The sequence below is a fragment of the Schistocerca nitens genome, chromosome 11 (genome assembly GCF_023898315.1).
Source record: "Schistocerca nitens isolate TAMUIC-IGC-003100 chromosome 11, iqSchNite1.1, whole genome shotgun sequence".
In the NCBI taxonomy this organism is placed as follows: Eukaryota; Metazoa; Arthropoda; class Insecta; order Orthoptera; family Acrididae; genus Schistocerca; species Schistocerca nitens.
In genome coordinates, this window is record NC_064624.1 from 49877027 (window position 1) to 50021205 (window position 144179).

Consider the following 144179-nt stretch of genomic DNA (forward strand, 5'->3'; position numbering starts at 1 on the left):
ATGGAGGGTGGATGCATGTATCCTCGCTAACAGAGGACATTTTGAACATTTCCTGTAACAAAGTGTTTGAAGTCACGCTGGTACGTTCTGTTGCTGTGTGTTTCCATTCCATGATTAATGTGATTTGAAGAGAAGTAATAAAATGAGCTCTAACATGGAAAGTAAGCGTTTCCAGACACATGTCCACATAACATATTTTCTTTCTTTGTGTGTGAGGAATGTTTCCTGAAAGTTTGGCTGTACCTTTTTGTAACACCCTGTATAGTCAGTTAAATTCCTGGTCCTCTGGTAAAATAGACGATTTGTTTTAGAAATCTGCAGATTTAAAGCAATTTGTTAAACTCTGCTTTTATTTGAAATCGTATAAATGTCTGAGTAAATATTTGTGCAGTTTCTTTGAAAATGGTTGAAATGGCTCTAAGCACTAAACATCTGAGGTCATCAGTCCCCTAGACTTAGAACTACGTAAACGCAACTAACCTAAGAACACCACACACATCCATCGCCGAGGCAGGATTCGAACTTGCGACCGTAGCAGCAGCGTATCTCCGGACTGAAGCGGGTGGAACAGCTCGGCAGCAGTGGCCGGCACAGCTTCTTTCGGACAGTACTTAACTATAGGTTAATGCTATCATCTCTACCAACTGTGAGCTTGCTGTTAACATTGCCTCCAAGGCCACTAGCCAACGGCATGAACATCAGTCCATCCAACACGTATCCCTGAGGCGTGTCTGAAGCTACTTCCACGTCTGTTGATATGTCTCCTTCCAAAATAACAGGCGGTGTCCTCACTAGCAAGAAGAGAAATCCTGTGTGTGTATGTATAGCAGAGACAAATGCATGATTAGGCAGATAGATAGTAGAGGGAGACAGTGGGAGAAAGTGGGCGGGGGGGGGGGGGGAGGAGAGGGGAAAGCGGGGGAAAGAGGAAGACAGGGAGAGAGAGAACTACTTCATCCGCGTGTAGGGAACACCCCACGCATTTGTTCTACTATGTCCCTCGTCATCGTGAATGTTCCCACAGTGTGAAACATACGCTCCCGACATTGCTTCTCATTTTTTATACACTCCTGACAGCAGCGCTCCAAACCGACAATAAGATATACTTCTGAATACGGTAAACAAGCAATGCAAGTAGCATGATTTATATTGATCTGTAACACAGTTTTTACGACAGGGAACGTCTGTAATGCCATAAAAATCTGTATTACCTAAAAGATTACATCTCATTTTGCTTATTTACTCAACAACTTTAAATTTTGCTAACTACACTTCCAGCCAGATCAGTAAATGTGTAACTTGGAAAGCGTGTATGGAGTGCAACATCTAGATTGTTTAAGGTACCAAATAAGCCATCACAACTGTAGATGAGGTGAAAACCACAAAAAATGGTAATAAGACATCAAAAGCAATAACACTTTTTGTCAATACACAAGAATCCAGTGCCACAAACGGCAAGAATCTTCCAGTAGATTCGCCGTTGAAGCAAAATTGATTATATTTACAATAGTACTCGTTTATTAGAAAATTGAGTAAAGCGTAAAAACCTGGGAATCATTAGACTCCTACAAAATTGTTGATTGTCAAAGAGTGTGTCTACCATAACAAGTACACACAGAAACAGACATAATTATGTGCTTGTCATGTTTGCTCGCTACATGTGTTTATTACGTTCTCTTGCTTTAAGAGGAGTGAGCTGCAGTTATAGACACACTGAGAAGTACTGCTCCGTGAATGAATTGTAGCTTACGTCACAGAACCAATGGGGTTCCACTGTCTTTACATTTATTACACTATCATTCATGTACCTGGATAATTTACTAATGCTTGGGACGCAAGAATATAGTAACAATTTCGTCAATTAAGTAGAAAATTAATTGTAAACAAACGTTAATCTTGCAGCTAGCTTTCTCGCCGCTAGAGGCGCTAGTCTCGTTCAGTAGTCAAGCGCTCAGCAGCAGTGACTGCCCCAGAGAGAGAGAGAGAGAGAGAGAGAGAGTCTCACTTATTTTTAGCGGCCATTGCTAACTATCAGCCATCTCTGTTGGTGGAAAGCAGACTGTGTCTTCATCGTTCCGATGTTAGTGTGCCATGCAGGTGTTCATAAGGTAAAATGGAGGAAAATGGTACACCGGTGTATAGTGATAATTTCGAACTGGAACTCATACTCCTACAAAAAAAGATCAATTTTACTATTTTTACTACAGTTGCGTCTATGAATGCTTAATCTTAGACGTCCTGTAGGTGAGAGTGTTGTGCCCGTGCGATAGTGTACCCAGGAACACACGATTTCTAGCGAGTGATTTTAGAATCGCATTAGCGAACAGTGGACCAGAGCAGCCGGCTATTCGTCTCGCGCGCCGTACTTCTGCTGTTATTTCCGCGCAGTGGCACCAGACAAGAGTAAGTCATTTCCGTTACAGGCATACTCGAATTCAGTGCCTGGTTAAGCAAGCGCGGAGCCTGTGGCAAATTCTCACAAGGGGCTGTTGGTTTGTTTAGGTCGTATCCTTTATGATATCAAATAAAACAAGATTGTTACAAATAAAGTTTTCTCGATTTAATTTCGGCAAATTTAGAAATAATACAAGTTAGATCAATGTATCTGAGCAAATCGTATTCAATGTTCATTATACTGAGGTCATTTAGACGTTCCTGTCCCATCGTATTTCTTAATTCATTTTTAATCCGCTGTAACGCTGAAAACGAACGTTCTTCACTGCAGTTGGTGATAATTAAAGATCAGTAAGTGCGTAAGGCTACTTGTACATATGGAAAACACGATCGTAACGAATTTTCCATTACAAATTTGTAAATTTGTAGCTCCAAAGCTTCGTTCTTTTTTCTGTCAATGGCAGCAGCGATATCCGTTTTCTGCAGCTCAGCGAGCTGTACCAGTTCAATGAATGAAGAACATGGAACTAAAAGGTCTGCCGTTTCCGGAATGACGGTGAAACCAGGTGGAAGAAGATTGCCTACTGGTTTCGAGTTGTCACAAGTCTGGCTTTCTCCGGATTTGTTTTGGCACTGGTCGCATCCAGAGCTGTCCGTTGCGGGTAGGGATTGTCTGGGACACGCCCGGATTTGTTTCTGCTGTCGGAGAAATTAGAATGATTGAAAACAACACATTAATAAACACTCTTTGCTAAATATTTACTAAATGGCGACATTTCTGTGCGTAACTTCATTCAACGGCCATTAAAAGAAGCCAGTGCCACGCACACTTACTGCTCTCTTGTACACGTATTTTTTTCGCTACTCCCCGCGAAACATAGTTTCGAGACTGTTCACGTGCTTTGTTAGTCTGTACCCGTTGTCTAGGGGTGCCGGCACGGTAGCTCAGCGTGTTCGGTCAGAGAGCCGGTTGGCCTCTGTAATAAAAAACTAAGTGGAAGGATCAACCACCGAACTTGAACAGGATGTCTTGCGACGTCCGCAACGACCAAACACAACGATCAATAACGAACAAAAAGAAAAAAAAAAAAAAAAAAAAAAAGGGGTAGCGTCTTTCATTCATAATCAAAACGTCTTGGGTCCCGAGTTCGATCCCCGCCACTGCCTAAATTTTGATAAATAATCAGCATTGGCGGCCGAACACTTCCGGCATAAGAAGTCAGCCTCATTCTGCCAACGGCCTTGTCAAAGAGGGCGGAGGAGCGGATAGAGGTCCAGGGCACTCTCTTGTCCTAGGGGTGGAAAATTGCCCCTAAAGGCGGAAGAATCAGCAATGATCAACGACATGAGGATGCAGAAGGCAATGGAAACCACTGCATTAAAGACACGTAACGTGTATCCACAGGACATGTGGCCTGTAATTGAAGAAGTGTCATGATGATCTCTCCATTGGCAAAAGATTCCGGAATAGTCCCCCATTCGGATCTCCGGGAGGGGACTGCCAAGGGGGAGGTTACCATGAGAAAAAGATTGAATAATCTACGAAAGGATAACGTTCTACGAGTCGGGGCGTGGAATGTCAGAAGCTTGAACGTGGTAGGGAAACTAGAAAATCTGAAAAGGGAAATGCAAAGGCTCAGTCTAGATATAGTAGGGGTCAGTGAAGTGAAGTGGAAGGAAGACAAGGATTTCTGGTCAGATGAGTATCGGGTAATATCAACAGCAGCAGAAAATGGTATAACAGGTGTAGGATTCGTTATGAATAGGAAGGTAGGGCAGAGGGTGTGTTACTGTGAACAGTTCAGTGACCGGGTTGTTCTAATCAGAATCGACAGCAGACCAACACCGACAACGATAGTTCAGGTATATATGCCGACGTCGCAAGCTGAAGATGAACAGATAGACAAAGTGTATGAGGATATTGAAAGGGTAATGCAGTATGTACAGGGGAACGAAAATCTAATAGCCATGGGCGACTGGAATGCAGTTGTAGGGGAAGGAGTAGAAGAAAAGGTTACAGGAGAATATGGGCTTGGGATGAGGAATGAAAGAGGAGAAAGACTAATTGAGTTCTGTAACAAGTTTCAGCTAGTAATAGCGAACACCCTGTTCAAGAATCACAAGAGGAGGAGGTATACTTGGAAAAGGCCGGGAGATACGGGAAGATTTCAATTAGATTACATCATGGTCAGACAGAGATTCCGAAATCAGATACTGGATTGTAAGGCGTACCCAGGACCAGATACAGACTTAGATCACAATATAGTAGTGATGAAGAGTAGGCTGAAGTTCAAGACATTAGTCAGGAACAATCAATACGCAAAGAAGTGGGATACGGAAGTACTAAGGAATGACGAGATACGTTTGAAGTTCTCTAACGCTATTGATACAGCAATAAGGAATAGCGCAGTAGGCAGTACAGTTGAAGAGGAATGGACGTCTCTAAAAAGGGCCATCACAGAAGTTGGGAAGGAAAACATAGGTACAAAGAAGGTAGCTGCGAGGAAACCATGGGTAACAGAAGAAATACTTCAGTTGATTGATGAAAGGAGGAAGTACAAACATGTTCCGGGAAACTCAGGAATACAGAAATACAAGTCGCTGAGGAATGAAATAAATAGGAAGTGCAGAGAAACTAAGACGAAATGGCTGCAGGAAAAATGTGAAGACATCAAAAAAGATATGATTGTCAGAAGGACAGACTCAGCATACAGGAAAGTCAAAACAACCTTTGGTGACATTAAAAGCAACGGTGGTAACATTAAGAGTGCAACGGGAATTCCACTGTTAAATGCAGAGGAGAGAGCAGATAGGTGGAAAGAATACATTGAAAGCCTCTATGAGGGTGAAGATTTGCCTGATGTGATAGAAGAAGAAACAGGAGTCGATTTAGAAGAGATAGGGGATCCAGTATTAGAATCGGAATTTAAAAGAGCTTTGGAGGACTTACGGTCAAATAAGGCAGAAGGGGTAGATAACATTCCATCAGAGTTTCTAAAATCATTGGGGGAAGTGGCAACAAAACGACCATTCACGTTGGTGTGTAGAATATATGAGTTTGGCGACATACCATCTGACTTTCGGAAAAGCATCATCCACACAATTCCGAAGACGGCAAGAGCTGACAAGTGCGAGAATTATGGCACAATCAGCTTAACAGCTCATGCATCGAAGCTGCTTACAAGAATAATATACAGAAGAATGTAAAAGAAAATTGAGAATACGCTAGGTGACGATCAGTTTGGCTTTAGGAAAAGTAAAGGGACGAGAGAGGCAATTCTGACGTTACGGCTAAAAATGGAAGAAAGGCTACAGAAAAATCAAGACACTTTCATAGGATTTTTCGACCTGGAAAAAGCGTTCGACAATATAAAATGGTGCAAGCTCTTGGAGATTCTGAAAAAAGTAGGGGTAAGCTATAGGGTCATATACAATATGTACAACAACCAAGAGGGAATAATAAGAGTGGACGATCAAGAACGAAGTGCTCGTATTAAGAAGGGTGTAAGACAAGGCTGTAGCCTTTCGCCCCTACTCTTCAATCTGTACATCGAGGAAGCAATGATGGAAATAAAAGAAAGGTTCAGGAGTGGAATTAAAATACAAGGTGAAAGGATATCAATGATACGATTCGCTGATGACATTGCTATCCTGAGTGAAAGTGAAGAAGAATTAAATGATCTGCTGAACGGAATGAACAGTCTAATGAGTACACAGGATTGTTTGAGAGTAAATCGGAGAAAGACGAAGGTAATGAGTAGTAGTAGAAATGAGAACAGCGAGAAACTTAACATCAGGATTGATGGTCACGAAGTCAATGAAGTTAAGGAATTCTGCTACCTAGGCAGTAAAATAACCAACGGACGGAGCAAGGAGGACATCAAAAGCAGACTCGCTATGGCAAAAAAGGCATTTCTGGCGAAGAGAAGTCTACTAATATCAAATACCGGCCTTAATTTGAGGAAGAAATTTCTGAGGATGTACGTCTGGAGTACAGCATTGTATGGTAGTGAAACATGGACTGTGGGAAAACCGGAACAGAAGAGAATCGAAGCATTTGAGATGTGGTGCTATAGACGAATGTTGAAAATTAGGTGGACTGATAAGGTAAGGAATGAGGAGGTTCTACGCAGAATCGGAGGGGAAAGGAATATGTGGAAAACACTGATAAGGAGAACGGACCGGATGATAGGACATCTGCTAAGACATGAGGGAATGACGTCCATGGTACTAGAGGGAGCTGTAGAGGGCAAAAACTGTAGAGGAAGACAGAGATTGGAATACGTCAAGCAAATAATTGAGGACGTAGGTTGCAAGTGCTACTCTGAGATGAAGAGGTTAGCACAGGAAAGGAATTCGTGGCGGGCCGCATCAAATCAGTCAGTAGACTGATGACCAAAAAAAAAAAAATGAAACCTGGTGCCAGAGTCATGTTTTACTTGTGCATTTTTACACTACGACCAGCTTTTATCCGCGACTTCGTCCGCGTATTGAAGACTCCGGCGCGGGCGGCGGCTTACAAAGCTTTGCCGTCCTGCCGGCACATTTCATTGTCTGCAGCAAGCGACAGTCTCCTGTGTTGTGTAACAGTGCTTACTTTTATGGCAAAGCTGCGATAACTTTGACACTACCTGGCGTGTCAAAATGAAATCTGTATCAAATTTTAAGTTAGACCTGCAAAAATACAGCTCAAAATCGCATCCAATTGCGGGCATCAGTTTTTGCGTGGTGCGCGTAGACATACACACAAAAAGTCTAAAAAAATATTTTTTTCGCTTCGATAGCTGTTATAAAAAAACACCCTCCTATTTAGTTTTCTTACATATCTCCTACGTACAGATATCTTCAAGTTGATATATTTTATTATATGTGTAAATTCATAATGCAGTGGAAACCACTGAGCGTATCATCAAAGAGTAGCGACTTGTATGAAGCAAAGCTATGTCCAACGTTGAATGATTTTCGCTGCCAACGTCCTGAGTACCTGGGCGGACGTGATTCCAGATCACCATCTTTTGAAAATTTGTTAAAAGTATCGTTAAGGGAACACTTCCTTTGGACTATAGAGCTGACAATATTAATGTGAGGTACAGATTCAAGACCTACACCTCTCTTTAACGCCATGGATTTGTAAATTGAAAATTATTAACATGTTATTAAAATAATTGTCTAACCAATTATCTGTGTTCGTGCTTCACTCTTTACCATTAATAGGATACAGTGGGGTGAGGTACTGCAACATGCTAATGCTTAAAATGTGCATCACAGGTGGTCAAATTTCCTCACTATCAAAATTATTGCTCAAATTCTGACTCAAAATTGATTGCAAGGTTGTTTGTTATTTCATAAGTGTTCTGTTTTCCGCTTTAAAATGTGACTTCAAGTCAATGACGTTCCATTGTGGTATTAAAAACTCTGAAGTGTGAACAAATTCTGAGCACTAAATAAATGTCTGCTGTATTCGAAATCATCCAGATGAAAACTTCAGTGTTTTATGATGATATCAGACACCAATAGCTGTTCTTACATAGTTACATAACGAGACCCAACATACTTCTTTACTGTTTAAACTTCGGGGTATATATGAATCAATATGTAAAATCGATGTCACCCACTTAAACAATCTTCTACTTTGTAAAAAAAGTTGGCGATTGGCCTCCGCGCACCGATTGTTAGAAGTCTGTACCTCTCGGGACTTGTGTCAACTGCCCTTTTTTGAATCAGTGTTGCCAACGTCAACACTCCTGCGCTTTTACATTTCTAATTGTGCGCTCTATGGCGTTGGTTGCATGCAGGGGCTTTGTTCCATGAACTAAACGTCACTAAGAAGCTACTGCTGGCCATCGAGGTTGGCTCTGACACACCTGTTACCCGGTTCTTCCTCGTGACGCCAGAAACATTATCAATCAGTTGGCAGAATGTTGCGAACTTAACCAAATGGCGAGATAATTCACCTTTTTCACAGGTTGCTTGCAACAAATAAATTCTATACTTGATATGACTAAAAGAAAGAAAAAAGAAAAGAAACCTCTACCTTGACAACAGTTTTTGAGCCCCCCTCACACTACCACCAATGTGCGGGGTCCGTAGCGTTTGCTTACTCCAGTTACGTGGCTAATCCGGCACTGCTGGAAAATCCGCTACAGTATCAGATACAATTTATTATGCAGCCAACAAAAAATAGCCTAAGGAAGGAACTTAAACTGTAAACAAGTCTATTCTGTGCCTTTGTGGCTAGCCATTTTACGAACAGAGACACCAAGGACGACTGTGATGAAACTGAAGAGCGTGGACCATTCATAAGATCGCTGTTTAACTGTAGTCTGATGCAACAGGTATCTTACCCTTCATGTGGAATCTGAACTTGCGAAGTTTTAAGGTATTCATTCGAAATGACGATTTCTGAGCTATGTCTGTGAAATGCGTTAACATTTTTTAAAATATCAATGTATCACATGAGACCGTAAATGTGGCAATATTTTGCTCAACTTGTGGCACCTGTTCTTCTTTGATAGAGAGTTGATACATAGATTTTCCAAAATTAAGGATAAGTTCCTCCGTATCTGGATACTAAATTCAACAATTGAGCTTGTTTTACGTCGTACTGTAACAAGTAACTTGATTTGTTACTTTTCAGGGTTTAGCCTGTTACGTCTTTTCGTTTTAATGTCTGTTATCATCGGGAAGGCCCTTTCAAAATATGCTTTGTCATGCCATAAGTGTGGAAGTTTTCGAAAACACATATTGTTCATCAAAATGAAAATGAGAGAGTGTAGACTAATCTTTACGCAACATGTGCAGCAAAGTACATATTAAATCTGTATTACTCTATAACTAAAGTCTTATAATTAACCTAATACTGAATTAAATATCTTTTGTACTTTGGGATGAAACTTTACGGGGCGTTTACTTTCGGAATTCTGCCGTTACGCCGCGAAGATCAGGCGCGAGTATTTCAAACCTTGTTACTGTTGCGACTTGTAATTAAGTTTTTCACAAAAACGATGTTTTTATAAAAATAAAATTATTTTATATTTGTTCCGATATTCTGAGGACGAATATTACTGGTGGACCAGTTTTCTCGAACAAATTTATTGCAGATTAGTTTTCGTATGATGCAGTTCAAAGCGCGATATTGCAGAAATTCCAGCATCGCACTCTTTACAATACACATCTGCTTATCTTCTTACTTTTTTCCGACTGACGCACTTTTTGCTCCAACACACACCGCATTTTCGCGTCAGCGCCTGCTTGTTCGCGCTAGATGGAATGCGTTCGCCAATGTCCCCATTACACCAAACGCTTTGGGGCCGACACCTGCCAAGGTCGTCCAGGTTTTCCACGCTGAGAGGACGGACTGACGTCTACACTGTGTCTTTCTAGCAAACTTTCGATGAGATTAATTTGAAAGACAAGTCTCCCGAATTTCCCACCACGTTTGTTGTGCAACAGGTAGGAATTCAGAGGTGCTACATCCATGAGATCGCGAAATTCTTTCACAAATATTTCCGAAGACGTTTCCTTGTGGCCGAATAACTGGTCATACGTTCGTCAGCTAAATCAACGCCACCAATGTCGTCACTGTATTTCGGTATAACTTCAGCTTTTACCGTTTTTACCTCTTTTCTCAGTTCGCTGCAACTCGTCACCTTGAACACAGGAAAGGATGTTCAAGTCTCTCTTCTTCAGCATCTCATTGGCATCAGTTTCCCTCTGTAAGAGGTCTGAACATTACCTATCTCGAGTTTTTCTTGTTTCAAAGGTGTTGGCATTTCTTTACTGTTAATCACAAGAGTCCCAGAGCAGTAAGTGATTTTAAAAACGAGAAAATCGACCCGCTGACGGCTAGCGTAAAACCTGTCGATAAACACAGTGTATCCCTTGCTAAAATATCTGTGAATGGAGGACGAAACCACTTTAGACGCCAGAGGATATTCACTATATTGTGGCTCAAGCACAGTGTCTTTTCCACTGTAAATTATAAAGTGACGTATATTCTCGGTACTTGATTCAAACAAGCTAAATGTTTTAATATCAAGGCGAGCAAATTTCATTGATAGAGACCTTTCCACACATAACAGCCATTCATCGACAATTAATTTGAGTTCAGAGTAAGAAGTCTCCTCAAACTTCTGTCTGTAGATTATAAATTAGATATTACAATCTACACAATTTAGCAGGAATTCCATGACAGTCTTTTGATTAGCACTGCTGACATTAAAATGAAAGAACTGGAATAGAATACTGAATCAGGTTTCTGACTTAACTTCCCTGAAAACACGTGTTTCAAGCACTTTTTTCTTTGCATAATACATTTCGGAGTCCGCTTTTTGAATAATCTCCTGGAGGAATACCATAGTGAATAAAGAATACAATTCTCCATTGTTTGCTTCTAGCAATTTGTGGACAAGCGATCGCTATTTCATTTTGTACAGCATGTGCGTTCATGAACTGTTCAGCATATTTGTTCGTCTCGCTCGTTATCTTTGTTAGCAAAGCTGTGATAAAAAAGTGATAATATTAAATATCTTTGAGAAACTATACAACAGAATGGATTACAAAAATCTGCAGTAAATGTAAGAATTAAGAAAATGGAAAGAGCATATGGTCTGACCAAAAATATTTACAACGAGAAATGTATACCTAGAAAAACAAAACTAAACACTACACCACATTCGCACGACCGGAATGTTTATATGGATCTGAATGCCTAACGATGAACTGTGAGATGGACAAACTAGAGGTACTAGAAAGAAGGATTATTGGAAACATAATCGGAGCAATAAAAACTGCAGATGGTTGGAAAATAAGAAGTAATGGGAACATGTATAAAAATATAGAGAAAATATCTGAATTAATGGCCAAACGAAGATTAACCGTTTTCGGACACCTCTAGACTAAAAAAACAAGTACTCCTACAGGTATATTTCTGGAAGAAGAATTTGACAATAGCGTGGATTACAGAAGTAATGAAAGATCCAGAAAGAAACAACATCAAAGAGTCAGCACATAGAAACAGTTTTAAAAATAAAATATTAGGTCCATAATTAGGCTTCCGCTGTTTTTTCTCGAAGTTCGGGGCTTTATTGTGAAAAACTTACAAAAAAAATTATGACTCATAGTATTGCCTATTGCTGGCCACTACATCTCCCATCATTCGGATAGCATACGAATCCAGTGGCGGAAGAACTGGGCGTCTTTTGGGGGGATCCATGAATCGATTCAATTTTGCACCTGTTCATATGACTGAAGTGCTGGTCAGAAAGACTGTATGCCACTGATCGAAAAAGGTGGTAGTCAGAGAGAGCAACGTATGGAGAATACGGCGGGAGGGATAGGACTTCTCATTTCAACGTTTCCATGTATATTCTGACGAGTTTTGCGACGTTGGTTCGAGCACTGACGTGCTGCAAAATTAACTTTACGTGTCTATCGCTGTATTTTGGCCGTTTGTGTTTCAGTGCTGGATTCGAACGCATTAATTGCTTTCGATAATGATGTCCTATGACTGTCTTCGTCTGTTCAGTAGCTACGAAAACGTTCTGTCTTCCACACCCATGCCGTTCTTCGACATCAATCTCACCGTTCTTAATGCAGTGAAAACATTCTCTGCAGGTTCTTCCGCTAATAGTTCTCTCACCATTCGTCTTACCCAGCATGTTAAGAGCCGCAGTCGCAGATTTCTTCATGTTAAAGAAGAAAATTAAAACTTCCCGCAAATGGCGAGAAATGGGTACCTAAGTTGACGTACTTATCGAGAATAATCGCATCGTGCAATCACAAATCGACTAATATTTTTATGGAACTATGTTTACAGATGCCTAAGCTTATTGTATTACACCTATGACCACCCACCTGAAGCCCTACTTGCCGCTGCTGCCGTCTATTGCAAAACGGCGGAAGCAAAGTTGTAGACTTCAGGCTTTCAAAGCAGAAGAAATAAAAAATTGGGAACAACATGGACAGAAGAAAGGAAGAGGCTTCATGAGGCGAAAGTGAGGGAATACTGGAAGAATAGGAAACAACAAGAAAGGAAGAAGAGGAACCGAAGTTGTCAACGTGATCCTAGTTGGTCAATACGACTGTAAAAAAAAAAAAAAAAAAAAAAAGAAAAAAAAAGAGGTGTGGAGTATCTCCAAAAGAAATTTTTATACCGGAATTTCCTGTGAAAGGGAATTCACTCCTTTCTACACTGGACGTACCACACCAGGCCCTTGCAGAAACGGAACCACTGTCATCAATCATCACTTCTTTTCTGACGTCACCTTCACCTTTTGACGCTTCTGAGTCATTGTCATTACAGTCATCGTCATCGCTTTCTCCACCACAACGTCACAAGACCACCCATTATCACCTCCGTCTAAGAATCTCTAAATGTTGTCATCACACAAAGACGTACAAAATGCACGCTCAGACAAGTTTTCACTAACTTGTGCGTCTACCGCCAAACGAAATAATGGCTGCAGACAACGGAACACCGGCGACATCTGTGCAGTGACCTTTAAGCCGGGTGGGGTGAGTACTCCTTCCGGCTGGTACAGACATCGCTAAGCCCGCCGAATGTGGCCGACTACGCGTCCGCCCTCAGCTCGTCGAACACGGTCTAGCAGTTGAAGGAACGCAAAATCGTGACTGGCGATATTTGAATTTACCGAAACTTGAAGTTTATCGCGGAATTTCTTGCGAGATGATTTTAACAGTTTCCACAAAGCAAATCTGTCACGAAATGTGGCAGAAAATAACAGCGATTCCGTTCATTTCGGTTCACATTATAAGTACATCAGCGCCAAGACGCAATCGCTGCCTACGCTTCCCGACAATAATGGTGATACCTCCTGTAAAAGTTGGCGAGACCTAAATAAGACTGCAACTCTTTTACTTTTGTAGGTGTTGGAAAATTCATTACCGCCTCTACAAGTTTTGGATCCGTGCGGACACCCTCCTGTCCTATAATATGACCTAAAAAACTGACTTCTTCCAACAAAAAATGATATTTTTCCATATGAAGAGTTAACTGCGCTGCTTTCAGACGATCGAAAACTTCACGCGAACGGCGCACATGTTCTTGCACGTCCTTTGCGAAAACAATTATGTTTTCCAAATATACCATACACTGATTAGGTTTCATCCCTTGTAACACGCTATCTAGTAACCGTTGGAAGGTTGCCGGAGCATTTTCGAGTCCGAAAGGCATTCGCTGATACTGAAAATGACCTGTAGGTGGTGAAAAAGCTGTCTTTGGTCGGTCTTTTGGGGCGACCTCCAACTGGTGAACTGGTGGTACCCTCTTCGAAGATCCTATGTCGTGAAGTACCGACACTGACCCAAATTATCCAGAGTTTCAGTGATATTAGACATTGGGTATGCATCCGATACAGTTTTTTGATTCAGGAACGATAATCACAGCAAAAAAGACATGCCTTGCGCCATTATTACGACAGGAGCGGACCACGGACTACTACTGGTTTCTATTATCCTATCCCTAAGCTGTTGATTAATAAATTCTTCCATGGCAGCCTGTAAACTTTTAGGAACACGATATGGACATTTATACACCGGTGCTTCATTCCCAGTGGGGATGTAATGATGAACTAACGGTGTGGCGGGCAGTGAACCATGAGAATTAAATAACTCTTTATATTCTGTCAAAAGGTTCTCCATGACTTCTCTGTCTTGCCCTTCTAAATGTGCTACTTTACCCCTCAGTGCGGACCAGCTGACAGACTCTCCCGGCATTGTGTAATCTGCTGCGAAATCCCTATCCAGTTCATCTTCCCCTATTATCTCCAGATTCGCTATTACGGTATCCTGTGCTAACTGCACCTCTTCAAGGCCAAAATTATCAACACTGACAGGCATAACCTCTTTTAATACTATTTCCCGCACGTAGGGCACGCTACGGCGCGTAAAACACTTCATTTTATCCAACAGCTCATTCTCAGACAAGGGTTCAACGACACACAACGAATTAACAGACACGCTAGCTCCAACATCTGCCCAGATTATTTTCCCTGTACCCTTCAGTATAGTATCGCACGAGTTAACCCTAAGGGACCTTGTACGCAGTTTAGGTGGCCCACCCGATGTCTGGGCAGTTCCTTGCGACAGTAATGGTTTTTCGGCCACAGAACCTAGGCGAAATTGTATTCCGTCCAGTTCTACTGTACGCCGTTCCAGGTTAACTTTTGCATGATGCTCAACCGGGAAATCCCGTCTGAGTATGACATCACAGCTGCTGCCAACAACTGGAAGAACTTCTACCTTCGCCTGGAAGATCCTCATTTCCACTCGGAAGTTTAACACCGCTGATCCGAGTGACTTCACCTATCCCCCACCCACGCCACTTAACGCCCAGCGTGGTGGTTTTAATTTTCACCGAGTACATTTCTACTCGCCACGGTTACCTGAGACCTGGTATGTTGTTGTTGTTGTGGTCTTCAGTCCTGAGACTGGTTTGATGCAGCTCTCCATGCTACTCTATCCTGTGCAAGCTTCTTCATCTCCCAGTACCTACTGCAACCTACATCCTTCTGAATCTGCTTAGTGTATTCATCTCTTGGTCTCCCTCTACGATTTTTACCCTCCACGCTGCCCTCCAATGCTAAATTTGTGATCCCTTGATGCCTCAAAACATGTCCTACCAACTGATCCCTTCTTCTAGTCAAGTTGTGCCACAAACTTCTCTTCTCCCCAATCCTATTCAATACCTCCTCATTAGTTACGTGATCTACCCACCTTATCTTCAGCATTCTTCTGTAGCACCACATTTCGAAAGCTTATATTCTCTTCTTATCCAAACTAGTTATCGTCCATGTCTCACTTCCATACATGGCTACACTCCATACAAATACTTTCAGAAACGACTTCCTGACACCTAAATCTATACTCGATGTTAACAAATTTCTCTTCTTGAGAAACGCTTTCCTTGCCATTGCCAGTCTACATTTTATATCCTCTCTACTTCGACCATCATCGGTTATTTTACTCCCTAAATAGCAAAACTCCTTTACTACTTTAAGTGTCTCATTTCCTAATCTAATTCCCTCAGCATCACCCGATTTAATTTGACTACATTCCATTATCCTTGTTTTGCTTTTGTTGATGTTCATCTTATATCCGCCTTTCAAGACACTGTCCATTCCGTTCAACTGCTCTTCCAAGTCCTTTGCTGTCTCTGACAGAATTACAATGTCATCGGCGAACCTCAAAGTTTTTACTTCTTCTCCATGAATTTTAATACCTACTCCGAATTTTTCTTTTGTTTCCTTTACTGCTTGCTCAATATACAGATTGAATAACATCGGGGAGAGGCTACAACACTGTCTCACTCCCTTCCCAACCACTGCTTCCCTTTCATGCCCCTCGACTCTTATAACTGCCATCTGGTTTCTGTACAAATTGTAAATAGCCTTTCGCTCCCTGTATTTTACCCCTGCCACCTTCAGAATTTGAAAGAGAGTATTCCAGTCAACATTGTCAAAAGCTTTCTCTAAGTCTACAAATGCTAGAAACATAGGTTTGCCTTTTCTTAATCTTTCTTCCAAGATAAGTCGTAAGGTCAGTATTGCCTCACGTGTTCCAATGTTTCTACGGAATCCAAACTGATCTTCCCCGAGGTCGGCTTCTACCAGTTTTTCCATTCGTCTGCAAAGAATTCGCGTTAGTATTTTGCAGCTGTGACTTATTAAACTGATAGTTCGGTAATTTTCACATCTGTCAACACCTGCTTTCTTTGGGATTGGAATTATTATATTCTTCTTGAAGTCTGAGGGTATTTCGCCTGTCTCATACATCGTGCTCACCAGATGGTAGAGTTTTGTCATGACTGGCTCTCCCGAGGCCATCAGTAGTTCTAATGGAATGTTGTCTACTCCCGGGCCCTTGTTTCGACTCAGATCTTTCAGTGCTCTGTCAAACTCTTCACGCAGTATCTTATCTCCCATTTCGTCTTCATCTACATCCTCTTCCATTTCCATAATATTGTCCTCAAGTACATCGCCCTTGTATAAACCCTCTATATACTCCTTCCACCTTTCTGCCTTCCCTTCTTTGCTTAGAACTGGGTTGCCATCTGAGCTCTTGATATTCATACAAGTGGTTCTCTTCTCTCCAAAGGTCTCTTTAATTTTCCTGTAGGCAGTATCTATCTTACCCCTAGTGAGACAAGCCTCTACATCCTTACATTTGTCCTCTAGCCATCCCTGCTTAGCCATTTTTCACTTCCTGTCGATTTCATTTTTGAGACGTTTGTATTCCTTTTTGCCTGCTTCATTTACTGCATTTTTATATTTTCTCCTTTCATCAATTAAATTCAATATTTTTTCTGTTACCCAAGGATTTCTATTAGCCCTCGTCTTTTTACCTACTTGATCGTCTGCTGCCTTCACCACTTCATCCCTCAGAGCGAGCCATTCTTCTTCTACTGTATTTCTTTCCCCCATTCCTATCAATTGTTCCCTTATGCTCTCCCTGAAACTCTCTACAACCTCTGGTTCTTTCAGTTTATCCAGGTCCCATCTCCTTAAATTCCCACCTTTTTGCAGTGTCTTCAGTTTCAATCTGCAGTTCATAACCAATAGATTGTGGTCAGAATCCACATCTGCCCCAGGAAATGTCTTACAATTTAAAACCTGGTTCCTAAATCTCTGTCTTACCATTATATAATCTATCTGAAACCTTCTAGTATCTCCAGGGTTCTTCCATGTATACAACCTTCTTTCATGATTCTTGAACCAAGTGTTAGCTATGATTAAGTTATGCTCTGTGCAAAATTCTACAAGGCGGCTTCCTCTTTCATTCCTTCCCCCCAATCCATATTCACCTACTATGTTTCCTTCTCTCCCTTTTCCTACTGACGAATTCCAGTCACCCATGACTATTAAATTTACGTCTCCCTTCACTACCTCAATAATTTCTTTTATCTCGTCATACATTTCATCAATTTCTTCATCATCTGCAGAGCTAGTTGGCATATAAACTTGTACTACTGTAGTAGGCATGGGCTTTGTGTCTATCTTGGCCACAATAATGCGTTCACTATGCTGTTTGTAGTAGCTAATCCGCACTCCTATTTTTTTATTCATTATTAAACCTACTCCTGCATTACCCCTATTTGATTTTGTATTTATAACCCTGTAATCACCTGACCAAAAGTCTTGTTCCTCCTGCCACCGAACTTCACTAATTCGCACTATATCTAACTTTAACCTATCCATTTCGCTTTTCAAATTTTCTAACCTACCTGCCCGATTAAGTGATCTGACATTCCACGCTCCGATCCGTAGAACGCCGGTTTTCTTTCTCCTGATAACGACGTCCTCCTGAGTAGTCCCCGCCCGGAGATCCGAATGGGGGACTATTTTACCTCCGGAATATTTTACCCAAGAGGACGCCATCATCATTTAATCATACAGTAAAGCTGCATGTCCTCGGGAAAAATTACGGTTGTAGTTTCCCCTTGCTTTCAGCCGTTCGCAGTACCAGCACAGCAAGGCCGTTTTGGTTAATGTTACAAGGCCAGATCAGTCAATCATCCAGACTGTTGCCCCTGCAACTACTGAAAAGGCTGCTGCCCCTCTTCAGGAACCACATGTTTGTCTGGCCTCTCAACAGATACCCCTCCGTTGTGGTTGCACCTACGGTACGGCCATCTGTATCGCTGAGGCACGCAAGCCTCCCCACCAACGGCAAGGTCCGTGGTTCATGGGGGGAGACCTGGTATCCAATAAAAATTTGTAAGGTCTGCCCCTCACCAAGCCGGTCAGAATAAAGTCTGCCACGGATTCTGCACTAGCATTAATCCTTACCGGGGGTGTTGCACAGTGGACACACCGCCCCCTACCCCATTTAACTGATGGAGGTGAGGTCCACCTTGCGGTTTCCTATCATGTTTCTGCCAGGAGCTATTGCAATTACGCTCCCGATGACCCAACGTCTGAATTTCCTGACTTGCACAACCTTGCAATCGTGTCTAATGTGTCCCATCCGACCACATCTGAAACATTTTATTTCTGCATTAAACACTGCTTCCCTGTCCCGCGTCTTTTTTACTGCTTCAACTTTCTCTAACGCTACAGCAATTCCGACTGCCGCATTGAGAGTCTTAGGGAATTCCATCCTAATCTTGCGGGAGGCTTCGGGTTGTATTCCCTGCAAAAATGCGTCTAGTGCCCTCTGCTCAGCTTCCTGCAGAATGGCTTCATTAATCCTATCGAAATCCGTTAGCTCATAGGTATTAACATTAATTTTTCGAATTCGATCTACAAAAGCTTCTATTAATTCCCCATTCCTTTGATACAGTCTATTCAATTGTTCCCGGTACTATCTAGACGTATTTTTCCTCTGATATCTTTCCAGCAACCCTTTTTTGAATATTTCAAATGTCCGAGCACCCCTGAATTCTTCACGGCATGTAACGTATGCTCTGGCATCCCCAGTTACTTTCAACTTAGCCACATGCAAAAGTGTTTCTCCACCCCAATTTCCCAATTTAGCGGCCGTGCTAAGGTTCTCCAAAAAATCATAACATCCTCCCAGGCTTTTCCCGAGAAAGGGGTGATAAAAGACGCAGCGTTAGTGTCAAGAATTACTACTCGCTTCTTTAGACTCAACAAGTTCTATCTCTAATTCCGACACTCCCTCAATTAGCTGCTGAATAGCCACCTTGGCTGACACAGAGTGCCCCATCATTACCAGCTATCAAATCAAGACTACAGTAAGCCCAGAAAGAAGAACAGGAAGGGAAGACGGACTATGCTACATGTTCAGACAAACCACCAAGCGAAAAATAGGCACTTACTTGTCATGTTGCAGAAGTTGCTGATCCATTGTTGCCCTTCTCAGCTGCCACATATCCTCGTCGATTACCAGCCACAATTTCCTCCAAATCCAGGGAGAAGACCACTACTGTCACCAATTGTAACAGGAGTGTGTGATGTGCAGGTTGCCCAACTGACACCACTTGTAATAGGATGACCAGAGTGGGTGACGTGGTCGGGTTGTAGGGCGTGGCTGGGTAGAAGAAGGTGGCTGTTTCTAGCAATCTTCCTCTTTATTGTTGGTTCTTCCAATACATTTTCCGCTAGCTCAGCCCCACCCCTTGTGTCGTGGTGGAGACATGCTGATGTGGGCAGCCTGGGGAATGCTAAGCCGTGCTCAGTCAGCGACTGCGCAGGCAGTAGGAGGTTAGTAGCACGAGGCCTGGTCAAGCCCGCCTCTTGCAGACGCTGCGGCTCGTGACAACGCCGGGAGTCGCCGGTGCAGCAGCGAGCAACGCCCTCCGCCAGCCGGTCTTCACGGACAGCGTCACTCATGGCGATGATGTAACAGCGACCGAACGCCCAATCGGTCGAACCGATGCCGATGCCCACCTCTGATGCCCTTAAATAGTGCAGACCGCTGCTGAATCCGCCTCTTACGCGGAGTTGGCTAAAACACCCGCGCCACATGCGGCTCGCGCCTCTGTAATTTGCTAATGCTGCGATCTGGCTGTTGGTGGCTGCCGCACACACGTGTCACATACCGACGCTCGTTGCAAAACTGAGTCACCTGCATAACGCGCCGGCCAGCCTTTGTCCGCCGTCTGTCGTGAGGCTGGCGCATCGCGCACTGTGACACACTAAATCACAATTTCGCACTGTATTTCCTAAAAATAGCCCCTTGTCCTCTATAGTACCTTGTATTTCCTTTGCAGAGGTGTGTTTACATGTTTTAATACTGGCTTTTCTATTCAGTGTTTTCAGGTGGGCGTTGAAGAAATTTTCTTTGCTTGTATGCTTATTTTTCTTCTTTGCAAGTGTATATTTATTGCATTTGCCTCTTTCGTAATGAGCAACCCGCCTCTCCCACCCTCTGCTCAGGCACCTCAGCTTCAAGCGATAGATACAACGCAGCTAACACAGATGTTTCAGTTTCAGGTGCAGCACGCTGCTAAACACGACACAGCAGCTACTTACCAACCAAGCCACCAGTACTTTGTGACAGGCATCAACGGTAGCTCTGAGTGCCATACCGCCTTTTCGCCAGTTTAACGAAAAGGACGAGGAATGGCTCAAGTCGATGCACAGTATGAAGCTCACGTAATTCCTCATAACATACACAGGTACTGAGGAACTACATTACTTTTTGTCAACTGTAGGAAGTGCAGTCTTCTGCCCCTTCAGAAATTGTTCCCCGACACTGATGCATACGCCATGCACAGTGCGTGTTATGAACTTAAAAGCAGCTAACCATAAACTGTACACATTCTAATGAAACATCTATTATACTACACACAGAAGGCGAATACCACTGAACTGTTCAAATGCCTCTATAATGAACCGTGTACAACGAAGTGTCGAATCTCTGCAGCTCACCTAGCACATAAAATGTTACGAACACTCTCCTGAGCTAGTGACAGTAGAGCATAATAAAGGAAGTCGTGAAATGGCGACGCGAGCATCAGTACACAGTAGCCGAAGGAAGGAGCGGAATATCTGGACGCAGTCACGACACACACAGCTTCCATGCGTCTGGCTCTTTCACGTTCCATAAGTGCTGTAGTACGTTCCTGCCATGCATACACTGGCAGTTGTCACGATCCATTTTTGACTGCTACGAACGTTCGTCTCCACTTTACATTATTTACCTCAGACTCACACAATGATTGTCTCTTTCATGTGGACGTGACTCATTCTCTTCGCTATGGGGAAGTTGTAATGGAAGCATTCAACCGCTGGACTCATTTCCATGCGATAATATTGTATCACAGCTGCATACAGAATTACAAATACGAGACGCTGTACAGGTTGGCCGTGTTGCGTACTGCCTGGTACGTCTCACTTTCGCTACACGCTACCGTTCTGTTGAACTGCAGCCTCTTAACCACTCTACCAGGTGCAGAAGCATGAAATCGGAGTTTGAGTGTAGAGTGTAGACGGTGCTAGCCGTCAGTGTAGGGCCTGTGAGACCGCGACTGCAACGCTATGTGTTTCCTGACGAATGTCAACACACAGTAACCCAAGCCCTGTACATCGGTATCTGTTTCGAACCCGTAAACATGTCCAGTTTTGTGCCCTGCGGACTACGATTCGCGGACAGCACTGGTTTTATGTTGTCATTTAAAGAAAACTGCTGATTTCGGCGAATATACTTGGTTTAAAAAATTCGAAGGTGGTGATTTTGACGTGAGAAACGACTAGCGTGGGAAAACACCGAAAAAGTTCGAAGAGAACGAATTGCATGAAGTTGATACTCAAATTCAACAGGAACTCGTGGGAAAATTGAATGTGACGTAGAAAGCCGTTGCTCTTCGATTGAAAGCTGAGGGGAAGTTGTAGAAAGTGGGAAAATGGTTTCTGCATGAAATGAATGAAAGACAGCAAGCAAATCGAAAGACCACTTGTGAAATGACCGCCAGATACAAAAGAAAGACGTCTCTCTATCGAATAGTGACAGGTGATGAAAAATGGATATATTTTGAGAATTCTAAGCGTCGTAATTAGGTGAATCGGGGAAAACCATCGACATCCACTGCAAGACCGAATCGCTTTGGAAAGAAAGCAATGCTCTGTGTTTGGTGGGATCAGAATGGTATCGGCTGCTAAAACCTGGAGAGATGTTAACACTAATCGCTAGCAACAGCAAATGCACGATTTCAGTCGAGTATTACGTGAAAAACGATCGGAATTCGGAAAACGCCCCATCACACACAGCAAAACGGGTCAGAGGAACGATGGAGGCGTTCAGTTGGGAAATACTAGCACATGCGGTTTATATCCAGGCTTGACTCCGTCCGATTACCATCTATTTGCATCACTGGGACACGCTCTCGCTTAACAACGCTTCAATTCTTACGAAAATGTACGACAATGGGACGATAACTAGTTCGCTTCAAAAGAAGAATTCTTTTTGGCGAGGCATTCATAGTTTGTTGGAGAGGTGGGAGATATGTCTAAATGGCAATGGAGATTATTCTGAATAAAATATTGTTTATCAGTTTCAAACAATAGACGTGTAATTAATGCAAGCAAATTCCGGCTTCATACTTCTGCACCTGGTGTATACATAGTGTGAACGCTAACAATTCACAACGCACCAAAGTGGTGTAGGTGAAGTTACTATCCGATACTTGTTGTCTGTGAAGCCGGGAAACAGACTCATGATGGCTTAAAAAGGCGACTGAGTTACTGTGCATGTCTAAAATAGTCCACGAATATTAGAAGCCCCTTGTTCGTGCACTTCCAAAATGTGAAACTGAGTTTGGTGTAAATTTTACCTGGAAGAAGATCGTGAATTTTAACAGCGTACAATCAACAATAACATAGTTTTGTTTGTCTGGCCTTTTTAATACGAAACTAGTTTGCTTGTTAAGCCTAGTTCGCACGACGACAATGGGTCGCGCCACGCGTTGTGTGAACCGAGCTGCACGCGAAAAGCTTCGTATGCGTCTGCACAGGAGGGGGCGTCTGTGTACACTCCAGCTCCGCCGTTTGTGAGTGCCGTGTAAAACGTGTAGAATGAAAATTTCAGCAAGCGTACAGGTTGTGGCGGAGTTAATGTTTCTTTGCGTGAAACCTCTGCGCAAAACAAAAGATAAAAAAGTTGAGAAACGTATATGGGTTCGTACCTGGCTCAAGAAAAGACGTCAGCTCAGTTGCTCATCGACGTAAAAGTTTTTTTAATCATCTTAGAATGTCACCAGACCAGTTCACTTCCTTTTCAATGCAGCTGACCAGAGGAGAAAAGACACTGTAATGCGTGAAGAGAATGTGGATAGTGGAGTGTATCAGCCAAGGACATGGAGAAGCATAAATCTTTGGCGTGTGTATGGGGGGGGGGGGGAGAGGGTGGGAGGCTGATACACCCAAAGCGGCAAGCTGGCAGCAATAATTATTCGAAACGGGCTGCAACAAGGAGAATGGTTTTTCTGCCTTCTTTCCTACGGATGGAGCTGTACTTTGTCAACATTTAAGAGTTTAAAAATACACTGAAGAGCCAGAGAAACTCGTACACCTGCGCAATGACGTGTAGGGCCCCGGCGAGCACGCAGAAGTGCAGCAACACTATGTGGTTCAAATGGTTCAAATGGCTCTGAGCACTATGGGACTCAACTGCTGTGGTTATCAGTCCCCTAGAACTTAGAACTACTTAAACCTAACTAACCTAAGGACATCACACACATCCATGCCCGAGGCAGGATTCGAACCTGCGACCGTAGCAGTCCCACGGTTCCGGACTGCGCGCCTAGAACCGCGAGACCACCGCGGCCGGCGCAACACTATGTGGCGTGGACTCCATTAATGTCTCAAATAATGCTGGAGGGAACTGACACCGAGAGCCCTGCAGGGAAGTCCATAAATCCGTAAGAATACGAGGGCGTGGACATCTCTTTTGAACAGCACGTTGCAAGGCATCCCAGATATGCTCAGTAATGTTCATGTCTGGGGGGTTTGGTGGCCAGAGGAAGAGAGTTCTTCGAGCCACTTTGTAGCGATTCTGGACTTGTGGGGTGTCGCATTGTCTTGCTAGAATTCCCCAAGTCCGGCAGAATGCACAATGATTAGACAGGATGCTTACGGGCGTGTCACCTGCTGGAGTCGTATCTAGATGTATCAGGGGTCCCGTATCACTCCAATAGCACACACCCCACACCATTATAGAGCCTCCACCAGCTTGAACAGTTCCCCGCTGACGTGCAGGGTTCATGGATTCATGAGGATGTCTCCATAACCGTACACGTCCGTCCACTCGATACAATTTGAAACGAGACTCGTCCGACCGGGCAAAGTCTTTCCAGTCATCAACAGTCCAATATCGGTGTTGACGGGCGCAGGAGAGGCGCAAAGCTTCGTGCCGTGCAGTCATGAAGGGTACACGAGTGGGGATTCGGCTCCGAAGCCCACATTGATGATGTTGCGTTGAATGGGTCGCACACTGAAACCTTTTGATCCCCAGCACTGATTATATCTGCAGCAATCTGCACTTCTGTCACGTTGAACGATTCTCTTCAGTCGTCGTCTTGCAGGATCTTTTTCTGGCCGCAGTGATATAGGAGATTCGATGTTTTACCGGGTTCCTGATACTCACGGTACACCCGCGTTTTGTCGTACGGGAAAATCCCCACTTCATGGCTACCTCGTAGACGCTGTGTCCCATCGCTCGTACACCGCCTGTGACACAACGTTCAAACACACTTCAGTCTTGATGACCTGCCATTGTAGCAGCAGTAAACGATATAACATCTGCGCCAGACACTTGTTATCTGATATGAGCCGTGTCGACCGCAGATCCGTCCGTATTCTCCCTGTTTACATATCTCTGTATTTGAATACGCATGCCTATACCAGTTTCTTTGGCGCTTGAATGTATGTACCAGTACCACAAATTGTGAATGTGAAGTACTTAAACAGATGAATGCTCAGTAAAGAATTGATCTTAGCAGATGCTTATATACTTTTATGCTGTACACAATTTCCTTCTAAAAACGAACCAGCCAACTCGTACCACAGACGTCAGCTGTTCCGCCGCCAGATGTTCCACTCCCCAGCATTCTTCTGAGTTTCGTTTGTGTAACGCTCCTCACCGAATGTGTTGTGTCCCGTAGCTCAGAGTTCGACAGTCCTCCAAAGTTAAGATCGCGCAGGGCAGCAATGCGTCGCGGCCTGTTTTTGCAGTCAGCGTCATAGAAATTCCCCAACACCTATGCTTAGCATAGATGTCCAGAACGCGAAGAATGTCTTCCGTTTCCCACTTCATACTTCAGTGTCTTTACACTATACTATTTTTGCCAAACGAAATAATAATAAAAAAAACACTATACTGACGCACCTAACCTCAAATCTCGTGGAAATAGCGTCGCCAAAACTGGAATGAGCCGAAACTGGTTAGTTTCACCAGCCAGTTGCGCGAAAGCGCGCCAGGCATGCGCAGTGATCAGGTAGCGCAGTTGCATGCAACCTACTGTCGTCGTGTAAACTAGGCTTAAGGGTTAAGTTCAGATACAATTGTAAACGTAATTAGTTCTTCTTTCACACCGTTTGTAAAAGTTTTGTTTCTGTTATTCCTCTCACTAGAAATTTTTACTTGATAATGTCAATGAAACAGCCAACTAAGCCAGTGTTACATCTTGATAACCTGCAATTCCAGCAGCAGTAACCGACCTAACAACTGCGCCAGACCCTTGTCCTATATAGGCGTTGCCGACAGCAGCACCGTATTCTGCCTATTTACATATGTCTGTATTTGGATACGCAAGCCTGTTCCAGTTTCCTCGGAGCTTCAGTGTGGCTGGAGAGACAAACGACGGCGGTGGACCCTAGGCTCGTTCTGCGTGCCTACGCCACGCACTCTCCGACAGCCAATGAACGCTCAGTGGTGTTCTGAGCGCTCTGCTCTGAATCTGGTATCGAGTGTGAGCATTAGGGGGACATTCTGTGTCCTATGCTGCCAACGTTAAATTATCGAGTTGAGTCGCGCAGCGACCATACTGCCATAGAAACGGAAGATGACAGACCAGGTCACTGCCACAGAAACGGAAGACGACAGACAGAAGGCGAAGTATAGGGCAACCATAAATGAATCATTTATCACCAGAATTCTAAATTTTCGGAAATATTACATGTTCCAATACGATTGGATGACATTACGAATCCAGCGCCTTTCCAAAATGCCGACAAGGCAAGGGAAGACTTAACGTGTGTTGGAACATGCGAGGTATTTGACCAAATGTGGCAGCTGCAACAGTGGAGGATGGCGGGGAGGGGGGGGGGGGTGAGCGAGAGTCCAAAGAAGTCAATAGCTGGCACGTGACGCGAACTGTAAATACGGCAGCAAAGTGTGTGGGAGAACACGCGTCGGCGGTTACACTTCCATCCATACTGCAATTAAAAGTGGAAGGTTTCGGCTGGCGCCTGCAGATTCGCGCCCCAATGGAGGGACTAGTTGAGGACGGACATTTCGCTTCCACGCCGATACTCAGCGACGAAGCAACTAAGACTTATCTGCAAAAGTTTACCTCTGCAATGTGAGGGAGTGGTGTACTGAAAATCCTCATGAAATTGCCTCTCATGAACGACATCCGTCGATGGTTAATGTTTTCTGTGCAGTGTCGCAGACAAAGCTGAATGGGTCGTTTTTATTCTGTGAGGGAACTATGGTGTGTACGTCTTACGTCGATATGTAGCAGTTGCGGTTGTTCGTGCAACTGATTCCGGATTCCAGGAATTTCATCTTCCAACAAGACACCTCGATGTCTGTCGCTGCCCAAATGACGAAATTTTGCATCGCTGGATTGGCTGTAGGGGTGGAAGATGATGTCGCTCTGTTCCTTTGGGCCTCCAGGTCGCCTTGTGACTTTTGTCCTTAGGGGGTTCATCAGTGGACCGTGTTCACGTGTCCCCACTGCCAAGAACACTGGAATAGCTCAGAGAACCCGTCAATGTTCCTGTGCTGACCACTGGCAGGATGTCGCTGCATAAGTTACGGAACGATCTTGACCACCGCTTGGGCGTGTTTCGTGTCACCAGAGGGGCACTCATTGAACGTTCGTGGAGTGAAAAATGCCATCTTGGTGAGTTCACCAGTCTGTTCACGCATCGATCGTATTTGTACACGCGATACTTCGCAAAGTGTGGCTATCTGAAAACAAATTAATATTTTACAGTATTTTCAGAAGTTATCTTACAGTGGAAGATCATAATACGGCTCCTCGTTTCAGTCTTCGCACTGACGCCGAAATGGCAGATGTAAAGTGGTTGCGGAATATAGGTTCATCTAAAAATCCACAACGGTTAGAAGGCGTCGGGACCGGATGATGTACCTGCAATGTTCTACAGGGATTGTTCCCAGTAGCATTTCACCGCAGGCCGCTGGAACAACGAGTGGTACCAAGCGACTGAAAAATTCTGATCACTGGCATTTTCAAGAGAGGTCAAGGGACAAATTAAAACGACAAGTCTGAGAGGAAACGCCTCCATAGACGTGACACGTGACATGACACGGCCCTCAGTGCTGAAGTCCAGACGATATTCGACGTTCACTGGCGTTTGTCTGGAACCGCTTTATGCCCCTTATCAGCGCTCCATGTCGACATTCTGAACACTACGAGACAGCCGAAGCGGCAAACACACGGGCCGCACCCGCGTCTCGTGTCTGCCGACATCAGAGTGCAGCAGGGCAGGCGTGTGTGGGTGTTGCTCTGCTGACTGAGGGAAAGAGGTCTGCGGAGCGGTTACCCTGTCACTGTTTGGTCGCCGTATGTCGTTAGTCCTCTGGAGGAAAGCTCTTTACAACGGTACAGGAAAGCTATGAAGTTCCAGTGAAAAGTTAGTCGTATGACACATGGTCCACTGCACTTTAAAGAACACCGCTGCTCGATTATTTTTAGTCGTTGTGGACGTCTTTCTGGTGACCTTTCTGCCGTTAACGAAACATGTATGAAATTTCATGTGTAAGCTTATCGAGTAGTTCCAAAGACGATAAACATCAAAGGCACACCTTTCATTTACATACGCTTCTCGTCTTTTGGCCATGCAGGGTGTAGTATCAAGGAAGGCGCCTTGGACCCCACAGTATGTTGCGGCATAAATACGGGTGTTTTGCATCAAAAACATTCATTTCATTGTCTAATATGCAGGTAAGTTTTTAGGTGAAAAGTTCATAAAATCTATACCACACAACAGTCAGGGAAGGAAATAGGAATAATGTGATGAATTACAGCTCCATATCACAGATAGCCGTACCGTAGGTACAACCACAACGGAGGGGTATCTGTTGAGAGGCCAGACAAACGCGTGGTTCCTGAAGAGGGGCAGCAGGCTTTTCAGTAGTTGCAGGGGCAACAGTCTGGATGATTGACTGATCTGGCCTTGTAACATTAACCAAAACGGCCTTGCTGTGCTGGTACTGCGAACGGCTGAAAGCAAGGGGAAACTACGGCCGTAATTTTTCCCGAGGGCATGCAGCTTTACTGTATGATTAAATGATGATGGCGTCCTCTTGGGTAAAATATTCCGGAGGTAAAATGGTCCCCCATTCGGATCTCCGGACGGGGACTACTCAAAAGGACGTCGTTATCAGGAGAAAGAAAACTGGCGTTCTACGGATCGGAGCGTGGAAAGTCAGATCCCTTAATCGGGCAGGTAGGTTAGAAAATTTGAAAAGGGAAATGGATAGGTTAAAGGTAGATATAGTGGCAATTAGTGAAGTTCGGTGGCAGGAGGAACAAGACTTCTGGTCAGGTGACTACAGGGTTATAAACACAAAGTCAAATAGGGGTAATGCAGGAGTAGGTTTAATAATGAATAGGAAAATGGGAACGCGGGTAAGCTACTACAAACAGCTTAGTGAACGCATTATTGTGGCCAAGATAGATACGAAGCCCACACCTACTACAGTAGTACAAGTTTATATGCCAACTAGCTCTGCAGATGACGAAGAAATTGAAGAAATGTATGATAAAATAAAAGAAATTATTCAGATAGTGAAGGGAGACGAAAATTTAGTAGTCATGGGTGACTGCAATTCGAGTGTAGGAAAAGGGAGAGAAGGAAACGTAGTAGGTGAATATGGATTGGGGCTAAGAAATGAAAGAGGAAGCCGCCTGGTAGAATTTTGCACAGAGCACAACTTAATCATAGCTAACACTTGGTTTAAGAATCATGATAGAAGGTTGTATACATGGAAGAACCCTGGAGATACTAAAAGGTATCAGATAGATTATATAATGGTAAGACAGAGATTTAGGAACCAGGTTTTAAATTGTAAGACATTTCCAGGGGCACATGTGGACTCTGACCACAATCTATTGGTTATGACCTGTAGATTAAAACTGAAGAACCTGCAAAAAGGTGGGAATTTAAGGAGATGGGACCCGGATAAACTGAAAGAACCAGAGGTTGTACAGAGTTTCAGGGAGAGCATAAGGGAACAATTGACAGGAATGGGGGAAAGAAATACAGTAGAAGAAGAATGGGTAGCTTTGAGGGATAAAGTAGTGAAGGCAGCAGAGGATCAAGTAGGTAAAAAGACGAGGGCTAATAGAAAGCCTTGGGTAACAGAAGAAATATTGAATTTAATTGATGAAAGGAGAAAATATAAAAATGCAGTAAATGAAGCAGGCAAAAAGGAATACAAACGTCTCAAAAATGAGATCGACAGGAAGTGCAAAATGGCTAAGCAGGGATGGCTAGAGGACAAATGTAAGGATGTAGAGGCTTATCTCACTAGGGGTAAGACAGATACTGCGTATAGGAAAATTAAAGCGACCTTTGGAGATAAGAGAACCACTTGTATGAACATCAAGAGCTCAGATAGAAACCCAGTTCTAAGCAAAGAAGGGAAAGCAGAAAGGTGGAAGGAGTATATGGAGGGTCTATACAATGGCGATGTACTTGAGGACAATATTATGGAAATGGAAGAGGATGTAGAGGAAGATGAAATGGGAGATACGGTACTGCGTGAAGAGTTTGACAGAGCACTGAAAGACCTGAGTCGAAACAAGGCCCCCGGAGTAGACAACATTCCATTGGAACTACTGACGGCCTTGGGAGAGCCAGTCTTGACAAAACTCTACCATCTGGTGAGCAAGATGTATGAAACAGGCGAAATACCCTCAGACTTCAAGAAGAATATAATAATTCCAATCCCAAAGAAAGCAGGTGTTGACAGATGTGAGAATAACCGAGCAATCAGTTTAATAAGCCACAGCTGCAAAATACTAACACGAATTCTTTACAGACGAATGGAAAAACTAGTAGAAGCCGACCTCGGGGAAGATCAGTTTGGATTCAGTAGAAATACTGGAACACGCGAGGCAATACTGACCTTAAGACTTATCTTAGAAGAAAGATTAAGGAAAGGCAAACCTACGTTTCTAGCATTTGTAGACTTAGAGAAAGCTTTTGACAACGTTGACTGGAATACTCTCTTTCAAATTCTAAAGGTGGCAGGGGTAAAATACAGGGGGCGAAAGGCTATTTACAATTTGTACAGAAACCAGATGGCAGTTATAAGAGTCGAGGGACATGAAAGGGAAGCAGTGGTTGGGAAGGGTGTGAGACAGTGTTGTAGCCTGTCCCCGATGTTATTCAATCTGTATATTGAGCAAGCAGTAAAGGGAACAAAAGAAAAATTCGGAGTAGGTATTAAAATCCATGGAGAAGAAATAAAAACTTTGAGGTTCGCCGATGACATTGTAATTCTGTCAGAGACAGCAAAGGACTTGGAAGAGCAGTTGAACGGAATGGATGGTGTCTTGAAGGGAGGATATAAGATGAACATCAACAAAAGCAAAACGAGGATAATGGAATGTAGTCGAATTAAGTCGGGTGATGTTCAGGGTATTAGATTAGGAAATGATACACTTAAAGTAGTAAAGGGGTTTTGCTATTTGCGGAGCAAAATAACTGATGATGGTCGAAGTAGAGAGGATTTAAAATGTAGACTGGCAATGGCAAGGAAAGCGTTTCTGAAGAAGAGAAATTTGTTAACATCGAGTATAGATTTAAGTATCAGGAAGTCATTTCTGAAAGTATTTGTATGGAGTGTAGCCATGTATGGAAGTGAAACATGGACGGTAAATAGATTGGACAAGACGAGAATAGAAGCTTTCGAAATGTGGTGCTACAGAAGAATGCTGAAGATTAGATGGGTAGATCATATAACTAATGAGGAGGTACTGAATAGGATTGGGGAGAAGAGGAGTTTGTGGCACAACTTGACCAGAAGAAGGGATCGGTTGGTAGGACATGTTTTGAGGCATCAAGGGATCACCAATTTAGTATTGGAGGGCAGCGTGGAGGGTAAAAATCGTAGAGGGAGACCAAGAGATGAATACACTAAGCAGATTCAGAAGGATGTAGGTTGCAGTAGGTTCTGGGAGATGAAGAAGCTTGCACAGGATAGAGTAGCATGGAGAGCTGCATCAAACCAGTCTCAGGACTGAAGACCACAACAACAACAACATCACTGCAGTCTATTTGCGGTAGAATTTTGGAACATATACCCTATTCGAACATGAATTGCTGACTGAAAGGACGAACCGCATTACTATCTCCTCCTGCGAAATAATTTCGGAAGATGGAAGAAATTGCAGGGCTACTGTTAACGACTATTTCGTTTTCACAGACCCACGTCTTGCGAAGAATTCTGTGTACAAATTTGATTGATGCGTGAATAGAACTGTAAACTCACCTAGTTTACATTTTGCACTGCACAAATGTTTTATGAGTGTCTCTGGCGACGCGAAACACAGCCAAGCGGTAGTCAAGATCGTTCGGTATCTTATGTATCAATATCCCGTCAGTCGTCAGCACAGAAACATTGACGCCTTCTCTGTGCTGTTCCAGTGTTCTTGGCAGTGGGGACACGTAAATACGGCCGCTAATGAGCCCCCTAAGGAGAAGCTCACAACGCGTTAGATCAGGAGACCTGGAGGTCCAAAGGAACAGAGCCACATTATCTTCCAGACCCATGGCCAATAAAGCGATGCGGAAGTTCGTCATTTAGGTTCAAATGCTTCAAATGGCTCTGAGCACTATGGGACTTAAATCCTGAGGTCATCAGTCCACACCGGCCGGCCGTCATTTAGGTACCGACAGACATCGATGCTCCCTGAAGAGGAGAGGAGGGGGGGGGGGGGCGGGGGGAGGTGTCTTGTTGGAACATGAAATTCGGGGAATCGGGTATCAGTTGTGGAAACAAGCACAACTGAAACACAGCGAGGTAAGAGGTACCCGCCATATTTCATTTCCTTCACAGAATAAAAACGGCCCATTCAGCTTCGTCTGTGACACTGCACAGAAAACATTAACCCTCCGCAGATGTCGTTTATGAGAAGAAATTTCATGAGGATTTTCAGTACGCCACACTCACATTGTGGAGATAAACTTTTTCAGATAATGTTAGTGGCTTCGTCGCTGCATATCAGCATGGAGGCGAAATGTCCATCCTGCACTGGTCCCTGAGCTGTGGCGTAAAGCGGAAGGCGCCGTCACTAACTTTCCCCTTTTAATTGTTGTACGGCCCGCATACGGTGTGCCTTGAAGAGTGAATGCCCGCGCATGGTCTTCCACACACTTTGCTGCAGTGTTGACAGTTCGCAGCTTGTGCATGCTGTTGACTTTGTTGTACTGCGTACAAAAATTTCGCCCTCCCCCCTCCCCCGCCCACCACGGCTGAACTGCCACATTTGGTCAAATGTCTGGCATATTCCATCACCAAGACTCCTATTGCTCTTGCTTTGCTGGCATTTAGGTAACGAGTTCGAATTCGTAATGTGAGGTGGTTGGCACAGCTTAAACTCGCTGAGTTTGCGGTTATATTCATGGTCCTGTGATACTGTGCATGTGATATTCAGGACAATTTATAATTCAGAAAGCGAGTGAATCACTTATGGTAGCCCTGTATTTCGCCTTCTGTTTGTCGTCTTCCGTTTCTGTGGCAATGTGGTCACTCAGCGACTCAACTTGTGATCCCGATCCGCTTGCGATTTTATATAATGCCAAAAATTCTTCAAATTCTTAGTAAGATCGATTTGCAATATTGTATTTACGAATTCTTTGAATAACGCACATAATATTTTTACTCGTAATCTTCCTCCAAGAATACCCCCTGACGCTGTTTGCCATCCAGGTACTTCTGCGCCCTTACAATTAACCACTGCAGCGCCTGATATTTAATTCACACAATGTACCAGCACTTCGCTACCTTCTGATCACACTGTGCTTACACTTAATGTACTGACTGTAATGTCAGTGCATACAATGTGTACGTTACTGTTGGGAATCTTTCCGTAGGCAATCAACAAATACGTACGTACAGAGTGAGTATATGCTTGCATTTATAGGACCCATATTACTCCTTCGTGGTACACAATTTAATTATGTACGTACATGCAACCAACGCAATTTCGTGTGTGACTGATGTATACATTGACAATGACCCAGCTAACGTTAACAGGTTGCGTGTAAGTGTTCGAATTCTAAAATTTGATCTCAAAGTACATTCTGTGCAGACTCAAGTACGAAAAACCACTGCACTAATGCTTCATTCTTCTTGCAAAATAATGCTGAGAAATTTATATATCAGTGTTCTGTAACACGTCAATACCTAGCGTATGGTGAGCTATCAGTGTTTTTATTAATTAACTTGTGATTCACGTCTAATCGACCCTCAGTCCACTTATAGCATCAATGAAGCGTGGTTCCTTTCCTTATGTAAAATTCCTATTACAACTTCGAAATGCCACAGCAAGCGGTCTAATGTTCTTTAAAGCACAGTTGGCCCTCTGCTTATCTCTGACTTGCACAGATAACATAATTAATTTTCGTTACCCCTCACGAATGAATCCGTCTTTCGTTTATTTGCGGTTAAATGCTAAATACTTAGGCAACTCTAGTTACAGCAAGTACTGTTCTACTTACAGTTTATCAAAATATGCCCTCGACCTTCATGCCTTCTTTCTTTTGTTGTGTAAATTTTGCTAACTCCAAGCAAACAAGTAAACTGCCAAATCAGAGACGTAATTTTAGTCTCCTTATTTATCAGTTTCTAATGGCAGTTTTTCTTTCTCTTTTCCTATTATGAAAATTAGTACTAAATATTTGTATACATATCGCCTGCGCAAATTAATTATTTCCTCTTTTTACTTTGTTACATCATTAAAATATGCAAATGATCATTACCAACTAGATAAACGTAAAACATGCCAATTGTATCCGTGGACGGTTACTCTCTAATGCGGCTAAAAGAGAATTAGTATCACCTTGGTAATCTCTATTTTCGTAGGTGTCTTTAAAAAAATTTTAAATTTTTTTTCTATTGGACTCGAGATTAATTATGAAAAGTCTGTTTACTTGAAATGAGAATAAGAGAGGTGATTTTTAATTTTTTATGGATCAAATCTTCATTTGAGGTTTATTATCTTTATAGCAGTTTATCGTTGGCTGAGTACCAACAAAACTAAATACTCAAACCAACAACGATAGTGAATAACAATGAAAAATGCAAAGAAATATCCTAGGCGCGTCCTGTTTGGCCACGGCCTAACAGATACCGGCACATCCTCACACACCGCGGCGAGGCCCGGATTTCTGAGTGGAAGAGGACCTGCTGGGACAGAACCCACGACCCCTTCCGTGGGTCCAGTAGTCAGGACTCAGCAGCCGACTCGTCGGTCAAACACTGCCCCAACATGTGCAGACACCGCCCAGGAGGTCTTGAAACAGGTGTGGCAGTGTCTGTTCCCACAGTACGACATGCAATAGCCAGTCTTTAGATGACGAATGGCGCAGTTTTCATAAGTTGATGCAAAACTTTATCAACAAAGTATTTCTCGAACGAAACTTTTCAGACAGGACTGAACAAAAGGATTCGACGTCAACAGTTTCGTGTGGTGATCAACAGCGTTAATCTTACTGTAGTTCGTTTGACGCGGCAGAAATTAAACTTGATTTTGGATTGGATTGTTTTGGGGGAAGAGACCAAACAGCGAGGTCATCGGTCTCATCGGATTAGGGAAGGAAGCCGGCCGTGCCCTTTCAAAGGAACCATCCCAGCATTTGCCTGGAGCGATTTAGGGAAATTACGGAAACCTAAATCAGGATGGCCAGACGCGGGATTGAACCGTCGTCCTCCCGAATGCGAGTCCAGTGTGCTAGCCACTGCACCACCTCGCTCGTTAAACTTGATATTCGACCCTAAAGTAACTGCAGCTTGCACGGATGACGTTATGGTATACCGATATTGTTGCGTTGTAAGTAATCACGCAGGTAACCTGAGTGTTTGGTGGAGTTTTCCCTTGGACCTAAGTTTCAATACAAAGTCAGCAAATGTGGCACCAAAGCGCCGGTAATGTAAAACCGAATACGGCGACTGCTCAGTGTGTTCTGCCTCAGCCAAACACAGCACAGATAACGCCCTCTTATTACAAAGTTTTATAAGTAACCAGTGCCAAAATGACGCTTACTGCAAATAATGCTGCCACAGAGTAATGGTTCCGGCAATCTTACTTGGCGCAGCACAAGAAAGCAGACAGAAAAATTTAACCTCTACTAGTTAATTACTTTATGTACTTGTGACCTATCAGATTCTCTGTAAGACTGAAATCAGAACAACTATGGAAAATAGAAGCGGCGACCATTTCGAGTTAAAAGGACTTGCAATGCTGGAAGTGCAGCTAAAGTGTTTAAGGATACGTTCTGAACCTATGATTCGTTGTAGGCTTGCGATCGTATGCGGTTTACACACATGGCTCTGTGTAGATAATTTCTGTATCGACCAAAAAGAGAGGTGGACTGTGCAAAGCATCGTTTGCGTTAAAGTACAAAGCAGGGCCTCAGGCGCTTACGATCCGTCGTGTTGTTACTGAAGAATGTTGAGCGGACGTAGAGGCAAGCGGAGGACTGAAATTACGTATTCGGATTGCAGCGGTCTGTCCCAGGAAGCGTTGCGTGTGTTTGCTTCTTGGAAAAAAAACTACACGAAGCGAGAAGGTCAGGGCTTGCAGCGTTCGTTGCGTGCGGTAGGGGAGGGGGGAGGGGAGGGATCACGTGATGTCAGAGCCGCTGCCCCACCACAGTGGCAGGCGAGGCGGCGCTCATTTACTTCCCCTGCAGCAGGGCACCGGCGCAGTTCTGACGGAGCAGCCAGACGGGTGACAGCGTGCGAAGCAGTGCCGCACCTCGGCGAGGATACCAGAGAGAGGTAAGGCGGGCAGCTGGCCTCTGCTGGATTACTTGTAAGCTGCGGATCCTGTTCAGCACGCTTTAATGTGGTTTGCCGCGTAACTCGCGACAGAGCAACGTCAACGAACTACTCTTGTCTAATACATTGTCTTACTTCAAAAAATTAGGATCAATACGATCAAAGGGATGGAGAATAGTGTGATAAATTAGCGCGTCCAATTTTTAATAATTTATTATTCGTTATTTATCGCCTTGTTACAGTCGTTTAACCACTGATAACTTGAGCGAGATTAACGTGGAACGAACGGAAGATAGCGCCACGTTCAGTCGGGCAGTGTTTCGATGTACCAGTATCGATTCCAACAGAATTCTCGTAGCACAGTTGCTCAAAGCGAAAGCCACGCGTTTCTGATCACGTAACTGCAACGAAATAACCAATGTTCGTATCACGCAAGTATGTGAAAACCATCAGAGTCAGCACTTGGGACTGAGTGAGTTTTAGTGCGACGCGGCGTCTTCGGCCACTGATTCCAGCAGCCGTGGCTGTCTGTAATGCTGGACCGCCAGCCCGCAAGCCGAGGGCGATTGCAGTTTGCCCATCTAGCTGACAGACATTTACTTTTCAATATTTCGCCTATTTTGGCCGACTTTAAACTTCTACAATGCTGTCGTAATGTAATCATTCAGGGGTGTAATCTGACTTGAAGGGCTTCACACACTAAGAAAAGTATGACAGTTGGAAACTCGGCTTGTCGCGAGGTAACGTAACGCACGGCGCTGGAATACGCTGACGTCATTCAGCCAGTATTCCAGAACAAGAGCAGTCAGCGGCTCGCAACAAACTCCAGACGACATTTCAAATACTTGAGAAAATTTTCGCTAATCTCCCCCCGCCACACACACACACACACACACACACACACGTGAACTAGCACATTTTCATGCAGTCAGCTTAGGCATCAGACATAACGTTATAATGTATTAATACAAACTGTATTCGCAACACAGTTTGCAGACGGTATCCCCACACCCCATAGAAAGTATTTGCAAAATTATATGATCGTACGACACACACACGCCAGGAGATATTACGTCTCAAACATTTAGCCGCGAGAAAAACTTACTTTTGTTTAAAAAGGAGGGCAAGCTAGTCAGACTATTGAAACCTGTGTTTCAGAATGAGAGCACTTGGCGACTTAGAACACACGTTAAGAATAATTCCAAGCTGTTCTTTAACTTCTCGCTTACATGCTCAACGTCGGATACTACACACGTTAACTCATCTGCGAAGTAACCAGTCGTCGGAAGCTGTTTTGTGCGTGGGCGTTCCGAATGCAGTAGTCCACTCGCGAATCAGAACTCGTGGCGCCATGCCGACATGCTTCTGGCGATGAAACGCAGCTCTCGCGTTCATTTCAGTATTTTACAATTTTATGGAATTACCGTTGTGATGCACGAGCGCTTTCCCCAATATCCTGGTTAGACTGAGGCGAAGATTTGGTTAGTAGTTGGCGAATTCTTGAGAAGTTATCGTAATGATTGTCCTTCGATAGTAAAGCGAATACGAAAGGTTTTGTTTCATGTTCTGTGACGTCACGTCTCGTCTTTTGAGATTTGCTGATGAAAGGGAAGCGATCACACACTACACTTTTTTCTTTTTTTTTTTTTGCACTGTACAACACTTCATCGCTTTGTTCGGCTGGTCTCGTGTTAATATTCGTCTGATAAGAGAGCCTGGTTTGTCGACAAATATAGGTATCAGAGATCTTTGAGACGCGTCGTGTTCTGTGCGGCTTGTTGTGGAGAAAAATGGTTGGAATCGTGCTTGCGCGGTAGTCGTATCTTATGTGGCCAAAGAATGAATGATAGTGTTTGACACCGTCATTTACTAACTTCTTTATTTCACGTTCAAATGACACGATGAAAGTGCAGTGTAAATTTTTATGTGCAGCCTATGACGACGGCAGAATTTAGATTTAATTTGTGCCATTTCCAGTGCTATAATTGGGAGAATCGAGGTAGATATGTTATTAGTTTCTGACAGAGGACTGAATAACGATAGAATTACATTTGTGGAGGCATTTGCTAATTATATTTGACTGAAACCTATAGTAAATACTTCGTTTAGCCACGTACTGTTACAGAAGCCTTACCTGTATTTGATGGTAAGTCACTGACGTCACATTTACCGACACTTTAGCATGAGAAAGTACTGAAAATGTGTGTCAGTTACACTGCACATCGCCATAAAACGCAAATTAAAAACTACAAAATTTTGAATTTCAACTTCGCAGATGGGTAGATCAACACAGCGACTGTCCAGTTCGCTCCCCTCATCCAGTCGCAGCACAGGACACGTGACGTCATGGAAAACTGACTGCCCTCACACGTGAGGGACAGGATGATTTGATAAGTTGCACGAATTTTAATGATAATAAACAACCCGAAATCGGTGGTCTAAATGTTTTTCATTTCTGTGACATTGAACTGTGTGCAGTGGTTTCAGTATTCATTCTCGCCTGTAGCGAAGTCCGCAGCTCGTGGTCGTGCGGTAGCGTTCTTGCTTCCCACGCCCGGATTCGATTCCCGGCGGGGTCAGGGATTTTCTCTGCCTCGTGATGACTGGGTGTTGTGTGATGTCCTTAGGGTGGTTAGGTTTAAGTAGTTCTAAGTTCTAGGGGACTGATGACCATAGATGTTAAGTGCCATAGGGCTCAGAGCCATTTGAACCAGCCTGTAACGAAATATGCAACGCAATTAATGCACCGTATTGAAGCCCTGTCCAAAACGTCTCGTGTGTAGCCAGATCAGCTATGCAGAATTGTCTGATGAACAGTAGCTGCAGCCAAAAGTTTCATAAAAATATTTAATCGCGAATGTGTGGAATCCGCGCTTTGAGGCACACAATGATTGCCCATAATAATGGAGTAAGATCACTAATGTGGCTTAGGAATGTGTACATTGTTTCTGGGTGATTTTAATTCTTTCGGTGTTTTGTCCATCAGCAAAATATTTGATAGTGTGATGTCTGACATGGTACTTGGGCTGGCTGTAAACGTGACTCACGTGGAGGCAGTGGCGGGGTATCGCCATGACGCGTTGCTGACGGCTCCCTGCGTGGAAAGTTACGCTACTGTACCACGGGGTGATCACAGTGTGAAGTTCAGATACTCGCAGAGGTCCAGTGTGGACTGCACCTTATGTATGGCAGCGAAACACGGTGTACTAGTGCGCCTATGCGAAACCGATTTACACTGGAAAGAAATTGTTTCCAATGTTGCGACCAAGTAGTGCTATGGATGAAAGAAAGACGTACAGAAATTTTTCCATATGTAATGGATTGGCAACGGAACGTGGGCAGGAAGGGTCAAACAAGTGAGAAAGGCAGAATGTTGAGCTGCTTCTTAACCGCCACCTGCTCAATTTGTTCAGTGTGAGCACCAGAGACTTTGGCGAGATGTTGCACAGCGACAGATTCGCACCTGGTACCCAAAATTGGAACTAATTTTTTGTCGGTCCAAACTGGTTTCACATTAACGCATTAGCGTATCTGCCAAGTTTCGTTGCCATGCGAAAACTACAGACCGCTCTGGACCTCGGTGAGTGGCTGCATTTTACTTACGACCACCCGATTCTGCCTAGTCTCCGTTGAAGAAAAAAGCGATTCGTGAAAATTCCACTGACACCTTCGCGGTCCATTTTGTCATATACCATTCAGTAGTCAGTCGGTTAAAAATCTGCAGTTGTCTCAGACTTCCGCCGTATGTTTCACTTAGGCCGGCCGCGGTGGTCTCGCGGTTCTAGGCGCGCAGTCAGGAACCGTGCGACTGCTACGGTCGCAGGTTCGAATCCTGCCCCGGGCATGGATGTGTGTGATGTCCTTAGGTTAGTTAGGTTTAAGTAGTTCTAAGTTCTAGGGGACTAATGACCACAGCAGTTGAGTCCCATAGTGCTCAGAGCCATTTGAACCATTTTTGTTTCACTTTTCTTAAAGTATCAACATTCGTTAGGTTCTGCAAATACCTGCATTTCCAGTACAGGCGGCTGTCCAAACTGCAGCAGGTCGTAGGTACCTATACCGGGCTTCGTCGTTGCCCCGTGGCGTAATGATGTGCTTTGTGACGTCATATATGTACACACGTATACAGGGGAAGACAGTGACGTTTACATGGCTGCTTTATTATTTTTTGTTACGTACGTTGTAGTGGAAAAGTGATCAGTAAGGTTGTCAGTTAGCGGAGCCAAAGAAATGGAATGTTGTAGTAACAAGTCTTGCTGTGGCACGTATTTTACGCATTTAAATTTCGAAGAGTGTTTTATGTCCGGTTTGATGTCATGGATTGAAATATAGTAGCAATCGGCATGTTCAGCATAGGGCACCGTTCGTCCCTAGTGCAGAGGTACGTTTACACCTGTGTAACTTCCCGCGTGCACGAGACGCACGCAGTCTTTGCACGGAGAGCCATCGGTGCAGCCAGCCTCGCACGCCTCTGACACGTGGGCACGGGCCACCGCGGGAGTCTCCACACGTCCACACGTCCCACACGAATACAGACCGGGCTGCTCCGACCACGGTTGTTTTGTTTGCTGTTTTGCTGCGTCTTACTATTAACTTCCCGTTTTTCGTGTGCTTTCATATTTTCGTTAACCCATTGCCCGAGTGGCCTAAAAAGTAACAAATGGATCTGAAGAAAATTGTCGTGCATGCTTAAGACACTAGTTATCGGTAACATCCAGTATGGCTTCTGAATATCACGAATAATCCAGTTGAACTTTTTACTGTTAATGTTACAACGAAACGTGCTTTTCAATGCAGTGGCAACACACATCGATTACTAATGCCCATCTGAAAAATATCGATGTTCATTCGACACACACTACAGTGGAAATAATAGTGCACTGAAGCCCGCTATCTCTCGCTACATTCTAGAAAACAAATATCATGAGAAACTAGGCTGTAGTAGAATTATAAACATTATAACTTAAGTACAGCAGTCATCCACGAGAATGATATGCACAGTTTACTTACACAAAACCATTACCGGTTTCCGATTTTCAAAAATCCGTTGTCACATGGCTTTCAAAAGCTCACCAGTACTTGCTTTAACCGCCATTTAAAAGAATATTCGTTTCTGTACAAAATATCAAATATTCACGATCGGTTTTTCTCTGGAGATGTGAAATTATCGAGTAAATTTTCCCGTGCAAATTACTACATCGGAGCTTTGTGTTCGGACACCACACTACTAGATGAAAGGCAACAGTGAACTCGACTAGAGATTCAGTAAGCCTTCAATGAAAAATAAACAAACGAGAATCATTCGTGAGCGGTGACGAAAATTATGTACATTATGTGTACTAGTCAGCGATATGGTAGAGGTCTATTTGCCCCAAGAACTGTATATCAGTTACTATGGCACTCCGTATGTTGTAATTGGAATTTCAGATAAGGGATACTATAAGTAAACTGTAGGACGTGAGTTACAAGTTAGTGAATAGCAACACTAAGAGCAAGTTAATGAATAGCAACACCATACGTGTTACAAAACACTATGATATATAAACTACTCAGCATCATTTTGCAGGAAGAATAAAGCCATTGGTGTATTTATTTTTCGTACTTGATTCTGCACAAAATGAAGTTCCAGATTTAATTGTAGAATTCGAACACACGCTACCTGTTAACGATACGTGGGTCTTTGTCGTTGCGAACGTCATTCAGGGGCGAAACTGCGTTGGGTTGCATGTACGCACTTAATGAATAGTGTACTGGAAAGGAGTAACATACGTCCGATACAAGCAGGCGTATACTCACCATTTACGTACGTAATCGTTGATTGCTTACAGCAAGATTGCAGATGGCAATGTAGGCAATGTAGATACTAGCCTTGAAGTCACTACATAGTTTTGGCCCTGTGTGATCAGTTATTACAGAAGTGCTAGTACATTCTGTGAATGAAATATTAAGCGCTCCAGTGATTAACTGGAGAAGCACAGGAGTACTTTGATTGTTAACATTGTCAGGAGTATCCCTGGAGGCATGTCGTGTGCGTAGATATTATCTATATTATTTGAAGAATTTGTAAATACAGTACTGTCAACCTGTCTGAATAATAATTAAAAGAACTTTTGGCCGTACATAAAATCGACAAGCTGAATACTTAGGCAAATCTAGTGATAGCAAATACTGCACAACTTACACTTTAATCAGAATACGCCCTCGACCTTCACGCCCTCGGCCGCTGTGACCGAGTGGTTCCAGGCGCTTCAGTCGGGAACCACGCGGCTGCCTCGGGCAAGGATGTGTGTGATGTCCTTAGGTTAGTTGGATTTAGGTAGTTCTAAAGCCTAGGGGACTCATGGCCTTAGATGTTAAGCCCCGTAGTGGTTACAGCCATTTGAACCATTTTCTTTAGTCAAGTAAATTTTTCCAACTCCTAGCATTAAAGTTAACTACTAAGTCAGAGACATACTTTCAGTCTAATTTAACAGTCTCAAACAGCTCTTTCTGTATCTTTTCCTACTATGTAAATTAGTATTGAATATTTCTTTACACCTATCGCCTGTACAAATTATTTTCTGTTTTTATTTGTTCACATCAAAAAATATGCAAATGATCATTAGCATGTAGATAGACGTAAAACATGCAAATTGTATCTGTGGTCGGTTACTCTCTAATGCGGCTGAAAGAGAATTACTTATATATATATATATATATATATATATATATATATATATATATATATATATATATATATATATATTTATATTACTTTACTTATATTTTTATATTACTTTTATATTTTTCGTGTACGGGTCTTCCGAAATATTTTTCTTTGAGACCCAAAATTAATTAGGAGAAATTCTTATTTGAAACGATAATGAGGGAGACGATTTTTCATTTTTTTTTTTTTTTTTGTTAATGAAGTCTTTGATGTTTATTGTCTTTACAGCAGTTTATCGTCGGCTGTGAGCGAGTGGCGGCAAAGCTAAAACAACGATAATGAATAATAATTAAAAATGCGAAGAAAAATCCAGGCGCGTTCTGTGTGGCCGTGGCCTGACAGATACCTCTCCACATTCTCACACACCGCGGCGAGGCACGGATTTATGAGTAGAAGAGGAACTGCTGGGAGAGAACCCACGACCCCTTACGTCGGTCCAGGACAGTCAGGATAGAGGAGCCGACACTGCGGTCAAATACTGTCCCAACATGTGCAGTCTCCACCCAGGTCTTGAAAAAAGTGTAATAACAGGTGTAGCAGTATCCATTCTCACAGTACGAAATGTAATACCCAGTCTTCACATGACGAATGGCGCAGTTTTACTGCGTCCATGCGAAACTTTACTAACGTGGCTTTTCTCCAACGAAATATTTTCGACAGGACTGAAGAAAACTACTAGGACGTCAACTCTTGACAGTTTTGTGTGGTGATCCACAGTGCTGACCTTACTGTAGTTAGTTTCTTACTGTATTTCGGTTGGCTTCTTACTGTAGTTCGGTTAGCTTCTTACTGAAGTTGGTTTGAAGTAGCAGAAATTAAACTAAGTATTTGACCTTAAAGTAAGTGCAGTTTGCGGGCATGGCGTTGTCATATAGCGATATTTTGCGCTGTTATATTGTAAGAATTCGTAGCTATAACTACGAGTTTTCGAGGGATTTTTTTCCCCTTGCACTCATGTTCAGTACAAAGCCACTAAATGTGGCACCAGTGCTCCGGTAGTATAACACTGAATACAGGTCTGGTCAGCCTCTTCTGCATCAACGAATCACAGCACAGATAACAGCCGCTTACTGGGAACTGTTAAAAATGACTGGCGCAGAAACGACGTTTACTGCAGATAACTGCTGCCACAAAATAACAATTCCGGCCGTCGTGCTCGGCGCAACACAAGGGAACAGACGGTAAAATGTTAAGTTGCTGAATGGGTACAATTCAGCCAACAGTAAACTGGATCGGCAAAATGTTCTGAATGGCCAGCTGATACGAATTAATTATGTTATGTGCTTACAACTTATCAGCTTCTCTGTAGTACTGAAATCAAAATAAAACTATGGTAAATTCAAGCGGCGACCATTTCGAGTTAAAGATACTTGTAGTGCTATAAGCGAAAATAGTCTTTAGGGATACGTTCTGAACGTAAGATTTACTTGAGACTAGGGTGACCATATTTTCTTCGGGCAAAAGTGCGACTTTCATACATTTTCTTGGCCAAAAAGTGGGACATTAATTTTTATTTCTCGTTAAATATCACTTTTAATGCTACCATTTCTTCTTCCGCAGCAAATATAGCCTTCACTGGTATTTGTGTGTGTGTGTGTGTCTGTGTGTGTGTGTGTGTGTGTGTGTGTGTGTGTGTGTGTGTACAAAACCAAACAAAGAATGAAAAGATTGGAAAGAAGTACATTTCAAGTTTTCAGAAATTTACTTATTAAGAAATGTAACATTTATAACACAGAATGTAGAAAGACATACAGTAACAATCGCTACAAAAAAGTTCTTAGTGAACACAAGGAATTTATGGTTTTGTGGATTCCATACAGCAATCATATTTCTTCGAAGATGAGATTTCATTCAGCAACTCAGGTTTGCCTAATGGGTATGTCAGTGCAACTGTATTTACTGAAGTTTAAACAGGTCAGTAAAATACACTTAACGCTCCTCACCGTAAATCTATTCCTCTCATCCGTCCACTGTGATGATAGTAAGCTGAATTGGAACATTTGCATTGTGGGCAGGGAGTGAAAAGAAGTACCTGTGCGCCATATTGAGCGATTCTCTGAACTGTTCATTACACTGGCAAGATCTGAAAAACCTACACCATTTCTCATGTGCCATCAACTGATTCCATTGTTCACTGTCTGTTTCCAATTGTTGTTTTACAAATGACCGTATATGAACTATTTCATCAAATAAGAGGCTGTAATTTACTAGAATGCCCTTTTCGTTTAGCCACATTAAAGTATTTTCAACTACTGACCATTCTGGTGGTTCTGTGAGCATCATCCATGAGAATACAGAAAACTCAGCTATTCCCTGTAACCATGAGGATAAATAGTCTGCTGAAGCATCATAAAACGTTGATACTGCTATGTCAAATTTCTTAACAGACTGGTCATCACAATCATTCAGCAGTTTTTTTACACTTAGTGGTACAAAATGTTCATGTTTCCTTGAATTTAGACTTGTCAAAGCTTTATTTAAGACTGCTAATACTTCGCATATGGAATTATTCTGTTTCTCAATGCTCAGAATGGATTGTTGGAAAACACTCAATTGTGAATGTACAAAAAGTAAATAATTCATTTATAGGATTTATAGGGTACTTTGAGTTAGACTGTGACAAAAAGTAAGATTTCAAAGGTTCATACATTTTCAAGATCCTTTCTATGGCTGGCAACAATGAAAGCCACCTTGTTTTGGAAAAGGAAAGTAAATTTTTGCAAGTGACACCAACAAACTCACAGAATTCAGTGAGTTCTGCAACATGAATAGAAAAAATATGAAAATAGTTGTACAACGTCATGACAATGCAGTCAATGTCAAAAGGTAAAACATCACAAGCACTTTGAAGTCTGTTATGAACAACATGTGCTACACAACCTATGCCAACAATGTTAGTTTTTTTAATTTTTCTTTGAGATGTGTGAAAACATTATTACCCACTTTCTTCATTAACCCCCCAAAATTACAGTTAGTATTGTCAGCACCAAATGCAAACACTTCGAGATGATACTGAATGACTGTATAACATCAGAAAGATAATTGGAAATTGTTTCGGACTTTTCGTTCTGCACTTCATCAAGATCAAGCAATTTCGTCTGCAGTCAACCCTCACTTACAGAAAAATACTGAACTATCACAGGAAAAATTTTCTGATGCCCATGGTTGCTAGCATCAGTAGATATTGAAAAGTATTTTGCACTGTTTACGGCAGCTATTACCTGTTTCTGGGAATGCGGAGCTATAGCATTGTTGATAATTGCTTCACACTTTGTTCTACCACACGAAACATTTTCTGCAATCTTAGAATAAGGAAAATTTTTCTTGTTTAGTTGAACACTGCAGTCATTAGAACGATAGCTTTGGCGGTGTTTAACAACATGGAATGACAGGGTTCCTTCTGCTGCAGCTACGTTTTTCTGTTCCTGTGTATTTGAAGTTACAAAATATCTCGTCATTTTTTGCGAGGAACCTGCCGATCGAAGATTCTTCAAAAATGGTTCAAAGGGCTCTGAGCACTGTGGGACTTAACTTCTGAGGTCATCAGTTCCCTAGAACTCAGAACTACTTAAGCCTAACTAACCTAAGGACTTCACACACATCCATGCCCATGGCAGGATTCGAACCTGCGACCGCAGTGTCGCGCGGTTCCAGACTGGAGCGCCTAGAACCGATCGGCGACTCTGGCAGGCCGAAGATTCTTCCTGTCTTTCTCTGATTCCATATGATGCTTGAGATCTGCAGCACCACCATGAGACACGGATAACAGCACAGTTACATACGTTACATTTTGCTGAACAGTCATTGTCTGTAGCAGTGAAGCAAGGAAATTTCCTCTGAAGCTCTTTCGAAAACTTTGATTTTCGTTTCTGCATCGCCACGACGTGCTAGCACTTCACGAAACTGATACTGAGTGCTGACAACAATGGCAAGTAAAAGCAAAGAAAATAAGAGTACGCATCAACTATAGTGCTTAAGCTGTACATTATCAGGGGGTACCAACGTACGGAATGTCAGTTTCAATTGATAGTTTATAAAATCGACACTCAGAAAATATTTTAACCACTTTGTAAATGTCTGAAAATAATCCTTGAAAATCGGGACAAATTGCTTGTTTAAAAAAAAAAGTCGGGACAAATTTTTGAGCCTCAAAAAACGGGACAATACTTTAGACTGGACGATCGTATCCGATTTGCACATACGGCATAGTGTAGGTAATTTCCGTATTCGTCAAAAGCATCGTTAGCGTCACACTGCAAAGCAGGGATTCGTGTCAAAACGTTGGACTGGGGTCTTCCCTGTCGCTGGTGAAAGAGGCTGAGCGGACTTCCTAGTTAGAGGCAAGTGGAGGACGGAAGGGCTTATTCGGGATGTCACAGGAGGCGTTGACTGTGCTATAGTCTGTCTGTAAACCGAAGAGCGAGCAGCGCTTTTGGTGGGGGAAGTGGCCCTTCCCGGAAGAACGCTGTCACTGGCCTACAGGGGCACCCAAAATCAGTTACCCGTTACCTGTTCAGCGGTGTAGATCGGCGTGCACTGATATACGTTGTTTCTGTTCGGGGATCGTAGTTTCTAGTGTCAGTCAGTTAACTCTGTATACTCACTGATATACTTAGGTGTTCGGAAGTGACGGATAATCGGCCTGCATTGCAAGAAAATGTGCAGAAAACGAAGAGGAGGTATCTGCGGAGTGACGAGCGTTCAGTCGTCTCTAACGCTATAACAGCGTGTGTAAGGAGGCGACACAAAAAGAACTGTTTGCTAATTTTACCAGTCCCAATCAAAGGGCTGCAATTTATGGAAACGTCAGCCTTGCCACAATAGGATACATAAGGAAGGAACGCGAAGAATTGTTAAGTTTCAACGCAGCCCTTCTAAGGAAACTTCTAACTTTTAGTAGAAACACAAAGTAGGAACAAACCTTAAATTCTACAGATTGACTGCACTACATGGGATTCGTTATACGAATAGCATTAGAGTAACATACAATGACATGAACAGGCATTCGGTTCTATGTTTGTAGTAGAATTCTGACTTACATTATGTTAATAATATTTACACTATAATGTTGCATTTCGGAAGAAGCTATCGTCTTTTGTATTCCTTATAGTCTTAACACATTTGTCTAAAAATGAACGCAGCCAGAACGTATCTGTACACGGCGTTGCCACAGATTTAAAGTGCGCGCCGTGGCAGGACCGGTACGACGTTGTGAAACAGCCTGTAGTAGAGCCTTGTGACGTAGCTGGGTAGGCAGAGTGGGGACTGACTCGCTCGCTCTTCAGTTTACCGCTTCTTGGAAGAGAGAGAGAGAGAAAAAGCCGGCCGAAGCGCGAAGGTCACGGCTTGCAGCGTTTTTTGCTGGCGGCTGGGAGAGGGGAAGGGGGGGGGGGCATCAGGGATCACGTGAGGTCAGAGCCGCTGCCCCGCCACTCCTGGAACACTCGCTCGTGAAGCGGCGCTCAGTTGCAGCAGGGATCGAGCGCGCGCGCGCGCGCGTGTGTGTGTGTGTGTGTCGTCTGCAGAGGCTTAATTTCTTACGTGATAAAAAATGTTATGCAGTGTGTCACAGTCCCGCTTTGCTATTTGACAGTGACAGTCGTCTTCCACTTATTTTTCTTAGTTGTTATGCTTGGAATTTACGTAATACATGCAATCTAATTCGTAGCATTTCGGTCGAAGAATGTAGACACTGTCTGGTTTCCGACCCGAGGCCGTAAAATGTTGCGTAATGTGTGGCTGACCTGTCGAAATCCTTTCTAAAGCTGAAGACAGCGTCGTGTTGTACTTCCAGTCACGTCTGAACGCGCTCGTGGCTGCAGACACGGAACATCGCACATCCTGTGACGTACTTACTTACGTGTATGACACGTATCACGTCATGCTCTCTGAAGTGTGGAACCTTTGCATACAAAAAATGTTGCAACTATTGCCGGTAGTATTATCTTGAATTCAGTATAAAGAGCGGCAGAATACAGACTGCTATTGTAACTGAATACCCTCCCGAAACAAGGTTGTAACAGACAAAAGTAATTTTTTTCCAAGAAAAAGAAAAACATTGTATTGCATAAATGTTTATATTTCTAAAGCCAAAATTGTAATGAAACAGTTGTACTGACTTCGTCATTTGACTGACAAGCACTTGTTAAGGCCACATGTAAATTAAAAAAGAAATAACGGAAAAAATAACATCTTCACAAAGAACAAGTTTTTAACCTTACGCATGACAAGGTTGTAAACAACAATATATAAAGGATTGTACACTCCTGGAAATTGAATTAAGAACACCGTGAATTCATTGTCCCAGGAAGGGGAAACTTTATTGACACATTCCTGGGGTCAGATACATCACATGATCACACTGACAGAACAACAGGCACATAGACACAGGCAACAGAGCATGCACAATGTCGGCACTAGTACAGTGTATATCCACCTTTCGCAGCAATGCAGGCTGCTATTCTCCCATGGAGACGATCGTAGAGATGCTGGATGTAGTCCTGTGGAACGGCTTGCCATGCCATTTCCACCTGCCGCCTCAGTTGGACCAGCGTTCGTGCTGGACGTGCAGACCGCGTGAGACGATGCTTCATCCAGTCCTAAACATGCTCAATGGGGGACAGATCCGGAGATCTTGCTGGCCACGGTAGTTGACTTACACCTTCCAGAGCACGTTGCGTGGCACGGGATACATGCGGACGTGCATTGTCCTGTTGGAACAGCAAGTTCCCTTGCCGGTCTAGGAATGGTAGAACGATGGGTTCGATGACGGTTTGGATGTACCGTGCACTATTCAGTGTCCCCTCGACGATCACCAGTGGTGTACGGCCAGTGTAGGAGATCGCTCCCCACACCATGATGCCGGGTGTTGGTGCTGTGTGCCTCGGTCGTATGCAGTCCTGATTGTGGCGCTCACCTGCACAGCGCCAAACACGCATACGACCATTATTGGCACCAAGGCAGAAGCGACTCTCATCGCTGAAGACGACACGTCTCCATTCGTCCCTCCATTCACGCCTGTCGCGACACCACTGGAGGCGGGCTGCACGAAGTTGGGGCGTGAGCGGAAGACGGCCTAACGGTGTGCGGGACCGTAGCCCAGCTTCATGGAGACGGTTGCGAATGGTCCTCGCCGATACCCCAGGAGCAACAATGTCCCTAATTTTCTGGGAAGTGGCGGTGCGGTCCCCTACGGCACTGCGTAGGATCCTACGGTCTTGGCGTGCATCCGTGCGTCGCTGCGGTCCGGTCCCAGGTCGACGGGCACGTGCACCTTCCGCCGACCACTGGCGACAACATCGATGTACTGTGGAGACCTCACGCCCCACGTGTTGAGCAATTCGGCGGTACGTCCACCCGGCTTCCCGCATGCCCACTATACGCCCTCGCTCAAAGTCCGTCAACTGCACATACGGTTCACGTCCACGCTGTCGCGGCATGCTACCGGTGTTAAAGACTGCGATGGAGCTCCGTATGCCACGGCAAACTGGCTGACACTGACGGCGGCGGTGCACAAATGCTGCGCAGCTAGCGCCATTCGACGGCCAACACCGCGGTTCCTGGTGTGTCCGCTGTGCCGTGCGTGTGATCATTGCTTGTACAGCCCTCTCGCAGTGTCCGGAGCAAGTATGGTGGGTCTGACACACCGGTGTCAATGTGTTCTTTTTTCCATTTCCAGGAGTGTATTTAACCACAGTATTCAACAAAATCTTCATATGAAATATTGTGAATACTGAATTACTATAGATCTGGCAATATTTTATGTGCAGCGCAGAGCAAATTGTCATGGAAGTTATTTCTTCTAGTATGCATAATCCTTAGTTCATTTACAAAGAATTCTGTATACTAAAATGTTACTCAACCTTCACTTCTTCGTAAAATTGTTTCAGTTCCACTGGAATATAGTTATACATATCCATTACGTCATTCAACTTTCCTGCTTTTATTGGCAACCGCTGAGACTAGAGAAAAGGAATTTCAGCTAGTGGCACACTATAGGGCTTACACAGTATGTATTGTGAACCCCTCGTGATTTCTTTAAGGTGGAATATGCATGCAACGGTTGTAGTACATTGTGGCTGATTCTCATGCGAACTCTTCCTGGATCATCTGCAGATATCAGCATACAATGTGATGAAGTTATTTTAAGTTCGAATACCTTCTCAGCGAATGTTCCAGATCACTCAAATCTTAAAAGCCCTCAGGCTGCATATCACATACGAGGAAAGGTTTCATCGCCTTGCTGAAGTGATAACCTCTACCCAGTGTTCAGGACATGCACAGTATGTGTCTTTTGACGCTCTATCAGGGCAAAGTCTCGGTCACACTGTAGAAAACTCTGACCTGATACCACGAACTTTTGATTGACTGTCGTAAAATATCCCAGAGCTATTACGTATTACCAAAGTGACAACATATGCCAATTATTGTTTCGCACCCCGGGCAAGGGGTTGATAGTTTGAGGCGATGTTCTTCAATATTCACGAAGAAATTTCGGCTGATCCGCGCCTGGCCACACTTTCACGCCAAAAGCACATTGTTCTGTCACTTGTTCCAGCATTGTGTGTCGCTTCATTGCAACAGGAATACTGCCGTTGATAGAATACGGAGGAGTGGGACAATACAGGACAGAAAAATACTTGCTGTATATCAACGGAAAGTACAATGTAGATATGATTGTTTTCGTCTTCCTTCATTGCTTTATAAGACCCTTCAGCGTTGGAATGATGTAATCTTCATTGAATTTCAATAGCTTGCCTTTCATCTGTCTCTGCTGACATAATAACCAAATAAAACCTGTCACAGTATGAGCAAGAATGTGCTCTAGGCAGACGAAATCGCAGGCTGAAACACGAGTCTTCAAAAGTTAAAATGGCTGTGAGGGCCATGGGACTTAACATCTGAGGTCATCAGTCCCCTAGAACTTAGAACTACTGAAACCTAACTAACCTAACATCACACACATCCATGCCCGAGGCAGGATTCGAACCTGCGACCCTACCAGTCGCGCGGTTCCGGACTGAAGGGCCTAGAACCGCTCGGCCACCACGGCGGGCGAAACACGAGTACAAAATCGCTTTATTTGTGCATTCATTGCACTTACATTCAGAATGTTTCCTAAAAATATCAATGTCTTTTTTAAATTTACAGCAGCGGACAAGCAACTCTTTCCGGATTTGTGGCGACTATAATGACTTACCTGTTTTGACAATGATCGTATATGATTTCGGATAGCTTCCCATGATCAAGTATAGTGTAATGTAGATTTTTATGCTTGCCCTTCTTGGCACAGAACGACTCTCAAGTTTATATTTTCTCTTGCAGTTTCTATATTCTACGAGGAGTTGTGTTATAAACATGAGACAGCGTCCTTTGACAAACCGGGTGTCATCTGACGCTACTGTTAACAAATAAGGAAAATTGTAGGGTCTACGACAAAGATGTTCAACCTCTCTTCTTTAAATGTGCTCAAGTTTAACACAGTTTAGTCCTAACAATGGCGACTGTTGATTGTAATTCAAGGTACAGAAGTCTTTAACCAGTGTGTTTTTGTATCCAATGTAATTTGTTTACATTGTTAGGTGCGCAAAAAACGATAATCATGTTTTGAAACAATGTTTGAATAAATACATACTGTACTTACATAAACTCAGGCTAATACGTTATTTATCCAGTCGAAGACAACGATTAAAGAATAATGCCTAAAGGTGCAAGTCATGTGTTCTGTTCGGTTACTGTATTATGCATTGCTACATAACCTTTTCATTGCAATATGATTTGCAGTACTTGGTGATAATTCACAATAAAGGCTAGAGAGAAATTAGCTTCGCTAGTCACAAACTAGGCTAGTTATTTAAGGTTATGGTATCATAAAATTACAATGAAAAAATGGGTTGCAACTTTGCTTGTACTATGTACCTCATCTGGTGGAGATTTTGCCACTATTACCTTCCCCCTCTTTGATACGTATAGTTTTCCAGCATCCCTGAGTTCCTTACGTATCACATCACGCCGGTCACTCACAGGTTGTTTACGTTTTCCGGCCCTGCTCGTGTGTTTCTGACAGTGTGAAAGGTGGCTACACTGAGCCACAGCGACAGAGATCGCTAGAGAGCATTGTTTGCCCGCCTCCACTGGCAGAGTGATTATTGGGATGTCGTAGTGGCCAGTGCTTGGGGAGAGCTCGTGGTAGTCAGTGCTTGTTAAGAACTCGTAGCAGAGAGTGTTTGTTGAGATGAGCTAGTAGGCAGTGCTCGCTGAGATGTGATATTGGAGAGTTCTGGTTGAGATGTGTTAGTAGCGAGTCGGTGTGGAGAGATTGTAATGTTTAAGAGTGCTTTTCATCAATATAAATTAAGGTAACAAACTACTTTTCTTTTTTTTCTCATTATTTCAATGTCCTGAATAATGCGTCATTACAGGTTCAGTCAACAAAGCATCTGGCTCGTGTTATTGTATTAGAGTGTAGTTCGGCTTTCCTTACGCAATTATAGTATTTCTAATTTTCTTTTATCACGTCAGTATAATTGGTATTTAAAAATTCTTGTCTTGTTGAAGAAGAACCGTGCCAGATGTGTACGTTGAGTCACACTCCCACACACAGAACAGTTACTCTTGTGCTTGTTGTTGCGTTGGTTATATAGTTGCTGGGGACTTAATTAATTAAGTGTGTTAACAGGAAATTTTCATTTCATTCTTCGTTGTCGTTCCATGCAGTCAGATTGCGTAATAATAATAGTCAGGGCCAACCGTTTACGAGACTTCGTAATCGGACATACAGCAACTAAAGCAGAAATTAAAATTATTTGCATTTCACATTTAATTAAGCCCCCATGCACGTGGCGACCACTGCTTCGGATCGTCCCTTGGAATCTTCTGATTGTAAAAATAGTAGACAGTAGCATTGTTGTAGTAATTTGTAGTTTAGTAATTAGAGTCTGTTTTGCATGTGTAGATTTGGCAATTGTCATTCTTATAATGGTATTTTTTTCTCTGAATTTGATTTGTTGTCTTGTATACGCGTTTGACGATTTAGTGCAATTATTTCAATTGTTCGTTAATCGTGTTTGAGGGAAACATTTCGAGTGAATGGTATTGTTGATGTGTAATTGTGTGTAATTTGGTGTGCAATTGTGTGTAATTTCCGTATAGTGACGAGTTTTGTATATTTTGTAAATGATTACGCGATCAATGAAAAAGGCAAAAATGATGAATAGTGAGAATGACGAAATTGTTAACATGGCGAACTCGCCAACAGAGGAAAACAGTGTGATGAATAATGAAGTGGAAAACAATGTAATAAGTCGGGAAAATAGTCCGGAACCATTTCAAAATTTTTCTCAATCAGGAAATTTTCAGAATTCGAGATTAACGACAGAAGATTCTGGAATAGTAACGAACACAGATAGCCTTACAGCTATGACGAAGGAAACTGGTTTTGCGGGAAATGTTAGGGGCGAAAAGAATTTTGAAACACTTAACACGGAGCAGTTGATGAGTGCAATATTAAATTTGGGATCACGGTTCGACTCACTAGACTCACAAATGGGAACAATTAAGACAGAGATAGGAACAATTATAACTGAGATGAAAGCAATGACAACACAGTTTGGCTCACGAACAGGCACATGTTTCAAAAATACGAATGATGAATCAAAGAAAGAAATTAGAGAAGAAGTACAACCGATTTTGAATGCTCACAATAATAGATTAATTGCAGTAGAGATTAGACAAAGGGAACAGGATATAGAACAGGAAGAAAGAGATCGCGTGATAGTACAAAAATTTTCAGAGTTAAATTTACAACGCGCACACGATAAGGAAGAAATATTTGAGAAAATCGAGGAATCCGTACCAAATGACAGAATAAATAACTTAACGCAACAATGTGAACAGTTAACTACTAAATGTGACAATACCGAAAACCGAGTCGCGACACTTACGGAAGACGTAAATAATCAGAAAGAACAATTAAGTGACTCATCGGAAAGAGTTGAGGAGATCTCAGATAAATTGACAAGTGTTAGTTTAGCAGAAGGGTGTGAAGAAAGTAATCTGTTTCATTTACGGGATGCAACAAGAGAGCGTCAGGCGCGCGAACTTGACAATAATCGACATTGGGACTGGGACAGACGCGGTAGGCCTTTGTCGCCGCGAGGCGGAAGCTTTGACTGTAAACACTTCTTGACTGTTCGGAAATTTAAGATCTTCCGCAATTCTAAGAATAACATACATCCATGTGCATGGTTAGATCAATTTACGTACGCACTTCCGCCAAATTTGCCACTAATTCACAAACTGAAATTTATGTGCAGCTATTAAAGTCCTCAGGGGATTCACTATACTAAGTGAATATGTGCCGTAGCGCTCACAAGGCCCCGAGCTGTAGTGGTGCTATTTCCCTTTTAGTTTTCTGCACCGCTGCCTACTCTTTCACTATTCTTTGCATCTATAAAAACAACTCTTCTACTATCCATCTATCTAGACAGTAAGTAAAGATTAACCGGATATGACGATTTTACCCAAACGTGACTTTGGAAATTACCGTTTCGACTTACTATATTTTCTGCAGCATTCATTCGTAGTTTAAACGAAATTTTACCTGTTTATCTTCGTGACAATATTACTTCAGATGTTGACGATATTCTTATTGCTAAACGTTCTTGGAGTGAACACAACAAATTTTTGGATTTATTATTACGTATTTTTGCAAGAGTTGGCATTACTGTGAACTTAGAAAAATCTGAATTTGGTCTTTCTCAGGTGAAATTTCTCGGTCACATTATTTCTACAGAAGGTATTCTCCCTGATCCAGAGAAACTAGACGCTATTCGTAATTATGCTGTTCCTTCCACAGAACATGATGTTCGTAGTTTCCTTGGTATCTGTAATTTTCTTAGACGCTTTGTTAGATTGGATGATTTGGCCACACCTCGTTTACACATTACTGTTATGCGCACTTTGGTTCCAGAAAATGCTTTCGTAAATTACGAGAAAATTGTTACTTCAGTAATATGGAAAAACGTATTCGATCTGTTCTTGCCAAATGCAAATTATGTCAAAAGGCTAAGCCGCCAACAGTTTCTCACAGAGCACCGTTGTTTCCTATCATTCCAGCGAAATTAAAGGACATGGCTGCAGTCGATTTGTTCGGTCCAGTGGTTCGTTCTACTAATGGTTTTGCGTACATTTTCGTAGCAGTGGAATTAACATCAAAATATGTGTGTTTTACACCTTTACGCAAGGCAACAGCTCGTTCAGTATCTAATGCTTTCATCAAACATTTTCTTAAAGAAGTTGGTCATGTTGATAAGGTTATATCAGATAATGGATCACAGTTTCGCTCTAAAATTTGGCTTCGTACTCTTCAGCGTCGTAAGATTAAACCAATTTTTATTTCACTTTTTCACCCTCAATCTAATGCTTCAGAGAGATGGATGAAGGAAATCAATAAATTGTGTCGTCTTTATTGTCATCAGAATCACAGAACGTGGGATAAGTATCTTCATATTTTTCAAAACATTCTGAATGAACTTCCTAATGATTCAACTTCTTTACCGCCTCTATTGATATTAAAAAATAAAGTACCAACAAATCGCATTTCTGAAATCGTTCCTTTTCCGCCTTCACGGAAACTGCGGCATTCGGAAGTTGTCAACCTGGCTCTACAAAATATTGCATCTGCAGCTGTTAGAAGAGAGAAATCAGCGAAACGTCCTGGTCGTTTAAAAATCTTGTCTGTTGGTCAAAAGGTATTAATTAAGTCTCACCGTTTGTCTCACAAAGGAAAAGGCTTGTGTCACAAATTTTTTCTGCTTTATAACGGTCCATATAGAATTCGCAAAATTATCCATGATAACACTGTTGAAGTAGAAACTCTTAAATCTCGGCGTTCTAAGGGAATACATCATATATCTAACGTTAAAATTTTTGTGGAATGACATTCTTTCGAGAAACTAACAGCTACATGTAAACTCACGGAGAATGCAAGAGTACCGCGCTGTGTTTTGACGGCAGCACATACTCAAAGCAACAATCAGTCTGCGCGCCGCACAAGGCAGTCGTTGACCGCAAACAATTACTTCTTACGTCACGCGCCTACAGCTGATCGAGCGCCCAGTGTGAATGCACTGACAGCCGTAAACAAATACACAATCTAATTTCTCGGATTAAATTCTGTATAAAGCTATAAGGACTTCAAAAATTATGTTATTAACGTTCAGTATTTTTCAGGATACGGTTGTGTAAAAAAAAAATATTTAAGACCTTCAGGTAAATTCTGTGCATGTCCGACGTTAAGACGACTTACTATGGAGAAAATTTCAGGAAGAATGGAATTTCAAAAAAAAAAAAAAAAAGTAATAAATTAAAAAGGGTAACTATTAATTGAGTTTATTTTTCAGGTAACATAATTCCACTTAGGTACGTACTTTAGACGTAATTTGCTGCTCCCGATTACGTGATTCATACTTTGTGCTAATTTCATGTTCTATGAATTTACTTGTGAAGCGACGTGCTTGTGTACATTTACTGATTTTGACAATTATTGATTAATGAACAGTGTTATTACTTGCGTATATTATGCATCGCTTGGCTGCTATGCTTTTTCACTGACGTCATATTTTTTTATGTGCCTGCTGTGCTTATTTATTTAAATTGTAATTGTCACCTGAATAATTGTGCTGACTGTAGTGATATGTAAGTTATACTTTGTGATTTATCTGCTTGCGCCTTCATGTTTACTTATTAAGATTACATATGAACATTTATTTGCTTATGTCGATGTGATGCTAATGACCTGTTTATTGTGTAAGGCATGTTTGCTGCTGTGCGTATGGATTGCATATTTACACATTTCTGTTTTGTTGTCATAACTACTCTTCAATTTAGTATATAGAAATGCTGATATACTGTGTACAAACATAGAGTTTAGGTTACACTGTGGTATTAATTATAGATTGTTCGCTTGGCAGAGCCTCGTTGTAAGAATTGTGCTGCATCCACTTGTTGACATTCTGTTCTCTACTGGTATATTTACTCGCTATTGCATGTTTTGCTTACGCTTAGTGCCTTATATTTTTAAGATAAGAAAATGAACTGCTATAATTCGACGAACGACATTAGTACAAGAAAGTCATAGAAGTCACATGAGCGGAGGTTTTATGGAAGCTGTATAAATTTATGCTAATAGGAAGGAAGCTAACGACATGACACACCAACTAGGTTTAGACCATTGACAGTATTACACTGCATTTTGGTGAGCAATTGAAATAGGAAGTGACACTTGACACAAAAAATTCTCCACATGTTTGCTTCTGTTTGCCATGATTCTTGAAGTGGTGTACACACTGTGAAATATTATGATCATTCACACTCCGTAATCGTACTTAATTACTGAGAGTTATTCGAACTAAAGTCTGTTAGAGGTCATGTATGCATTTCTTTTATTTAATGATGGACAAGGAACCAAAATGTATCTTATAATTTATAATGAGTAGAAAATTTGGGTCAGATGGATTACACAGAGGTTGTGTGTGGACACTGTGTCTTCGGATTGTATGGGATGATGAATTGAAGTTGCACTAGGATTTTGTCTGTACTTGTTCGAGGAGACTGACTAGAGGAAAGAGTTGTTATGGAAGTGAAATGATATTGGCAAGAAGGTTTATAGGTATCGACGTATTGAAGAGATATTATTGAGGTATTATTGAGATTATGTGAAGTTGAAGAGGTATTAGTGAAGTATTGAGATTATGTGAAAGTAAATGAGGAGCATATTGTTTTTGTGGGTTTATATGGAACAAGGAGGATGAAGATGGCAGACTAGAACACTAAAGTGGAAGGAAGATTGTCTACACACACACACTTTGTTAAAGCACTAAGCAGTATACACTTTTTTTTGAAGAGAGGAAGTATTTGCATATCTTGGCTCACTGACAGTTGTTCAGCAACAGTACAATTTGATCTGGCTTGGCAAACATTGGTCTTGACATGATGACTATGACGTTGACTTAACTATTATTGACTGTTATACATTGCCGCCACTAGTACTTGATACACATGATGAACATAAAATCTTGGACAGAGTTACATTTACACAGTTAACACTATTCAATTACACAGTAGCACTTAATGTGGATGAAAGATGAGTGGATGTGTTTGTGTGTTTTCCTTTCCTAATCCTACCCACCTATCTCCTAAATATTATTTATTTGTTGGTAGTGGCTTGCACTGACACCCATAAATATTATAGGTTTACTGGTATTTGTGTATTGTAATAGTTAATAGGACAATTATCTGATATCATTTGTGTGTTTGTTATGATTTGTATGTTTAGTGTAAAAGCATTGTATGTGTATTCAAACTATTGTTCATGCCTGAACTGTCTGGTTAGTGATGGTGCTGCACTTTTCAACATGATGTGTGACATTTAGTCATGTTTAATTTCTGCTTATAAACTCTGATGAACTGTGTGATCAGTGATTGTAAAAAATTATGGACTGTTACTTGTACCTTTTCTACAATATTGGTGCCACTAGGACATGTTTAATTTCTGCTTATAAACTCTGATGAACAGTGTGATCAGTGACAGTGTATTTTATGGAACTGCTTCTGCTGAGAAATGTGACTTGTTGCTGTGTGTACCTGCTCAACATTGCTGGGTACCACTGATGGACTGCTTCGACTGAAATGATGTTGCTTCTTGCTGTCTGCACCTGATCAACATTGCGGATACCACTGATGGACTGCTTCTACTGAAAAGATGTCACCTGTTGATGTCTGCACCTGCTCAACATTGCTGGGTGCCACTGATGGATTGCTTCTACTGAAATGGAGTCACCTGTTGCTGTGTGCACCTGATCAACATTGCTGGTGCCACTAATGGACTGCTTCTACTGAAATTGTGTTACTTGTTGGTGTCTGCACCTACTCAACATTGCTGGGTGCTACTGATGGACTGCTTCTACTGAAAAGATGTCACCTGTTGATGTCTGCACCTGCTCAACATTGCTGGGTGCCACTGATGGATTGCTTCTACTGAAATGGAGTCACCTGTTGCTGTGTGCACCTGATCAACATTGCTGGTGCCACTAATGGACTGCTTCTACTGAAATGGTGTTACTTGTTGGTGTCTGCACCTACTCAACATTGCTGGGTGCCACTGATGGATTGCTTCTACTGAAATGAAGTCACCTGTTGCTGTGTGCGCCTGATCAACATTGCGGATACCACTGATGGACTGCTTCTACTGAAAAAATGTCATTTGTTGGTTTTGCACCTGTTGACCATTGCTGGGTGCTACTGCTGGAACTGTCAACTGCTTATTCTTGAGCTATGGAAAGCGTTTATGAGAATATTTGTATAAACTGAATTTTTGTGTATTACTGTTTGTGAAAAGTTATGGGACTCTTACCTGCACATATTCGTCATTGCTGACGCTATTGATTGAACTGTTTAACCACATAATACTTGTGTAAACTATTATGTAAAGTCACATGCATGAAAGAATTTGTATTGCTTACTGTATTCTATATAATAGGTTATTGAAAGGTCAGTGCAAAGCCAAAATTTTATCTAGTTATATGATATTTACGTATTAATATTATCTTTTATTTTTGTCTGTATTTTTTTGACGAATTTGGTGGTATTTTCACCACCAATGCTAGCAAAAATACCATCAAATTCTAGCCGTGGAGGAAGGGCATATGAAAGGTGGCTACACTGAGCCACAGCGACAGAGATCGCTAGAGAGCATTGTTTGCCCGCCTCCACTGGCAGAGTGATTATTGGGATGTCGTAGTGGCCAGTGCTTGGGGAGAGCTCGTGGTAGTCAGTGCTTGTTAAGAACTCGTAGCAGAGAGTGTTTGTTGAGATGAGCTAGTAGGCAGTGCTCGCTGAGATGTGATATTGGAGAGTTCTGGTTGAGATGTGTTAGTAGCGAGTCGGTGTGGAGAGATTGTAATGTTTAAGAGTGCTTTTCATCAATATAAATTAAGGTAACAAACTACTTTTCTTTTTTTTCTCATTATTTCAATGTCCTGAATAATGCGTCATTACAGGTTCAGTCAACAAAGCATCTGGCTCGTGTTATTGTATTAGAGTGTAGTTCGGCTTTCCTTACGCAATTATAGTATTTCTAATTTTCTTTTATCACGTCAGTATAATTGGTATTTAAAAATTCTTGTCTTGTTGAAGAAGAACCGTGCCAGATGTGTACGTTGAGTCACACTCCCACACACAGAACAGTTACTCTTGTGCTTGTTGTTGCGTTGGTTATATAGTTGCTGGGGACTTAATTAATTAAGTGTGTTAACAGGAAATTTTCATTTCATTCTTCGTTGTCGTTCCATGCAGTCAGATTGCGTAATAATAATAGTCAGGGCCAACCGTTTACGAGACTTCGTAATCGGACATACAGCAACTAAAGCAGAAATTAAAATTATTTGCATTTCACATTTAATTAAGCCCCCATGCAAGTGATCTCTGGTTTTTGAGCACTGACTGTAAGAGGTATACTTGATGTGACCGCCATCTTTCTTACAGATACAACCTTGCTCTGCGCAACGCAAACTTGTCAGTCTGTCGCCTACAACACATTGCGTAGAGCAGTTCCAACATCGCTACCTTGTGCCAAGTACTGTTAACCTTCCTCTGGGTAAAAGCCAGCTTTTGTAAAAATGAGGGTTACAAGCTTGTTCTGGGCGACTACTCAACTGTCAGTACGTGCTCAGTTTAATCTCAAAACAAACGAGTTTTCTCATTGTTCTAGTGATCTCAAAAGGCAGCAACATGCAGCTTACGCTTTTCTTCAGATCTTGTTGGTAGAATTGATTCAGTTTGCTATTAAGTGGCAGAATAGATGAATGAAAATTACGGGTTCCCTCAGAAATGCTTTCTTACGAAGCTGATGTTATTTTACGGTAAGAAGTGAAACTATGACAGAAAGTGTTCCCAAAGAATCCGGTAGTTTACTTCGGAATACGTCTTGTCTGAATAAAATTCCCTCGTATTTCTGGTGCACCAGTGCCCTGGAATTCCACCGATGTAAAACAGTAATCTCCCGCTTATCCCAAATGATCGGGACGGCGACCTGTTCGAATAACGAAAATTTTGGAAAAACCGAAGTTCCCCTGTTTTCAAGCGTGAAACACCCCAAATTGCGTCAATACTGCGAAATATGAACCTAACACGTGTGTAGGGTATATAGAATGTTATTGATCTGTTAGTGAATAAGCCTGCATGTTTTTTACTGAAAAAAATGTGTTGACGTGTTAAAAAGCCGCCGAAGTATGATTGAAAACTCAGTTTTTAACACTCAATAACAAACCTCGTTTATTTTGCGTTCTTACAGAAAAAACCCGCCTTGTTTACTCAATAACAAACCTCGTTTATTTTGCGTTCTTACAGAAAAAAACCCGCCTTATTTGGCAGCAGGAAAAAAATAAGAGTTTTAATTTTATTACCTACTGTTTTGAATAAAAAATAAACTACTTTACAAAATTATGAAACAAATCTAGAGATTACTCAGAGGAACTAAAAATTCGTCTAGAGGATCTTATGGACGTGGAAGTTCTAGGACGCTTCATTAGAATTTATTTTTTGGTAAAAAAGTCTAATGGTTTTTTTTTTCGGCTTGAAAAACTTTTGTTGCGGCAATAAATCTCCAACGTTGGAAACAAAAGATTTCGGGATAAGTCGCGGTTTCGATCACTTCCTAAGCGACTGTGTGAGGAATCTTTATCTCTGCTCCGTCATCAGAGACATATTCTTCTGATGCTTTCTGATTAGTCGAAATTTGGGCGATTTCTTCCTCAGTCAAATTAAAAATTTCGTTTTCCATCCACTCTTCAACGTCTTCGAAGTTCTCGTCTTCACAACACTATAGCTTCTCCAGTAAATTCACAAAAATTACGTCATTGTCATTTGTTTCTGGCACGTCAACTTGAGTTTTGGTGTTGCCACCTCCTTCCCACCACTGATGAGTAGCCTTATGATCCAAGAGTGTTTTCCAAAACCTAACGAGAGAAATTGGAGGAATTAGATCCAAGCTTCAGCAATCCAACGATTTAGACATCGATTTTTCATGGAGCTTGCACAAAACATTCTTCAACATCAATCGCACCGATTAAGTATTCCAACAGCTTGCGTCTGTAATGTTGTTTCATCGCCTCATAAACACCTTGGTCCATCGGAGACGTGACGTTTGATGGGAGAAACACAACTTTGATATCCCCGTCTTGTAGGTCATCAGGGTGAGAAGGAGCGTTGCGCACAAGAAGTAGCGCTTTTCGAGGAGGTCCATTTTCCTTCATGTATTTTTCTTCAGGTCGAACAAACCCAGCGTGGAACGACTCTTTGAATGTGGCACCGTTCATCCATGCCTTTGATTGATTCATGTACCACAACGGCTAAAGCTTATCAGCTGGTTTCCGTCTAAATACTCTTGGTTTTTTGGATTTGCGTATTGATGTAAGGCTCAGTTTATGGTTGCCAATGGCATTACTGCAGGCAAGGGCAGTAACTCTTTCTTCGTTTTTTTTTTATATACGGATTACGTTTTTCCGTGTTTAGTGGGAAGCATTTTTGTTGGCATCATTTTGTAATTAACCGAGTTTAATCACAGTTGTAAAGTTGATCGCTAGTATAACCTCCTCTGTCGATGATTGTGTGCAATTTCTTCTTAAAATCAGCAATAGCTGCTTTATCCCCGGATGGCAATTTCACGAATAGCATGCCGCTTCTCGAACCGATCCAGCCAGCCATCACTTCCGACGAATTGTTGCTCCTTTCCTTCAATCAGCTCCTAAAAAGTCATCGCTTCTTGACGAAGTAGAGGACCTGAAACAGACACACCTTTGGCTCTTATCTGCTCGTGCCACAAAAATAAGGTCTCTTCTGAGGATGTGCGCCTTTTCTCATTGTTTTTCGGGATTTCACTGCGCTGCCTGACGCTTGGATGTAAAAAAATTTTCTGTTTCAGGTCGATTTGTCTTCCAGTAACCGTACTCTTACCGACGTTCAAATCCGCAGTAATTTTCGCGGGTGGCTCACCAACATAAATTCTCTGCAAAGCGCGAAGCTTTCGTTCCAGCAATGACATCACATTCTGTTCTCGTTTCGCGCCCGTAGTCACGTACAGCGTTTTTTACCGACACTCGACTGATTATTTTGGTTTTTGGCCACTTTTATCTCCGGACATTTTAAAACATGCAGTGCGAGCACGAAACGTTGAATCAGATGCAACCGACGCACGGCTTGACACTGGAGACCCACTAGACGAAGCTTTTGACTTGTGAAACCTTGCTGTGGCAGCCATCGCATGAAAACGTTCGATACACCTATCCCGCCTCCTACCAACGCCCACGCGGCAACACGTCAGTGCGTTGTATGTTCACCGTTACATTGTTAAACGCTCGGCTTAGTCAGGTGTACATACCAACAGGCGCAAAGTGTTTGGGAGTTCCAATAGGCGGTAATGGCACGAAGCCACGCAATACCAACAAGAAACACGCTAAAACTTGAACCAGCACACACACACGGATTGGCGACACTCGGGGTTTTGACGCGCGCCACTGCACTGACTACCAGTAGACTGCCGAAAAAAAAACCAGCGAATGCCTGGCTCCAGGCGCACACAAGTTGAAACCTGTCACGTGTCAGTCTAGCTGCCAAAAGCGTAGCTGCGCGATGAGTCAGACAGAGCCGATGTGAGCCGCGACATTCGGAAAAAATTGCTCGGATAAAGCGGATTTCGGGTAAACGGGAGTCTATGGTACTATAATAATTACCGACAGAGTAGGGATCCTGTCCGTTTCGGATGGTACCACAGAGGGCATTAGTAGCAACTAATACGGTTATCAACCAGATTTCTCTTAATATTATCCGTTTACGCCTTTTCCGCTCGCGAATGGCGCGTGGGTAGAGAGAACGTCGGTAAGCTCTCTTTACTGGCTGCAATTTCTCGATTTTTGTCATCATGGTCATTTTCGCTGCAAGTCTGAAGCGTCGAGGAGACGCGTCGGCACTGCGAAAGAGTGGTTTGTGTGTGTCGGAGGGGGGGGGGGGGGGGAGGAGGAAGCGGGCGTCCGCGCAGTGCACACAACTGCGTGTCTCCAGCTCAGGGTCAGCTGGTGACGTCACGCGGCCACGCTAGTCGAAGCCGACTGTTCGTAGCGGTATTAGTTGGCCTGGGGAGAGTGGGAGGGGGGGGGGGGGAGGGAGGGAAGTAAGTAAGTAAGTAAGTTGGCAGCAGCGTGGCTAAGGTGACGGCGCAGCGTAGAATGTCCTCAGTGCACAAAGTATCCTCCTCCACATACCGTAAAGTGGTGTGAGGTGTGGAGATGTAGGTGGTACGTCATTTTTCCTACGTGCTCCATCAAACTATTAATTTTATAGTACTTCATCTTTAGATAGGATTGTTACATGAGACATGGAAAAGAGCAATATAACGAATTGCAGTTATGGAGATGACAGCATACAGTTACATTCATAACGGGGCATTTCGGATACTCCATACTGTCTGAAAGCGTCGCTTCATATCGATAGAGAACACTGGGGCCACATAATTTTTCGCGTGCAAGAACGTTTGCTTCAGCTTTTATAAATGATATAACAGTTTATATGTCGGCATAGTTTGAAAACACAAATTGTACGATTTTTCGTTCCGGTATAGGTATAGTAAAAGTGGTTTGTCGATTGGCGTTTAGTATTCCCTTTCCTGTTCCACGCTTCTGTAAGTGCGTTTGAGAGAACACGGCACTCCCATAAAAGTCTCTGCTGCCTTCCGATTCCCGAGGAAAGGCCGTCTGAACGCTAGGCACATATGGAGACGCATATAGCGCGTGTGGCATTCACATTCTCTGGAGTGAGCATTCACATGCGCAGAACAGATTTTGTATTGTCAACATACATTGCCGGCCTAGTCAAGAGTTCTCGGGACGTCGTGTATTTGTCCGTATAACGCCCTTATATTTCGAATGTCATTACATCCCTAGTACAGGGGAATTCTTTTCGTACGTGTCTTGGATTATTTATATATGTTGCGCAGACATTTTAACAGTATCCATTTGATACCGGGAATAAACCAGCTACGTAAATTTTAAGGGCAAGTGACATTGCACTCTGCTTCTTTGTGATAGGTGTCACAGTTCAGATGCACTCGATTTTTGGTAGTTTTCAGTATGATACGCCACTTTATAGTATTACAGAGCCTGATGTACCTTTTTGGCAGTGATAGTCTTGCAAAACGACTTGACAGAGCGCTAGTACTTTCGCAAGTGTCCGAAAAACACCGAATTTGCCACACATTAGCGATTATATCCCTGCTGATTCGTCCTTTCTGCTATTTCTGCGTATTTATTTCCTCGTTTTTGCAACCTAAAGCGCAATTTTTCTTGCTTCTGACACTTTGAAGCGTTTATTTAACGCATTTTACGTACTTCTCCCTGTTTATTAAATAGTAGACTGAGTAAGAAGCGGGAAAAAAGGCGATCGGAGAATAAATGTACTGTAAAGCAAATACAGTTGGTCATGTAACAGTCAACCCATATAACAACATTAAGGGAAGTGGAAAGTGACACAAATGAAAGAGTTTGGGGACATGTTTACTAATATTTTACGCTTCTTAATCAAATGGTGAAGAAAATAAATTAAATACACCAAAGAAGATGAATGCTACACTATTGTGTTTTTTATTTGATTTGTGCAGAAAATGTATCTAAGCTGAATGCAGAAATTGGTAGTAGGTGCTGAGAAAAATTAAAAATAGTTGGTATAGCATCTACCTTCACCCACACACGTCCAAATTTTTCTCTGTCTAAATATTCCTCTTCAAAGTGTTTTGAACATACTTCTGAATATTATATAGTCATAAAGTCGTAGAAGAATAGGTCTACAGAATAAAGCCTAAATTATAATGCGTCTCGAAATTCTTAAACATAGTACCCATGAAAAGTTACTATCCCTCCTTTCACATATTTTTCTTTGCATCCGTAGCAGCAACAGTAATTCACCATACCTATTACACTATCAACAAACGGTGAAAACACAAGAAAAATGGCCGTGCGGTTCTAGGCGTTGCAGTCTCGAGCCGAGCGACCGCTACGGTCGCAGGTTCGAATCCTGCCTCGGGCATGGATGTGTGTGATGTCCTTAGGTTAGTTAGGTTTAAGTAGTTCTAAGTTCTAGGCGACTGATAACCTCAGAAGTTAAGTCGCATAGTGCTCAGAGCCATTTGAACCACAACAAAAACTCATGATATTATAAACTTCAAACTCTGCGGAAAGCACACACGCACAGCGAAGTCCCGAAAACACGTGACACTCCTAGTTTAATGTTGACAACATGCACAGAACGCAATGCTCACTCCAGAGATATTTACTCTATGGTTCAAATGGGACCGCGCAAACTGCGACGCGACGCGACTGGGACGCGACACGCTCCTGCGCCAGGTCGCGCGGCGTTGTGGTTGCGGCAGAGTTTCTCGCGCCGTGCATCACGGGAGCACTGCGAGGGGGGAGGGGGAAGGGGGAAGGGGGGGGGGGGAACGGGAAGGCGGTCCTGCCGTTTGCGTACTTCGGCATGGCGCATATGGACAATGGAAGAGTTGCCCATCCGAAAAGTACGGCCCTACTGTATGCGGAAATTTGTCAATGACTAGGGTTTCGTTTTTTTGCCATCTAAGCGCTCCATCTCTTTTCGTTAGTACATAACTGTTTCCAGTTACGTATATCTGTGCAGTTCTTTTGTTTTCTTTATCCTTTTTTCAAGAACAATAAACATTTCAATAACTGATGAGCCATTAGCCACTGGGACTATATCTTCTGCCTCCACAATGTTTTCAGGACGTGAGAAGGGACAGATGATTCGTCGTGAGGGTACTGAATAAGGAAGTAAGGAATACTACAAAATCATGTGAACTAGAAGCAAGGCAAGAAACTAAAATAATGTTATCTACTTTCTGCCTTTTATGATTATGTATCCCTACGATATGTTAAAAAAAGCCGAAAGGGCTTATTTTCCACAGGTATGACCCCTTCGTGCTGCTGGCAAAAGGCGTCAAAAATACGAAGTACAGTTTCACTTTCGTTACTTGGATATGGAGGTAATAAGACACATTATACTACATACATGTGGTCGTCACATTTCCAACGCAAGCTAGAAGCAGTCTAGAAGCCCTCACGAGTAACGATGTTTTAATCGTCTCACCGTGACGACAAAAAGTATTTCAGTGGGTGCGCACACACACCATCAGCATTAATAAACTAATTATCCAACAGGCTACACAAATGAAGTAGTGCTCGGTGTTATTCCGAATGTATGACTATCCCAAAAGACTATGGTGATTTTATATATTTAATATGTTGAAATGTATTACTGACAAAGGCAGATCATCTTTCATTACAGTGTTTTTCGAGCGACGTGAACCCTTCGTTTCACAAAGCACACTTGGCTAACTTCCGCATTCCTGTAGCACACATTATTCTCTGCTGCTGACGATACACTGACCATTGCGTTGTGCTAAGTATTAATTTTATTCTGTTTTCAATGACCGCTATTTTATTCGTAGTTTACACATTGTCAGTTTGGCAAGCCGTAGGTGAGTAACCAGCATCTGGCATCTGCGTGTTATTCGGCCTGAAGGGTACGCCCGTCAGTACATTAATACTATTCAGATGAAGAAAAGGAATTAAATCCTTTGGTAAGTCTCCATTCCGGTCGTCCAGTCTTACAAATACGATAGGCTATGGGAATTCAAACAGAATTGGCCATTTGTTTTTGTGTAAATTGCTAACCTTTTCTCATTCAAAGAAGCATCACCATTTGTGAGTAACGGCCACATTTCTCTTGTTGACTGGTTCAACTGTACTTCTTTTGGCATAACACAGTATAATTTGCACAAACTCATTTTTGCAGTAGTTATTGTGACAGAATTCTGAAACAGAGTGCCTCATTAAAGAGGTAATTGGCGACCAGAGAGCTCAATAGCTTACGAAAAACCTCATTGTTCGGTTTGTGCTAACATAAGAAGAAATTTCATGTTTATTTTCATACTTGAAAAATGTTGTTTCACTAGCTGTGGATAACGCACAAAAAATTAGCCAATGGAGTGAAAAAAATAAAATAGAAACTACACCTTCTGATATATCGCCATAGATAAGGAAGTTCAGTGTCTTCACGAACTGGCAAACTACCCTCCTCCTTGTGTGCCATCATTCGCCAAAATCTCGTTTCGATGTCTCGTGCAGTTTCGGATATGAGGGATGTTGTGAATTTCATTCTCGTGGGCGTGAGATCAGGAGTGAACCCGCTACATAGGATCCATTTTCTCGAGATGGAAGTCAGATAGAGAACTCCTCCCAAGTCTAAAGAAAAATTCAATATGTTGCCTAAATTTCATACGCAGTAACATATGGTGTAATATGCACCAAACGCAAAATCGTAGTGACCTCTATTTTTCATTGCAAACTTTTCGAATTTTCCGTAGTGTCTTACTAAAATGTGTACATCACAATTACTACGACCATTAGCAGGATTATGAGCACTTCGCCACGAAGCTGACATATAACGCTACAAGTAAGGCGAAAATCAAATATTTTTACGGAATAGTTTCTGTAAAATCGATTGAGAAGGATTCAGCGTGTGCGTGTTTCAGTACTGTCAGCGAAGACCGTCGCCAGTCGGCGCGTGCGAAGTACGGTGTATGCGTCTCGATTTGCGCCTAGCCTCAACAGTCGGGCCGCACACACACACAAACACACACACCAGACGACGTGGCCCTACAAGGCCTGTTTTCACCGACAGAGCTGCGGAATCCTGAAAATGAGCTGAAGTCGTGGCCTAGCGTTATAGGCCAAGATATAGCGTTAGGGGTCCCTCGGCCCGTAGGAGAAAGCCGTCCTGTTTCACGCAACGTGGGCGGTGAAGACAAGCTGAAGTGATGGGGGCGGCACAAACAGCCAGAAACCGAGAGAACGAAATTACCGATTCGGCCGGGAATCGAACCTGGGACGCTAACCACTTACTGCGGACAGTGCTGCACAGACCGTAAATGCGAGTCGCTGTATGAGACGCCCTGTCACGTGATATGTGTGGTTCACCTCGCCTCTTCTCTGCTAGACGTAGTCATGCTTTCGAAACTCTTCCGTCCATTACCGCTTTAACAATGTTGCACGCAGAAAACTGTGCATCAACTGACGTAGATACGTAACAACAAAACACATTATTCTGCTTCTATTTCCGGTGCAGGGTCCCACTCGACATGCGTATCTGGTCCGGTACCTTTCCTGCATAGTAACTAATAATGAAATAAGAAATAAAAGCTTTGTAGCCAACGTCGAATTTTCTTCGCAAATTGAAGGTTACTAAAAGTGGTTCCATGTCTATAAAAATTCTGTTCATATCGTCTCTGACTGAAATAAATGCAGTTCGTAAGCGGCACGAGTTTGGTGTGTGTGTGTGGGGGGGGGGGGGGGGGCAGCAGACGCTCTGCCCCCCACGGCGACCCAGCTGACCGGCGCTGCGGCACAGCCGGCTGCTCTGCCGCTCCTTCTGGGCTGACGCGACTCACGCCGTCTGAGACTACTGGAACACCACAACACAGCACTGCAGCGACGTTTTGGAGGTCATTAATCTGTCACTTCCTGAGTGTTCTCGGCAAAAATGCTTGAAAGATATCTTATCTGCTCCAGATGTCATACATGTTTCGTGGACGGTTCTTTAACTGGTCGCAGAACTGTCGCATGTCACCAAAAATATACGCAGAACGACTAAATATATATCGCGGTGCAGCTTTTGCTAAAATTTAGCGAACAGTTCAACATATTTCCCGACTGTGCAAGTTATAACGGACCTACTCTTCACGTTACATAGGATTTTTTAAATGTCATGTACGCCTAATGTCCCTTCTTTGGGAAATGCGTCTGTTCCGAAGAAGAATGAAAATCCGGGTATGTACAGAGACAGTTGCTATTGCGCGACAACGTTTGCACGGTAACGATCGAACGAAAGGTAACAATAAAAAACAGTTATTGAAATTTGGAATAAATGAAGGTGGTATTTTCGATTGCAAATTACTTAAGAACGGCCGACGGCTCAAAAACTATCACCCAGCCCAAACTGCTAAGGATACAAGGATACAAAATTGAAATTTGGAAAAGGTGTGGATTGGATCTTATACTGTAGCAGTCGCTTAAGAAGGGATTGTCCGGAATATGAAGGGGGTGAAATGGGGATAACGGATTCTTTAAAAAGTCAGTATTAAGGCAGTTTTGAAGCTAGAACTGCGAAAACTGTAATTTGGCTTCTGTCAGAAAATAAGAAAATACATGTTTAAGTGTTTCTGGAAATTCGGACCCTAAAGGTGTCCATTACAGGAGGAAAATTATTAAGAAAATATTTTGTTGCATTAAAGTTTTAAAGCTAAATTTATGAACATTTGTATTTCACTTCTCGGTTAGATATAAAGAAATATTTGTTGTGGGATGAAAACTGCTGTGTAAATATCTGCATAAGAACGCAAAAGGCGTGATTAAGAAAAACTCCGGACTTCAGGTATCAGGATCGCTGTTTGGTCAGATTTACATTCGGAAAAGTCCTTGCTTACACGGCCTTAACTAGAGTGAAAAGCGTATATGGTGTTCCAGTGTGTGAACAACATAAAACTTCGATTAAATAAGAACAGAAAAAGTCTGCGCAGGCCATACAGTCGGTGCGATCGAAGCGGCGATCGTTCGGCCAGTTGTTTCTGGACTGCAGTGACAATCATCGGACTGCAGTCAGGAGAGAACGGAACCAGAAGCAATTATTCTAGCTCAGACGTCGAAACACGGCTAATGCCGTGAGGGACGAAGTCAGCCAGAAAACCAGGAGAACACTTTGTACTGAACATATGGCATGTAAAAGCCGGCAGTTTGCAAAACAGTTCGCCCAATGAACAACTTTGCGTTACTCACTGCAATAAGTGGTACCAACTTTAGAAATGCAAATGTTCAGAAATAATAGTTCTCTATTATAAAGTCTATTCACCGAGAGGTGGGACGAAACATAAACAGTGTCACGTGACCGACTACGCTCGTTTCCTGAGAAAGCATTCGGTGTTCACGTGATACGTAGGGGTGTGGAAAATTCTTGGCGCACGCTTTGCAGCTTGCGGCTTTCGGCTAGCTGCCGAGCTGTCACAGCGGACCGTGAGAAACCTGGGCAACAATGTACGAAATAAATTTAACAATAATGTTAAAATAATGTTAAACTGAGTTCACTCTGTCGAAGCAGATTTATTTTCATTCAGGTTGCTAACAAAACGCTCCATTCAAACACAATTGTTAATTTTAATAACAATACCGGTAATAATAATGATAAAGGACGAAGCAAGGTTCACTCTATCGAACTTTAACTGTTTTCATTGAGGTTTATAACAAACCGCTCCTCTCTCTCCTCTATAATGCAGTCTAATTTCCACATTTGAGTTTCCACTTCTTCTACGACATGGAGGACGCACTTGTTCCAATCCTCTGCAGTCACTGTTCTTACTGCTTCTTCTAGCAGTACTTCCGGCATTTTGTATGTTTTGTTTTTCGCTGCAACATAACCTTTGATTCTGGCCCACACCAACTCGATGGCGTTTAATTCACAGTGGTACGGAGGAATTCTGAGAACAGTTTTCCCTGCATTCTTCACCATTTCATGTATTGCGTATTCGTTGTGCGCTGTTTTGTGATTTTTAACTATATCTAAAAGTTCTTTCTTCAACATACTGTCTTCGAAATCGATGTTTTTAGATTTTAGCCACTCAGATACTTCGTGCTTATTGGAATTCGCATTGGGAACTTTACCTTTCCTCCGAGAATGGTACGGTGCGTTATCAAGAACAATAGCTGCATTTTCCTGAAGTTGAGGAAGAACATCTTGAAACCACTTCTCGAAGATTTCGGCGCACATCTCCTCATGATAATCTCCACTTTTCTTGGATTCGAAAGTCCACAAACATCCTTCAACGAACCCTGCTTTGCTGCCAATGTGTGCGATAATCAGACGTTTCCCTTTACCTGATGGTCCCTTGCTTCCGGTGGATAATCCGGACAGAAACGCTTGTTTTGAGGAATTTATAGTGTCATCTACCCAGACGTAACTTCGGGTATGTCCTGCGTTCACCCACGTCTCGTCCAAATAGCAAATGGGTCTGTCTTCATCTCTCAACCGTTTAATGGTTCGAAGATAATCCGCCTCCATAAAATGATGTCATCCCTGTCTATTAGCATGCTATCGCGCCCACGCCGGACATATTTGAAATTCATTTCTCTCAATAACTTATAAAATATAGTTCTCCGAAAATTGCCCAGATCTGCATCTTCTTCGACTGTAAGCACTTTGTCAATTGTTGGCAATTCGTTACGAAAATGAAAATTCGTGTACTATCCTTCGTATCACATTTCTATCGAAGTCATCAACACTTTCAGAAAGTTTCTGTCCTAATTTTCCTTTCTTTCCTCCTTCAGTGTATCACACGATACACTGAAGAACGTCCAACACCTGTAGCTGCAGCTGCTTTCGAAACAATGTCACTCATCGACTGCTCTGAATGTAACAGTTCCGTTTTATACACACTAGGATACTTCACTCCATGTTAACGTAATACTGCCGTTCTTCTGAAGAAGATAGACTTATATCTATTGAAACCTAGGTAAAGATTACTTTATCCTCATAACTCAGTTATGTAAATGTTTGCAAAAACGACTAGGATACTTCACTCCATGTTAACGTAATACTGCCGTTCTTCTGAAGAAGATAGACTTATATCTATTGAAACCCAGGTAAAGATTACTTTATCCTTTGCAACTGGTCGGCTGTTTTTTAATCTTTTGACAAACACATATACTTTCTCTAATAATCAACAGCTAATCTTTCAAGCGTCTTTACTGATGAACTTAAGATATCCTGAAATCGCCACTGTACAACACCCACTAACGAGCTCTCACCTGCAACTGAGACGGCCACACTGACTGAGCGCCGCGCCTGCGAACCGCACAATGCATCGCTAATAAAAGACAAACGGTTGCACCCATCGCATTCGAACAAACTACAAAATTAAATTCAAACCTTTCTGAAACTTTTCTCGCTTACACCCCCACAAAAAAAAATTAAAGGGGAAAAGTTTGTCGCTTACTATATTTCGGATGATGATTTGGTAAAAGTTCTGCATCAGACGTGAGATTTTAATTTATTACTTGACTATTACTGACTCTATTGGGCAGAAAATTTGCAGACGTCATCAACATATAGTACTGAAGGCAATTATAAAATTATTTTGCTGTGCGAAGCACAGTTTAGGAGATATGGCGTGATAAATATAGAGTAACGTGAAAAAAACACTTTTTCTGAAAGCTTAAATATTTCTCTTTTTAGGTGACAATAAATTTTAATGTAATGTAAAAAAATGTGTCTGAAGGTAGTTCTCGGATCACTTTATCATGTTTAGGTGCCAAATTATAGAAAAAACGACTTTCATTTTTTAATTTCTGACGCCCCTGCCTTGTACACCCCTCGACGGCAGCGCTGTGGTCACGCGCCTTGCCGTGTTTACAGTACGTCTCTTGTTTCGGTGAATGGAGTATAGTAAGTTATTCGTGGGGCCGGCCGGGGTGGCCAAGCGGTTCTAGGCGCTACAGTCTGGAGCTGCGCGACCGCTACGGTCGCAGGTTCGAATCCTGCCTCGGGCATGGATGTGTGTGATGTCCTCAGGTTAGTTAGGTTTAAGTAGTTTGTAACCTCCCAACAGAAAATTTAATAAATAGTATGAATAATATTCTCATTTAACCTCCCCACAAAATTCTTTCTGATTTGATCTAAGCTCAAAATTCATTCACATGTAGCGTAACCTCAAAACAGAAAATATTAACATAAATATTATTCACGTTTAGTGTAAGCTGAAAACAGAAAAATTCCTAAACCTCTCAATAGTAAAAATTATAATTATGTCGTTCACATTCAGTGTAACGTCCCAAAAAAACCTCTCAAGTAAATTGTCGCTCACTTAAGACTTTTCAATAATTCACTGTGAATTTAACATGGTAAATTTTGGACGACAGCAGTGCTGCGTCATGGCCCTGAAAGATCATTCTGAATAAAAAAGGAAAAATTCTTACCTCAATGAAGTCGCCGGATATATCTGCTCTTACAATATATTTTTCCGGCACAGCTCTGTGCAATGCTGGCCGACCTACCTGTCATTTATGAAAGGAAGCAACTGATTTTTATATTGCAATAATCGGGATAATCATGGATCGGAGGAATTAGTAAATTCTTTAAATTGAAATGAATGGTTGTTAAAAGTTACTTTTTCTGAGGAAGATTATTATTACGAGAGTTTTAAAAACATTTACATGCGACTTGAGATAACATTACTACATATGGGCGAGGCTGCTTTTTACCTTACACAATAATACTCAGGCTGCGACATCGCTGCACCGCGACCGGGCCAGCCAACACGATACACCATACCAGACCAGAGCAGACTCCAGACTAGACTTGGCCACTGTTTCTATGTTTGGATACAGTGTATCGATACGTGGAACTATTTCAGTGTTTCGGAACGGCTGTGGTTCACTGTTTCGAAACAGTGATGTTTCATTCCGCCCCTGTCTCGGATATCCGGACCAGATTCGATATCGAGCCAGACACAGAAACTGTATCGTTGTTTCAAAATAAGGCTGTTTCAGTCCACCTGTGCTTGGAACGGACTGATTGTGTCGAAACAGTGATGTTTCATTCAGCTCTGTGTCGGACGAGATTCGGGCTCGGCACAGGTACTGAAACACAACATACCACTTCGTGAAACACTTTCAAGAGTGTCGAAATCGTTTTGACAAGCAATAGCATGAAGCTTAAGATATCCGAAAATAAAGCTTCGTTTCTAGATGACTGTCCTATTCCGGAATGGCGTAACATTTGCTTTATAAACATTAACCAAACAATAAAACAGCGCATACTATTCACATTCAAAATAATAAATATGTGAAAATCATTCAGTTAAATTACACTTTTTTTATAACATACGTTTCTCTGTTCAAGTACAGTAATCATGTTAAGAAACGCAAGTAAACCTAGAACATTTTGAATAAAAAAAGGCGTAGAGAGACAGTTATTATACATAAACATAAATTTAATGTAGGTATAATTGCAAGCAATCTGTTTGACATATCACTGATAGTGTAATGGTGAACGGGAAGGGCTGGGAAGCATGGTGAATTTATAGTAACGGTTCGAAACACCTTGAAAGACAAAATTTTTTCTGTTATATTTTGTTATTTATTCGAATTATTTGGCATTATTTGTGAGTCTATAGTCACTGTGCCTATTATCCACAATGATTCCCTTTGTGTGCATGGGAATTAGCAGGATGGGTATATTACCCATACTAACGGAATGTGGGTATCCCAGTAGCATACCCGTTGTTTCTGCAGTTTGCTCCCACCTCCAGTTCCGTTCGTGGTGGTTCTTCTGTCTTCCGCTATGGCTGTCCTCGGCCAATTGAAAAATATGAAAGTCACACGACACGAAAGCAGCGCATTTGCTGCATGAAATACGAAACTGCCAAGACGCCTAAGTGATAGTTTCATACTTTCTGCGATATGATTAGCGCTCTCGCACCTCATTTGTGTTTATATGGACATACCTATACAGTAGACATTCAAGATGATAAAATGTCTAGGTTTATTAGATTACAAAACACAAACTGTTTCACTGTTTCGAAACAGCGTATCGAAACATGACATTGTACTGTTTCATTTGTTTCGAAACAGTTACGTGTTTCAGTTTGCCCATCTCTACTCCAGACTAGCAACAACTTACTGCTACAGCTAAACAGTTCCTACTGCAGTCAACACTGCTCTCTGGTCAGAGATTTTCTTATACCTTGCATATCGCAGGCAGCGCATGAGTAATACACCTCTTACAAGTTCTAGGGGACTGATGACCTCAGAAGTTAAGTCCTATAGTGCTCAGAGCCATTCTTTTATTCGTGGGAAGCTCGTAATCTTTAATGCAGCGAAGAATCAGTAATTTTACCGGATCGGACTTCCTTCACTCTTGTGCAATAAAGGTGTGCAGTATATGGTACGCCTGTTTTCAATAAGCTAGCACAAGAATTAAAAAACCTTAGCAGTAATGCACGCGCTTTTAAATCGAAATTGATGAGATTCCTCATGGCTCAGTCTTCCTGCTCTGTCGAGGAGTTCCTTGAAATATTAAACTGGTTCCTTTGTTGTGTTATTGACTGTGTTTACATAAATTTATGGCTTGTCTTTTTTGCGTTCATAAACATTTTATTTCACTCTTATTACTTCTGTGTTGTACTTTTATGTACTGACACCTTGCATGACGTTGGAGATTAGCTTCTCAGTTTGGTCCTGCAGAACTAGACGTGTAAACACTCTGTTGACGTAATTTGGAAATGTGAGTAGAGTTTGCACCGCACACAAAAACATATCATTCTGTGGTAATATTTTGTGAAGAGGCATTTAATTTATACTTTTAAACTTTGTCATTACTCTTTAACTAGTTGCTTTGAAAAGCAACAAAGTTCACTGCAGTTAAATGACGGTTTTGAATAGCAGTCTGTTTTCTAAATTGCACGTGTTTATCTTGGTTACCGAAATTAAATAAGGAATCACTTTCAATATTTTAGTATAGTTTCACTGGTGTTGTTCTCGGGGTCAGTAATGGTGAATGGATAGGACTGTTAGGTAAATGATTGAGGTAAAGTTAATTAGTCTATAACAGTTGCTGCACTGAACCCTCTTCATTCAGTCAAGAAAAACTCCTACGCTGGCCACCCTTGTCCAGCCTAAAGATGAAACTGGTCGGATCTTACTTCTATGAGTTGCTGCTGGTGGGACATAAAGCCGACGGGACACGGACCGTGTTGTCGAACGTCAACTTTGAGCGTGCCAAGTTCAACGTGCTGCTGAACGCTCAGGAAGGATGCAAGTTGTGCACACGGTACGTGGGCCCCAACGTGGTATACGCGATAGCAACGCACTCCAGCGGCAGTTTGAGGGATGTTTCTAGTTCGTAAATCACACTGTTTACTCAACGGGCGCGCGTAAAATTCGCACGTTAGCTCTATTAAAACACACATTTCCTCCATCGTCCACGAAAAGGAAAGTACCATGTCCAACCAATAAGGACACAGGCTTATGAAAGTTCCATTACAAACAGTGCGGTACAAATTTGGAATACTTCTCCGCATAAGATAAACATTATTTCATCATTCCCACATTTTAGTAAAACCCCAAGGCCAGTCTTACTTGATCACTGTTCTTACCCAGTAGCAGAATCTTTGCAACATGTGAATTACGAAGCGTAAAAGAAAAAGGAGCAAAATATCTTCATACAAGTAGCGCAAGCTGTCCTGTAATTAAGCCAATCGAACAAAGTTGCCCCTCAAAAAAAGGTGAACTTATATTTACGTAACATCAAATATTATAGCATATACTTATATTACACTAATAATAAAGTATCAGAACTAAATAAAAACGCGAATGTTAGGAAAAAATTTTTTTGGGAGTGTTAGGACGCGAACCATCGCCCCAAACAAAGCCCCATTACTGGACAGTGACGCTACTCATTACGCAAACCCAAAAACCGCTTCCTCTTCTTAAAAAATATTGTGTTACGCCTTGCTAAAAACGTTAATCGTATATAATTGTTATTAATTGAAATTTAATTATAACAAATTGTACAAAGAACAATGCGTTTTGGGTGGATCTTCAGTGTGTCGCTGCCTTCAAATAGCCTACTCTCATAATACGCTCGTTACAATAATTCTTTTGCCATGAATACGATGTTTGTCATTATTTTATTGGAACGAATCACACAACTAACAACGGGTTTTCCAGTGATTCTCAATTTGATGGTGCTCAGAAACCGCATTTATACATATAGGGTTGAAATGAATGCCAATATGGCGCCTCACATCTCTGTACTGAAGGGAGACGGCGTGCGTGTGACGTAGGTGGCGTTGTGCCATCTCATTGGTCAACGCTCAGACGCACGCTCAGAATATCTGACATGCCAGATATTGCTCTGCATGTTCGGAAAGACTCCCGAACGTGCTATTCCACGCTATGACGTCAGAAACTGGGTACGGTCAACGTTCGGATGCACGGTCCGTGTGCCGACGGCTTAAAGGCATTGCTCGTCGGCAGCTTGTGGCAACAGCTGTTCCTAAAGTCGCTCCACATAACAAGTCTGGGCCCACAGGACTGCCGTGGAATATCCGTGTCCGCCAGACGTCAGTGCACTGTCGCCACTCACGACCACACAGTACTGTCTAGTGATGGGGAGCTCGTGAATGAGTCGTTCAAATGAACGCTTCACTTCAGTGAAGTGTGAACTAACCACTCAATTTCAATGAACTGGTACTTCAAACTCTTCACAGATAGCACACTCCACACTTTTTTCTAGTTCACTCACTCTCTTCCCCTCTCCCTCTCCCACTACATCGGCGCTGCGTCACTCACTTTACTTCAGTCCTCCCTCTGTTGCCTGTCGACGAATCGCGCGGAGTTTGTGGGGAACGATAGGTTTAGAGGGGTTGTGGCGGTGAGGGGCGAGTCGTAACAATGACTACAGGTGACAGTTTACGTTTTAAATCTGGAGGGTTATTATTCTCAACAAAAATAAAATCTACAGGAAAACTTCTGAATAATTACTTAACGTAGGTATATAGACTGTGACAGAGGTAAACATATTCATTCTATTTTGGATTAAATTTTACAAGGAACATAAAATTGGACTGCATTTCGTTGGTAGCCCTATTTTTCAGTTCAGGAATACAACAAATAATATTTCATTTGGCAGATAAAGACTTTTTTGGACGCTTCATGAGAAAATTTCGAGCAAGATCAAATGTAATACCTTCCTTATATGTGACAGCTTCTCTGTTTATCTTTCCTTTGTCCCCTTCGACCATGCTCTATTTAAGTTAACTCAGACGCTGTAAGAGCGTAAAACGTTGCGTGCACGTTACTGCATAGTTCGGCCATCTGTTGGTAAAATTATGAAGTATTACGAAGCTTCATTGTACGAGCGAGGCGAAGCGAGCGTAGCAGCGGCTGAGCGGCGAACTGGGCAACTTCGACAGGCTTCCGTACTTCACGAATGAACTACTTCATTTGAACGCTTCACGGCAAAGAGTGAAATGAATGAAGTAGTTCACTGGAATGAACGAGTTCGACCCATCTCTAGTACTGTCCTGGCCGGGTACCGCAGACCTCGCCGCCCACCGCGCCTGCCCCCCACCACCTGTCGGCCGCCGGCAGCTCTCCCCTCCCCTCCCACTACTTCTGCCCCCTCCTACGCGCCCACCGACAACACTTCTTACTAGTGGCGGGCCAAACGGTTATTCTGGAGTAACCGTTATCACGGTTCCAGTTATTCTTTGATAACCATTATTTTTAACGGTTATCAATAACTGTCAAGTTATTTTTCACTACCAAATACTGCGACGGGGTTAAGTTAAATAACGACATGGTTGGAATCCATCATTTTAGTTATCGCTATAACTGCTAGTAGTGCGAAATGGCAGCAATGTCGTACGAATCGTGTCATAACCTTAGCAAATTAACTCTGGGTAGATTTCAGTTGATTTTAGAAGGATTATTAGTGTTTCATATAATATGTGTGTAGCTTATCGGTCGCTATTGGAAATATTATCCTCACAGCTGCAACAGAAAGTAGGCGGAACTTCGCCACAGCACTGTTTAAAAATCGTTCAAATGGCTCTGACCACTATGGGACTTAACATCTGAGGTCATCAGTCCCCTAGAACTTATAAATACTTAAACCTAACCAACCTAAGGACATCACTCACATCTGTGCCCGAGGCAGGATTCGAACCCGCGACCGTAGCGGGCGTGCGGTTCCAGACTGAAGCGCCTAGAAACGCTCGGCCACAACGGCCGGCCAGCACTGTTGAAGTAAAATGTGAACAACGTGCGTTTTTAAGTACGAAGTTGTGGTGTCACCGCTAGACACCACACTTGCTAGGTGGTAACTTAAATCGGCCGCGGTCCTGTAGTACATGTCGGACCCGCGTGTCGCCACTGTGTAATCGCAAACCTAGCGCCACCACAGGGCAGGTCACAAGATACGGACTTGACCTCGCCCCAGTTGTACGGACGACATAGCTTGCGACCAGACGTACCAAGTTTTCCTCTCATTTGCCGAGAGACAGATTAGATAGCCTTCAGCTTAGTCCATAGCTACTACCTAGCAAGGCGCCATTTGTATCAGTGCTAATAGCTTACTACCATTCAAGTGATGTATTACAACAAGAAGAACATCATTAAAAGCTAAGTATTTTACCCAATACGTTCTTTTCTTTATAGTTTTTCATCCAGTCTCCTGTTTCAGAATTTACGCCCGTCTGCGTTAGTTTCGCGTGCACCTATCCACTCATTGTGTCGAGACTGTATAAACTCGACACATCAGAAGTAATATGTAAACTGAATACTGTAGATTAAATTCGAAGCTTAATTTCTTGTGCTGCTCACTTAATAGAATAAGGGTAAAGCCTTGTAATAGAACAAGAAACATATACGTAATGTGACAGATTCGTTTACTCCTGTGTTGTACAAGATAGGTGTATTGGGAAAAGTGTGAGTACGCTAATCCAAGGTTAATGTGAGATTTGGAAAACTGCTCGATTTCGATTAGGAAGGGCATACCGCAGAATTGATGAAGCGCCCAAAGAAGTGGGTCTTTGCAGTGAGAATGATGTCAGATGTAGGAGACATTACCGAATTCATACTTAATGTCACTTTCAGGATCTACATTACCTCCACTAGTTACATTAACTGATATAGTTAAAGTAGATTCTACTCCACTGTCCGTAAATAACAAACAACGTCAAAACCCTTCTCTTGTACTTTAACATCTACTCCTTCTGTCTGTTCAAGCTTGGTAGTCTGCGAAGCACTTACACTGAATGAAAGTCCTTCCTCTTTTTTCGTATTTACAAAATCTTCCACTTTCCATGTTATTCAGTCTCTCAATACGCGCGCGCGCGCGCACACACACACACACACACACACACACACACACACACTCACACACACACACACACAACAAATGTAACAAACTTACCTTTCGTTGAATGATGCAGCCTCGGCGTGCTAAAACTGAGAGTCCGACCTCCTCCGTCTGCCGTACCAGTTTCAGGGTCCCCGCTCGTCGTGTTAAGTTGGCATCGCGGCTCTGCCATACCGCTGGTCGTTGTACCGCTGTGACGCCGTCTGCTGCTTCGATGTGCCCTCGTTGTTATTGTGACTGTTCAACATCTTTCTTCTAAGTATGTCTGGCAACTTGAAACGGTTTCCATTCAAACTTCTGCGTGTACCGATTTACTAAATTTTTCATTGTTGTTGTTGTGGTCTTCAGTCCTGAGACTGGTTTGATGCAGCTCTCCATGCTACTCTATCCTGTGCAAGCTTCTTCATCTCCCAGTACCTACTCCAACCTACATCCTTCTGAATCTGCTTAGTGTATTCATCTCTTGGTCTCCCCCTACGATTTTTACCCTCCACGATGCCCTCCAATACTAAATTGGTGATCCCTTGATGCCTCAGAACATGTCCTACCAACCGATCCCTTCTTCTGGTCAAGTTGTGCCACAAACTTCTCTTCTCCCCAATCCTATTCAATACTTCCTCATTAGTTATGTGATCTACCCATCTAATCTTCAGCATTTTTCTGTAGCACCACATTTCGAAAGTTCTATTCTCTTCTTGTCCAAACTATTTACCGTCCATGTTTCACTTCCATACATGGCTACACTCCATACAAATACTTTCAGAAATGACTTCCTGACACTTAAATCTATACTCGATGTTAACAAATTTCTCTTCTTCAGAAACGCTTTCTTTGCCATTGCCAGTCTACATTTTATATCCTCTCTACTTCGACCATCATCAGTTATTTTGCTCCCCAAATAGCAAAACTCCTTTACTACTTAAAGTGTCTCATTTCCTAATCTAATACCCTCAACATCACCCGACTTAATTCGACTACATTCCATTACGCTCGTTTTGCTTTTGTTGATGTTCATCTTATATCCTCCCTTCAAGACACCATCCATTCCGTTCAACTGCTCTTCCAAGTCCTTTGCTGTCTCTGACAGAATTACAATGTCATCGGCGAACCTCAAAGTTTTTACTTCTTCTCCATGAATTTTAATACCTACTCCGAATTTTTCTTTTGTTTCCTTTACTGCTTGCTCAATATACAGATTGAATAACATCGGGGAGAGGCTACAACCCTGTCTCACTCCTTTCCCAACCGCTGCTTCCCTTTCATGTCCCTCGACTCTTATAACTGCCATCTGGTTTCTGTACAAATTGTAAATAGCCTTTCGCTCCCTGTATTTTACCCCTGCCACCTTTAGAATTTGAAAGAGAGTATTCCAGTCAACATTGTCAAAAGCTTTCTGTAAGTCTACAAATGCTAGAAACGTAGGTTTGCCTTTCCTTAATCTTTCTTCTAAGATAAGTCGTAAGGTCAGTATTGCCTCACGTGTTCCAGTATTTCTACGGAATCCAAACTGATCTTCCCCGAGGCCGGCTTCTACTAGTTTTTCCATTCGTCTGTAAAGAATTCGTGTTAGTATTTTGCAGCTGTGGCTTATTAAACTGATTGTCCGGTAATTTTCACATCTGTCAACACCTGCTTTCTTTGGGATTGGAATTATTATATTCTTCTTGAAGTCTGAGGGTATTTCACCTGTTTCATACATCTGGCTTACCAGATGGTAGAGTTTTGTCAGGACTGGCTCTCCCAAGGCCATCAGTAGTTCCAATGGAATGTTGTCTACTCCGGGGGCCTTGTTTCGACTCAGGTCTTTCAGTGCTCTGTCAAACTCTTCACGCAGTATCGTATCTCCCATTTCATCTTCATCTACATCCTCCTCCATTTCCATAATATTGTCCTCAAGTACATCGCCCTTGTATAGACCCTCTATATACTCCTTCCACCTTTCTGCTTTCCCTTCTTTGCTTAGAATTGGGTTTCCATCTGAGCTCTTGATGTTCATACAAGTCGTTCTCTTATCTCCAAAGGTCTCTTTAATTTTCCTGTAGGCAGTATCTATCTTACCCCTAGTGAGATAAGCCTCTACATCCTTACATTTGTTCTCTAGCCATCCCTGCTTAGCCATTTTGCACTTCCTGTCGATCTCATTTTTGAGACGTTTGTATTCCTTTTTGCCTGCTTCATTTACTGCATTTTTATATTTTCTCCTTTCATCAATTAAATTCAATATTTCTTCTGTTACCCAAGGATTTCTACTAGCCCTCGTCTTTTTACCTATTTGATCCTCTGCTGCCTTCACTACTTCATCCCTCAAAGCTACCCATTCCTCTTCTACTGTATTTCTTTCCCCCATTCCTGTCAATTGTTCCCTTATGCTCTCCCTGAAACTCTGTACAACCTCTGGTTCTTTCAGTTTATCCATGTCCCATCTCCTTAAATTCCCACCTTTTTGCAGTTTCTTAAGTTTTAATCTACAGGTCATAACCAATAGATTGTGGTGAGTCCACATCTGCCCTGGGAAATGTCTTACAATTTAAAACCTGGTTCCTAAATCTCTGTCTTACCATTATATAATCTATCTGATACCTTTTAGTATCTCCAGGGTTCTTCCATGTATACAACCTTCTATCATGATTCTTAAACCAAGTGTTAGCTATGATTAAGTTGTGCTCTGTGCAAAATTCTACCAGGCGGCTTCCTCTTTCATTTCTTTGCCCCAATCCATATTCACCTACTATGTTTCCTTCTCTCCCTTTTCCTACACTCGAATTCCAGTCACCCATGACTATTAAATTTTCGTCTCCCTTCACTATCTGCATAATTTCTTTTATTTCATCATACATTTCTTCAATTTCTTCATCTGCAGAGCTAGTTGGCATATAAAGTTGTACTACTGTAGTAGGTGTGGGCTTCGTATCTATCTTGGCCACAATAATGCGTTCACTATGCTGTTTGTAGTAGCTTACCCGCATTCCTATTTTCCTATTCATTATTAAACCTACTCCTGCATTAGCCCTATTTGATTTTGTGTTGATAACCCTGTAGTCACCTGACCAGAAGTCTTGTTCCTCCTGCCACCGAACTTCACTAATTCCCACTATATCTAACTTTAACCTATCCATTTCCCTTTTTAAATTTTCTAACCTACCTGCCCGATTAAGGGATCTGACATTCCACGCTCCGATCCGTAGAACGCCAGTGTTCTTTCTCCTGATAACAACATCCTCTTGAGTAGTCCCCGCCCGGAGATCCGAATGGGGGACTATTTTACCTCCGGAATATTTTACCCAAGAGGACGCCATCATCATTTAATCATACAGTAAAGCTGCATGGCCTCGGGAAAAATTACGGCCGTAGTTTCCCCTTGCTTTCAGCCGTTCGCAGTACCAGCACAGCAAGGCCGTTTTGGTTATTGTTACAAGTCCAGATCAGTCAATCATCCAGACTGTTGCCCTTGCAACTACTGAAAAGGCTGCTGCCCCTCTTCAGGAACCACACGTTTGTCTGACCTCTCAACAGATACCCCTCCGTTGTGGTTGTACCTACGGTACGGCTATCTGTATCGCTGAGGCACTCAAGCCTCCCCACCAACGGCAAGGTCCATGGTTCATGGACTATTAGGTCTCTCACAAAGTTTCTCTCAACCACGGATTCAATGTACTACGGCTTTTTAACTGTTTTCCCGGCCTATGCACCATGTGGGGCAGCGCGGTTCCTTCTGTCCTGCACCTGCCTGTGAACTCGTTGCAGCAGATCGCCGGTAGGAAAGCCGAGCAGAAACCTACCGTACTGCGACCCGCCCTAGGCTGCTGCACACAACGTAACTATTCTAAGAATTCGGAAAAGGTCTTAATTTTGAGTGAAAGGTAGAAGTACTCATAAAACTTCGGTATAATCTGAAGTTTAGAATTACAAGTTCGCTGCGAAGCCCGTGCTAATCCCAACACAGCCATGCACTAACCCTTTCATTCACGTTAGCAAGTCTATGGCAACGTATGTCCCGAAATATGAACAGCTACTAAGTAAGAATTGCTCTTAAACGATAATGCCCGCCACACTATTAAGTTCATCGGTATCTAATACAATCAAGGTTTCGGTCACCGATCTGCTCAATATGCCAAGCGGAATTTGTCTTTTCTCATGCACAAAATTACTTACAAAATCCATACTTTCTAAAAAAAAAAAAAGAAAAAAAAAAAAAAAAACAGAATAAATTTGCCATCACTTTAAAGCACTTTTGAGTCATGTACCACAGCTAAAACTGGCAAATTATAACTTCCTTTGGAGCTCATACTACACACAACCGCACCATTGAAAGGCTGGCGTAAGCATTCTCTGTCTCCAAGACAAAAGACGCACGAAGAATACTCGTTTCTGATTGGTCAGTTTTCTTTAAGGCCAATAGAAATATATTATCCTCCCGCGTTAGCCCGGGCTTTTCATGACTGACCAATCACCAAATTACACACTTTCGAATTGTACTCTTTTCCGAAATAAATATTTAAGTTCCTGATATTTTATTTATACTTTACGTGATTAACTGTTTTGATTTGCACTCGAATTAACTTCCCTTTTAGCATAAACCTACTTAACATTATTTGATACTGTAAGGTGGCATCGGTCCTGCACCTTACAGGAGTCCATTTAACGTGACTATAATCACTTTGCGAGCACTTGACGTCAATAAAAACGACTGAGAGCGGCGCTGTCGCTTTGGAGATGAGTAGTTGGTAAATACTCTAAAATACGGTGTAGGAAATGTATGTGGAAACACATCGGCACGCAGGCTAGGTAATACAGTGAGAATTACGCGTTTTTCTAATCGTAAAACTTTGCAGAAATGCAGTATGCGAGACAGAGCTCGGCTACCTCCCCGCCTAGCCGCAGAAGGCCGCAGCCTGACGGCATAAATGGTTAACTGGGGAAGTTCTGTGATCCGTTTAGAGAGGCCACAGCTGCCGCCAGCTTCTGAGGCTGCAGGTGCTCAGGTGTTTACCAAAACAGAGCAGTGGGTAGCTGGACAGGCTTTCTTGCGCGTGCCCTCGCCTATGTCCCACTAATTTTACGCCTCCGAGTAACTCAAATGGTGCCGGGAAAATATCGAGTGGTCTCTTAGGAGAAAAATTCCAGTAAAACTATTGTTGCCTGCACGTGTGGCTCTAGCTTTGGAAAAAACTTATGATTTCGAGGCCATACATTGGGCGGCACATGCAAAATGGGTATTTTGAGCCTGTCTCGCGATGTGATTGGCTCGGTAAACGTTAAGGTGGGACAACAGAGGTGAAGAGCGATCTTGCTCGACTCTCCGTCGAGGTCTTCCGTTCCGGGCTTTCGTACTGAGAGGACGTTAGCCAAGTCGTCTCCCGTCTTGGTCTCTCGTTCTGAGACGACGTTAGCCGCGCCAGCTCTTTGGTGCGGGGAAGACTGTCGTAATTAGAGAAGTTTACGGACAGCGGTCTGTTGTCCGAGTATTGTAGGAGTGTTCTTTCCGAGACGCCACACGCCGATCGCACGGCTGCGCCGTCGGCGTTGGAGACCGCCGCTGCAACAGGAATATTATGGTGAGATCGCTCCCGCTTCGGCCTGTGTTAGGAGTAACGTTAAATAGTTGGATCACGTGCAATTTCTGTTTCCACAGAGGCTTCACGATACTTTGGGGTGTAGATGTTCTTCGTATTTTGCGTTTTGTGTCGATGTCAGTTGCTCAACCAAGTTATGATAGATCGCGTTTTGTACCGATTGTAACACAGTTGACTGCCAATGCCAGTTAGGAAGGTAATTTGTAAATTGTTCATTGTGTTTCGTTTAGCATTGATCTGAAGGTTATAATAAAATTATTGTGATTCAGTAGAGCCTTTACTTTCAGTAGTTGATCCTGAATTCACTCTTTCGCTTTGTTTTACTTTTGTGTCTGTGTTTGATGTTATTGAACACCCTAAGTGTTCGTGATCGTTCATGTTTGGAAGTAAAAATAGGTGTGATTTATCGTCAACACTACCACTGCAGATTAATTAGGGGTGACAGGGCCACATTTAAATGTATCCATTTTTGCGTATAGCTCCACTCCCAATTTCTCTGTAAGTTGTTTGTCAGGGGCGAACACACGCAAAATCCGGACAAGCAACGGGTGGGGTGTTCCATACGGCTGACCCATCACTAGGATTCGTAATTTTGAGATCTGCCTGAGATGCAGTTAGGAGAAACCTAAGTTTTGTTTTCTTTGTGATTCAACTTGTCTGATAATTTTAATAGTAGAATCACCAATAAAAAGATTAGCATAAGTTGTTGTTGTTGTGTTTGTTGTTTCTATGCTCGAAGCGGGTTGTTGTTTTTGTTGCGCGTGCTAATGTTAGTTGTACTCAGAAAATGCTGAACAGTAAGTGCACAACCATTTGTGCAGCTATCCTACTAGGAAGTATAAGTTGGTGGCATTTGTGTTCACTGCTCACACCTAGTTTAGTCTTTTGTTGTGTGATTGGTGTTTTGTTCTCTTTAATTGTTGAGGGTGGGGTATATTGTGTACTCGAGTGTACGATTAGCATTAAATTGCACATGCTGACTAGAGCGAAAGCCAGGGCGACAGCAGAGCAGAATCTCGTCTGTTATAGTGATAAAATGGGTGATAGCCCCGAGGGTACTGCAAGCGGAAGTGACGAGTGTGAATTGCAGACGCTAGAAACTGATAAGAATAGCTTCATCCCAGTGGGTAGCAGAATCTATGAGTCCGACAGCGGCACAGAGGAACCGAGGCACGTGGTGGCGGATGTCTCAGTCCATAAATGTGGAGGGTACAGCCCACGGAGCCGTAGTGCCGCAGAAATGAATGATTTCCGACCCCAGTCGAGTGGTTCAATCCAGAGCGACCCGTCTGGTGCACGGGAACTTTTCGTTTCTAGACACTCAAAGGTTAGCAGGAACATGGGAAACGGTGCCCAATGCAGGTCACAGCAGACAGAAAGTCGAAATGGGGCAGGTATAAATAATATTATAGATATTTTGAAAGGGATGCAGACAAAAATTGAGAAATCTAACTCAAATCTCAGTTCAGAATTATCGACCGTTTAGAAATATAACTCCGATCTTAATACAAAATTTGAATAATCTGACTCAGAACTCCGTTCAAAATTATCGAACCTTGAGAAATCTAAGTCAGATCTCAATTCAAAATTATCGAATGATGAGAAGGCGAGCGCAAAAATGATACGTGAAATGAAATAGGTGATAAAGAACCTAGGAGTAAAATTAGAAAAGGAGAAGGCTCTAATTAAAAGAACAGCCAATGAAGCCAAGCTGATAGCATAGGGGGTAAAGAGAATTGCGAAGGAAACTCGTGACTCGACACAGTGTGTCGCGAAGGTAGGGAAGGCTGTCTTATCCAAATTGCAACAACCGGACGTGGGGCCTACTGACGCACTAAGAGATGAAGTCTCTGAATTAAAACGAAACCTGGAGAATGAAGTTATACGCATTATCGGGAAAACCACAATACCAACTCAGGGTAGCCATCCTGGCGAAATAGCTTGCAATGATATCAACAGGGAGGTAGTGAGTGCTGAAGAAATGGTTCCATCAGCTCTTACACCAACTTCTCTGTCCGGTAATTTGGACGGCTCGAGTAGAACGGCAGAAGCCGGTAGCAGCGGAGCATACCGTAGCGCCGCGCCGACGCCCCTAGATAACTCGGTGGGCACGCATACGTCGACTGGGCACAATTGCTGTCTGCTAGTACGTAGTACGCAACATTTATCGAGTAGCCACATTGACAGAGAGGAAGACAGAGTTTCTGAACAGGGTAGTTTGCACCCGGAGATACATATTCAACAAAATGAAGGAAGAAATCAGAACTATCATGCCGAAGATAGAGATGATTTTAAACACTTCATCTCGGTGAGGAAGTTTCAACATTACAGAGATGAAGGCAGTAGTCTTCATCCCAAAACATTTATAGGCCAATTTGACCTGTCTCTGCCTCCCCACTGGCCACTCATGTATAAGCTCGATCACGTGTGCTCACATGTGGAGGGAGCCACAGCAGAACATATGAGGAACTTTGCCAGGACTTGCAACTCCGAAATGCCTTCTTGGGCGAATTCTGGTCAAAAGAAATACAGGAACGCGTTAAGCAAGAATGAATGACGTCTAGAGATATGGAAGGCACAGGTTACCGAAGTCCTGTAAAATTCTTCGTGAATATGACAAAGAGGAACCAATATCTCGACAATCCTTGTAGCGGAGCTGAAATTATACTCCTGTGTTATATGAAGCTCCCGATAGCCTACCAGCAAACGCTTGCCGTGAGGTGTTGGAGCGACACAGAAGTAATCAAAGGAATATTGAGGGAACTCGAGTTCGCATTTAACGAGGAGCAAGCCCGTGAGAAACGCCGACAGTGGGAATGGCGAAACGGGCGACGAAATAACGACTCACAGTGGGAAAAAAACAGGTGCGGCAGCACAACGGATTTGTTCAGGCTAAGAGTAACAGTAAGCCTGGGAAGAGACACTGACGGCGGTAGGCACTCTACCGATAACAAGCCGAATAGGTCGTGGGGAAGTGGCCGTCAAACGAATAAGGTGGTTTTTGAAACAGTGCAACAGAACAAGTAGAAATAGGACCACCAAAACCTGGGCCATCTCACGTGAATGAAGAGGAACTATTCCCCACATCAAACCATTCGTGGAATAACCCAGACAATATGTAAATAATGGTAAATAGTTGAATTGGAATTTGAATAAGATATTTAGAGTAAGGAAATTAGGTTTGATCTGTCTTGTCTTGTGTACGGTATGCAAGGTTATATGTCCATGTTTTGCTTAAACCTGTGTGATAGAGAAGCTATAAAAAAAAATCAGTAATCGACAAGTATTCCTTACATAGACATTTTAGTTGAGAAATAGACTTACGCTCTGAGGCAGCTGCACCAGTAATGGCTCTCTGTGAAAGGCGTAAAAGAGATCACAGAATTGATATCTCCGTCTGAGGAGACAGCAAAGATTTAAGGTGGCCTGTCCTGCATGCCGTTGTGAGGGCGCACCTTTGTATTTACTAATGCCAAAGTGTACAAGTGGTTTTGAGGTGGCCAGCTATGCGCAGTGGCGTACGTAGCGCACCATAGTACACATAGTTCTGTGAGAATATCGTGTTGAAGTAGCCTAAAGAGCGGACATTAATAACGGTGTTTAAGAATACTTGTCGAGAATTTTAAGTTTTCTGGACAACTGCGTGTGTGAGCAGTGGGTTGCGTTTGCTTTCTTTATGTGGTTGCATTACAGTAATAAAATTCCTGTCAACGGGTATAATGAGACCATAATATGGGCAATGAGAATTCAAAAGGGGTAACTATACCGAACAAGTCTGGATCATTGGGTAAGATAAGAAACTTTGTTTTATCTGCTTGATACACAGTTACTGCTGCAGGGACATCAGACCTGGCGTAAAACGCTGGAATGCATCGACTAATACCGTGTAAGAGGTTCATGATTAAGGAATTTGTTGCTAGCGCACTCGAGCAGATGTAATTTCGATGGATTGCTCACGCGCTGCCTGCGATATGTAACCTATAAGAGAATCTCAGACCAAAGAGCAGTGTTGTAAGCAGTAGGAACTGTGTAGCAGTAGGAGTAAGTAGTTGCTAGCAGTCTGGTGTATCGAGTTGGCTGGGCCGGTCGCGTGGAGTGATTGCGGTGCTTGAGCGTTGTACTATAAGGTAAAAGCAGCCTCGCGCATATATACTACTGTTATATCAAGTCCCATGTAAAAGGTTTTAAAAAAATCTAGTAATAATACTCTTTCTTACAAAAATTAACTTTTGACAATCATTCATCTCAATTTAAAGAATTTACTAATTTCTCAAATCCATTGTGATCCCGATTATCGCAAAGAAAAATCAGTTGTTTCTTTTTATACATGACAAATCTATCGGCCATCATTGCACTGCGCTGTGCCAGAAGAATTTCTTATAGGAACAGATATATACGCGTTATCCGGCGACCTTATCGGGGTAAGAATTTTCCATTTATTCAGTATGATCTTTCAGGGCCATGAAGCAGCACTGCTGACGTCCAAAATTTACCAGTTTAAATTCACAGTCAGTTATTGAAAGTTTATAGGTGAGCCACGATTTAGTTAGGAGGTTAGTCACATTTTTAATATTGGTAGGTTACGGAGTTTATCTGTTGGTTAGTTACACTGAATGTGAATTATATAATTATATTTTTTTACTGTTGGGAGGTTACACTAAATGTGAATGTTATATATGTATAATTAACTGTTGGGAGGTTACACTTGACGACAACCGGCCAGGATCGTATTTTTGTGAATTTCTGAGAAGTAGTCAGTTATATATCTGCTCTTATTTACCTAATGCTAAATGTAGCTTGTATCTGGCGCAACGCATTTACTAATTTGTCACTCCTTCTTTCACAGATCATCGGCAATTTTTTGCTCTTTGTTGATACTGTATTTTTTCCATTTTTGCTTTGTCTTTGTTTGATTTTGTGCTTAACTTCGATCTGTGAAAATGCCGCGAAAAACTGCTAACAGTAACATCGCGATGTGCAATGGGTGAAAAAGCCGAGTCGAATAATTTGACCAACAATACTAGCGACATTCAGTGTCATAATAATCCCCCAAATACAGATAATCAGTGCGTGCCGACCACCAGTAATGATTCTAATCTAAATGATGAGCAAAGAAATTCAATCATGTCCACACTTAATTTAACGACAATTGATGATGCGGCACGTTCCGATACAATGAACGCTGCCCAGTTTGTCACACCTGATTTGCAAAATTTGCATAGTGAACAGATAAATTTTTCTCACAAAGATGAACATTGTAGTCCAATTAGCAAACCTTTTCGTGAATCAATGACCAAATGGTTTCACAAAACGTGACAAATGCAGATACACCATCACACAGTAGAGAGAATAGAGTCGGTATTTTTGGCATGGATCAAGTTGTAGCATTGTTGCTACCATTCAGTGACAAACAAGACAATTACAAATAACGTAATGAAAAACTAGACAACAATCTCAAACAGTCGCATGAAAACCAAGACAAAAATTTCAAACAACTTAATGAACAGAACAAACGACTTAGTGAACAGATTACAACCGTTGCTGTGCAATGTCATGGTACTAAAGAACAATTACGTGAGGAAATTAAGGCTTGTACTAGGAATAGTAGTGAAGAAATTAGATCTGTTGCACATGAATTAAGTAATACACATGCAGCCACAACGAAATTACTTAGAGATGAAATTACTGCAGTCCCTAAACAATGATCTGAAAACGCAACACAGTTACGCGACGAGTTTAATGTCAGCTGAACTTTCACGCACACTGGATGCGAAAGTCGATAAGAAATTTGAACAACAAAACAGCCAAATTGACGAACGTTTTAATCACCACTTACAAAACAGTGAAACGCGTTACCGTAAATTCATACAGGAACAGAACAAAGTACAGAAACAAGTCATGGAAACAATTACTGCACAGAGACAGGAAGATAAGCGTAAGTTATTTACGAAAGGAAAAACATACATAGACACTAATACTGCGACAGTATCAGACGAAATTAATACTATCGAACAGTTGAACACTGAATTGCATAATGAAATCTCCGCTCTTAAAATAAAAACAGACACACACACAGTAGACTTTCAGACAATGACCAGCAGACGTTAAGAAATTAAACAAAACCACACGTAAAATGCAAAACCAAATTAATGCTTGTGACACTAAAAATGACGATCAGGTTAAAGCACTGACTGAAAAATTTGATGAATTTGCCAGTCGTATTGACGTTATCGAAAATAACAATGACACTAAATCAAACGATACGTCACCGATTTCGTTCAATCAAACGCCCGAATTCCAAAACTTACAGCAGACAATCAGTGAGATAGGTTCGTCCAATAATACATTGCGTAGAAAAGTGTCATCTTTACAGCAAGAAGTGACGGAAATGAAAAATGTTTCAGCCTTTAACACGTCGCAGCATATGCCACATTCTGAACATTTGTCACACTCACACAGCCAGTATAACTTAGGTAATATACAGAGAGTACGTGGCTTAGATTCCGAACAATCACAGACAAACAGATTATCACAAAATCCTGAGCCTGCTCAGACATTCAGAGACGATAATTTTGATTACAAGCATTTTCTATCCGTGAGAAAATTGAAGGTGTTTAAGAATGACAGAACACAGATTCACCCTTTGGACTGGATACAACAATTTGCTTTCGCATTTCCACCAGCTTGGGCTGTAATGCAGAAACTAAAATTTATTTGTAGCGCGTAAGAGACCTCAGGGGATTCGTTACACTTCGATGAATATGTGCCGTAGCATGCACAGGGCCCCGAGCCGTAGTAGTGCTATTTCATCTTTAGTTTTCTGCACTGCTGCCTACTCTTTTACTATCCTTTATATCTATCAAAACAGCTCTTCAACCATGGATCTATCTACGGTTAAGAATGAGTAAAGAAAACCTGATATGACAAGTTTTACCGAAAGTGACAATTTTCGTTCGACACTCCTGAACTACCAGTATAATTTTAATAAATGACAAAATTTTAATCATCAGTATGTACAAAGTTTTCAGCAATCGCAGACACATTTTTGGCAACAATAGAGGGTTTTCACCACAACAGCAACAAAACCAGCCGTTAGCATATCTAACCAACAATGTAATGTGCAAGGTCAACCAAGCTTTAATGTTTCGCCGCCGACATGTATAGCGTCGGCTCCACCAAATAGTAACGCACCGTAACAAGGAAATCAGTACCTACAGAAAACACATCATTTCAATTCCTATCGCAACACTCCGTATAGCAGTGACTATCATGACAGATATAAAAGTAATGAGCACAGTTTTCAGCGTAACAGTCGGTCTTACCAGCAGCAGAATCATCCGCAACAACAGATCGTGAATGAACCAGACAGTCCGTATCATCCCGAATCTAATACGTCAGGAAGAAATAACAGAACAGTACAAATAGTTGAAATACCACAGCATCATCCTGCAAATAACAGCACGTCAGAAAGAATTTGACTAGATACAGTACAGGTTGCTTCTTCGAGCAAAGTAAGCAATACTTTTGATACACAGATTCTTGTTCACGAAAATGTTTTTACTTTTGACGAAATCCGAGACACACTTTTAAATGAAAAACCAGTAGTCTGAATTTATTAGTCTGAAACATGCCTTGTTGAATGCACCACTTTTATCACACCCAGATCCTACCAGAAATTTTTCCATTGCCACCGACAGTTCTAATACCGCTTTAGGCGTACACATTTTTCAGGAAATTGAAGAAGACGGTACTACAGTAATTAAAAACATCGCTTTGTAAGCCGAGTTCTGTCACCTGCTGAATGCAATTATTCTGTTACAGAACTTGAAACATCATGTGTTGTATGGGCATTTACCAGATTTAGGCATTTTCTTTATGGAAGACATACTACCGTTTACACAGATCATAGAGCTATATAGTTTTTAATTTCCGCTAAATTTTCACGTGACAGACTAAGCAGATGGAAACTTTATTTACAAGAATTTAATTTTACAGTTGTTCACATTCCCGGTATACAAACTATTGCAGCAGACGCACTATCCCGTTCTCTCAGCAACAATCAGCAAGACATCGCAACTAACTTCTACCAAACAAATTCTAGCGTCATGTATATTCAACGAGTTGCATTTGAAAATTTCATTTCGTCTTCATTACAAGACATGGCACAAGAGCAAAACAAAGACAACGTATGGAAAGAAATTAAACACCTTTGGCAAGATACGAATAACGTTACCATTAGAAACCATTACACCGTACGCAAGAACATTCTGTTTCGCCGCTCTCACCCTGACAGCAACAACTGGTTGTTATGTACTCCTGACGAGCTTGTTAACAAATTTGGTATACTCATTTAAGTTACGCACATTATGAAGCTAGAAAATGTTTTCTTATACTGAAACAGAACTGTTATTTTGCCCACATGGAGAAATGTATTCGACGAGTCTTACCGTCATGTAAAATCTGCCAGAAAGCTAAATCAGACACGACTTCACATATTCCTCCGTTACATGCCACTGTGCCCGTTAAATTGAGACACATGGCCGCTGTAGATAATTTTGGACCGATTCCCAAAACTAATAGAGGTTTTTGTTACATCTTTGTCGCTGTTGAACTCACTTCGAAATTTGTTACCTTCACTCCGTTGCGCAAAGCTACCACTAAATCTGTTTCGAATGCATTTGTAAAACATTTCCTGCTTCATGTAGGACATGTATTGAAAGTAATTTCTGACAATGGACCACAATTTCGATCTGCAATATGGACACGTATGTTACGAGCTAGAAACATTTCTCTGATCTATATATCCAGGACTAATGACCTCAGAAGTTGAGTCCCATAGTGCTCAGAGTCATATATATCCAGGTGCCATGCTTCTTCGAACCCTTCTGAACGACTGATGAAAGAAATTGGAAAACTATGTAGAATATACTGCCATAAAAGACATATTGATTGGGACACACACATACTCTCATTCCAGGATGTAATTATCTCTATACCAAATGAATCTACTATGCTATCTCCTACTGTCATACTGAAAAATGTTGAACCACCTAACAAAATTAAAGAATTAGTATCTTTTCCCACATCTCGTCGACTACACCACCATGAAATAATTGACATTACGCTCAACAACATCAAAGGTGCCGCAGAGCGCTGGAGAAGACAGCAAAAACAGGTTTGTACACGCCGTGACTTTCACATTGGACAGAAGATATTAGTACGCACACATTATCTGTCCAACTGAGGGAAGAGTGGATGCAGTAAATTTGAGCTTTTATACGCAGGTCCACATAGAATTCGCAGCATTCCTCACCCCAGTGTAGCACACGTCGAAACTTTGAGAACCAGAAAAAGCAAGAGCAATCACCATATTTCCAATATAAAACCATTTATTGAATGAATATACTTTATGATTTATCACACTGTAATGCCATTTCCAGATATTTATATGACCACTTACTGATGATGATTATATTTTTTATTGGCAAGTGCCCGGCAAGGTAATGTTAGCAGTTCGCTTTTCTTGTCGTTACACATCAGACCGTGCACATTTTCCACTTTTTATGTATGTATGATTGATTTCCTATTGAAAATAGAATTTTCTCTGTATGCACTATGAATTCTTTGAGATATAACAAACACCAGTTGACTTTGAGACTTTCAGTGCAGCTATGTGCAACCCACTGTGCTAACACCATGATGCTATCCTTCCCATTCCTTTCCTAGTTCTTGTAAATATGCTAAGGATATTACAGTGTTCACTTTATTTCACTCCTTGATGTGTTTAATTCATGTAAAAATGCTAAAGACTTTTGCAGTGCGTGTGCACTTTATGTCATTTGTTAATATATTTTGTACTCATTACATATACATTTTGTCATTTCTTAATATGTTCTGAACTCAATGTGTGTGCACTGTATTTCATTTCTTAATATGTTCTGCACTTACCAATAATGTATATACTCTGTGACTGTAGACTTGGTAACTAAAAAGACTATAGAAAAATTTGTTGCTCACGGCAAGTCCAATTGACTCACCATCGTTGCCAAATTTTTGCCCCCCCCCCCCCCCCAGTGGAGGGTTATGTAAGAGGTCCATAAGAGAATCTCAGACCAAAGAGCAGTGTTGTATGTAGTAGGAACTGTGTAGCAGTAGGAGTAAGTAGTTACTAGCAGTCTGGTGTATCGAGTTGGCTGGGCTGGTCATGTGAAGCGATGTTGGTGCCTGAGCGTTGTAGTATAAGGTAAAAGCAACCTCGCGCATATGTTGTTGTTGTTGTGGTCTTCAGTCCTGAGACTGGTTTGATGCAGCTCTCCGTGCTACTCTATCCTGTGCAAGCTTCTTCATCTCCCAGTACATACTGCAGCCTACATCCTTTTGAATCTGCTTAGTCTATTCATCTCTTGGTCTCCCTCTACGATATTTACCCTCCACGCTGCCCTCCAGTACTAAATTGGTGATCGCTTGATGCCTCAGAACATGTCTGTTGCTGGTAGAAGTATCGATAGTCACCTGTAAGCTGAAAGGGCTGCTCGATGATGTCGTGTTTCAGAATCGTCAGCAATGGAAGCAGTTAAGGACGTCACAGAGATGGTGGCCGTGGACCTGGGTGCCCTCCTGGACGCCGGGGACGACGCCATGGTGATACTCGTGGCAGGCGATACGCGGCTGGTGGTGCACAGGGCCGTCCTGGTGGACAGGAGCCCCGTGTTCGCCGCCATGTTCGCCCACGACACCCTCGAGGCGAGCACTGGCGTGGTGAGCATCGCCGACGTGGGGGGCCCCGTGCTGAGGCAGCTGGTCTCCTACCTGTACACCCTGCGGGCCCCCCAGCTGCCCACGATGGCCCCCCAGCTGCTGGCCGCAGCGGACAAGTACGGCGTGTCGGGGCTGAAGGCGGAGTGCGAGCGGCAGGTGGCCGCCCAGCTGACCGTGGAGACCGCGGCGGCCACAGCCGCCCTCGCAGTCCGCCACTCTTGCAGCGACCTCAGACGGGCCGCCGTCGAATTTATGAAGACACGAACCCGTGAGGTAATGGCCACTCAGGGGTGGGCGGATGCCATGTGGAAGCAGCCGCAAGACTTGATCGAAGTGAGCCCACTGCTGTACGATCCACCACCAAAAATCAGGTAAGTGTGAGACGACCCACTCACTTGTGTCTCTCAAGTTCTGGATGTGTGTGTGCTTATTTCCAAGTCTATAATGTTTGCCACTGAGTTTCTTTAGATGTGCCTGTGCCGTAAAATACGCCATCATAGACAGTCGTTTCATGATAGCTCACAATGCTATCACTGCCCTTCTGTACCAGAGCTTGGTAATACATAATGGCCGGCCGGAGTGGCCGAGCGGTTCTAGGCGCTACACTCTGGAACCGCGCGACCGCTATGGTCCCTGAACTGAACCCAGTTCATTACCATGTACGTTAGCTTACAAAAATCATCAAATAGCCAGTTTGTAGACATTATTCTGTTAAACTACATGTATACAAAAAGTGATTGTTTAGGTTTTGGCATCAACTGTCAGGAAAAAGGGTACACTCACTGTGCGAGTAGAGCATGGCACATTCTGCTGTGGACACAAAGCTTTATTGCCCAGCAAGGGCTCAGACACTGTGATATGTGTAGTTCGCAGCTGGCAGCCTGTAAAGGTTGCTGTAAGCCTGTTCACATAAAGTAGCGTTTAATGTTGTCCAGTGCCTCTGTGGCAGATGATAATGAGACACATTTGAGTAGTGCCATGCTGCATCAAGATGAGACCGAGTAAGTCACTTACAACTGACACCTCGAGCAAGGTAATGTGCTGCAGAATGATTATAGGAGGGCGGCAACATATTTACAATTTTAGATTGCTGATGTTGACCTGTGGAATTTTGTTCGTGTAGTAAAGCAGACTATCAGAGTAATCACTATTCACATCTCAGACCACAAGTTTGTCTGTTCCATAGTTGTCTGTCACTTTTTTCTACGTGCAAGCCATATATCAGTAACCATCCCAACATAATTCTTCGTTCTCTCCTAATCCAAACACTACATGGAAGATTCTAATTGCCCTAAAGGCACGTTACATAAAATAATAATGGTCTGCTGTCAGGGCTTGCATGGAAGATGTTCAGAAAACCAGGTGAAGTAAGCATCGGTGCTCCATTGTATGGCTGCTCACACCTCTCGCAGCCTGAGGCCACCTCACGTGACTAGAGCCAATCCTCAAGGTGGTTCTGGCTGGTCTCATAAAATTAAGTCTTCCCACCTCATTTTTTTCTCCTCTCTATTCAGCCATTACATAAAGTCCACGCGGTACTTGGATACATTTCCTTCTGTGACACACAGAATACCATGCTTTACTGTGTCTTCCATGAACAAGTATCCCTCCCCTGCCTGCCTGTCTCGATTGCTCTATGGCTTTACTATAGCCACCCAGTGAACACTACATACTTTCATTCCACTGTGACACTCACTACGACATTATATATATCCCATCTATTGTTGTTGCTTTCCACCTCTGATAGTCTGTGAGCATTAATAAGGCTCTAGAACCAGAGTTTCCTTTCTTTTTGCACCATCTTACATTAATATATGTCCATACAAGTCTAATAGCCATTAACACTGATAAATTATCATTTATTTTTCAGCTACATTTTAATACTTATGTAGCATTTTATGTGCTATTTGACATATTGGAAATCTTGTGTTTGACATGACACTACGTGCATTCCTTGAACAAGTTTTAATGAACTTGTAGCCAGTATTGTAAATCATTCAGTGTGTTTTTCTCTTATTCAATAAAGACTAACATGAAAATTCATGTTTGAAACAATGAACATATTAGAATTGTTATTTATGTTCTTGAAAAAGCTTAAAACATCACTCCAAACTCGTTCTGCACCCTGTGGGAAATGACGCAGGCTCTTAAGTTTGAAAAAGTTTTTATTAACGGTAATCTTTTTACTAACAGTAATCTTTGTGTATATTTTACAAGTTCTCTTGATGATGTGTATTAGATCCATGCTGTAATTCACTGCCTCATACTTCCCACACTATTGGGTGTCTGTTGCAGACACATACACAATGTTCAGTTCTGGAGCTGCCATGGTCTTTCACTGATTCCACTCCCTCTCCCCCTAAAAAATTATACTTAGTTTCACACTAAAATTCTTAGAATTTTAATAATAATTAAAATAAGATGAATACAACCGCATGCAAGCAGAATTATTTTTTACTTCATACAGTGAAGTGATACAGTGCTTTCCTATTTTTCAGGGAGGATGTCTCATGATCCCATGTTGATCCTCCTCCCCTTGTCCATGCCAGGCCTTCTAGACATCAGTTCTCATGGAATTTATCATTCACATCTACTGTATGTGAAGGACAAAATTTTATTTCAGTAGCAAGTTCGCAGCACAACTTACTACATCATCAATCACAAACATTGCTCATATCCCCTCCCCTCTACACACACACACACATACACACACACACACACACACACACACACACACACACTCAGTACATCAGTGTTTGCTTTTCCGTGACTGGGCTATGACACAGCTTACTTTAACTGCCTCATGGTTTCATGGTTTCCTACAAAGGGAGGACCTTTGCTCAAAAAATACTTAAATTTCTGTGAACCGTATTATTTAGATCTATGTTGTAATACTTTTATGACGAGTAACTGTTGCACTGCCACAGCCTCTTTCTGTTGTCAAGTCACTAGTTCCACCTTGCTGCACTGCCCGCTGTACTGAATTCCTTCTCCTTTGAAACACACTGTCAACCATTTCGTTATCTGTACCTTTCAAAGGCCAGGTTTTAAAACACGCTGAGAATGCTGTCTGATTATCGAAGTATCACATTAATAACATTCAAATTTTTTTCACAACCAGATGAGTGTCGTGCCTGTCTAATTTATATGCATGTGTGATCATGCTCAGAAGAAGCCAAATGACCTGAACTGCGTTCCACCTGGTTTGTATGCAGCCACATAACCTAACGGTCTTGCAGTTTGTCTGCTCTCTTTCTGATACAGTCGTTTCACTACACAATATTATTACTACAACAGACCACTAGAGAAAACAGGCCTTTACGGTTATAGTCCATATGAAAACCAATTCCACAATAACGTAAATATCAGAAAATCTGTTACCAGAGGTGACAGTCGTCAGTGCTTGTAAGCTCAAGTTCATTAAAATAAATGACATTTCCAAAGGCAAGATTCAACTTCAGACTACATGGTTTTGTATTGGACTGGGACCCAGGACTCAATCCACTCACTACTGTCTTGGCTAACGAAGTACGAGAGATCTTAACTATCATTTTAACCACATGTAACAGCATTAAAACTTGATATGATGGGGCATAAAATTTTGTTTTGGGCAGAGATTGTGAATGAAGCAAAATAAAATTTGATGTATCGAAATTTTTCACCACTAGAGGGATGATGAAACTTAAATGATTTTACAACAAAGTATTCACCTGCTGCGTTTCGAACTCAGCACATATCACGCTGTTTTCTAGCCACATATAGAAGCACAATGTCAGTTTATTTCACCACTAGCAAGATATGCTCGTATCTGAACTCGAAATTATGCGAGAAATAGTTAATCCTTCAAAGTGTTGCAAACTGAAATGCATACACACACAACAACGTACAAAATGGTGGTCTGTGGTATTATGTGACTACAAGCCAGACCCTTAAATCATTCCCCAGTCGCCAGGAAACGTAATGTTACAACCAGGCTGGAACATAACAGGGCATGTACTGCTATTTTATAAGTGATCTAGGTTGGTATGATCACAAAACATACAATTACATGATTTAATTCTTACTTTCGAGAAGGTGAGATAGGCTCCCTCATGACTGTATTGCACTTGCTAGTTCCATCTTCTGATATAAACAGCAGATTCTCGAAACTGACCATGTCCATCCTCACAAGACTTCTATTGAACCACAGTTGTGCAGAGTCCCAAAAGGAAACTGCCGGGGCCCGAGGGCCTCCCGGCAGACTTATAGCAGGTTGTGGAGGCCAAAAACTGCTCGTAGTGTGTAATGAAATAATGAATTCTGACGGAAAAATTTCAAAGGAATTTTTTGAAGGAATCGTGGTGCTAGTTCCGAAGCACTCACACAGTGCACAGTAAAAAAGTGATTACAAAATTGTGGTGCACGTTCTTGACTGCAGAGTAAAAATGTCAATGCATGAGGTAACTGGCCCATATCAAACTAGTGCAGGTAGACACAGATCAGTTATTCAAACTGTCTGTGAATATAGACACGTTCTAGCTACCACACATGTTCCCAGGCATCAGTGCGCTGTATCCGGCCGGAGTGGCCGAGCGGTTCTAGGCGCTACACTCTGGAGGAACCGCGTGACCGCTACGGTCGCAGGTTCGAATCCTGCCTCGGGCATGGACATGAGGCATCAGTGCCTTCTTGAAACAATGACCGTACTGGATTTTCCCAAGTGTTTTGCCGTCATCACAGGTAGAATTTTGAAGAACAGCACCTCGAAAAACTGCACCTCAAAAATCACGATTAATGGTCAACTAACCAGACAACTTGGGTTCACAAGTTGGGTGCGACAAGGTTGTCCTATGTCGACGGCCTTCTTTGCCATTGCCACTGGACACCTGCTAGTCACTCTGCAGAAAGAGCTACGAGGGCTGCACAAACACGGCCAGAGTATCGTTTGTGGGTCTCGTGATCACAAGCGAAAGTGACTGGGAGAAGGCATTGCGGGTAATCAGCAAACACGAACTTGCATCAGTGCGAAGCTGAGCAACACTAAATCACGTGTGGAGTATCTTTGCAAAACACGGGAGACCTCAATGTGGTCATCCAAATGCAAATGGCTCTGAGCACTATGGGACTTAACATCTATGGTCATCAGTCCCCTAAACTTAGAACTACTTAAACCTAACTAACCTAAGGACATCACACAACACCCAGTCATCACGAGGCAGAGAAAATCCCTGACCCCGCCGGGAATCGAACCCGGGAACCCGGGCGTGGGAAGCGAGAACGATACCGCACGACAACGAGCCTCGGACTCCAAATGCAAATCTTGGGTATCGGCTACAGGTATGATATAAATCGTACTACATCTGCGAACTAGGAAAATCCTTGGCAGCTAGCGTCAAAGAACATAGCGCGAGAAGACTTGACGATATCCAAAAGGCCAGCTTTCCAAGTATGTACGTGGTTTCTAAAGTCAACTGCGTGGCATAGGTTGTACCCATTCCACGTGAAACAGCAGCAAGATTTCTCCCAGCTTCGAGTCATTTTGTAACTTGTGGTAACATTTTGAAGGTAAAGTTTGACACGGTAACTCCACAGCTGAAAATGTGGAGGGGGGGACTAAATCTCACATACATATGGAGAAAGTCACAAGCTCTATTCATGTGTTCCACATATGAGCTATGGAAGAAGACACCCCTGAACCTCACGTCCCACTTACCAGACGAAATTACTTCCACTATCTTGCACCCACCGATAGAAGTAGGGCACATCCCCAATCGTTTTTATCATTTTGAACAACTTTAATTCGAACTCAGCTATACCCAAACCAATGTTCGCCTGTCAAATGTGGTAAAAGTTAGGAACATATACGTGGAATTAACGGAAAACGAAAGCACAAATGTGACTGCACAAAAGTAGTCGCACTACAGCTGGGAGATCATTTGGATAAACAATAGCACTCCTCACCTACCAACAAATGTGAAAACTATTAGCTACAGGGCAGTAAACAGGAAAGTAGCAACCAAAGCGAAACTTCAGGCAATCCATCTGGGTGATTCGCCAACACGTGAGAATTGCGACCTGACAGACACCGAAGAACACAGGTTTGTGTGCACTCAGGTGAAGGATATTCAGTGAGTTATCAGACAAATGTTGGCCGCGATAGCACGAACACTACCCCCAATACCACGCCTGCCAATTTTTTGAATCATATAGGCGTGCCATGTCCATCTACAATGAAGAAATGGTGTAAACTGGCCAAAAGGACGAACAACGTGTTACCTGGCAACAGAAGGAAACAAATCGAGCAGACGTTGGGTGAGGCGCCGCACGCACGCCGGGCACAAGCGGAAGTGGCGCAGACCACGGGGTGGCGCGTCTCCCTCGCGTCTGCGTCGCTGAGGCGAAAAACTGCAAGAGAAACTTCGCAATTCTTTTTAGTTAATATAGTAACGTGAAACAGTCTGCAAAGTGAATAGGAAAAGACGCAAATACAAGAACAACATAACGAATCGTCTTAGAGCTCTTTTTTTCTTAAACGGTATCTTTTTTGTTTATTTATTTTTAAGGAAACAGAAATCTACTCTAAAATACGTAGCTCTGAAGTACCTTATTTTATGTTGAAGGAATCTCATAGGACAATTTTGTCCTCAAGAGAGCAGATTTCGTACATTTTAATAAATGTTATTTACCTAATTCTGTACGCCAAAACTTGTTTTAACCAGAAGAAGGGACTGTCCTGATTTCTACTATTATGCATTACATTCAGAAATCGCAGCATGGAGCTTCCAGCGAGTGGAAGATAACAGAAGACCAACTTGGCAAACGTACCTCAGGAATTGATGCACTGGGCGACTTACAAGATACTGCGAAATAAATCGAAAACAAACAACCGTGAACACGTAACTTCCAAGTCGTCGCTCACAGCTGAGATAGTTTCTGTGCAGATATGGTCTTCTGGATGAAGTATTAAAAATAAAAAAAATAAAAAATCATCCACGAAAATATTGGAGCGCCTCGGTGACAGGGACGGGGGATGCATCGCGGGCAGGCCTCGGAGTCCTCAACTGCTGGCCTCCTTGGCCCCACCTGCCTGGTGCTGAGCAGCGACTGCCGGAAAAAGAATGTTGGTACACCACAGAGAGAGCGGACAGCTGAGACAGGTATAGGGGCGGCACGGCAGACAGGTCTGTGGATTCTTGGCCCCTGCCCTCTTTGTCGCCACCTTCCTGGCACTGACACCCTAAAAAAATAAAAAAGTAAAGCTTTGTAATGGAAGATATCGTGTAGAGAAAAGGATGCTGTAGTGGTTAAAAAATAAAATTAAAAAAAGTTGTTAAGGCGGTCAGTTTCTAGTATGCACGTAGTGGCTTTGAATCCCATCACTTCCATGAAGGTATTAGTTTAAGAAGCTGAAATGATTCGAGCTACCTAGGTTCAACATCTGGGTTCGTTTCTGACACCAGGCAATCATTTTTAATAAGCAGAAGCAGCATCTCTCCCACCTCTGGTAACCTGGAGGAGAGTCAGTACAGAGGCGGAAGTCATGCCAGGTCGAAACTCTGTCACAAGTTACCTTTCTTACACGATATTTTCTTTTTTTTTAAATCAATGAGCCAATCGACGTGCATGGTCACAGGGTACTTGACTCCTATTGCATTTGAGCTTGAGATGTGGAAAATATTGGTGCTGCACTCAAATCTCCCTTTTCGTCACGTTTGATCCCTTTGAGATGATACATTTCCGCCCATTCATTGTTTCTGCATGACTGCAAAGTCCTCAAGACCTTCACAAAAGACACGTGTCTGGGTTCGAATCCTGGCCTGTCATTTCAAGTTCACATGCACACACAAAAGAACATGTGACAAATTACTATGGTTTTTAACGATTCTCCGGACTTTGTCAACAATAATTATGGGTACTGGTTTCGACTCGCAAGTCAAACGTGGAACTTTTCGTCATATCATGTCAGTTTCAGCTAGGAGCTCCCGGTTAAAAGGAATTCGATAATCAACGTCTCTTTGTATGTAGCCAACAACGATGTTTGTAATGTTAGATTCATAGTCAGCACAGATAGTTTCGTCATATGCACATATCGCTGCTGTGTAAGTAAACCGATATGTGACATCTACGCTTGACTAGAAGTGAACGTAGTGAGGTGCAGGGTTCGAAACCTGGTAAGGTAAAACATTTCCATCTCGTCATTTCAGTTTATCATCGCGCTACTGGTTAAAAGTGACGATTTCTAATGTTTGATTGTGCTTACTTAAGTGTCAGATTAAGTCCGGGGTTGCAATCTCCAACCAACAGAAAACTTTGTCATGTCATTTCAAGTTTACACATGGGCACTCTTCCTCACTTGTGATTGAAACCATATTTATCGTATTTCATGTTACTGTTAACAGGAGTAATAGCTGCTGGATTGTATTCAGAGAGTGTAATGCAGAAACAATATTTTTGTTGTACAATTTCAAGGTGAAAGTTGCTTTTTGAAATGTTGCCTATGTAATGAATTCGTGTGTACAATCGTAATGGCTGTGTAATCTCTAATACCATGTTTTCTGATATTTGCATTATCGTAGTACTAATTTGCATCTAAACTGGTAGTCACACAGAGCAGTTGTCTCTTGTGGCCTCTTGGAGTAACCATTTTGTATAGTGAAACGACTTTACTGAAAAGAGAGCAGAGGACGTGTGTTATGTGGATTGCATACAAATCAGGTAAAACAAAATTCTGATCATTCAGGTAGTTTTGTGCATGATAGTACATGTTAAATACGTTTGCATACGCTATCAGGCACACAAAATCTCTCTCTCTCTCTCTCTCTCTCTCTCTCTCTCTCACACACACACACACACACACACACACACATTTTTATGGCTGTAGAGTTGCCAGTTTGGTGCTATTTATATCTGAGCTGTATTAAACAATTCGGTGTGTCTGTGTGTCAGGAACTTTCAGTATCTCTGAGCCTGTGTCAAGAAATGGACTGATAATTGGATTGAATTTTTTGGCTTTGTATGAGGGAAGTGCCTCTTTGAAAATCTTGAGGTGGAGTGTGATATGTGGTAGTTAAGCTGCAGAGTAGTAGTATTACCTGTAACAAGCCTGTCCTGCAGTTGAGATGAGTCACTCATTAGCTACAGTGTAGTGAGATCAAAGGAGCTGACTTCCAGGAATGAGTGAGACAAAACGTGACAACTTAATTCATTCATAGGTTGTATAATTCAACTTTTAATGGACAATGAATGAAGATTTTTTATAAGGGGGATTGAACAAATCTGCTGTAGCTTAATATATGCAGAGTTGAACACTGTTTTGTATTGTTGGATGGGGAATTGGTAGGTTTGTTTCAGGACAGACTTGCATTCACAACAGTTGTTTCCTCGTGTGGCAGTTTTCCTCGCTGGCCGGTGTAGCCATGCGGTTCTAGGCACTTCAGTCTGGAACTGCGTGACTGCTATGGTTGCAGGTTCGAATCCTGCCTCGGGCATGGATGTGTGTGATGTCGTTAGGTTAGTTAGGTTTAAGTAGTTCTAAGTTCTAGGGGACTGATGACCACAGATGTTAAGTCCCATAGTGCTCTGAGCCATTTGAACCATTTTGAACCTTATTTTTTTTTGCAGTTTTCTTCATTGTGTTGTGTGTGTGTGTGTGTTTGTAGCAAAGTGTGGCAGTTTCTGTGTTCTGTGCAGGAGGCTCTCTGCAAAGGAGAGATGCAGCAGGCTGATCCAGGTGGCCGAGCAGGGGGCAGTGGGGGAGCTGAGAGCACTGCTCGCCGCGGGGGCCGACGTGGAGGCGAGGGGCGGGGTGTGGGGTTGGACTGCCCTGCACTGTGCAGCGCACAGGGGAGACGTCGAGGTGGCGTGGCTGCTGGTGGAGGCGGGGGCGGCGGTGGACGCCAGAGACAGCTGGTGGCAGAGGACGCCTCTGCACGTGGCTGCAATGTGGGGCGGCACTGCTGTGGCGAGGCTGCTTCTGAGGGCGACTGCTGATCCCAACGCCAGGGATGGCAGAGGGTGGACGCCACTACACTGGGCAGCAGCCAATGGCCACGCAGAAGTTGCGGCTGTACTACTCGATGCGGGGGCTGACAGGGGGGCCACAGCTGGTGATGGTCGGACAGCACTGGACCTCGCCAGTGATGAAAACGAGAGGAGGCTGATGGAGTTGCTGTCATGAGGCAGCCACTCCAACGGACTCTCTGCAGAAAAAAGAACTGAAACAACTTCTCCAGTAATAATTAGCATTCTTCTCCAATAAACAATTCAAAAATTCAATCCTCCTGTCACTCACTAATTTTACTCCTCCTCGAGTAGCATAGTGCACACAAATAGTCTAAGCAACGCTGTGGCAAAACTGACACAGCACTAGGTAACAGTAAAATAATTCAGGTAACAACAGGCAACCTTTCTCTCAAGGAAAATGCCTCGAGTACAGTTCTACACTAAACTTTGCAAAAGTCAACAGTTCAATGTGAATAAACACTGTTACTCTATAATATCTGATCGCTGAAAACTATTTCACAGTGGTCAACAAGGTGCTATATCAGACTATTGCAATTTGCAACATATCGAAATCACTGCTATATGAGTTCTATCACCAGAATTTTCACTTCTGATATCACACTCAATTTGCTTCTGCATATTCAACAAACATTGTAAAGTACTGTACTCCCCGTGTCTAATTACAATGAGATATTAGTAGTAATATTCACACTATATTATGCTCCTACCATCTGGAACTATATGGTCAGTCCACATCTAACTAAACACGATTGGAGTACAACCTCCCACCTCACAGATCCCACACAGCTGTTACACTGCTCTTGCAAAACGCGCCACAACCTACCCGACGACGTGCACCTTTATTCCCACATTACAGGATAACACAATAACCTTCCCCGCTCTCTCTTTCACATTACCCTCCCGTCGGTCTACACTACACTTCCCTCAGCCAGACGCCAGCAGCTACCTCACTGCCCCCAGGCGGCGGTCTGCGGGATTACAGCTCTCACCAGCTCTGCAACTGGCACAGGAATGTCACACCTGTTCCACTACCAAAGCACCAAAACCAATGATGCTACTAATATCTGTGAAACAACTATGCACACAAAGAAAACTTTGCAGTTTTCGAAAATAAATTAGAAAACAGTATCATTAGCAGTGCCAATAGTTAAACATTGAATTACAGCTCAGAACCAAACAGCACCTACATTGTACCTCATTCTCTCATATAGCGGCAATTTAATATAAACTAGAAACTTGGGGAACTTACGTGTAAAATTTATGGATGGTTCATCATAAACCACTAGGTTTATCAAGATACAAAGTATCCGTTTTGATTATAATGATAAGCAGTCACCAATCGAAGTAAAATAGTTGGAAAGTAAGGATACCACAAACAAAATGTAAAGGAAATCCTGTCCTTCTAGTATTGTTGTCTCTACTTGATGTAAAGGATTGCAACAACCAAAGTAATTATAGTTCTATTTGATACAGAATGCTGACACATGCAAGCAAAACAAATTTCACAATGATACACACGAATCTCGACACTCATGAGTCACAATGGCACAGCTGAGACGGAAACGCAAGTCGCGAAACTACAGGTAATAAAATTACATTTACTTTGACTCATTCATCGCGTATATAAGTGTAATGAATGTCAATTACTATTACGTTACTTAATTCCCTTATATCTGATCGCACAGTTTCTCTGACTTTAAATAGATTTGAAGTCAGAGTAATTCGTTTGTATTTTTTTAAAAGAGCAGCTATTCCATATCGATACAGATAACAACAGGCAGGGCTGGCAGTAGACTCTCTGGGTCACCACTAAATGTTGTTGGGCATCCTCCAAATTTTCATATTTTAAACTATGTTAATTCGGATAACGCCAGGTAAAGATAATAAAAAAAATCAATCAATGGCTTTTTTACAGAAACTTTGATTCCCACAGTTTGCATAAATTCGACACTTTACTAAACTGTACTTTACCTTTTTTTGGAAGCTTGTTGTTGTTGTGACCTTCAGCCCTGAGACTGGTTTGATACAGCTCTCCATGCTACTCTATCCCGTGCAAGCTGCTTCATCTCCCAGTACATGCTGCAGCCTACATCTTCCTGAATCTGTTTAGTGTATGCATCTCTTGGTCTCCCTCTACGATTTTTACCCTCCACGCTGCCCTCCAATACTAAATTGGTAATCTCTCGATGTCGCAGAACATGTCCTACCAACCGATCCCTTCTTCTAGTCAAGTTGTGCCACAAGCTCCTCTTCTCCCCAATTCTATTCAATACCTCCTCATTAGTTATGTGATCTACCCATCTAATCTTCAGAATTCTTCTGTAGCACCACATTTCGAAAGCTTCTATTCTCTTCTTGTCCAAACTAGTTATCGTCCATGTTTCACTTCCATACATGGCCACACTCCATACAAATACTTTCAGAAATGACTTCCTGACACTTAAATCTATATTCGATGTTAACAAATTTCTCTTCTTCAGAAACGCTTTCCTTGCCATTGCCAGTCTTCATTTTATATCCTCTCTACTTTGACCATCGTCAGTTCTTTTGCTCCCCAAATAGCAAAACTCCTTTACTACTTTAAGTGTCTCATTTCCTAATCTAATTCCCTCAGCATCGCCCGACTTAATTCGACTACATTCCATTATTCTCGTTTTGCTTCTGTTGTTATTCATCTTATATCCTCCATTCAAGACACTATCCATTCCGTTCAACTGCTCTTCCAAGTCCTTTGCTGTCTCTGACAGAATTACAATGTCATCGGCAAACCTCAAAGTTTTTAATACTTCTCCATGGATTTTAATACCTACACCGAATTTTTCTTTAGTTTACTTCACTGCTTGCTCAATATAAAGATTAAATAACATTGGAACCCTGTCTCACTCCCTTCCCAACCACTGCTTCCCTTTCATGTCCCTCGACTCTTATAACGTCCATCTGTACAAATTGTAAATAGCCTTTTGCTCCCTGTAGTTTACCCCTGCCATCTTCAGAATTTGAAAGAGAGTATTCCACTCAACATTGTCAAACACTTTCTCTAAGTCTACAAATGCTAGAAACGTAGGTTTGCCTTTCCTTAATCTAGCTTCTAAGATAAATCGTAGGGTCAGTATTGCCACACGTGTTCCAACATTTCTATGGAATCCAAACTGATCTTCCCTGAGGTCGGTTTCTATCAGTTTTTCCATTCGTCTGTAAAGAATTCGCATTAGTATTTTGCAGCTGTGACTTATTAAACTGATAGTTCGGTAATTTTCACATCTGTCAACACCTGCTATCTTTGGAATTGGAATTATTATATTCTTCTTGAAGTCTGAGGGTATTTCACCTGTCTCATACATCTTGCTCACCAGATGGTAGAGTTTTGTCAGGACTGGCTCTCCCAAGGCCATCAGTAGTTCCAATGGAATGTTGTCTACTCCGGGGGCCTTGTTTCGACTCAGGTTTTTCAGTGCTCTATCAATCTCTCCACCCAGTATCATATCTCCCATTTCATCTTCATCTACATCCTCTTCCAATTCCATAATATTGTCCTCAAGTACATCGCCCTTGTATAGACCCTCTATATACTCCTTCCACCTTTCTGCTTTCCCTTCTTTGCTTAGAACTGGGTTTCCATCTGAGCTCTTGATATTCATACAAGTGGTTCTCTTTTCTCCATATGTCTCTTTAATTTTCTTGTAGGCTTTATCTATCTTACCCCTAGTGAGATAAGCCTCTACATCTTTACATTTGTCCTCAAGCTATCCCTGCTTAGCCATTTTGCACTTCCTGTCGATATCATCTTTGAGACGTTTGTATTCCTTTTTGCCCGGTTCATTTACTGCATTTTTGTATTTTCTCCTTTCATCAATTAAATTCAATATTTCTTCTGTTACCCAAGGGTTTCTCCTAGCCCTCGTCTTTTTACCTACTTGATCCTCTGCTGCCTTCACTACTTCATCCCTCAGAGCCGCCAATTCTTCTTCTACTGTATTTCTTTCCCCCATTCTTGTCCATTTTTCCCTTATGCTCTCCCTGAAACTCTCTACAACCTCTGGTTCTTTCAGTTTATCCAGGTCCCATCTCCTTAAATTCCCACCTTTTTTCAGTTTCTTCAGTTTTAATCTACAGTTCATAACCAATAGATTGTGGTCATAGTCCACATCTGCCCCTGGAAGTGTCTTGCAATTTAAATCCTGGTTCCTAAATCTCTGTCTTACCATTATATAATCTATCTAATACGTTTTAGTATCTCCAGGGTTCTTTCATGTATACAACATTCTTTCATGATTCTTGAAGCAAGTGTTAGCTATGATTAAGTTATGCTCTGCACAATATTCTACCAGGCAGCTTCCTGTTTCATTTCTTAGCCCCAATCCATATTCACCTACTATGCTTCCTTCTCTCCCATTTCCTACTCTCGAATTCAAGACACCCATGACTATTAAATTTTCGTCTCCCTTGACTACCTGAATAATTTCTCTTATCTCATCATACATTTCATCAATTCTTCCTCATCTGCAGAGCTAGTTGGCATATAAACTTGGTACTACTGTAGTAGGTGTGGGCTTCGTGTCTATCTTGGCCACAATAATACGATAACTATGCTGTTTGTAGTAGCTTACCCGCACTCCTATTTTTTTTATTCGTTATTAAACCTACTCCAGCATTGCCCCTATTTGATTTTGTGTTTATAACCCTGTATTCACCTGACCAAAAGTCTTGTTCCTCCTGCCATCGAACTTCACTAATTCCCACTGTATCAAACTTTAACCTACCCATTTCCATTTTTAAATTTTCTAACCTACCTGCTCGATTAAGGGATCTGACATTCCATACTCCGATCCGTAGAACGCCAGTTTTCTTTCTCCTGGTAACTACGTCCTCTTGAGTAGTCTCCACCTGGAGATCCGAATGGGGGACTATTTTACCTCCAGAATATTTTACCCAAGGGGACGCTATCATCATTTAATCATACAGTAAAGCTGCATGCCCTCATGAAAAATTGCGGCTGTAGTTTCCCCTTGCTTTCAGCCGTTAGCAGTACCAGAACAGCAAGGCCATTTTGGTGAGTGTTACAAGGCCAGATCAGTGAATGATCCAGACTGTTGCCCCTGCAACTACTGAAAAGGTTGCTGCCCCTCTTCAGGAACCACACGTTTGTCTGGCCTCTCAACAGGTACCCCTCCATTGTGGTCGCACCTACAGTATGGCTATGTGTATCGTTGAGGCATGCAATCCTCCCCACCAATGGCAAGGTCCATGGTTCATGGTGAGTGGGGTTCTATTCAATACCTCCTCATTAGTTATGTCATCTATCCATCTAATCTTCAGCATTCTTCTGTAGCACCACATATCGAAAGCTTCTATTCTCTAAACGACTTCCTGACACTTAAATCTATACTCGATGTTAACAAATTTCTCTTCTTCAGAAACGCTTTCCTTGCCATTGCCAGTCTATATTTAATATCCTCTATACTTCGACCATCAGTTATTTTGCTCCCCAAAGAGCAAAGCTCCTTTACTACTTTAAGTGTCTCATTCCCTAATCTAATTCATCAGCATCACCTGAGTTAACTCGACTACATTCCATTATCCTCGTTTTGCTTTTGTTGATGTTCATCTGATATCCTCCTTTCAAGACACTGTCCATTCCGTTCAACTGCTCTTCCAGGTCCTTTGCTGTCTCTAAAAGAATTACAACGTCATCGGCGAACCTTAAAGTTTTTTTTCTTTTTCACGGGTTTTAATACCAACTGCGAATTTTTTTTTGTTTCCTTTAACGCTTGCTCAATATACAGATTGAATAGCATCGGGAAGAGGCTACAACCCTGTCTCACTCCCTTCCCAACCTTTCATGTCCCTCGACTCCTATAACTGCCATCTGATGTCTGTACAAATTGTAAATAGCCTTTCGCTCCCTGTTTTTTTACCCCTGCCACCTTCAGAATTTGAAAGAGAGTATTCCAGTCAACATTGTCAAAAGCTTTCTCTAAGTCTACAAATACTAGAATCATAGGTTTGCCTTTTCTTAATCTAGCTCCTTAGATAAGTAGTATGGTCAGTATTGCCTCACGTGTTCCAATATTTCTACGGAATCCAGACCGATCTTCTGCTTCTACCAGTTTTTCCACTCGTCTGTAAGGAATTCTGATAATTTTCAAAACTGTCAACACCTGCTTCGTTTGGGATTGGAATTATCATATTCTTCTTGAAGTCTGGGGGTATTTCGCCTGTGTCACATTTTGCTCACCAGTTGGTAGAGTTTTGTCAGGACCGCCTCTCCCAAGGATGTCAGTAGTTCTAATGGAATGTTGTCTACTGCTGGGGCCTTGTTTCGTCTTAAGTCTTTCAGTGCTCTGTCAAACTCTTTACGCAGTATCATATCCCCAATTTTATCTTCATCTGCATCCTCATTCATTTCCATAATATTCATAATATTGCCCGCAAGTACCTTGCCCTTGTATAGACCCGCTATATACTCCTTCCACCTGTCTGCTTTCTCTTGTTTGCTTAGAACTGGGTTTATATCTCTCTTCTCCAAAGGCCTTTTTAATATTCCTGTAGGCAGTATCTATCCTACCCCTAGTGAGATAAGCCTCTACATCCTTACAATTGTCCTCTACCCATCCCTGCTTAGCCATTTTGCAGTTCCTGTTGTTTTTGAGGTGTTTGTATTCCTTTCTGCCTGCTTCATTTATTGCATTTTTATAATTTCTCCTTCATCAATTAAATTCAGTACTTCTTCCGTCACGCAAGAATTTCTACTAGCCCTCGTATTTTTACCTACTTGATCCTCTGCTGCCTTCACTATTTCATCCCTCCAAGCTACCCATTCTTCTTCTATTGTATTTCTCTCCCCCATTCTTGTCATTAGTCCCCTTATGCTCTCCCTAAAACTCTGTACAACCTCTGGTTTAAGGTCCCATCTCCTTAAATTGCCACCTTTTTTCAGTTTCTTCAGGTTTAATCTACAGTTCATAACCAATAGATTGTGGTCAGGGTCCACATCTGCCCCTGGAATTGTCTTACAATTTAAAACCTGGTTCCTAAATCTCTGTCTTACCATTATGTAATCTATCTGAAACCTGTCAGTATCTCCAGGCTTCTTAGATGTATACAGCCTCCTTTTATGATTCTTGAACCAAGTGTTAGCTATGATTAAATTATGCTCTGTGTAAAATTCTACAAGGCGGCTTCCTGTTTCATTTCTTACCCCAATCCACATTCATCTACTACGTTTCCTTCTCTTCCTTTTCCTACTATCGAATTCCAGTCACCCATGACTATTAAATTGTCGTCTCCCTTCACTATCTGAATAATTTCTTTTATCTCATCATACAGTTCTTCAATTTCTTCGTCATCTGCAGAGCTAGTTGGCATATAAACTTGTACTACTATAGTAGGCGTGGGCTTCGTGTCTATCTTGGCCACAATAATGCATTCACTATGCTGTTTGTAGTAGCATACCCGTACTCCTATTTTATTATTCATTATTAAACCTACTCCAGCATTACCCTATTTGATTTTGTCTTTATAACCCTGTATTCACCTGACCAAAAGTCTTGTTCCTCCTGCCAACGAACTTCACTAATTCCCATTATATCTAACTTTGACTTATCCATTTCCCTTTCTAAATTTTCTAACCTACCTGGCTAATTAAGGGATCTGACATTCCACGCTCCGATCCGTAGAACGCCTCTTGAGTAGTCCCTGCCCAGAGATCTGAATGGGGGACTATTTTACCTCTAGAATATTTTACTCAAGAGGACGCCATCATTATTTAACCATACAGTAAGGCTGCATGCCCTCGGGAAAAATTACGGCTGTAGTTTCCTCTTGCATTCAGCCGTTCGCAGTACCATCACAACAAGACCGTTTTGGTTAGTGTTACAAGGCCAGGTTAGTGAATCATCCAGACTGTTGCCCCTGCAACTACTGAAAAGGCTGCTGCTCCTCTCCAGGAACCACACGTTTGGAAGCTTAATCTTTTATAACCCCAATATAGTGTAACGACTGGATAAACAGTGACCCTATTGCTATCGAAGCTGATCCAACATGTCGCTCTTGCCCCATTGCTGTTCTGTAACAGTTCGTAACTCTTGCAAGAACACTCAGTGGCCATTGTGCTTGCGCGATGCTAACAGGCAAAGTAAAGTGCAGAACAATCCATGAGGCCATCATTGTATTCTGCAGTACCTCATTAAAATTGGACATATGAATAGCTTTGAGAAGGCACAGAAGAAGTGGCTAAGACCCAAAATTGGCTTCATGGATCTTTTTAACAGCAAAATTTCTTCTCTCAGGCACTGTTTATTAGCGTCGACACTGCTGAATGATTCGAAGTTTTCCGCATGCTCTGCTACTGGAGAATATTGTTCGCTTACGCAGTTCCACAAGAAACGGAATGTGTCTGTGTTGTCTATGGCAGCACACTTCACACTTAAGTTTCCCACAGCTGTGTAATAACGTGGTAAACATTTAGTTAAAAACTGTCCTTCATGCTCTGTTGTAAATCGTCTTCTGATGCTTCACCAACAAAGCGTTTTCTTCTGTCTTTCTGTTTCTCTTTGTCATGAATCATTACATTCAGTTCAGGTGATATTCCAATATTTTCTGCTACTTCCCAACTTCCTGCTTAAATAGTATCCCAACATTTGTCAGTTGATTTAATTCTTTCTCGAGACTTTTAATAGTACTACTTAAAACATCTATCGTTGTTTCTGTGGTTGGAAGTATAACTTTACGTATGTTCATTGCATGTAATAATTTGTGCAACATTCGTAAGACATACTGGAATAATTTCAAATAGTTCTGAAAGACCTTCAGTTCAGTGTGTGCCCCCGCAGTCCAAGTTATTTGCAAGTTAAACCGCCCTTTGTAATCCTGGCAGATCCTCAGCAAATGGACGCATGGCACCTACCTGCACAGACCATCTCGCTGCCGACAATTTTTTTTAACTTTCCATTTGTATCACATTCATTTTAGATGAATTTCTTAAAAACAGCAGCTGTCCTGAAAACAGAGGAGAAACGTCATCAGGAAATATCGTAGTTAACATGAGTGCTTCTTTCTTCCAGATCTTCCCCAGAGGTGGCAGATATAAACTGAGGTTTCATTGCTCTGTGGTCATATATAACTTCCGTGTCACACACAATCTTACACACCTCTGCCGTGATATTAAACACTCTTTGTGGAGCTAACACAGTGCAATGTTATGCCCCTCGCCGAAAATTCGGAATGTGCCATGCGCCCTTCATCTGGTGTTGTCTGCTGTTACTGCACACTGGAGCGGTACAGCGCGCTTCAGTAGAGAGGAAACAGCCCAGAACTCCATCTCCTTTCCCCGTATCGTCAAACACGCCTGTGTTCACCGCTGATATCTGCTCAGTAAGGGAACGTCATATATCTGAAACGTGTTCCTGTTTATTTAAACTCGTGTTTGTAAATGTCTGGTTGGTATCTGAGAAACTGGTAAAATGTATTTTGATATATAAACACGTAAATCTCAGTGCAGGGCAGCAGTACTGTGTTAAAATTGAATTTTGAGCGGGAGTGTGTGCAGCAGACGCTACACGATGCGGAATCCAGGCTACACAGTAAATCAAACAATACGCCAGTGAGAGAGCAGTCCTTTTTTAAAAATGCTATTTGACTGCAAAACAAATGACTCAGGTTGAAATGACTGCCCTGAATACTGTTAATCTTTATTTTTAGAGTTGGAAACAATCACAATATCAGAACTGTTCCTCTAATTATAGAGCAAATGATTATAAAATTTTACACATTTGACCTTGTGCTAAAAGTGCGTGAAAATTCACAAGATAACATCTTTCTGAATTCATTTATCTATTTGAAACCTGTAAAATGATATATTTTTCGCAGATACATTCTAATAGTCACTGTACCTTACAGTGGACATGAACTTTGCTGGCAATTACATTTGTTGGCCTACCTGTGCGAACGGAAGTCTCATCTGTTCTGCAACCTGTTACTATTAAGATAATGAAAAAAGTGTCAGAAACCAAATTTCATTTACCGTACTTGCGATCGATATGCAATACAAGCGGTATCTTATCAGTTTCCATAAAAATGTTTCTGCAGTACACAAATCGCGATGTGCAGTTCGAATATGCGAACACATTCTTAAAGGTAAAGAATGAAAAATAAGGAAATAAAGTTAACGACTGATAAATGAGAATAAATATTCCAAGTATAACTATCCTTCATTAATCCTTAAGAATAAAACACCCTTTCATAAAGTTCTCACAACTAAGCAGGTTGGGAAAATAATTCTTAATGAATTTCCTATGCACAGTCACTTCCCTTAACACTTGTTTTAGTTATGACAAAACCATTCAATGCAAAACCGCACGCAAGAACATTTTAGAAGCCGTTTGTGCGCACAGACGCGTGATACCACACAGAGCAAGATCACAATCCCACATGTTTTTCGGTTCCCAGCCACAAATAGCTACGGTAACTGCTGCACAAACGGGGAATTGGCATTCGCTTTACAAACTTACTGCAAAATCTACTAAGCAGTGCAAGTTCCACAATATACATCAATGGTCGAGAAACAGGTGCCGTGACAATTTGTCGGTCTGTCAGGCAAGGCTGTCCGCTTTCAGTGCTTCTATATGTCTTAGGCTTGTGTCGTTTCCTATAGAGTGATCCACAAATCAATAAATGGCAATAAAGAGCTGTAATATGTTTTAGCTCAAAGTATCGGTTCACATTACGGCTAGGAGAAGTGCCGAGAGCGTCTTTTGAACACTGATTGCACTCTCCTTTTCCAAAAATCTGCCTCACGACTGTAGCGGACAAGATCCTTCCACACACTGGACTTACTGTAACTGAGCCACCAATTAAGAGCTGATATTTTGCCTTGTGTATTGACATGCTTCCCAGATATCAATGATTTCGGAACGGAGGAATTTAGAAAATTGAGTAAGTAAAAGGCTTCACTGATGATGCAAGAAATATCTTTGGACTACTCGCCGATTAAGACCTCTGTTTGGTTTTCCATCCTTTGCGCAGCCATTGCTCCCAGAATCCGCGCAACTCGAGACGCGTTTATTACCACCGATCCAGCGCCGTCACACACGCAGCACGCTATAATCCAGAGAACTTGGCCTTAAACTGTTCTCTCTAAGCCCACATGGTATAAGTTGACTGCAGGAGCGTCTACGGAAAGGTCGCAGAGTAATCTCAGTTATAAACAATTCCCACATAGCACTAGGGACAGAAAGTTGGGCGAAACCCGAAAACAGTGGCAATGAGATTCCAAATTCCAGTCAGAATGTATGTTATAAAGAGTGGTTGAACGCTGGTATTTAAAGCAGTAAAAAATACGATCACATTAGTGAGATTAGTGCATGTGGTGTCACCGCTAGACACCACACTTGCTAGGTGGTAACTTAAATCGGCCGCGGTCCTGTAGTACATGTCGGACCTGCGTGTCGCCACTGTGTGATCGCAAACCTAGCGCCACCACATGGCAGGTCACAAGACACGGAATAGACCTCGCCCCAGTTGTACGGACGACATTGCTTGCGACTAGACCTACGAAGTCTTCCTCTCATTTGCCGAGAGACAGATAGAATAGCCTTCAGCTTAGTCCATAGCTACGACCTAGCAAGGCGCCATTTGTATCAGTGCTTATCGCTTACTAATATTCAAGAGAGATGTATTCCAAGGACTAATTAAAAGTTAAGTAACAAGCATCTACGTACTTTTCTTCTTATTCATTAATAAGTCTCCTGTTCCAGTACTTCAAGCCCGTCTGCGTTAGCCTTGAGGACCCTATCGGCTACCTCATTGTGTCTAGGCTGTATGAACTAGACACAACATTATTGGCGACGAGGATGGGATGCCGCGCCCACGTTGCATTAATTGATTGTACTTTGCCTTAATTTGCTTGTGTCATGGCTTCGCCACAATCTCCAGATGTACTGTCCGAATTTTTTCGCTTGCAGAATCAGCAGACGCAGGCGTTATTGGAAGCCCTAGGACAGCTCGTCCAGGGTCAACGTGCGCTGCAAACCGATGCGGCAGCCGCCGCTTCTTCGCTACCGCTGCCACAAAACGCTGTTGCACCTCCGTTTCGTGGCTTTGACGCAGCTCAAGAGTCGTGGACTGAGTGGTCCCGACAATTTGCCTTCCATCTAGCAGCCTACAGAATTCAAGGTAAAGAGCGGCAGCCGTTTTTGCTTTCTTGTGTCGGTGTGTCTACCTACCGTGTGATAGTGAAATTGCAAAACGGTATACGTTCTTTCGTACAAAACGTACGGCCGGTCAGACTAATAGGGAGTGGGTTGCAACTTTGCAAGGACTTACTAGGGAGTGTGCCTTTGAATGTGATTGTGGACTTCCTTATTCAGATACTATGGTGCGTGATGCAATAGCACAGAACGTTTCTGATGTTCTTCGTTCTTCTAGTGCAGTGAACTTGTTTGGTTTGGATTACCTTCAATTGTTTAATATGTCTATAGTAAATCAGGTCCTATCAGTGAATCAGACTGTGCCTTCCGCCAGTGTTTCTAGTCTTTGTGAAGAATTTGCAGACATTTTTGCACCGGGCCTTGGTTGCGCTAAGAACTATGCTGCACATTTGGAATTGAAAGCAAACGCGCAACCGAAATTTTTCAGAGCGCGCAATGTTCCCCACGCATTGCGTGATGAGGTCGCAAGAACATTGCACGATTTAGAATCTCAAGGAGTAATTGAACGTGTGCAGGCCCCTCTCTGGGCCTCACCCTTAGTAATTTTGCCAATACCTTCCGGAAAATTTAGACTTTGTGTGGACTTCAAGGCAACTGTGAATCCACAACTTGTGACTGCAACTTTTCCTTTGCCCCGCCCGGAAGATCTTTTTGACAAACTGTGCCCGGGAAAATATTTTTCAAAATTGGACCTCGCAGATGCGTACTTGCAAATACCTGTGGACGAAGAATCCCAGCGCGTCTTGGTGGTTAACACGCATCTTGGCTTGTATCGCTTCAAAAGACTGCCGCTCGGGTGTGCATCCGCACCTGCTTTATTTTAGCATTAATTCCAAACAGGTTTGTGCGCAATGCTTCTTCCATTTCAGCTCCTCTTGCGTGGCGTGTGCCGACCAACAATCCGCACCGCCGCGAAAATTCTTTGCATGGCCGAAAGCCACTTCCCCTTGGCAACGCTTGCACATAGATTTTGCTGGTCCATTCTGGAATGCTCGATGGTTGGTTGTGGTCGATGCTTTCAGTAATTTTCCTTTTGTTGTCCGGATGTCTTCCACGACGTCTTCTGCCACAATCCAAGCCTTGTCTGCTATCTTTTGCATTGACGGTCTTCCGCAGACTATTGTTTCCGACAATGGACCACAATTCATGTCCGCAGAATTTCAGTCATTCTGCAAGGCCAATGGTATTCAACATCTGACATCCGCGCCGTTTTCGCCTCAGTCAAACGGTGCCGCTGAACGATTGGTCCGGACTTTCAAGTCACAGATGTTGAAGTTGAAAGAGTCGCATTCTCGGGAGGACGCATTGTTGCTCTTTTTGTCTTCATATCGCTCTCAGCCTCGCGATGGTCGCTCGCCGGCTGAGTTGCTTCATGGTCGTCCTCATCGCACCCTGATGTCTTTGCTGCATCCGCCGCATCAGGTTCCTGTGCAGCGGCAGACTCCTGCTTTTGCTCCTGGCGACGTTGTCTATTATCGCAACTATCGCGGTTCACAGCGTTGGCTCGCAGGACGCATTCTTCGCTGCCTCGGCCGCGCGATGTATTTGGTTTTGGGGGCCTCTGGTGAGGTGCGTCGGCATCTCACTCAGCTGCGCCTCTGTCGTCGCCTGGGTTCTGCCGCTCCCAGTCTGCTTTCAGCGACGGAGCCGTCAGGTCAGCGCCCTGGGGACCCATCTACTGGCTCGCCTCATCCCCAGGTGTTACCGACGCTGCCTTCCATTTTGCCTCATGGCGACGCGCCGCCACCGCCGCCGTCTGTTCTCCCGCTGGCGCCGCCCGCAGTGGACGCGTCGCTGCAACCGCATGGCGCCTCCCTGCGTCACGCGCCGCCGCTCGCTTTCCGGGACCAGCTGTCCTCCGCCATGGAACTCTTGCCCGCTCCGGACCAGATGTCGTCTTCGCCCGTCGGGTGCTCCGACCACATGGAGGTCGACCCTTCGGCCCCTCTTGTCTCATTACGTGCGCATACACCTCATGTTGACGTGCACCCTGGACTAGGTTTGCCGGCGTTTCCTAGCTCCCCTCGGACCGAATGGTCGGGTGCGGGTGGCACAGCCTCGCCTGTTGTTAGGCTCCCCACCTCATCGCATACGTCAACATGGGGTCCTCCCCACGGCGGGCGGAAGCCTTATCTCACGACCGTTCGCCGATTTGCGGGGGAGGAATGTGGTGTCACCGCTAGACACCACACTTGCTAGGTGGTAACTTAAATCGGCCGCGGTCCTGTAGTACATGTCGGACCCGCGTGTCGCCACTGTGTGATCGCAAACCTAGCGCCACCACATGGCAGGTCACAAGACACAGAATAGACCTCGCCCCAGTTGTACGGACGACATTGCTTGCGACTAGACCTACGAAGTCTTCCTCTCATTTGCCGAGAGACAGATAGAATAGCCTTCAGCTTAGTCCATAGCTACGACCTAGCAAGGCGCCATTTGTATCAGTGCTTATCGCTTACTAATATTCAAGAGAGATGTATTCCAAGGACTAATTAAAAGTTAAGTAACAAGCATCTACGTACTTTTCTTCTTATTCATTAATAAGTCTCCTGTTCCAGTACTTCAAGCCCGTCTGCGTTAGCCTTGAGGACCCTATCGGCTACCTCATTGTGTCTAGGCTGTATGAACTAGACACAACAGTGCACATCCCCAATGTTAAATAATTTGTGTCAAGTCTAGCGTTAAAGGTGAATCAAACACGGTAATGGGATGCTTCTACAGACCCCCGCTTCAGCAGCAACAGTGGTGGAACAGTCTTGGGGGAAACCTGGATAATGTTTCTCGTGACTTCCTGGCCACGTTATAGTTTTAGGTGGAAACTTTAACCTGCCGTCTATACAGCGGGAGATAAGACTGGTGTTAGGGCCAAAGAATCATGAGAAACTGGTCCAAGAGCTTCACCCAAAAACTACCCCGAGCCATTAATCTGAGAACCTACTCGTGAAGATAACATATTAGGCCTGCCGGTAACAAACAGACCCGAACTTAGGGAATCTGTTAGGCCAAAACAGGGAATCAGCGATCACAAGACCGTTACAGTCTCACTGAATAAGATCGCAAGCATGAATACAAAGAAAGTTAGGAATATTGTTCTGCTTAGCAAGAGCTCAGACTACCTGAGCAGTCAGCACAAAAATATAACCTCTGCAGCACTAACAATGTAGTTGTCAGTGGAAGAAGTTCAAGAGCACTGTACACTACACTTTAGACAGGTGTGTCCCACGCAAATGCGTTTGAGGCCTGTTTATACAGCGTTGACTTTGCGGGACTGATTTTCATATAACAGCGCGTCGGCGCACGCCAGAACACGAGAAAACAATAAAAAAATTCCCGAGATCCGAATGTCGTCAATGAAATTGAAGCCAGAGAAAGAGTTCTTCCTGGAAAGAGCAGTACACCTGTAACATGTTACGTTACTCTCAGCAACGAAATCCTGTGTAAACATTCGGTCTTGTGTTTTAGGAAAAAACATATTCAGCACGTTTGCTCATGTATGGACAGCAACAGCGGATGACGTTCACGCTTCACATTACCTGTCATCATACTGTCCGCGCAAACGCAGCACCGCCTATAGAGGAAAGCCTGCGCGCCCGCTCAGTGACGTCACGCACATAGTCTGGTGCCGGTGCTCGCAGTCCGTTTGGCCACAGCAATAGACTGTTAAGGGAACTGCACGAGGAAAATTCATGAAGAAATCTGACATATCTCTCTCATGAATTACAAGATTTCCTTTCTTAAATGACCGAGTTCTTTTGTCTGTAACTTATTTCTGCATACCTTTTAGCCCCGACGTAAAAAGTGGCTGTAATAACTTTCACTATCTGAGGCATCAAAACTCCCAAATGACTGGACCCATTTCATTGTAGTTTATTTTGAAGTTGCTTTAATGGGGATTGTCACGACTTGTTTGATGACAGTCTGGTTAGCCGTTCAAAGATCGTCAGCTACACAAAGTGCAAGTGTTTGCCGCCAGTGTGCTCTTTTCCAATACCATTCCTAAACTGTAAGTGCTGTAGTATAAACTGATGTTTTGGCAGAAGAGCCAACACCGTGTTGGTAGAGGAGGCCGAAAGGCACGCGTTTAAGCTCACGCAGACTGGCGTGAGGTCTGGAACAATTAAAGGAGTTATAGTAGCCAAAAATAGTACATAGCTTCTGGAATATTAACTTTAATCCATAATTGGAGAACATCGCTCTTGTTTATACATGAATTACAATCTCAATATAAACTGGTAATGGCGCCTTGCTAGGTCGTAGCAAATGACGTAGCTGAAGGCTATGCTAACTATCGTCTCGGCAAATGAGAACGTATTTTGTCAGTATATCATCACTAGCAAAGTCGGCTGTACGACTGGGGCGAGTGCTAGGACGTCTCTCTAGACCTGCCGTGTGGCGGCGCTCGGTCTGCAATCACTGACAGTGGCGACACGCGGGTCCGACGTATACTAACGGACCGCGGCCGATTTCAGGCTACCACCTAGCAAGTGTGGTGTCTGGCGGTGACACCAGATTCCTCCCCCGCAAATCGGCGTACGGTTGTGTTATAAGGCTTCCGCCCGCCGTGGGGAGGACACCATGTTGACGTGTGTGACGAGTTGGGGAGTCTAACAACAGGCTACGCTGTGCCACCCGCACCCTGCCATTCGGTCCGAGGGGAGCTAGGAAACGCCTGAAAACCAATCCAGGGTGCACGCCAACATGCGGTGTATGCGCCCGCAGAGAGACAGGAGGGGCCGAAGGGTAGACCTCCATCGGGCCGGGGCACCAGACGGGCGAAGACGACAGCTGGTCCGGAGCGGTCGGCGGTGCGTGAGCCAGGGAGGCGCTTGGCGGCTGCAGCGAAGCGTCCACTGCGGGCGTCGCCGGCGGGAGAACAGGCGGCGGCGGCGGCGGCGGCGGCGCGTCGCCACGGGGCAAAATGGAAGGCAGCGTCGGTAAGACCTGGGGCTGAGGCGAGCCAGTAGATGGGTCCCCAGGGCGCTGATCGGACGGCACCGTCGCTGAAAGCAGATGGGGAGCGGCAGATCCCGTGCGATGACAGAGGCGCAGCTGATTGAGATGCCGACGCACCTCACCAGAGGCCCCCAAAACCAAATACATAGCACGGCCGAGGCAGTGAAGAATGCGCCCTGCGAGCCAACGCCGTGAACCTCGATAGTTGCGATAGTATACAACGTCGCCTGGAGCAAAAGCAGGCTTCTGCCGCTGCACGGGAACCTGATGCGGCGGATGCAGCAAAGACATCAAGGTTCGATGAGGACGACCATGGAGCAACTCAGCCGGCGAGCGACCATCTTGGGGCTGAGAGCGATACGAGGACAAGAAGAGCAATAACGCGTCCTCCCGAGAATGCGACTCTTTGAACTTCAACATCTGTGACCTGAAAGTCCGGACCAATCATTCAGCGGCACCGTTTCACTGAGGCGAAAACGGCGCAGATGTCAGATGTTGAATACCATTGGCCTTGCAGAATGACTGAAATTCTGCGGACATGAATTGTGGGCCATTGTCGGAAACAATAGTCTGTGGAAGACTTTCAATGCAAAAGATAGCGGATAACGCTTGGATGGTGGCAGAAGACGTCGTGGAAGACATCTGGACAACAAAAGGAAAATTACTGAATTAATCTACCACAACCAACCATCGAGAATTCCGGAATGGACCAGCAAAATCGATGTGTAAGCGTTGCCAAGGGGAAGTGGCTTTCGGCCATGCAAGGAATTTTCGCGGTGGGGCGGATTGTTGATCGGCACACGCCATGCAAGAAGAGCACATATTCGTAATCACAGCATCGAATCCGAACCAAGTACAGTGCTGACGAGCAAGTTGTTTCGTTCGCACTATACCCCAATGTCCTTGGTGGAGAAGCTGTAAGACAGAGGACTGTAACGAACGTGGGACCACGACCCTGGACTGATCATTATCAGAACGCAACAGCAAAACACCACGTCGTACAAAAAGTCTTGTGAGCAAAAAATTGGCGAGCCTACGGATCCTCGATCCGTGACTTTGACAAGGGCCATTGCGTAGCAACAAAACGCAAAACGGTAGCAAGGACAGGGTCAGCAGCTGTGGCTGTAGCTACACGACGAAAATCGATCGGAAACGATTCGACCACGTCATCGGTTTCCGCATCAATGAACATGCAAGCAAGTTCGGAGGAATCGAATGCTCTATCCCCAGCAACAGGCAAACGGGACAACGCATCGGCGTTTCCGTGCTTAGCAGTGGACCGATACAAGATATCGTAGCGATACTGCGAGAGGAAAATAGACCAGCGAATGAATTTCTGCGCTGTACGTGGAGGTACAGGCTTGTTCGGATGAAAAAGCGATGTCAAAGGTTTGTGGTCTGTGATGATGGTAAAGTGGCGACCATACAAGAAATCATGAAACTTAGTAACACCAAAGACGAGAGCCAAAGCTTCTTTCTCTATCTGTGAATAATTTCTTTGCGCAGACGAGAGCAATTTGGACGCAAAGGCAATAGGGCGATCATGCGATCCATCTTTGTGCGCAAGCACAGCACCGATCCCGAAATCTGAGGCATCTACCATCAACAAAAGGGGTTTCTGGGGATCGAATGGCGTAAGGCAAGTATTGGAAAGCAACGCCGATTTCAACTGGCGAAAGGCGCGTTCGCATTCCGTCGTCCAGACGAACGGAACACCTTTACGGCGTAAGCGATGAAGCGGAGCTGAAATGGAAGAGGCGTGGCGCACATATCTGTTATAGTAATTGATTTTTACCAGCACACTCTGTAGCTGCTTCAAATTCTGCGGCGAAGGCAAGTCCTGTATGGCACGGAGGTGCTCTGGACTGGGATGTATGCCTTGGGCATTGATTACATGTCCCAGATACGGTAAGTCACGAGCAAAAAACACACATTTGTCCTTCCGCAAGCGAAGACCATTTTGTCGCAAGACCTGAAATAACGTTCTGAGATTGGCTAAATGTTCTTCTTCCGTCTTTCCGGAGATCACAATATCGTCCAGATAGTTTGCTGCAGTAGGGACCGACGCACAAACAGTTTGTAGATATTGCTGAAAGAATGCAGGGGCGGATGCACACCCGAATGGCAGTCTTTTGAATCGGTACAAACCAAGAGGCGTGTTAACCACCAAAACGCGCTGGGGTTCTTCGTCCACTGGTATTTGCAAGTACGCATCTGCTAGGTCCAACTTTGAAAAATATTTACCCGGGCACAGTTTGTCAAAAAGATCTTCCGGGCGGGGTAAAGGAAAAGTTGCAATCACTAGTTGTGGATTCACTGTTGCCTTGAAGTCCACACAAAGTCTCAATATTCCGGAAGGTTTTGGCAAAATTACTAAGGGTGATGCCCAGAGAGAAGCCTGCACACATTCAATTACACCTTGTGATTCCAAATCGTGTAATGTTCTTGCGACCTCATCACACAATGCGTGGGGAACATTGCGCGCTCTGAAAAATTTCGGTTGCGCGTTTACTTTCAGTTCCAAATGTGCTTTATAGTTCTTAGCGCAACCAAGGCCCGGTGCAAAAATGTCTGCAAATTCTTCACATAGACGAGAAACACTGTCTGAAGGCACAGTCTGGTTCACTGATAGGACCTGATTTACTATAGACAAGTTAAACAAATGAAATAAATCTAAACCAAACAAGTTCACTGCAGAAGAAGAATGAAGAACGTAAAATGACACAAGTTTTGTTTGTCCCTTGTATGTTGCAAGAAGTCTGCACTGTCCTAACACAGGGATATTCTGACTGGAATAGCTAGTTAACGTAACATTTGCGGCACACAACGGAGGTGTGCCCAGCTGTTTGCACGTGTCGTGATTGATCAGAGAAACTGCAGCTCCGGTATGGAGCTGGAATGGGATCACGTTGCCATGAATTTCCAAGTCCACAAAAAGCTTATTGTCCTGCTGACGACAAGAGCGACTGTCTCGTGCAACGTGAACAGACACTGGTACAGAAGCACTTGCGACTTGATGGGATTTCCGGCGATGTCGATGCACACTATTTGTGGGACGAACACAGTCACTGTGAGAGAGAGTGGCATTGGGCGGAGTGGAATGAACTGCATGAATTTCCATGGGCGAAGGTTCACGAGCCTGAGTATTCGTGGTTCGACTCCGATTCCGGCGCGAAGCAAAGGGCCTGGAATGGTTGTGAGTGTCCGATCTGAGCTTTTTCTGGCAAACACTCTGAACATTTCCTTTTTTATTACAGAAAAAGCAAATAGCCTGGCGTGGCGGACAATTCTCACACGAATGTCTAGTAGCACACCACGGACATGATTTTAGCACTGCATTTGCTTGCTGGCGCGGCACACGTAGCAGAGAGCTTGGCGGCAGCTGCGCGGACGGGCATGAGGGCTGTTTACCGTTCCGTGCAGCTCGCCCGGCGGGCCGGTTAACGTGACACACGGCTGGCGAAGTTTCAAATTATTCCTGAGCAAAGTCAAGTGTGTCCTGCCTATCCAATATGTCCATCACTTGTTGAAGGGAGGGACTGACTAGTTTCAAAATATGTTCCCTTATACGAACATCAGAAACGTTCTGTGCAATTGCATCACGTACCATAGTATCTGAATAAGGGAGTCCACATTCACACTCAAAAGCACAATGCCTAGTAAGGCCTTGCAAAGTTGCAACCCACTCCCTATTAGTTTGACCGGCCGTATGTTTTGTACGAAAGAACGTATACCGTTTGGCAACTACATTGACTGATTCTTTGAAATATGCATTTAATGCAGACAAAATTTCGTCGTAGGACAGAGTTGCTACGTCGCGTCGGGGAAACAATTTCACTATCACACGGTAGGTGGATACTCCTACACAAGAAAGCAATAAAGGCTGCCACTCAATACCTTGAATTCTGTAGGCGGCGAGATGGAATCCAAATTGGCGTGACCACTCCGTCCAGCTTTCCAGTGCCGCATCAAAAGGACGAAAAGGTGGTGCAACTGCGTGTCGTGGCTGCGGTAGCGTTGGAGCGGCGGTGGCCGCATAGTTTTGCATTGCACGTTGACCCTGGACGAGCTGTCCAAGGGAATCCAATAAGGCCTGCGTCTGCTGATTCTGTAAGCGATATAATTCGGACAGTACATCTGGAGATTGTGGCGAAGCCATGACACAAGTAATTTAAGCAAGTATAAAGAAGAAGACCGTTTTTACACTCGTCGCCATATGATGTGTTGGCAGAAGAGCCAACACTGTGTTGCTAGAGGAGGCCGAAAGGCACGCGTTTAAGCTCACACAGACTGGCGTGAGGTCTGGAACAATTAAAGGAGTTATAGTAGCCAAAAATAGTACATAGCTTCTGGAATACTTAACTTTAATCCATAATTGGAGAACATCGCTCTTGTTTATACATGAATTACAATCTCAATATAAACTGGTAATGGCGCCTTGCTAGGTCGTAGCAAATGACGTAGCTGAAGGCTATGCTAACTATCGTCTCGGCAAATGAGAACGTATTTTGTCAGTATATCATCGCTAGCAAAGTCGGCTGTACGACTGGGGCGAGTGCTAGGACGTCTCTCTAGACCTGCTGTGTGGCGGCGCTCGCTCTGCAATCACTGACAGTGGCGACACGCGGGTCCGACGTATACTAACGGACCGCGGCCGATTTAAAGGCTACCACCTAGCAAGTGTGGTGTCTGGCGGTGAGACCACATAAACTGTAAATCTCGAAAAGGCCAATCTAAACGTCTGCAACGGTATATATTTATCTTTTATGGCTGACCACCATTCACCATTCTTCCGTTTTGTAGTTCCTGTGTAAGATGATTTTTAATTACAATAATTTTGATTGAAAGCCACCCACGAAAGATTCTCGTATGCTCTCGTGGACTTTCTATTAGGGTTTTTGTTTTGTTTTTTAAGTTAAATATTACATCACTTTGACGCAGGTCTAATAATGTGGACGGCACTTTGAAAAGTAGCACACTGGCAGCAAACATTTTACGGACACCGTTATTGCCGCTGTTTATTCCTTATGTAGCAAAATCCATTTTAAAAACCTGATTGGATGATATACCTGTGAATTAAAATAAGAAACACGAAAATTGGGCAAATAGTGTTCGAATTATAACAGCACCCCCTATAGAGACGCACTGGTAATGAGCAGTTGTATGAGTCGTTTCAAAAACTAACACTGCCATGAAAGACATGTTCTACATATGTTTTAGTCCACCGTTTCAGCAATCTTGTATTCATGCTTTTTTCAAATTTAAAGAAATTTCTCCTGTTAATAGTTTTTAAGTGAAATGCAGTTCTGATGAATGATATCTCTTCTCAGTTTGTGCACCTTTCCCCAAGAAACTTTCTTTCCATTAAGAAAATCTCACTGACCTAAGATGAGTATGTAATGGTATTGCCATAAAGTTTTGGTATACCAATACAAATTTCAATGAATTCTCTTTTCTCAGTAAGTTAACTAAATTTCCATTATGTATTGAAACTACATGAGGTCTCAAAATACAGATTACCAGATTAGAATTCCGCTGCTCTAAACTGAATACCTTTGAAGAAAGAATGTTTCTGTACTAAGAAATATATACTTTGAAACAAACTAATTGCACATAAAAAAATGTCAACTACGAAGTAAACTTTCATTTCATCTGTTGAGAAGTTTTATGAAGTGATGTGACCTATGATGAAATAATTGTGAAAAATGAACACTTACCTTCATTTGGCATCACATTTGGGCTGCGCTCACCAGTCACTTAGATACTTCATCCTTCCATAAGTTGGGGGAAAGGGGTGGGGGTGGTGGTTCAGCTCTATTTAGTTGCAATACTTTAATAGATCATCATTCCAATATATATATATATACTGGTAAACTATCAGAAACAGTTTAGTTGTTTGGAAGTGGAACACAATTTTCATCTACTGACCATGCTGATATGAATGAATGCAAATGAAGTAAAAAAATTCTGTGTATGAATGAATTTATTTATTTCTTTTATTCATCTTCCATACACTCTTGTCAATAATCACCAACACATGGGATGAGAAAAATTTTAGATTATAGTGGTTCACAATAGAAAATTATAGATGTACAGCATGAATACTATGTAGCTACAAAATAATTAAGACTTATGGACACGAAGTCCAAACATTAACAATAAGCACATTCTTGAGACTTAAGTTTCATAAATTTAGGAATAATAATGATAAAGTTTGAACAACATTAATTATTAAAATGCTATTTTATAATCTCCAGGGTAGTAATGGAAGATCTTTAAGTAACTGGGACACTAAAAGAATGTGTAGGAAGAATGCACATGAAAGCACTAGTAGAAAAATGGCGATGCATATAGACATTATATTAGGTCACCCTGTAAATTGCAAGTAATTACCATCTGTAAGTGTATGTTACGTGGTAAAAATGTGTCAAGTGGTGTTGGAATGTGATCTGGTTACATTAATTAGATTAGGTGAGTGAAAAGCAACTGTGACAGGGTTAAGCTTTTTGAATATTCTTTTATAAACAAATATATTCAAAAAGCCAACAGAAGTGCGTACCTGAGAGTCCACCTCAGATATTTTCCTCCTCAGCAAAGATGAGCTAACAAGAAGGCACTTCACAGCACAGAGCAAGTATCTATTTAAACAGCTCAGTAATTAGTCAACCTGAGGATTAGTGGCACTCAATAGTGCTTGTAACAGAAGTGAGAGCTGTTCCACAAATACATTACTATTAGATGAGGAGACCTGCCAATCATTATACACAAAGAAGGCCATGAAAGTACTGCAAAGCCCTCCCCTACCAGCTTTTCCATTTGTAATGGTAGTAAAATATATACAAACATGATCTACATAAGAAAATGTTGAGAGAACAACAGTTATAACAGCTGCAGAGAAAGTAGTAAACTCAGAAAAAGAGAGGCAATTGTCACAGCAGTTACAACAGCTGCAGAGAAAGTAGCAAACTCAGAAAAAGAGAGGCAATTGTCACAGCATGCACATCTGCACTCATAACAATGACATTAGTAGAAGACAGAGGAACACCACAAACACTACATGAAATCGAAGTTTGTCTACCTAAAGAATGCATAAATACTATAGTAGCTTTTTCAATGTAACAATTAATGAATCATTACAAAATGCCAGATTTCTCACATGTATCACAAGCTAAAGTAATAACTTCAGTATACAAAGAAAAGTGTTGGAGAATGTAGAGAACTATAGAGCAGTTTTGCTCTTGTCTTCCAAACTAACCTTGTTTGCAAAAAAAGTGGAGTCTGCTATAGCACAGTTTGTGTAAGTTTTTCTCAAAATAATAGAGGAAGGTGATCAAAATGGCATTGTCTTGTCTTTGTCAAAGGCATGTGCCATGTTGGGCCACATAACTTTATTACACAAATTAGAAATACTATGAATAAGGCGTGCAGCAAAGAAGTGGTTTAATTCATACTCGGAAAACCAAGTGAATTAATTTTTAGGTTTCACATACAATAAAAATATTACTACTGGTCCTCTCTGCCTGCCACACCCCCTCCCCTCCCCCCTGTATGTATCATTCACCACCCAAACTTCAACTGAGAAAGAACTAGTGTAAGATTCTTTATATTAAAGATTAATTTCTTTGATAAAAATTCCAAGTTAGGCTATTAGTGTTGATAGCTGTTAGCAGATATATATTAAAATATTTATATAAACTCTCCGCCATAAGTTGCAATTTGGTAAGTTTGACTAGTTCCAGATTAACCTAATTAGTTCAGCTTAAGAGGCATTTGTTGATGTGGCAATATTATTGATGACAGGTTTTGTATCAATGATTTAAAAAGAATGTAAGATAAAGATTTCAAAATTATGTTGAAAGAGTTTGCAGTTTTCGCTGAGTGTTTTTTGAATTTTTTTTCCATTAACCTTTTTACAGTATTTGTTTAAAAATATATTGACACCAACCCAAACAACACTTTTCATTATTGCCTGGGATGAATGTCCATTGCAGCATACCCCATCAAATAATAAAAAGTCATTTTCTTGAAGAGTAGCAAGTGCTACTGCACAGGCAATAGCACGTTGATTTGTACAGGCAAGAAAATCTCTTTCATGTTCTTTGAGACGTTTGCTGACAACAATATAAGTGTAGACAATCATATTTAAAATAGTGTCTGATGGGTATTTTAGTCCTCCATGATCAAGTCTCTGTATCAAACTGAAATGTTCGTTTATTGGCAACTCCTTTTCAATCAGAATTTCATTAAGGCAACTCTCACATTTCAGCTTCTTAATCACTGCATGAGCACAATACCCTGCAATGAAAGTTAAAGACGTTGCAATATCTTTCACTGAAAGAACATCGTCTACAGTTACACTGACTTCTATGTCTAATATGTCTGTTTCTTCAACTTCAGAAAACATAAAAATTTTTATGGCCCCTACTGTGATATTGCCATAGGAAGGAGAACATAAGACTAAAGGTATTACACTTTGAATTCGAAGCTTCTTTTCTGCTTCATATACTTGTGTCACTGAAACATTGTATTGGCAACCTGCAAGCTGTCTATACTTTCCAAAACGCCGCTCAAGCACATCTGTTTGAAGCTTGGCTGTCAGTAAATAGCTCATACCTAGCTGTTCAGTACAGTATCGAGCAATCTCTACAACGGAATATGTTGTATGCTGAATAGCAAAAAATGTTTCTTTTGTGAGAAACCCACTTGACAGACCCTTTGCTTCCACACATCAAGCCAGTCTACAAAATCTCGCAAAAATTGCACAGAAACGCTGTCAGTTGTCAACGGATCCATATAAGGATTCTGTTTGTGTTTCCCTTTAAACACTGATTTCACATTCATGACATCAAACCATTTTGTTATTATTCGAACGTATTCTGCTGTTGATGGTGCATGTCTCAAATCAAATTTATCACTAGCTACCTCAAGGCCCTCTGACACATGTCAATTGAATATCTGCAGCACTAGTTTCATGCTCTGTTTTTGTAATTATGTATGGCAAAGTGATTTGAGAGACAATGTGTGACAATATTTTACTAAAGAACTGGAATCTATGTCATAAATCTGTTTCAGTATTTTAAAAGAAGCTACACAAAACTTATTTTCTTTCCTTCTTTTCTAACTGGAAACTGAGGATAAAACATATCTTTACCGTCATTTTTTTGGTTCAGCCACACATTTATTATGCATTTAACAATGTGTATGGCATCAATTAAAAAGAAAAGTGGGCGATTAGGATCAGATGGATGTTTAAAAACTATATTAACAGCTTTATCCAGAGAAAACATGGACATGGTTTTGCTATTGAATTTGTTGTTGTCAGTTACCACATAAAAAACCCTATAGCCTATTAGTTCAAGACCATTTATTATGGGCAGTAGCACATCGTATAATGCATTAGATGAAATGGTTTTCACCGGTAAAATGTGAACAACATCGCTGTACAAAGACTTGACACTCTGCAACATAAATACAAACTCTGAATTTGCGGCACATTCCGAGTTATATGACATGCCCAAAACACTACCTCCTTTATATTCAAAATAAGAATTTAGTTGAATTTCATCTACACTCAAAACAACATTGACATCATCGCTGTTCAAGTACTGAAATTTCTGTCTTGCATAGGACAGGAAATTACTTCCCCCAAGCGTTTCGTGAGATGGATTCACATTAAATTTGCTGTAGATCCTACGCAGAGTGCTTGGATGTGGCATTTTCATTAATGAGCTGCTATGTAAAAAATTGTAAGCAAGGTATGAAATTGAAAATAGCAAACAACACAGTATCATAAATGTAGAACTAAACCTATGATTAAATTTCTTGACATTTATGAGACTAACTCGTTCACATGTCTACCATCTCCTTTTCACTCTCCTGTAAACTGTCTTTCAGCACTCCTAGATTGTCTTTCACTATCTCTACAATACTATCTATAAAAGTTCCTGAGTGCCCACTATCTGTCACTGAAGACTCCTGCAGTACACTGACAATTCCATGGATATTGGTTACAATTACAGGAAAATATCTTTTTCCTAATGTCTTAATTTGTACATCTTTCTTAAACAATGAAACATATAAAGTACTACCTATAACGACAGAATGTGTGATCAGTGGTGCTGGTTTTCTTATTATCTTTAAAAAACACACAAAATCACTGTGTTTTTCGATCACACTCCACTCATTGGGTAATTCCACTTCCTTCATATGCAACATCAACTCTTCTAAAGAACTGAAGCTGAAAGTGTTTTCATAGTCCTTCTGTGACGCTAAACTACATTGTAATGCTGCAGCTAACTGCTCATTTTCAAGCCTTTGCTTTTTCTCCTCTGGCCCTTCATGTCTACTTTCTTCCTTTGAAAGGTAGGAAGGACAGTTTATGAGTAGTGATGGAACTGTATCTGGTCTCAAACGTGGTTTGAGAAGGGGGGGCTCTTAATAACTGACCAGTCCTTTCATCCACAATTTGTGTTTCCCAAATAACATCATCCTTGTGGAAGTGAACATGACATACCTGTAATTAAAAATGAATAAAAAATGATAAAGGTGCTTACAATTGAATGTTATGACAATATTAATAGTGTGAAAACAATTTATGAATATAAAGTTAGTTTCTAGTTCTAAAATACAAATAGACTCCCAACTAAAATGCAGAAGAATACTCAAGTGATATATATGGCCATGGCACAGTAACTCTATAAAACAGTAACACATGCAGTTACATGTCATGGCAACAACCTCTAAAGAGATGGTGAAATGAAGAAGGTACTTGCCCCATCAATAATTACAAACATTGACTAGTGTTTGTAGCATAATTCAATAACAGTGATAATTTTTTCTATAATTTAGCCTTGAAGCTCATATATTCACTAGAGGGGTGGGATTTTTGCTTAATGTCTTGCTCTATTGCCCTCCTACCGCCCGGACCCAGGTGTAATGCATAGAAGCAACTGAGAAACAGTAAACAGAATAATACAAAGTAATTATCACACTGTGTAACCTTTAGAAGTATGAAATACTTAAAGGTAGTGCTTTTTATAGGATAGACACTGTTTTGCTTTTGTATTTCAGCTGCTATTTCCTAATCAATATATCAGTTCATAACTTACATAAAAACTGACAATATGACGAACTAGTACATTGCCACTTATGTGCTACCTATTAGGCTAAACATGAGCACACAATTGCTTTCAAGTACTTTAGCTGTGCATCTATAAGACAGCTGTGTAGGCCACTGGCATGTATCTGAAGTCAGAATTTGTAAAATCCACAAGTATTTTTTTTATTTTTTACATGTTTTCACAGTTTCTCCCTTTGCATTTTGTGATGGCCTGTTAATCCATTCATGTACTCATTCATTTTTCCTGTCTATGGTTCACTGTAAAGTCGAAAGCCTACTATATTCCCTAATAGTAACATTTCTTGCATTGACTTCAAATTCCCACCAATAATTTATTAAAAACAAGCGACTGAGACACTGTTTTTACTTCATTTCCAATTTCTGGGGACACCACATTCCTTGTTTTTGAACAGGCAACTTCCTAAAGACTTTTACAGCAAAAAGAAACAGAACTAAATACTAGAACCAGAATACATCGAAAGTAGTCTGTATCTTATGTGCATGTACTTAATTATAAACCGAGTTTTATTCCTAACAAGCGAAGCTCCTCGTTCTGGCTACAGAAAGCTTTTCACGTGTCTCAAATCTCAGTTCAAGTTCTCGTTTCGGAAACCCTCTCAGTCGATTTTACCCACAGAAAACATCACTTGCCGAAAACATTTGGTAATTCTTTTGTGCTCTCCAAGTCGGAATGCTGGAGATCTGAAATCTCTAGCTCCAAGTCCATGCTACCTGTGGTCCATATTGCTGCAATGCCGCTGTAACATCATATTCTGTTCGTACTGACAGTACGGGTTTTCTGCCAATGCTCCAAGTACTAGATTCATTTCTTGTTTGTTGTGAATACCTGATGCAGTGTTCTTAAGTTGACGGAGGTTAACTGAAGCTTTCGGCTGCATTCAAGTGGCCTACTTCCTTCTTCTGGACAACTTCCACAGCTTTCTGTGTAGCTTCCAGCTGCACAGACATGGGAATTAAATCCAGAAGATCTGTCTCTATAAACCGGTGCCAAATTTCGGCTTCCCGTAAGCAGAGCAGCCCATTACGACCCGCTGCTGTGATCCGCGCCTTAGTTTCATTTCGGCATGGCCTGACCCTAGAGTGAGTCGTGGTCGATTGATTTTACCACTTAGTTAAGTAAGAGGATACTTGAGACTATTTTAATGTAGGAAATACTTTGAAGATGCGTCTTGAATGTCTTGAGGAATGACCTAACAACTGACCTGCGCAGAAAATTTTTATCTTGATCTCAATACAAAATTAGCTGTGCAGAACGAAACGTTACTAAACTCACCGTGGCTCAGAATGTCTTTCGGTACTGCAACCAGTCACCTTTTAAGAATCTTCAGTTTTTTTATCGTGATCGATTTCGATTCGCCTAGCGATTCGTCATCAGATGATCGTAGACACCTGTTGCCTAGCACGGATGGTGTAACTGTCGCAAGACATAAAAATGAAACCTGTAAACGCTGAGATTGGCGTGAATTATTTCCGACATGAGATCGACTTTATTTCATTACTTACAGTTATCAGTAAGCGGTGGCTTATTCCTGCTTTCCGTAATATACTGGAAAATGCGATGTAACTCTTCCAGTAACGTTAATTCTACCGCTCTTCACAACCTTTGTTACAGGTAGCATCATGCATGTACTTCACAGAATGTTAATAAACCAAAGAGAGTGATTAAATAGTTCAAATGGCTCTGAGCTCTATGGGCCTTAACTACTGAGGTCATCAGTCCCCTAGAACTTAGAACTACTTAAACCTAACTAACCTAAGGACATCACACACATCCATGCCCGAGGCGGGATTCGAACCTGCGACCGTAGCAGTCTCACGGTACCAGACTGTAGCGCCTAGAAGCGCACGGCCACTCTGGCCGGCGAGAGTGATGAAAGTTACGTTCTTTACTCAGGTGTCGCATTCCACATTGGTGACACTAAGTATACACCTATTGATATTACATGCAGTATAACAGAAGTAACATGTATTATCATTGCAAAATAGATATGTACTATTTACAAAGTCCCAAAGCAAAGAGTTTAGGATGATATTTCATGAATAGTTTTAGTATTACGATTACGTTCGATATATTACTTTTGGTTAGGCAACGGCCTTGCCGCAGTGGATACACTGATTCACGTGAGATCACTGTAGTTAAGCGCTGTCGGGCGTGGCCGGCACTTGGATGCGTGACCATCTGGACCGCCATGCGCTGTTGCCATTTTTCGGGATGCACTCAGCCTGGTGATGCCAATTGAGGAGCTGCTCGACCGAATAGTAGCGGGGTCGGTCAAGAATACCATCATAACGACCTGGAGATCGGTGTGCTGATCCCACACCCCTCCTATCCGCATCCTCCACTGAGGATGACACAGCGGTAGGCCACTCGTGGCCTGAAGACGGAGTGCTTTTTTGTGTTACTTTTGGTTAATAAACAATGCTTACAGATTAAAGATTAGATCTTAGCTTTCGGGTTCTTTTAACGAAATGTTAAGGTATTTAGGCATTAGGGTGGGTGGTATACAGGGTAGGAGGGAGAGGTTTTGTGTGTGTGTGTGTGTGTGTGTGTGTTTGTGTGTGTGTGCGTGTTTGTCTGTAAAGTGTGAAGGTCGTAGCTACCTCTGGGGCAAAGAATATTTCATCAGCCTCGAATCGAACTCGGGTCACCTCTGTGGCAAGTGGTCATTCTGTCACTGCACCATGGATGCTGACGCCTGATGTGAGACTCCAGACGGGTAACTGTGACAGCCGTCCTGAGACAGGAAGGGCGCCAGTCTCACACAACCAGCAGACGCGTTCAATACAAGCGCCAATCTGGGCATGTGGAGAAGGGGGTACTCCACTATCCGTTCTGCTGATTGCCTCACGGGTGGACAACCAGCCAACTGCAAAATTTCGTAATGCAGATTTTACGCGTCTTTCAGCGAGTAACTTTCCATAAACATGGTAATAAAGACAATCAGTATCTTCATGTCATGAGCTTTTGTGCTGTAAAAGCTGTTTGTGTAAAACATTCTTCGTACTGTTTGATTCGTATTCTAGAAATTAAATGGAAAAAAAAAGCCATTTTGCGTGCTAATTCAGGCGTATAGCGATGAAAGCAGTCTGTATGGTCACCAGTCAACTGTGAAAGGTGGCTACACTGAGCCACAGCGCCAGAGATGCTAGAGAGCATTGTTCCGCCACCTCCACGGGCAGTCATTATTGAGATGTGCTAGAAGTCAGTGCTTGGGGAGAGCTCGTGGTAGTCAGTGCTTGTTAAGAACTCGTAGCAGAGAGTGTTTGTTGAGATGAGCTAGTAGGCAGTGCTCGCTGAGATGTGATATTGGAGAGTTCTGGTTGAGATGTGTTAGTAGCGAGTCGGTGTGGAGAGATTGTAATGTCTAGAGTGCCTTTCATCAATATAAATTAAGGTAACAAACTACTTTTCTTTTCGTTCTCATTATTTCAATGTCCTGAATAATGCGTCATTACAGGTTCAGTCAACAAAGCATCTGGCTTGTGTTCTTGTATTAGAGTGTAATTCTGGTTTTCTTGAGTAATTATGGTATTTCTATTTTCTTTAATTAATTCAGTATAAATGATATTTAAAATTTCTTGTGTTATTGAAGAAGAATCGTGCCAGATGCGTACGTTGAGTCATACTACCACACACAGAACAGTTACACTTGTGATTTGGTTTCGTAGGTTTTATAGTTGCTGGGGACTTAATTAATTAATTGTGTTAATGAAAATTTCCATTTCATTCTTCGTTGTCGTTCCATGCAGTCAGATTGCGTAATAATAATAGTCAGGGCCAACCGTTTACGAGACTTCGTAATCGGACAGACAGCTACTAAAGCAAAAAATAAAATTATTTGCATTCACATTTTAATTAAGCCCCCATGCAACTGATTATTTCACAGTAAATACGTGTACATCTTTACACACGTTTTACATTTGTACGCCCATAGCACCTCGGTAGACCAATGCACAAATTTGATTTGATCGCATCTTTCCACTGCAGACATCCACAATAGCATCTGATGTGGTGGCTTGTGAAATGGTCAAAGTGCGTGAATTCGATCCCCCGCCCCCTTAATCTTCCTTGTGGTGACAAGCAGATCTGTAGCACACCCCGAGGTCTAGGTTAGGTTGAAAGAAGTAATTTTACTGTGTGTTGGCGAATCCAACGGGAGTGAATGTCAGATAAAGGTTGTCATAACAAACTGACCGGTGGAGCACTGTAACTCTTTACGTTTGCGCCGTACTAGAAAATGCAAGTGGTGTTGCAATACGTGATTACGATTCTGCTTGTGTGAACAGCGGCCGAATGGCGACTTTGGGCCGCCATTTCGTTACACTTGCCTCTAAAATACACCGATTCCTGTCCGATGACCAAAGCTGAGGAATTTTTGGACACCTGTAGCCCTGTTTTCTGTAGCCTTCTCTTACGTGTTCCGTGCTGTTCTCTTAGCTAAATTATCATTACTTACACACGAATCAGCGTCTGCACATATATGTTAATACCGGTTCCACGAAATTTATTGCTAGAGTAGAGCGATGCACGGCTGATGCGGCTCTGCTATTGAAGTAGCATAAGTGACGGTGCGGTGTCTGTCGTAATAAATGCGTCGCGAGTGCCAGTGTTGTGATGTCACGGCAGTGTGTTACCGTGTTAAGCCTGCACAGATTAGTATTATATACGTACAGTAATTTTTAAAAATACAGTTCTTTTTTCCCTCTGCAAATGCGTTTGAGACCTCGTTTCTCACACTGGAATTTACGGCACTGATTTTCATAAAACAGTGCGCTGGCGCGGGCGAGAACATGAGAACACCGTAAAGGAAGTCCCCAGATCCGAGTGCTATCGATAAAACTGAAAAAAAAAACAGTTCTGTCTGGGAAGAGCAGTATACCTGTAAAATATGTTATGTTACTGTCTACTTAATGAAAAGCTGTGTAAACATTCGGTCTTGTGTTTTACGTAAAAACGTTTACAGCACTTTTGTTCACGCACCCGCCGAGAGCGAGAGAGGGAAAAGAGCGGCGACGTGACAGGGAGGCCGAAAGTAAGTCAGGTGGATCCCTTCTCACATAAAACTTGCAACACTGTTTAGCGATTCGAGCTCCAGTTCTGCTCAACAATGTAAAATCCAGCCTTAATCGCAGACTCCAGCGTCCAGCTGCCAGTTAATGTCACAATATTACAAACATTTTTCTCCTGCTCTACCAGTTATTTCGCATCTGTATCACGGCACATCACACCTGTCTAATGGCAGTCCACGATCTACTAACACTAAACATCATTTCGATAACACCTCTGTTACGATTAGTGCACTTGATGATTTAATAGAACATGTCTCAACGACAACAGTAGCAACATTGCCTGACTTTCAAGCTGTCATTACTACCGATCCAGAAATCAATTCCGGAACTACAATTCTCTTAAGGGATAGGTTTACAGCCGAAAATGTCCAACTTTATCCCAGCGGACGTGCAATTGCATATTCTGTGGATGAGACTTTCCGCTTAAGCATGTACGCTTCATCAGACACTGACGTTACACGTGCACGATCAGATAATTTTTTAATCACGACGTCGTAAGTCTTTTGGCAAATACAGATTGTAGCAGAATATGAGGTAAGGATTTTAATTGTGTGCTGGCTGGCTGCAGCATAAGAAATTACAACAAATAATAAAATGTGCAGATTTACAACAACTAATCAGCTGTTTTTGCACAACTGATAGATGGCGTATTGTTCATCAAGATCAAACACATTTTACAAAATAATGGTTCAAATGGCTCTGAGCACTATGGGACTTAACATCTATGGTCATCAGTCCCCTAGGTCTTAGAACTACTTAAACCTAACTAACCTAAGGACATTACACAACACATTTTGCACATTTTTATCCCAAGCTGTCTAGCAGATAAGAACGAATGTACGTTTCACGAAGCCTAACCGGTCATCTAATTCAAACTGAAGTTTTGCCTGCTTACTTCACGGACTACTGTGGCTTCGAATGCAGTCTAAGATTACGGGATGCCTTTACAAACAACCGTACTTCTCTTTAGAAATTCAATACCAGGTATCTTCTTCCTCGTGACCATGGTTCTGAAGTCATTCATAACTGGGCAGCGTGTCAACGCAAACAGCCAAATTCACACCCAGCCACAGTTTGGCGGGAGAGTTACGCCAAGCACCTTATCCGCTACTGATCTCAGGCAGCTTCTTCAAGAAAAACTTCAGTCGAACTTTACAGTACGCATTTGAAAGGTGCACTCGGCCCTACTGCTAGTTGTCACGGGAACCGACACTCAGCCTAAAACATATCAAAGCATAATTAATACGCTTGAAAACAAAGCAGATGAGAGGGTCAGTTGTTCGGGCAAGGTCTGCAGGGAATTTTCCAGATGAAAATCTCAGATGAAACTACTTTCAAAACGTAAAACGCCTCATGCAGAAGAGCTTCCTTCCATGTATTCAGCATGAGAATGGCGATTGTTTAAGGGTAACCGCTGTAACTAAACTTATCCACCCACGTTCCGTATTTCTTTTCGCCCATAGTGCGACTCACGCTTCTGCAATGTCTTCCGCGTTACTGCACGTTCAGACCTCACTCACCTCGAAACAAAACGAATGCCCACAATACCCACTTGACAGTCATGACATTAGACAGATTCTCAAACATTACGCAAATAACAAACCAACAGGTATCGATGGGTTCCCCATCGAATTTTATCAGACGTGTTTTCGCGTTACTGGAACCACATTTACAAAGTATGTGAATGATGTTATTACTCGTATCCAAATGCAGAATTTCTGTGAGGGGATAATTATACTCCTACGAAAGGAAACATGTAGTCATTGAGCGGCCCACAAATCAAAAAATGGCATTTCAATAGAAACAACGAAAGTAACGTGCACGGACTATGCTCATGATGTGGGTCTCTTTCTAAAAGATGAATCTGACTTTCATCTAGTGTGGCCCTTACTGTGTCTTTTGCATCGGGTAACATGCACAACGTTAAACTGGAGCAAAAAGTTTCTACTGCCCACTGGGTCCTGTACTCCATACCGCCAGTTATCAACATTAAACTGGTCTAAGATACTGATTACTGTCACGACTCTAAAGACCAGACACGCTAAACGTATCCTGAAGAGCATCAGAAAGCTGAGCCATTCAACATCTTCCTGCTATCAAGGCCTGGTATGTGGACCAGATTACAAACGTGCCCACTCAAATGGACAAGGCGGTCAACCTGGCTGTAAAGAGGCTACTCATGTATCATAAATAAAAACTTACTTGCTAACGTTTGCCAGGATACTAAACTTTCACGAATACGAATCAGGCGTCATTAAGTATAGTGATGTGAAACAACCTTTTCTTTACGGTTTCTGTATACACCTACGTCATAAGGCAACGCTATGTCCGTGGCGCGGGGCTGGATGTGGAGCGTGAATACAGAATGGTTCAAATGGCTCTGAGCACTATGGGACTTAAATTCTGAGGTCGTCAGTCCTCTTGAACGGAGAACTACTTAAACCTAACTAACCTAAGGACATTACACACATCCATGCCCAAGGCAGGATTCGAACCTGCGACCGTAGCGGTCGCGCGGTTCCAGACTGAAGCGCCTAGAACCGCTCGGCCACAACGGCCAGCTACTGAACACAGTCTTTCGGAACAAACGGGTGGTATCAGTTTCT

The 144179-nt window shown here is 42.5% G+C and overlaps 1 protein-coding gene across 1 annotated transcript; it reads left to right on the forward strand.

Moving 5' to 3' along the window:
• The first annotated feature begins 35986 nt into the window (after positions 1-35986).
• On the forward strand, positions 35987-108358 carry LOC126212608 (ankyrin repeat domain-containing protein 65-like). Its single transcript, XM_049940038.1, has 3 exons — positions 35987-36075; positions 97997-98573; positions 107872-108358. The coding sequence occupies exons 2-3, from the start codon at positions 98008-98010 to the stop codon at positions 108356-108358; spliced, it is 1053 nt and encodes a 350-aa protein (XP_049795995.1). The 5' UTR covers positions 35987-36075; positions 97997-98007.
• Positions 108359-144179: the final 35821 nt, after the last annotated feature.

Excerpts from the sequence above, each read along its gene's own strand:
- LOC126212608 (XM_049940038.1), top strand. The coding sequence starts at position 98,008 with ATGGAAGCAGTTAAGGACGTCACAGAGATGGTGGCCGTGGACCTGGGT. Across the intron at positions 98,574-107,871 it reads GATCCACCACCAAAAATCAG|GAGGCTCTCTGCAAAGGAGA; the intron begins GTAAGTGTGAGA and ends TGTTCTGTGCAG.